Source organism: Aristolochia californica, unplaced genomic scaffold, assembly GCF_029961685.1.
Source record: "Aristolochia californica isolate CCGP_79_NKW_82.1479 unplaced genomic scaffold, dmAriCali1.0.hap1 SCAF_12, whole genome shotgun sequence".
NCBI classification, from domain to species: Eukaryota; Viridiplantae; Streptophyta; class Magnoliopsida; order Piperales; family Aristolochiaceae; genus Aristolochia; species Aristolochia californica.
Window position 1 is genome coordinate 17203262 of NW_027181793.1, and position 144179 is coordinate 17347440.

The following is a 144179-nucleotide window of genomic DNA, read 5'->3' on the forward strand; positions in this document are numbered from 1 at the left end:
CTTCTTGGCCATGGAAAAGGGATCAAAGATCTCAACCTTGTGCAGCCTCATGTGGCCACCCAAAGCCTATCAACTACTCCAACCAAATAGGGAGTCCTTCCTAGTTCCATACTGTGCAATAATAAGTATCAATTCAAAGAACAACATACAACCCTACTGCATTGACGGTCTTCAGGAAGCGAACCCAGTCAAGTTGGCCTTCGAAGTTATACTCATAGCGATAAGGTTCATGCACATTTCATAAAACATAAGCCCCATTTCCATGGATCAGGTACCAGATGATCTCCTCTGGTTCCGGATCGGCAGACATGAGGATAACTAAACTTTCGAAGGAAGCTTGCACCTTCGGCCTCGTCAGACAGAGAACCCAATCTCGTTTACACTAGTCTAGTCTAGATCAATGCTTAATTCATTACTCAGTCTGACATCCCCAAAAAAGGGATTAGGGAACGCATACAAACAAAGGCCCAACCCGAGGGCACAAGTTTGAAGGAAATTACAATAAAACCCTGCTAACAACAAAAACTGGGAATTGCATAAATTAAACCGTACATCTACTGATTACTCTGGATGCTATGGAGTCCATAACATCACTCCCCTCCTGGAGAAAGAGCTTATCCTCAAGCTTGTAAGTTGGGATAGACAACACGGAAGGCTGGAACGGTTCACATGAGGCTTCAGCAGTGAGTGTCAGCCTCTGTCCACTGGACGGAAATCTCCCATGCACCAGGTATACGACGAGCCTGCAACACAAAAGGAGGTGATGGAAGCATACGACAACAACAATTCCCCCAAGAACAGTTGCAGGGTCAGGAAGCCCATCCCCTTCAAGACGGTATAGATTTTTCTCCCTAAACCTTCTTTTGGTTCCAACTTCCATTTCTGAATCTCTAGAGTTTGAATGGTGCTTCACCATATCTAATAGGGCATAAATCAACCGCTTCAAAAATCCTGACTCATCAAGCGCATCTATTGTCCTCTGTCTGTGTTCTTTTGCTGCACAGACTAGCAATGTAGCCCCACCAACTCTCACCTCTGAACTTGAGGAACGCATAAACGTACCAACAAGAGATGCAATACAGCCAGGGTGCCCAACCAAGAGGTCACCTAGTAGGACTGGTTGTTCACCACATAACCGAGAAAGAATTTCTATAGCCTTGTCTTGAACTGGATGGGTCCACCAGTGAGGCAACGAACTAGAGGTTCCATGCTTGATGAAACTTCAAAAATGGCAATCCAAGGAGGGTATGTGAAATTCATACTTGGCTTTGTTTTGACCAAAAGGGAAAGCACTTCCAAAGCATCAGATGAATTTGTTCCTTCCATGTCCATGGCATTTAAACAGTCAACAAGTGCCAGGACTTCTAGAGAACCTTCGCCTAAAACTCTTGGCAAAGCAGAGACCACATCCTCAACAAGAGCTTCTCCAACTATTTGTGGGTCTGAAAAAAGATTAGCCAAGGCAGCAACAGCACTCTCAACTGCATTCATGGAAGAAGCCTTTGCCAGCTTGATTAAGGGTTTGACATCACCTTCAGCAATATAAGGCATCTTACTAGCTGTCTTAACCTTGGTAGAGCGGGATAAAGCTCCCAAGGCCTGAGCAGATTGGGTTGCAATAACATGAGTTTTGCTGGTCAAAAGTTTCATGCATGGATGAACAATCTCATCAGTTGCAAGGCTGTCACAGATATCTTACCGTGTGCTGAATAGATCAGCCAAGACAAAAGCTGCATGATCTGGAGTTTCTTCAATTGAGGAGTTAAGAACTTGAACCAGAGATCTCAGCCCTTTATTTCCCAACCCTTCTGTTTGTACTAAGTCCTTTTGAGAAGCCATTGTAAGCACCTGCCCCATAACAGAAATAGAATAAGCTTTCTATCTAGGCATATCTCCCAGGAGCAAAGCTCAAAGTTGGTTTACAGTGGCAGAGTCTGCAGATTGGATAAGCTTCATAAGAGCCTTTGCTAAAGCCTTTTGTCCCTTAGAGCCCCCACTTTTAAGAAGCCAAAGGAGAGCAGGGATTGCACCTGCACTCTCCACACATGCACGAATATCTTCACTGTGGCAGGATAAGTTCCACAATACATGTGCAGCATCCTCTAGTGCTTGTTGAAATCCCAACTCTAACAATTGTACCAAATGAGGGATCCCACCGGCAGCTGTAATTGCCCATGTGGAGTCATCAACATGGTCCAACAAGATCACCAACAATGAGACAACATATTCTTGATGTTGTTTACCTGATTGTCCCAGTAATGAAATTACTGGAATATTTTTCGCTGGATTCCAATGGTGCATTGCCTCCACAACAGCAATTTGGAAAGTTGGAAGTGGCTCTCCTGCCCACCCCAAGAATACTACAGCAACGCAAATTTGAAATTGAGTCAGGCTGTATAACCCAGCCATAGAAAATTCATCCCTCCACAAGACCATTCTCAGCACCCCCAAAATTTTTTTATCTCCATTTTGTTTTACGTTGGCTCCCTTCTCAAAGGCAGAACTCCCACCCACTTGAAAATTTTCCAACTCCTCGACCAAGCCTGGAACAGTCTTATCAATCCCTTTCTTTACAGAAACAGGAATAGCACCGAGATTTGCAAGTTGTTCACTGAGCAGAGTCACGTGATTTGTTTCTTGTGTAATGTGAAGAGGAGCCTCCAAAATAAAATTGAATTTTCCATAAGCAGGCACATACTGCTGTTTTTCCATCTCCTCATAGACCCCCAGTGCTTCCCCGACGTTCCTGTTGTGGCAGAATGCGACTATCATGGCGTGCCAAACATTCTCATTTTGACTGGGAATTTCAGCAAATGTTTGGAAGACACCAGGATTATCCCCAAATTTGAAATCTATATGTATCAAAGAAGGGCCCCCGAAGACATAAATTTCTTAACCCAACTAGAAAACCGAGTAGTAGTCTTTTGGGAGATCTCGCAACATCTCACCAGATATCAAGACCACTGGTCTTGACAAACAGAAACTGGAAGGTACTGATAGATGTTTGATTTTGACATGAGAACTAGTTGACTAACCCTTATAATTGTGTTATAGGTGGTTATTTATCGGTTTTCACTTGAAACGTGCATTTATTGAATTTGGCATTAATCACTGCTTATATTGCTTTTAGGGTTTATTTCTTCCTGAAATGATTTTTATGGATTTAATTATGGAATTTCAGGAGAATTTTGTGTGGAGAAGAAGATATTTACAGAAATGCCATTAGTGGGGGTGGTGATTTTTTAGGGCAAAAATCGTATTGAAAGCAAGGGGGTCGTGGACCAATAACAGGGGAGAAACAAAGGAGCCACCGGTGAAAGGAGAGGAGAGCTCGAGAGAGTCTCCCTCCAGCCACCGACCGTTCGGAGGGAAGACCCGAGAGGGCTCCCTTCGAACACCGTTCGTCACCATCGTCCACCACCATCCGGCAACTGAGAACAGACTGAGGAGAGCTCGAGAGAGTCTCCGTCGCGACGAGTTTGACGCTGCTCGTCAGGCCTAGAGGTGACCTGAGAGGGCTCCTCCGGCGCTGATTCCGCATTCCGACCATCCTCCGGCATCGATTACCCATTTCTGACCATTTTCGGAGCTATTCCGACTCCGACCGAGACTCGAGAGAGCCGGTCAGAGGACTTCGGCTCCATTCCGTCATCCACCGCACCACCTCCATCCGTGGGTTTCTATCCTTCTTCGTCGGCGTCGTCTCTACCTCCGACCACTCGCTCTTGCAACCCGAAGCCATCAATTTCTGTAAATTGCAACACCCGTGAGAACCAGCCTTTGCTGCTCGAGCGGGAGGAAGGAGAAGGGGAGTAATCCGTCATTTTGTAATTTAATTTTCCTATAGTTTGAACTTAGGTTTTGAATGTTTATTAAATTTGATTTGATAATTAATGTTTATCGAATATTTATTTTCTGGATATTTGATTAAATTAGCTAGTTAGGGAAGCATTGTAATTTAGGTTGGATTTTGGTATTTTAATCCGATTTTTGTCTTTCACTCTATGCGCCCGAGAGGGGCTAGACGCAAGGATTGAGAAATTGGATCCGTGGTTACGTGGCGCTCGAGAGAGGCACAAATCACGGTAAAATCCAGAGTTGATAATTTTAGCATCATCACAATAGGAAATTGATTCTCTGCATTCTATTGTAATCCGATCTCTGTCATTAACTCTAGGCGCCCGAGAGGGGCTAGACACAAGGATTGAGAATCCGGATTCGTGGTTACGTGGCACTCAAGAGAGGCACGAATCACGATAAAATCCAGAGTTGACGTTTCCTATTGTGCAAGTAGTTAATTAGATTATTGTTTGATAATTTAGGATATAATTGTGTTTAGTTCAGATTAATTCATCATATTTGGTTAGGCTAGTTGACTGAAGAATACACAAAATTCAGTCCTCCCTGTGGATATGACCCTCGTTTCCCGCTAGATTACATGAACGATTCGTACACTCGATGTAATAAAAATTTCACATCAAGTTGGAAGTGGCTCTCCTGCCCACCACAAGATTACTACAACAACAGAAATTTGAAATTGAGTCAGGCTGTATAACCCAGCCACAGAAAATTCATTCCTCCACAAGACCATTCCCAGCACCCCCAAAATTTTTTTATCTCCGTTTTGGTTTATGTTGGCTCCCTTCTCAGAGGCAGAACTCCCACCCACTTGAAAATTTTCCAACACTTTGACCAAGCCTGGAACAGTCTTATCAATCCCTTTCTTTATAGAAACAGGAATAGCACCGAGATTTGCAAATTGTTCACTGAGCAGAGTCATGTGATTTGTTTCTTGTGTAATGTGAAGAGGAGCCTCCAAAATAAAATTGACTTTTCCATAAGCAGGCACCAGGATTATCCCCAAATTTGAAATCTATATGTATCAAAGAAGGGCCCTCGAAGACATAAATTTCTAAACCCAACTAGAAAACCGAGTAGTAGTCTCTTGGGAGATCTCGCAACATCTCACCAGATATCAAGACCACTGGTCTTGACAAACAGAAACTGGAAGGTACCTTTCAGAAAACATTCGATATGAAGAGATCCTGGGATTAATCCCGCAATCCAGGGTCACCAGCGAACTCACAATTGGAAGCACAAAATTCATTCAAGTCAGTGTCAACGATTCCAACCCCGAACTTCATTCGCGGATTATTCTGGAAACCAGAATCGAAGGGCCAGGAAATTTCATCTTCGGCAACAGTATCATTATCAGTGGCCTATTGAAGCAATTTCAATTCGAAATCTTCTAGACGAGACCTCTTTTCTTCCGCCAGAGCCACGATTTCTACTTCGAAATCGAAATCTCTGGATTTCTTTGCTTGTCGGTTCGCATAAGCCATCAATGGTGCTTGGCTGGATTGGTCATACCCCGTGCCAACCTCAAGCCTGAGCAGTTGCCAACGGCGAACAGAATGAAGGAGTGGCCAAAATTTAGAGCCTGGTTGCTGACCAGCGAATAGGTGGTTTGGTTCTGCTAGCGCAGAGTGGGTCTGCGGATTTGAGGTTGCCCCATCGTCTGATTTTTGGAAGTTGGGAAACCTTTTCCAATACAACGAGCTCTCGGATTTTTGGCGTCTTCTGTTTGGGAGGATGTATGGCGACCAGTGAGAGAGGGTTTGACGGCAAACCCCCTTCCGTTTTTGCTGACAAAGGTTGTGTTGGGCGCAGAGGAGGCAGTGTAGATGGAGGGGGTGGGGGCTGGTGGTCGGAATGCCGATTGGAACTGCTCGGAAGTGCAGTATCCCGTGCCATATACTCTTCCATACGAAGAGCGAATTGATGAAATGCATTTCGAAGTTCCCTTAATTCTATTCGAACAGAGGTGACATAATTATGAGATTCCATTCGGATTTCTTCCATAAGATTTCACATGTCATTAGGAGAGGATGAACTGCCGACTATGGTCCGCTTTGATACCACATTGATAAGCCCCATTTTCATGGATCAGCCACCAGATGATCTCTTCCTGGTTCCGAATCGGAAGACGTGATGATAACTAAGCTTTCGAAGGAAGCTTGCACCTTAGGCCTCATCAGAGAAAGAACCCGATCTCGTTTACACTAGTCTAGTCTAGATCAATGCTTAATTCATTACTCAGCCCGACCTCCCTATAAAGGGGATTAGGGAATGCATACAAGCAAAGGCCCAACCCGAGGGCACAAGTTTAAAGGAAATTACAATAAAACCCTCCTAACAAAATAAACTGGGAATTGCATAAATTAAAACCTATGTCTACTGATTACTCTGGATGTTATGGAGTCCGTAACACATAAGTCTCAATGGTATTAAGACACCCTCTTTAGATTTCTACATCAAGTTAGACCACATCTCTAGTGTGCTTCTTGGGTAATTAATAACACCAGAGATAAGAAGGCGACTCTCATCATTTACAAAAATGGCAATACTCTCATAGGAAACATTGAAGAACATGTATGAAAAAGTCTTATATGATTCTCACAGTAAGAAATCTCACAAAACCAAAATTAATATGGTGGAAACTAAGAGTTGTCTCACAGAAGAGGTTCAATTTAAAAGTGTTTTAGTTATGTTAGTCTTCTAATTATGTTAAGTTATTTAATTATGTTAGGAGTTATCTTTTGGAATTTTGTTTTGGGTGTAACTAGGATAAGGGTAGTTTAATTGTAATCTGATTTTTCTTGTGTTGGAAGACACCTCAAGTTGCATTAAGGTAAAATGCATGCCGAAGTCAAGGAGGTGGCACAAAGGGTAAATAAGTGCTCTTCTCATAATGATGGTACAAGGATTTAATTATGTAAGATGATGTATGTCTACTTATGTCTTTTCCTTTTGAAAGTTTGTAGCTCTAAGGGCATTGTAGTCAATGTAACACTCTCTCATAAACTATAAATAGAAGCTCAAGGTAAGGAGTAGAGCATTCAAGTCTTCCCCACTTCTCTCAAATTCGTCCCTAGCCTTTTTCCCTTCTCCCAAGCTCTCACAATCTCCATCTCTCTCTAGTCTTCTTTCTTTTCCCTTTTTTCTTCTTTCTTCCTCTCCTTTCTTCTCCTCCTCGTTTTCTTCTTCTCCTCTCTCACCACTTTGGTCGAGGACCTTATCATGAGATCCTAAATCCAACTACTTGTTTCCTCTATTATAAATAGAGACTCATTATACTTAGTTATAATCAAGTAAATAAATTATTATTTTTCTCCAAAAATTCAACATATTATCAAAGCAGGGTCTGTAAATTGACATGAGACAACGAATTTCTCTCCGAATCAGGCTCAGTAACTTGCCCAATTTAGGGTTTTTTGCCTAGTTTAGTAACATAACCTTATATTAGAACCTCATTCTATTTCGGTGTCTGACCTCAGTGGACATGATGTAATCTCAGGTATTTGTTCACTAGTGTGACTTATGATTGATCTAGTATTTAGACATGGTTAGGCAATGGGAACAACACGTGTCTGGTGACCATGTAGGTAAGGAACTCGTCCCCGATCACATCCCTCCAAGGCCTCATCCATATCAGGGTCTAGATCCTGCTCTCCCGCTCTGCCATTCATGCTTCATTGAAATCTTGAAGAAACTTGCTTCAAACATAAAAACCTTCCCTAACTTGTATCCACCATATTTAAACGTGGATAATTCTATTATTGGAAACAATAACTCAGATGTGCTCAATATGAATCCTTGCTGAAGCAACATTGTTGACGACGGTGGTGAGAAGCCTCAATTTTCCCAAAATCCGTCAAGTACCAATTCTGCAAAATATGCTCCAAAAAGGGACCAACATTCCCTACTCCTACCTGCTGCAAAATTCATAGCATCGTCAAGGAGGAGGATTTTGCAGTTGCCAAAATTATTTGATGCCAGAAATCCCAACCAGGAGTGCAAAGAAGAACTAATCCTGCTATGAGAGTTGCTTGGGTTTTTGTGTGTTAGATGAAAGACTTCAAATGAACTTCTAAACATAAATGAAATTCATAAAAACTGAAACGAAAACATACCTCCCATCATGGCGATCAATTTCCATCGTTTGGAGCGTCTCATCTGTTTTAGAGGCTCGTCGATGGCAACGTCCAAGCATCCTTTGCTAGACTAGACCCAAACTTAAACTCCTCCTTTCCATCAAAGTGAGGAAAGGTTGTAATTGCTACTAGTTACAACTAATAACCACCATCTATGGGAAACCATCAAGTGAAAGGGTCAATTATGAAAATTGGCTAGCATTAGAACCTTAGCCGATATTCATTACTCTTTTATAATGCAAGTTGCTGAAGGTAGGATATCAAGGCCTTAATAAACAAGGACTTCTATTTTACTACTGCTGAGATGGTGGCTAGAATCCTTCTTCGTGAAGCACTCGGCTTCAACAAATTGCTGATGCTTTTCTACTTCAATAACCTTATCGAGTTGTTGTTTTTTTTCTGCTTCAATAACCTTATCAAATTGTTGTTGGTAATAAATGAGGCCCTTCTATTTGATGTGTAAGCTGAGTATGCAGAAAGTAGATACTTGAACCATGTCAAGATCATGTTCGAACCTCCTTCATGTCATCGTCATGACAAGCCAAGCCCTGTAATTTCTTCAATTTCATTATACATTGCTGCTTGCTGGTATTGTCTTTGTCCATTTGTGTCCTGCTTCGGCCATTAATCAAACTCCTCCTTGACAAACATGGAAGCTTTACATAATCCATCCAAGCTGAACTCATCTGGGTAAGTTTTACTCTTGAACTTGGTGAGTTTTAATGCTTCTTGATCAGATTTCGTCGAGACAAAAGTGTTAGGATTAACGATGACAATAAAGTAAATGGTAAACATGAAAGAGACAAGATTTACGTGGTTCGTAAAATTACCTACGTCCATGGGAGCTGCAGAGGATTTTATTACTTTTTTGAGAATCACAATACAATAAGGAGGCTTCTAAGTTACAGCAGCAGCGTCATCTCATTGTGTCTCATAGCAACAACGAGTCCCACTGTCTCTCACAACAATGTTGTCTTGCATCGCCCTTCTCAAGCCTCTCAAGCTTCTATGTTCCAAAATGGCGTCGCCCTTCTTAGCCTCTTGAGCCTTCTCAATTCAGAAACAGTGTCGCCCTTCTCAGCCTCTCAAGCCTCCTCTATTCAGAAACAACTATCTCTCTCTAAGTCCAGAGATAGATGAAAAAAAATCAGCATAGAGGGAAACTTAATTTTTTTCCCTTTGAGTGCAATACACGCTAACGCATAAAAAGACTATGCAAAATCTCCTCCATGCCCTGCTTGAGTGGTGTGGGATAGGCTCCACAATACTCAACAATTCTCCCACTTGGAGACTAGTTCACCCCTGTATCGCCCTCTTCATCAAACATGATATCCTCCACCTCTACAAGTCAATGCCTCTGTCTTCATGCTAGAAGACCAACTGAAGTTGCAACTTCAGCTTCTCAAGTGTAACACCCTTTGTCAACATATCAGCATGGTTCTTATTTCCACAAATTTTCTCAAGTAAAAATTGTCCGTCATCTAATAATGAACGTATAAAGTGATACCTGATCTGAATGTACTTAGTCCTGGAATGAAACATTGGGTTCTAGGCAAGGAATAAGGCACTCTGACTATTGCTATAGAGAGTGCCCTTCTGATTCTTTTTGCCCAATTCCTCCAAGAAACTCTGTAGCCAGATCATCTCCTTTGCAGCTTCTGATACTGCAATGTACTCAACTTCTGTAGTAGACAAAGAAACTGTTTTCTGTAGATTAGAACCCCATGAAACTGCAGTACCACCCAAAGTGTAAAAAAACCCTGTGGTACTTTTTTTGCTATCAATATCTCTAGCTAAATCAGCATCAACATAGCCCCTCACCTCTAAGCTCTCTCCTGAGAAACACAGGCACGTTTCTAAGGAGCCTTTTAGGTACCTCAGAATCCACTTCACTGCTTCCCAATGTTGTTTTCCTGGGTTACTCATGTATCTACTCACAACTCCTACTGCATGAGCAATATCCGGTCTAGTGCAAACCATAACATACATAAGTGAACCAATGGCTGAGGCATAAGGAACCTTACTCATATAATCTTGTTCCTCCTCTGACTTGGGTGATTGACCCTTGCTCAGTCTGAAGTGACTGCCCAAGGGTGTGCCAACTGGTTTGGCCTTGTCCATATTGAACCTACAGATTACCCTTTTCACATACTCAGCCTGTGAGAGTCTCAACGTTCCTCTGACACTATCTCTGACAATTCTCATACCAAGGATTTGCTTCGCAACTCTCAAATCCTTCATTGCAAAGTGCTCTGACATCTGCTTCTTCAGATTATTGATTTCCTCAATACTTGCCCCTGCAATAAGCATGTTATCCTATTATGGTCCTGGATCTGCCACGGGTTATTGTTGAGAACCCACGTGGAATCGTAAGAAGACATAGAAAGGAAACGAAGATCAAACCAAAGGGAAGTTTGAAAACCCTAGAGCTCATTGATGAGTGCCCTAAGACTGTTTACCCTAAAATTAACCTAACATCAATATTTGTCTTTCTCATTACTCTTACCACTTAAATAGGGTTCACCCTTATAGGGTTTAAGATAAAATATTACAAAAATACTCCTATAAATGAAATATTCCAAAAATACCACTGTGGCCTAAAACTGAAATAAAAAAATGTAAATTAAATTTTAAAAAATTAAATATTAATTTTATTGCGTGCATAACATTACACCAACCTTGAAGAACGAGCTAGTCCTCAAGCACGAAAGTAGGGTCTGTATGCCGACGTCTTTGCCTGTGGGCAAGTAGCATCCACGGAGCTGTGTCCTCCCTCTAGACGCCCCAAATCTAGCGCATTCCACACGAGTAGCAATTTTTTTTTCACATCACTTGTTGTAGTAGACCCCAATACGAGTAAGAAAATGAACAACAAGTTGATGTCACCTGTGCCAAACTGGTAACTGCTACTTCAACATTAACAACCTTTGGGGGAGCTGCCCCAGCATTTGCCTCATTGGAAAAAAATAGCATATCCCCGATAACCTCATTCTTTGGACCCAGTCCATGTTCATCCAATTGCCCAGCATACTCCACGAAAGTAGCATGGCCGTAAACACTGAGCATGATAGCAATATCATCGAGGTCGCCTACTTTGTCAAGATCCACCAATTCAAGGTTGTACCTTTGGTGAATCTTCTCGTCCCTAGAAAGAACATATGCACACCCCCACGTATCCCTGAATCCAGCTGGACATTGGCCTTTACTACCCTCAGCCTCCTGACAAGCTGAAACGAAATGTCCATTTGAGGAGCATGCCAACAACCTCCATTGTTTAGCTTGCATCGTCCAAGCCCACTTGCTGCACAATGGCTATAACCATCCCCCTTGAGCTGCACTCCTTATAGCCAGGGTCACTCACAGACTCTACCATGGAAGGTGTCCATGCATGCTGTTCTATTCACCATTTTATCTCGCCAACAACCCCCATTGATGCTCAAGCATTTGTTCTGAATATCATTACGCAAACAAACAATGGATTCAATAGTTTCCTCAAACCCAACACAAATAGCCTTCAGTACAGCACCTTCCTCTAACGTCCCTTGACACTGGCTATTTTGAATAAGAAAAGTAGGCAGAATGGTAACATAACCCCTGGATCCCTTACCCAGCACCGGATTGTCAGCATCAGCATATGCGTCGCCCATGCACTTCTCAATTTTCTGATTATCAAATGCAAGAGAAGTGATAACTGTATCAGCCCATTCCTTGTTGTACTTTGTGTCCTTCATAGGGCACCTGATTTGAAAGTCTGTCACATTCAGTTCTGCATGGTCATCAACATAACGTTCCAAGCTGTCAAAAAGCTTGACTATGTAAAGTTGCACCATGCCAATCCCAGAGTGACCAACTTCTACCCCTGCCCATATAAGAGTTCCTGCAAGTGGTAGGACTGTTTTCTGTAGTGTCAAAACAACGTTGTACAATCCAGCAATGCATTGGATTGCGCTGGAACAATGGGTAAAACTTCCATACTTCCAATACATATGGTTATGCTGTTGGCCTAAAAATGGACCAATAAGTTTTCTGTTGTCTATTTTGGTCCGTTGAGTCCATTTTTGCATTGTAATAGCAACAGCACACCACAAGTAATAGAAGAACGTAAGGGCTACAAAACCAGCAGATGCCTCCTGTTTCCTCCCCTGTTGTTTTGCCATCTCCTTAAAGACACTCAGTACTTCCCCAACGTTCCTGGTTTGGCAGAATTTGACTATCATGACATGCCAAACATCCACATAGTTACCGGCCAATTTAGCAAATGATTGGAAGTTGATTATGGAGATGTACTCCTTAATCCCTTTCAGTGCAAACTTGGGGCTGGAGTGATATTTAGGCAACATTTCTTGAAAAGACGTTTGGCCTGCTAACATTAATCATGGACGAACACAAGCTCCTAGCAGACCCATAAGGGTAACTTTAGCGGTCCACCTTTTATCTTTTGATGTTGTCTTGGCACTTGGTTAGGTGCTGGAACTTTGTCCCACCATTACTGCAACTAACATTAGACCATCTGTAGGACATCCAGGAAACATTCCAGGACAACATTCCGAGCTCCCCAACACATTCCAGAAATTCCAATAGAATATCCAGTAAAGGCATACGGTGCAAACTCATATACACCTTGGTATAGAGAAAAACTAGGAAAGATCTCCATCACTAAACCCCAATCTCTTGAGAAGCTTGTATATTCCACAAAAAAATGAAATAGAGAGCCTCCCAATAGTCCTGATCCAAAGACCCACACAGAGCCAATAACTAAAGCAGATTTTACATTGGAGAAAACATTTGCAGCCAAAAACCCAAGTGCAATATGCAATTTGTGATGACTGAAGAAAGACACAAATTGGATGTTGTAGTCGTTCAAAGTGAAAATACGCAACCTGATTACGTTCTCATAAGCAGCAACATATCTGAAACACTCTGAAGAACTGCAGAGAAGTCTCCAGTTATACGAGCCTTAGTTCGTTCACCACTACAAGCCCATTCAGGGGATACTTTTGTCATATGGAACCTTTGAATTTCTACTGTTAAATTCCAGACTGTCTCATTAACAAAATATACTTGTGGATCCCAATCAACACAGCTTTTAGGAGCGTGCACCACATTATAATTCGTCCACAAAAAAATTATCTCCATTCTATCGCCATTTCGAAAAGAATATGATACATGTCCTTCATCCATGCATGCAGCAGAAATTGGAAGAGGCTCCCTGCTGCGATTCTCAGCAGGAAAAAAATAAAACAACATCCAACATACCTGGGATCCAGAAAATGAAACACCCCTTCTTCAATTTGACAACTCACCTCCGCACAGGAACTGTGCGCATCCACAGAAAAACAAAGGCACTAGAAAAACAAATTCAGACGTCCCCAAAAAAGTAGTTTTACGGATCCCGGCATCCTCCAAAATTTTTTATCTCGAATTGCATATACCCAAGCCAAAATTCCCTCATTTGGGCAATGTTTCTCTGCTTCCCAAAATAGAGAACCTTCGTCCTCAATTTTCGAGCAGCGTTGCTGCTGCTCAGCCCCTTGTAGCCACCTCAACGCCATGAAGGACTCGTTTTGACCTAAAATTCGAGGGTGTTTCCGAAGCTTACCCCAATTTTGTTGAAGATGGTTCCCCATTGGGCTGTCGAGAGCTGGATTGCGAGTGAGAGGTGGTGGTCGGAAGTCAAATCCCATCGGACTTGTTTTCGACGGCGCCGACGGAGCCTCCTCCGTTTCCAGTGGCGAAGGATAGCCTTTTGGGCTTTGCCTCTTGAGGATTTTCCAAGACAGAGGTCTCTCAAAAACACCTCCTTGTCGGATGAATTGCCGGCAATATTACCTTCTCCTGTGCTAGGAGACATTATGCTGGCCGTGAGGAGGGTTTTTTTGAGGTCGAACCCAAATCAGCCCTTACCGATGGGGTTTTGGCACCATACCCCTCCGATTTCCCCAAATCTTCATGTCGTTGTTCGGCTTTTGATTTTCTTGCGCGAAAATTTTGAATTTTTTTGAAGCATGGCCTTTCTGCCCATCCGGATTTGAGGTCGCACCCAAATCTTCCGCATGGACTTCAATTGGTAAATAGGACAAATTTTTTTATTTTCTCGGCCTGTGGCCTGTTTTACTGTCCAAGACAACTTCTATTGCTTTCCCTTCTGTGTGTATGTCTTGCTTGGAGATTTCAGGTCGTATGACTTTTTCTCCGGCAATGTGTGGCTCCCTTGCCCAACGTTACATGAAAGATTCATACAATGCTCGTATTTCTCCCATTTCTTTTCATCTTTTTCCATTGAATCATGTACCTCGTGCAGAATAATTATTCTTTTTTGGGATAGAGAATAACCCATTGTGTTCCCCCTCTGATACCAGTTGTTACGGTCCCAAATCTACCATGGGTTATTGTAGGGAACTCACGTGGAAATTTAAGAAGGCATGGAAAGGAAACGAAGATCAAGCCAAAGAGAAGCTTGAAAACCCTAGAGCTCGTTGAGGAGAGCCTTAAGCCTGTTTACCCTAAAATTAACCTAACATCAATGCTTGTCTTTCTCATTACTCTTACCCCTTAAATAGGGTTCACCCTTACAGGGTTTAAGATAAAATATTACAAAAATACCCTTATAAATAAAATATTCCAAAAATACCCCTATGGCCTAAAAATGAAATAAAATAATGTAAAATAAATAAAAAAATTAAATATTAATGTTATTGCGTGCATAACACATCCACATACAACAACAGAATAATGTAAGAATTGTCAAAATACCTGACATAGCAACTGTGATCTACCTGACATATGAAGTATCCTGCACAACACATAAAGCAGTCAAATTTCTTGTACCACTGTCTAGGAGCTTGCTTCAAGCCATACAAGCTTTTCTTCTGTCTGCAAACTAAACCTTCATTTTCCTATACTACAAACCCTTCAGGTTGGTGCATGTAGATTTCTTCTTCAAGGTCTCCATGAAGAAAAATTGTCTTCACATCTAATTGATCAAGAAATAAATCTTCACTAGCAACCATGGACAGTACCAACCTGATGGTTGTGATCATCTCCAGAGGAGAGAAAATCTCATAGTAATCAATACCCTGCTTCTGCTGAAAGCCCTTTACAACAAGTCTAGCCTTGTACCTCTTACTGCCATCATGCTCAGTTTTCACCTGGTACACCCACTTATTGTGCAATGCCTTCTTCCCTGGTGGAAGTTCTGTCAACTCCCATGTATGATTCCCTAATAGGGAATCCATCTCATCCTTCATGGTCAGCTCCCACTTACTAAAATTTTCATCTTGCAAGGTTTTTTTTCATAACTCTTGCTAATTCAAGGTAGGTGAAAAACGATGTGGAGGCCGAATAGTCCTAACTGACTTTTGAACTGCAATTGCGGGAGTGGACGGCTCTGGATCTAACTGCAGAATAATAGGAATAGATGCACTGGACCCACTCTCCCGTCACTCACATCTCTGCACTGCACTGTGTCCTCCGGTAGGTCATCCACTCACAAACTCGGACTCCTGAGGAGCTGCTTCAGCAACTGTACTGGACTTTTCCTTGTACACAATCTTCTCATTGAAAATCACATTCCAGCTTCTTATAATCTTCTGACCCTGATCATCCCAAAAATGATAGCCAAATCCCTCGTCTCCATAGCCAATGAAATAACATTTCTTTGACTTAGCCTCAAGTTTACTATGAGCATCAGAATCAACAAGAACATAAGAAAGACAACCAAAAGTTTTAAGGTGAGAAAATTTGACCTCTTTCTCACTCCAAGCCTCCTCAGGCAATGCACAATCCAACGGAACTTATGGCCTTCTGTTTATCAAGTAGACTGTAGTACTGATTGCATTTTCCCAGAGAAGTAGGTGGTAATCCAGCGTGCAGCCTCATGCTTCTAGCACGCTCATTGCTTGGTCTATTCATACGTTCAACAACTCCATTTTGTTGTGGTGTCCAGATATGGTTTTCTCCATTCTGATACCCAGATCTGCATAGTATTCCTTGAACCCGCCATCTATATACTCACCACCATTATCAAACCTCAAACATTTCAGTTTCAAGCTTGTCTCTGTCTCAACCATGGCCTTCCAAGTTTTGAACACATTAAATACTTCAGATTTATGCTTCAAAAAATGAATCCATACCTTCCTGTTGTGATCATCAATGAATGTGACATAGTAACGAGAACCTCCAAGGGATGCATTAGGAAGGTACCCACACATTTGTGTGCACAAGGTCCAATTTTTCTTTCTTCAGTGTTCTCACTTTTCAAGAAACCGACCTTTTATTTCCCCATAATGCAACTCTCACATATACCGAGATCAACTGATTTCAGTTCTGGTAGCTTGACTCTGGACAACAGTTCTTTCATGCCCACAAATCTGTTGTGTTTTTTGCAACAGTAGTAGCAATAGTTTTATTCAAACCAGTTGTCGAATAGAGTGTACCAATTTTCTTACCCCGAGCCCGTACCAATGCCCACTTGGTGACCTTCTAGGTACTATATGAGAACACCACTGAATGGCCACAATCATCAAGCTGCCCAACAGAAATGAGGTTCTTCTTCAACTCAAGAATGTGCCTAATCTTTTGCAAGGTCCATTTGTTCTTGTTGGGGAGTGCAATGTCAATGTCTCCCATCCCCACCACGTTTAAAACCTCTACGTCAGCCAAATACACCTTCCCAAAGTCACCTGTAACATAGTTTTACATTATCTCCCGATGGTAAGATGTATGGAAGGAAGCCCCTGAATCCAATACCCAGTCATCAACTGGACTATGAACTGTAAGCAATAGTGCATCATGTACTTCTTCAGTTACCACATTGGAACTATCATTCTCTGTCTTCTTAGGGTTTTTACAGTTCTTCTTTATTTGGCCAACTTTGCCATAATTCCAACAAGTTACCTGCCGACCAGGCCTTAACTTGCTCTTGTCCCTGTTCTTTGATTTTGACCTACCTCTATTTGAGTTCCTGTCATGTGATCTCCCTCGAGAATCAACATTCAATGTTGAACTCGAACTCGAGGTCTCGCCTGAATCCCTCCTGCGCACCTCCTCAGCCAAAATCAAACACGAATATCATCATTTTTCAACTTCGATTTACCGGCAGAATTAATGACAACCATTCTCATGGCTTCTCAACTATTTGGCAATGAGACCAATAGTATCAGTGCACGTATCTCATCATCAAATTCAATTTCAGCAGACGACAATTGATTTGTGATAGTATTAAAATTATTCAAATGTTGTGCAAAGAACATACCATCTGCCGTCTTCAAATTGAATAACTTTTTTATCAAATAAACCTTGATATTCGTTGAAGGCTTTTCATACATACTTGACAAAGCCTCTATGAGACCCACATTCGTCTTCACCTTGCTGACGTTGTGTGCAACAGATCTTGATAGGGTTAGCCGAATAATCCCCAAAACCTGTCAATCCAACAGATTTCAATCGACCTCCTTCATTTTTTTAGGTTTCTTCCCCAACAGTGGAAGATAGAGTTTCTTCCCATAGAGGTAGTCCTCTATCTGCATCCTCCAGTATCCAAAGTCCATTTCATCGAACTTCTCAATGCCCGATACCTTCACTTCATCTCCAACCATCGTTTTCCCTCAGACCCATACCTCAGCTCTGATACTTGTTGTTATGATTAACGATGACAATACAGTAAACGGTAACCACGAAAGAGACAAGATTTACGTGGTTCAGAAAATTGCCTACATCCACGAGAGCTGCAGAGTATTTTATTACTTCTTTGAGAATCACAATACAATAGGGAGGTTTCTCAGTTACAGCAGCAACGTTGTCCTACTGTCTCTCACAGCAACGACGAGTCCCACTATCTCTCACAGCAAGTCATCTTGCGTCGCCCTTCTCTGTTATGAAATGGCTTCACCCTTCTCAAGCCTCTTGAGCTTCTCTGTTCTGAAATGGAGTCGCCCTTCTCAGCCTCTCGAGCCTACTCTGTTCAGAAACGACGTTGCCCTTCTCAGCCTCTCGAGCCTTCTTTGTTTAGAAACGGCGTCACCCTTCTCAGCCTCTCGAGCCTTCTCTGTTCAGAAACAGCGACGCCCTTCTCAGCCTCTCAAGCCTCCTCTATTCAGAAATAGCATCACCCTTCTCAGCCTCTAGAGCCTCCTCGGTTCAGAAACTGTGTTGTCTCTGTTAGTCCCTAGATAGATGAAAAAAAATCAGCATAGTGGGAAACTTAATTTTTTTTCCCTTTGAGTGTAGCACACGCTAACGCATATAAAGAATATGCAAAATCTCCTCCATGTCCTACTTGGGTGGTGTGGGCCAGGCTCTACAGTACTCAACAAAAAGGAGCTAAGGAGAAATGAAAGGAGTTGCCGCAATTATGTATCGTGCACTTTCAATCTCTACCGAAAAATTGAGAGATGGTTAATGCATGAAGTTGTCTTCCACCTCTTGTTGCTGGTAAGATCTTGGGTGGACCTGGTAAAAAAGAAACCATGGTGTGCTGGTTCTTCTCAACTCCTCAATTATTTAGTAGCTAGATGGAGCCACTTGATCCAATCAGGCTTGATTCAGATCCACTTCTTGGTGATGTTTTGGCTCTAGTCTCTGCTGCACTATATGTTGTTTACATCAATTATTATTCGTAAAAAGTTACCTGATAAAGAAAAAGAAGATGCCAAGGCCAGCATGGCGTTGTTCCATGAGTTTTTTGGGTTGTTCAATCTGTTGATTTTCCTGCCAGTTGCTCTTGTTCTGAACTTTATGAAGGTGGAGTCATTTCATGTGCTGAGCTTGAAGCAATTCAGACTCATTGTTGGAAAGCTCAGCTAGACAATTTTCTAAGTGATTACTTATGGGCAAAGGCAGTCCTCCTTACTACATCTATATAAGCAACAGTCTGACTTACAATTCAGGTTGCCCCTGACGCTATTATAGATTTAGTAACTGGCCATGCCCCACATCTTAAGGATTACCTTGGAGCTATAACTGTAAGGTTGGATTTACCGGCATAAATATCACATCTACCACTTGCTCACCTTTTAGTGTTATCTATGTTATCTCTAGTATATTATGTCATTATTAATAAAATTATTTTTTTGGTTTGAGAGGAGATCTCACGAGATGGTTTGACTTGGGTTCTCATCTCTTGTGTTGGCTTGCTTGTATGCATCAGTTGCATATTGTTAGTCCCTTGCCATGGATCTAGTAACTCGGCGTGGGAGTGGTGAATCCAGAGTGTGAAATACGAGTTCAGCACTGGTAGGTGCTACTGCTCTCGGTAAGAATGTAGGAACTTGTTATGGATCTCGGAAAAGGAAGATTATTGGCCTCCTTTGTTGGTCTCGAATGAGAGGTTGAGAACCCTCTTGCTCTTCATGGAAAGAGAGAATTTTTAGCCTCTTGTTGTTCACAAAAATTCAGAAATTGGGACTCTTCTCTCTCAGTAATGTTGTAGATAACAATATAGATAAAAAAAAGGGATAGGAGAGAAATCAGATTCAAGAGGGAACCTGGACCTAGAGCTCGTCAAGGAGAACTCTTAACCCTGTTTAACCTAAAAATCAGACTTGTCTTCTCTTCATTCATTTGCCCTCTAAATAGGGTTTGACGCAATTAGAGTTTAGGGTTTAATAATTATAATTTTTCCCCTGCGACATCTTGCCTTAAATACTTAATGAAAAATATACTTAAAAGCAATATAAAATGTGAAAGTAAAAGCAATTAACTCAGTGAGTTAGTGGCGCCTCCTTTGGGTGACTCGGCTAGCTATTGAGTCCTCAACACATATCTTCTGTATTGTAGAACTCTAAAAACATTTTCTCACTCGCCAAAAATTTCCTTAAGGTCATACCCGGTCAAATTTGTTAATTTATTCCAATTCTACCATCACAATCTTCATTTTTTACCGTGGTGGTTATTTTTTCTTCTTTTCCATCCTACTATCCTTTTTTAACTCTTTATCCCCCTTTGGATCCACCTCTTGTGTGTTGCTTCGGTTAGTTCCTTTTTTTTATATATATGGGTGTTTAACTCTGTTTAGACTTTTATCGGTACCCTTAAGTAGGTTTTTCTCGTCATCCTTCCATTGATTGTCAGTACCCTTTTTAATGATTATTATCACTACTTTGTTTGAAATCCAATGAGGTTAGTTTTTACTTTTTTTTTATATATGTCACCTGTCTTATTTTTTAGAGTTTATGTCCGAGTGAGTACTTATTCTCGAGATACCTTGATGGAGGAGATAATTATTAATTATTCTTTATTTTTTGTTTCAAACTGGGATTACACCGATACCTCCCAACTTGAGGGAGAGAATATAATGATATATATAAAGGATTCTATAAGTTGAATCAAGCCTCATCACTTTCCTTACTCTATTGCTTGATAATTACATTTGAAAATTGATTGTTGTAGTGGTTGTGCCTCCTTCTGGAATTGAAGTATGGGTATCGCTATCACATAAGAAGAAGAAATAGAAACTACCACAAAGAATTTCACGTGTTGTGGTAATCAAATTTTATGTGACCAAAATATTTACGCAAGGATAAGTACAATATGAAGAATTTCTTTTTAAAGACCAATAACCTTTTTCATTTCAAGTTGAAGTTATAAACTCCGATTTGAGGGGGCATGTTGACGAACATGTATGAAAGAGCCTTACATGAGTCTCACTGCGAGAACTCTAATAAAGCCAGAATTAATATGGTGGAGTCAAAGAAGAGTCCCATAGGAAAGAAATCTCACATAAGAGGTTCAGTTTAAAGTTATTTTAGTTACATTAGTTTTCTAATTATGTTCAGTTATTTAATTGTGTTTGGACCTATCTTTTGGAGTTTGACTTTGGGTGTAATTGAGACAAAGGTAGTTAAATTGTAACACGATTATACTTGTTTCCTCTATTATAAATAGAGGTCTATTGTACTTAGTTATAATCAAGTCAGTGAGTTATTATTTCTGCTCCAAAAATTCAATAGAAAACATCAATAGCCATTCATGAAAGAACAAAAAGCATGCATAATATGCAAAGCATTGAAACCAAGAAAGGGTTGTTGTTGTCGTTGATTGTCTTTTGTTTTTCAACATATACTCGTACCTTGATAACTAAAGAAATTCATGCCAACAGTGAAGAAAGAAAACAAACTCAATGTGAGAAGAGAGAAGCATTGATGCTCTTATCTAGAAACTATCAATAGGCATACGTCATGACAGAGAAAAATGAGGCATCTATTTAGATTGAAAAAGGAGGTAGAAGAAGGTTGTTCAAGAGGTTTACATATGTAACTAGTAGAAAGGAATATTTGTAAAGATTTTGTTGGAATAAGAAAACAAAAGACTTAACAAAGAAATTTTTTAAGATCTCACCAAAATAAGGCTCCATTGTCACTATGGGTTGACTGAGTCAAATCATAGAACCTATTTTAATACTATGTTGAATTTCTGAAAAAAGATAAATAATACATTGACTTCTTTATTAATTGAGTACAATGAGCCGCTATTTATAATTGTTATAATGTGAGACCCACTATGGTGCTTGAGCTGGTGGGACCCACCATGAGGACGTGGGACACCAAGAAGAATCCTCACCCAAACAAGCACGAGTTGAGGAATTAACAAGCACAAATTGAATTGAGTTAGAAGACTTGAAGATCAAGTGGGGCCCATAAATATCTCATGAGCTAGCAACCTTATCAAGATGAGTTGGAAGATCATGAGGGACCAACAAGGATAAAGCCACGAGCTGGCCTCCTCCCTTATATTCACATGAATAAAGAAAGAGTTCTAGTTCAACTCAAATTAGTCTTCTAGGAGATTGGTTTGAATAGTCTTATCATAAAGAGTTAGAGTTGGAATGTAATTAGGATTTGTTGGAAGAAAGGGCCCAAGCCCACACGACCAAAGAAGGCCCACAAGATGGGCCCAAGTACATAAGAAGTAGGACCCACAATGATTACCATGAGCTGGTATCCTTATCACATCAGTTGGAAGATCAAGAAGGACTCACAAAAGTATCTTTATCTTAGGGTCACAACCAAGAAGAGTTTTAGTTTGAGTTATTCTTATATTATATCTACATTGAGTTATTTAATTAAGCTAGGACTTATCTTTAAGTGTTAGTGTTTGGGTGTAATTGGGTCAAAGGTAGTTTTATTGTAATAGGACTATACTACCTTCCTCTACTTTAAATAGAGGTTCATGTACTCTAATTATAACAAGTCAATGAAGTATTTTCCTTTTCCATAAATTCAACATGGTGTCAGAGCATGTTCTATGAGTTGACTTGGTCAACCCACAGAGATAATGAGATCCTTTTCTCTAAACCCTAAACCCTAAGTCTAGGTTCGTAGTTATTTTTTTTCAGTCCCTACACCTGTAGTTTTATTTGAGTTTTTGACCTTATAATTAGATTTAAATATTGAAAATTATATATTTACGGAAAGACATTTGAGTCTACTTTCTAAATAAAAATTATTTGTTCCAATCAAAGTTATCTACTGATAGATATTGATATTTGAATGAGCAAAGGTTAGATTGAAAAATGGTTCGAGGAGCAGCAGCAATCTTCAGATTCCGAGGTATTTTTTGCTATCAAGAACTAGACTTTATCAGAAGAAATATATATAAAAATAGATATCTGTAAGTATATTTTTTTACCTATTCAACCATTTTTTTATCTGAATTATCTACAAAGAGAAATCGATATTTGAAGCAGCAAAGGTTAGTTTGAAAAAGAGGTTCAAGCGGCAGCAGAAAGCTTCAACTTCTGAGGTATTTTATGCTATCAAGAAAGAGACTTTATATGGATAATTATATATCAAAAGAAATATATGTAAGTCTATTTTCTTTAATATTCAACCAATTCTCTGTATGATTTTTCTGTAAGGATAGTTTGATCTTGGAAGAGTCCAAGGTCACACTAGAAAAAAATGAGAAACAGTACTTAGTTCGGCCAAATGACAGAGACCAACATCTATCAGATTATTTGTCTTCTGATAATTATATTTTATGAATTAAATTTATAATTGGATGAAATTTATTTAAGTCTAGTTTTATATGGAGAAAATTTTAGGTCAATCTGATCTATATTTAAAGATATATTCGCATTTGAAGAATCAAAGGTCATGCTGATATTTTGTTGTATTGAAAATTCCGAATTTATGCCCATTGTTTCCGTCACTTTTTGAGTTGATATATCAAAAAATATCTCACTTCTCCCTGGTTTGAGGGCTTATTGATATATCTCTATTTTTTGGGCTTATTGCTATATCTATGATATTTGGTTCAAGCTGGGATCACTGCCAGTACCTCCCAGCATGAGGAGGAGAAGTACAAGAAGTACAAAAAAGAGGTATTTGATTACTTATGTTGTGGATACGTTTATGTGACCAAAATATTCAAGAAAGGGGGAACACAAAAGATGAAGCTTGTGTATCTAAGAAGAAATTTTTATATCAGATTATTTCATGGGTTCTTTTACAAAGTTTATTATTTGGTTCGTATTATATGTGTTGGAAGATGGTCGTGTTATATACAACTGTTGCAATTATGTCTTTTTGGGGACATTAGTATTGAAGAAGAGGTGGCCTTATATCATCATTTATTTTACCTTGTCAAAAAACTATCACGGTTTGGAAACCAAGATGGGCCTTGTCAAAAAAAAAAATAATAAAAAATATCACAGTTGGGAAACCGTGACGGAGGATACCGTATCAAAAAATATCACAGTTGGGAAACCATGACGGGCCCTGTCAAAAAATATCACAGTTGGGAGTCCATGATGGAGGAATTTATTATTATATTTATGTTACTTTCCCCAATTAATATCATATATTACTACTCTACCTCTTGAGATTCGTTGTCCTGTGGAGGGACATGGTGGTGGAGATGGACACTTCAGAGCAATGTCTTAGTAGCTAGGAATGATTTACTCTCACTGATATTATACCAGCTGGACGTCATGAACGAGAGCACCAGCGTGAGGGGGAGTGTTGGAAGATCTGCCACATTATACAAAAAAAATATTCTTTATATCATTTGCAGCAAGCTGGGAGTTCTTGATGTTCTCTCACCCCCAACTTGAGGGGGACTGTTGGAAGAAAGGGCCCAAGCCCACATGACCAAAGAACACCCACAAGATGGGCCCAAGCACATTCAAAGTAGGACCCACAATGATTACCATGAGCTGGCATCCTTATCACTTCAGTTGGAAGATCAAGAAGGTCTAACAAAAGTATCTTTATCTTAGGGGCACGACCAAGAAGAGTTTTAGTTTGAGTTATGTTTGTCTTTTATCTACATTGAGTTATTTAATTAAGCTAAGACTTATCTTTATGTGTTAGAGTTTGGGTGTAATTGGGACACAGGTAGTTTTATTGTAATAGGACTCTAATACCTTCCTCTACTATAATAGAGGTTCATGTACTCTAATTATAATAAGTCAATGAAGTATTTTCCTTTTCCATAAATTCAACAGGATTGTAAGGCTAATTGTATAAGGACTCTACCTCTTCCTCTACTATAAATAGAGGTGTTGTAATTCAGAAGTAATCAAGTTACACATCTCCTTCTTGAGTTAATCTCTCTCTCTCTCTTTGCCTGGCGCCACCTCTCTTTTATCTTTTATTTTTTCTTCTCTCTACCTGAGAGCTCTTCTTCCCTTTTCTTAATTTTTCCTTTTTCTTTCTCTTGCTCAAAATTAGGGAAAAGGGATCCTAAATTCAACATGGTATCAGTACATTAAATTTAGGATCCCTCATCAAAGGAATTCTCTAAAGAAGTGATGATCAACACCACTCAAAGAAGACTATTTTGTAAAGGAAGAACACAAGCAGTGAGATATGTGCTCAAAATTTTATTCTTCATGTTACTGGTTTCCGAATTTAAAAGGTGATTTAAAGATGAGTATGTGAATGCTTTCATCTTATTATATTATGGATATGCATGCCTCTCTATCTAGAAGAAGCTATCCAAATAGTTTTGTCGGTTTAGAAATTTTGTTAACCAAGACTAGTCCAATATCAGATTGCTGGAATTTTTTTTTAATGGGAACAAGAGTCCCCTGATATAGAAGATTGTTATTGAGTCTCTAATGAGTGGTATTAGAGAAAAAAAATCAGAATGATAATTTAGCAACAATGTTAAAATTCCCCATACATCGATTTGTTTGAAGAGTACTACTTGGTTTTGTTATTAGAATTTTTTTGAAGAAGGGCCTATCATGGCTTAAGAGAATATGAATATCAAAAGTGATATATTAAGAATTACCACCATACCCTTACATGGGGTATCAAATTTTATGAATTGGTCCACATCAGTTCAGAGGTTTCTTATAAGAAAAGACTTACTTGGTCACCTCACCAACTGAGTACCACCTATTGATGAAGATGATATTTTTTATAACAAATGTTTGAAAAATGATACTTTGGTGATTAGTTGGCTAATATATAGCATGGAAGAACATGTCTCCAACAATGTCATTCATCTTGACACTACTAAAAAAATTTGGGAGACATGTGCTAAACTGTACTCTTGCCCGGATACTCTACATAGACCATATGACATTCTCTAAAGAATGTTGTATACTAAACAAGGAGAAAATATCCATGAGTACTTGGCCCACTTTAGAGGCTTTCTTCAAGAGTGGAAGTTAGCTCAGCCTTCAACCATAGATATTTCTATCCAAGACAAATAGAAGGAAGCCTTAATTACTGCTATTTGTCTTGCAAATGTTAAACCCCATCTTGAGATTGCCAAGAGTCAACTTCTGAGTGCTTTTGTTGTCCCCAAGTTTGATGATGTATACGCAACACTACTTCGTATTTCAGACACCTCTTCCTCCACTACTGAAGTATCATCCGCTATGTATTCTGATCATAGAGGATCATCATCTGATCACGACCGAGGCCGAGGCAAAGCATATAGAGGAGGCAGAGGAAGAGTTGGAAGGACTGGTGTTGGCAGACCAGATGGGAAAGAATGTACTCATTGTAAAAAATTTGGCCACACTATAGAGCAATGCTATTACAAGGATTCCAAGGCATCACTTACTGTGGACAATATGACCATTATAAAGAAATATGCTATAAAGCAAATGGATAGTTAGAATTGACAAGGGCTAATCAAGCCTTTATAAGTGGTACAAAAGAAGAACAACCCACAAAATCAGCAGCACAAATTTTTTTTACTGATGAAGAGTATGAACTATTTCAGAAAATGAAGACAATGTTGGTTTCTTCTACTAGTTCCTCCGCCATTACTGCTGCCACTACGCTTCAGGTATGCTATCTGCCTCATCTTCATCTTGGATAATTGACTCAGGAGCCTCTGTGCATCTCACAGGTAACAAAAATTTATTACATTCTCTATCTCCTAGTCTTTCACACAAGTTTGTTACCATAGCTGATGGTTCTCAAAGAAAGTCCAAGGGAAAGGTTCCACTTCTGTCACATCATCACTTTCGCTCCCTGATATTCTTTTCGTTCGTACTTTCCCTTTGAATCTATTATCTGTTAGTCAGCTGACAAAATATTTTAATTGTTCTGTTACCTTCTCGCCCACTTCATGTGTCTTTCAGGATCTTATAACGAAGCAAGTGATTGGTGGAGGCCATGAACAAGGGTGGTTTTACTACTTGGGCGTGCCAAAAATGAATATGGTTTCCACTACTGAAAATGAGATACGTTTATGGCACAATCAGTTGGGACATCCATCTGCACAATCTCTTCATTATATGTTTCCTTCTCTTAAAGTAAGGTCAGAATTTCATTGTGAGGTTTGTCAATTGAGTAAACATCAAAGGAGTACATACTATCCTCATCCAGAAGTCAAAAGTGTTACTCCATTTTCTTTAATTCGTACTGATGTTTGGCGGCCCTTGAGTGTCTCTAACATTTCTCAAGCAAAATACTTTATTATATTTATTGATGATTTCACTCGCACAACTTGGTTGTTTATATTTAAGGAGCATTCTGAGATACCATTTATTTTTAGTCATTTCATGCTATGTTACTCACACAATTTGGTCAAAAAATAAAAATTCTTCGGTCTGATAATGCAAAAGAATATGTTTCCAAAGTCCTTGACTCCTTTTGTCAAGAAAATAGCATTATCCATCAAACATCATGCGCCTACACTCCTCAACAAAATGGTGTAGCCAAATGGAAGAATCATCATATTCTTGAGGTAGCTCGAGGTTTATTATATGCCATGAAAGTTTCATACTTTTATTGGCCTCATGTTGTCCTTATGGCTTGCTTTCTTAAAAATCGTCTACCATCTACCGTTCTTGGTAATAAATCTCCTTACTCTAGATTATTACCAAATGATGATTCGTTTTCACTACCTTTGAAAGTCTTCGGATGTCAATGTTTTGTTCATAATTCATTACCTAGACACGACAAACTTGATCCTAAATCTATCAAGTGTATCTTTTGGGATACTCTCGGACACAAAAGGGTTATGTTTGTTATAGTCCTACTCTTCAACGTTTAATTGTGTCCAGGGATGTAACATTTTTTGAAGACTACTCTTGGTTTGTCCTCAATACCAGGTTCTCCTCGACTGGTTGTGCCTCATGATACAGAGATTATTCAACCTCTAGAGCAAGTGGCCGACACCACACCTGCCGCCACAACTAAGTCATTGGCAAGCACTTGAAAGGATACTACGATATCTGAAAGGAGCTCCAAGAAGAGTGCTTCTCTATAAAAACCATGATGACTTCAACATCGAAGGATTCTCAAATGCAGACTGGGCCAAATCCCCGGATGACCGAAAATCTACTTTGGGATTTTGTACTATGGTTGGAGGGAATTTGGTTACATGGAAAAGCAAGAAGCAAAATGTAGTAGCATAGTCTAGTGCAGAAGCAGAATACATAGCCATGGCACACACTGTTAGTGAACTCATATGGATAAGATCTCTTCTTACTGAATTGGGATTCTACAAAGAAGCTCTGATAGATCTATACCGTGATAATCAAGCAGCAATATACATTACATCAAATCCAGTCTTCCATGAAAGAACAAAGCATATTGAAGTGGACTGCCATTTTATACGAGAAAAATTCCAAGCATGTTTCTTATCTCTGAAGCATATATCATCACAAAGTCAAGTTGCAGATATTCTCACTAAGACAGTCACTCACAAAATTATGTCTACCATATGCAGCAAGCTGGGCATTTATGATGTCTTCTCACCCCCAGCTTGAGAGGGAGTGTTACAATGTGGGATCCACCATGAGGACGTGGGACACCAAGAAGAGTCCTCACCCAAACAAACACTAGTTGAGGAATTAAGACGCACAAGCTGAATTGAGTTAGAAGACTTGTAGATCAAGTGGGACCCACAAATATCTCGCGAGCTGAAAACCTTATCAAGATAAGCTGGAAGATCATGAGGGACCCACAAGGATAAGGCCATAAGCTGGCCTCCTCCCTTATATTCACGTGAATGAAAAAAGAGTTCTAGTTCAACTCATATTAGTCTTCTAGGAGATTGGTTTGAATAGTCTTATCTTAGAGAGGTAGAGTTGGAATGTAATTAGAATTGAAAGGCTAATTGTATAATGACTCTACCTCTTCCTCTACTATAAATAGACGTGTTGTAATTCGGAATTAATCAAGTTACATATCTCCTTCTTGAGTTAATCTCTCTCTCTCTCTCTCTTTGCTTGGCGCCACCTCTCTTTTCTCTTTTATTTTTTCTTCTCTCTACCTGAGAGCTCTTCTTCCCTTTTCTTCTTTTTTCTTTCTACTTTCTCTTGCTCGGAATTATGGAAAAAGGATCCTAAATTCAACAATAATAGATGAAACAAGTAGAATCGAATTACAATTAAACTACCCATGCCCCTGTTACTCCTAAAGTCTAACTCTTAAAGATAAACCCTAGAGTAATTATACAATTGAACATAAATATAAGACTAAAATAACTAAAACACCTTTTAACTGAGATATTTTAGAGAGACTTCCTTTTGTGACTCTCTTGTAAGCCTCTGCCATGTGAATTGTTGTTATGTCGGACTTCTTGCTATGAGAGACATGTAAGACTCTTCCATACCTGTTTTCAATCAAACAAATAAGAAAATAGGAGGAAGAGGTGCCACAAAAAATTAGCATGTGGAGGTGGCACACATCTCAGTGAGCAAGGGGTGTGGGTTATGGGGAGAAATTTGGAAATTTACTAACTATTTGCATACAAAGAGCACTCAAGGGTAAATTTAGAATTCCAAAAGGCTGGTCAAAGAATGTTTAGAATTCCAAGAGGCTGGCCAAAGAAAGTCTTCCTTGACTCTTCTTTAGAAGATACCCAAACGTAGGTTATCAAATTGACAATTTCCTTAAACTTCTTCTCCATTTGTGTAATTATTCACTTGATGTATGTAATTAGAGAATCCTAATAGAAACTTGAGTCTCCCAAATCATGCAAAGAAAAAAAATATATAAAGATGGGTGTTGGTTGAAGGAAGAAAGCAGTCAAGTCTTTCTCAATTCTTTCTTGCCTTGCTCTTTCTCCTCTCCTCCATACTCGCCCCTAGCTTCTATCTCTCCCTTCTCTGTCGCTTTATCTACCTCTACTTGTCCCCTTGAGCACCCTACTCTCTTCCTCCAAATTCTTCATGCATCCCCAAATAATTCAAGAATAAAAGTTGCTCGTTCTATGATCTGACCAAAGGGCCCTCCATTCCAGTCAATGAAATCTTCAAACACTCTTGTTCTCATCAAAACCACATTAACTGGAGAAGGTACCCCTCAATGGTCTTTCAAGAAGCTTACCCTAGAAAAAATGGATAAATGGAGGAGCAAAGGTCTACCGTTGAGGCGGTTCCATGACCATTGGATTCCAATTCAACCCAATACCTCTCCTACTCACACTTGGCCTTACCACTACTCTCATGTCCAAATATAAATTTAAAAATTGGTCAGGGAAATGCTACAAGAGGATATATATCATCAACCCAAGTAACTAACCTTACTCCTCCCTTGTATTATTGGTGAAGAAGCAAAAAGACGGATCTTGAAGGTTTTGTATGGACTATCAAACATTCAATGACATTACTGTACAAGATAAGTACACAATTCCAATTATTAAAAAATTACTTGATGAATTGAGTGGTACCTAAATTTTTTTCAAACTAGATTTTGCTCAGGTAATTATCAAATTTGTGTAGCTGAAAGTGACATAGAGAAAACTACCTTTCCTACCCACGATTATCGGTTCAAGAACAAACAAATGAAACCCGATCCGTATTGAAGTTCCTGTAGTTTCCCATCATGCTCGAAGTCAGTAGGGTCTATTTCCATATCAGGTTTCATCCAGGTTCGGGAAGATACTAACACCAATTTAATCACTGAGCTTGGACTCAACGTTTGTTTTTCTTATCTAGTAATAATTTGTTATATATTTATTAGGGTGTTTGCCCAAGACTAACTCATGGTTAGAAGTACGCCATACCATATAACTAATGCAAAACTGTCAGACAAGTCAACAAGTTCTTCGAAGTTTATGAGGGTCTCCTGCATGTAGGTGTAGACTTAGAAGGACTCCCAACAACTAAACTCTAGGAGGGATGAAATCAACCAACTTAATTTTCAGTGGAACTCACTCTTTTTTCCCAAGAAGGAAGCTATATAGCATGGCCTCCCTTACCATTTTGCATAGCAGTGAAAGTGTAGTGGAGAAGAATGTTGCTTCTTGCTGCCCAGTAAGAGAACATTTTTATGCGGTAATGTTCAAATAAAAATATTGGGTATTGATATTTTAACCTACTTTTAGAATATTTTATTAATAAAAATTCTCTCTACACTTTATATCGCACTTTCCATTGTACACACTAATATAAAAAAGTACTTTACACTACATTTTCCATCGCAAACACAAATGGGGGGGTTAGTCAACTTGAATCATGAGATGAACTTCACCCGCATTACTTAGTTCATCTCCTGACATTGTTAGTGGTGCACCAGTGCCCGGTTCATGTGGATGAACTAGATGAATTCAGAGATGATGCCCAAGGTTTTCTGGAATCAAGATTCCTTAGTTTTTTTTATTCATCCAGATGAATCGTCGGGACTCGTCGTCTCTCTCTCCCGAATTTTTTTTCCTTTCTCTCACGCTTTCTTCTCTCTCGGTCTCCTTTGTCCTCTCGCATTTTGTTCTCCCTCTCGGCCTCCTTCTCCCTTCTCCCTTCTCCCTTTCTCCCTCTTGGCCTCCCTCTCCCTTTTCCCTCTCGCTGTGAACATCCTCTCTCTCTCTCTCTCTCTCTCTCTCTCTCTCTCTCTCTCTCTCTCTCTCTCTCTCTCTCTCTCTCTCTCTCTCTCTCTCTCTCTCTCTCTCTCTCTCTCTCTCTCTCTCTCTCTCTCTCTCTCTCTCTCTCTCGCACTCGCTCTCCCTCTCGGCCTCCCGCTCTCTTGTCCCTCTTAGCCTCCCTCTCTTCTCCCTCTCGACCTCCCACTCTGTTACGGTCCCGAATCATGGATCGAGTAACACGGCGTGGGATTTGTGAATCCAGCACTCAGAATTTACTCACTTCACGTCAAGGGTCTGTGTATGAGTATTTCTCCTTAACCAATGCTTGGCCAGGAGGAAAGATCCTCTTTTGAGGGTCCTACCGAGTTGTTGTGCTAGGTAGAAGACCCCACAACAATGCTGACCTTGCTAGAGCAAGGTGCTCTCTTTTTTTGGTCACGGCAAAGAGGGTTTGGCCCTCTTTGTTGCTGCTCTAGCTAAGAATGCAATCCTTCTTTCTTAAATAACTTGAAACACGAGTTTGGGATAGATTAATACCTCTTCTTTGATGCTATGATCAGCTCCCACGTTGCACCAGGAATTGCTCAAGATTTGAGGATAAAAATCCTCACTTTGCTGCTTGGTAAGGGAGGAATTCGGCCTCTCTTGTTGCTGCTGCCAAGAAGGAGGATAGATCTCCTCTTTGGGCTCGGAAAAGGGGCAGGAAGCTCCTTTTCTTAATAGGGATGATGGTGGATGAATTTGGGTGAAGATGGATGGCAATGGAGGGTGAATGATAGGTTGAATTTTTGGAGTAAACCCTAAACTCGGGATCTAGAGGTGATCCCAACCTATTTAGACTAGGTTATTCTAAAATCTCAAAGCTTACCTATTTCATTCATACCTATCCCTTAAATAGGGAGTTTTAGGGTTAGGGTTACAATAATTCCCCATAATGCCCTTACATAAAAAGTAATTAGAAATAACTCATACTTAAAACAATATAAGAAATAAATCCTACTTAAAACAATATTAGAAATAAATCCTACTCAAAGAAATATAAGAATTAAATCCTATTGAGTGAGTTGTTGTTGTCTTCTTCGTTGTGTGACTCGGTGTGCTATTGAGTCCACAACATCTGCCTCCCCATGGAGAAAGAGCTTGTCCTCAAGCTCAAAAGCTGGGTAGACTTGTTTGAAGATGTCCACACGTTCCCATGTTGCAGCGTCGGGGTCAGTGTCCGTCCACTGAACGAGAATCTCCCAATGATCATTGGTCAAGCGTGCACGTAACACCGCAGCTGGGTTAAGAATAACCTCGCCATGATCAACTGGTGGTAGGAATGGAGTGGATGTAGGCTGTGCTCCAGAATGCGGCTTCAAAAGAGAGACATGAAACACATCGTGAATTTTGGCGGTGTCCGGTAATTTGAGTTGATAGGCGACTGGTCCCACGCGTCGAAGAATGGGAAACGGCCCAAAAAATCGGGGTGAGAGCTTATGACGTGGAGGTCCCGCTAGAGACTGCTGACGGTAGGGCTGGAGCCGTAGCCACACATACTTTCCAACCTCAAAAGAGACCTCACGGTGGCCTCTGTCGTATACATCCTTCATCTGAGCTTGGGCACGTCGTAGCCGTTCTGTGATATTCTGTAGCAGTAGATCCCTGTTTATGAGTGCCTGATCAATCGTGTCCACGCGGGTGGACCCTGGGTTGTACGAGAGGAGGCGAGGTGGATCCCGACCATATATAACCCGAAAAGGAGTGGATTGCAATGCAGAGTGGAACGAAGTGTTGTAACAATATTCGGCCCACGGAAGCCATTGAACCCATTGTCGCGGATGATCCCCCACGAAGCACCGTAGATACATCTCGATGGTGCGGTTCACCACCTCAGTCTGCCCGTCTGTCTGTGGATGATAGGCGGAGGAGAACTTCAATTTCGTCCCACTCAAGCGAAACTGTTCCCGCCAAAAGGTGCTCGTGAAAACTGCATCTCTGTCACTCACAATGGATTCTGGAATGCCATGTAAGCGGACTATCTGCTCCAGGAAAGTCTGAGCAACCCGTGTTGCTGTATACGGATGAGCCATCGGTATAAAATGCCCGTACTTGGAGAATCGATCAACCACTACGAAAAGTACGGATTTGCCGGCTGAAAGGGTAGGCCTTCCACACAATCCATTGAAATGTCGGCCTAAACCTGCGCTGGAAGGGCAGAGGCTGGAGAAGACCGGCTGGACTCAAGTGCTCGGCTTTGTTACGCTGGCATACCTGACAGTCGCCAACATAAGTCGCAATAGAGGCTTTCATGGCTTGCCAGTAAAAATCAGCTCGAATTCTGTGCAAGGTCTTCTGGATCCCCTCGTGTGTACTGTCGTGGTAGGCTGAGAGAATAGCTGGAATCAACTCGGACTCAGGTGGAAGGAAAATTCGATGCTTATAATAAATAAGTGAATCCTGGATGGACCACTTCACATTCATTGTCCCTTCTGAGATCTGCTGATGTAGTTCCTGTAGTGCAGGGTGAGTAGCATGTGCTTCTCGCACCAAGTCCATAATGAGAAATCTCGGCTGGCTGATAGAATAGACCGACTGCTGATCTTCAAAACACCGTGACAAGGCATCTGTATCCTTATTTAATCTCCCCGCACGATACTCCACCGAGAAGTCAAACCCCAACAACTTACTGATCCAGTGCTGTTGTGGCGACGTCGTCAAACGCTGTTCTAGTAAGAATTTAAGGCTGTAGTGATCTGTGCGTATGAGAAAAGCCCGGCCCCAAAGATAAGGCCTCCAATGTTGGACCGCTTTGGCCAACCCAATCAATTCGCGCTCATAGGCTGCCAATTTGTGATGGCGGACTGCCAACTGTCTGCTAAAATAAGCAATAGGATGGCCCAACTGCTGTAAAACGGCCCCCATGCCCACGCCCGAAGCGTCGCACTCTACCACGAACAATTCGTCGAAGTTGGGAAGTTGTAATACTGGCGCGGATGCGAGGGCAGCTTTGAGTGCCACAAATGACGTGGTGGCCCCCTCATTCCAAATAAAGGAATTTTTCTTGAGTAAACTCGTCAATGGTGCTGCCACTGGCCCATAGTTCTGAATAAATTTACGGTAGTAGCCCGCAAGACCCAGAAAACCCCGTAATGCAGAACACGACTGTGGTTGCGGCCACTCGTGAATAGCTCGGATCTTCTCGGGATCCACCGTAACCCCCTCATGTGAGATAATGTGTCCCAGATATCCCACATGTGAAGCCGCAAAAGAACACTTGGAGTGTTTCAAATAGAGCTGATGTGCTCTTAACAAGTCGAAAACAATCCTCAAGTGTGCCAAGTGCTCCTCAACCGACTTGCTATATATCAAAATATCATCGAAAAATACAAGAACAAATTTTCGAAGATAGGGGCTAAATACCTCGTTCATCAAAGCTTGAAAAGTGGAGGGTGCATTGGATAACCCGAACGGCATGACGACGAACTCAAAGTGGCCATGGTGTGTGCGGAACGCCGTCTTCTCGATATCAGAGGGGTGCATCCGGACCTGATGGTATCCCGAACGGAGGTCGAGTTTAGTGAATAACCACGACCCATGTAACTCATCCAGAAGCTCATCCACTACCGGAATCGGGAACTTGTCTTTTACTGTCTGCATGTTCAACTCCCGATAATCCACGCAGAACCTCCATGTCCCATCATGTTTCTTCACAAGTAAGACGGGTGAAGAGAACGGGGAGTGGCTGGGACGAATAAGACCTTGTTTCAACATCTCATGGCACTGACGCTCTATCTCGTCCTTCTGAAGGTGTGGGTAACTGTATGGTCGCACGACCACTACCTCAGAACCTGGTTTCAGACAGATCATGTGGTCACAGTGCCTCATGGGAGGCAATCCCGAAGGCTCCTGGAAGAGGTCATAGAACTCCTCAACCAGACCATCACTAGTACTGTCAGGCTGATCCTGTGTCTGCAAAGTGTGTATGCGGTGGGCCCTGTCCACCTGACAGCCCTGTAAGAGCACCCGACTTCCGGCCAAATCAAAGCTCATGGTTAAAGCCGAAAAGTCCCACAGAATGGGCCCCAATGTTTGTAACCATTTAATGCCTAAAACCATATCAAATCCCGCTAGGGGAATAACAAAAAATTCCGCATTAAATGAAGTAAATCCAATGGAAAAAGTTACCGCCTTACTAATCCCATAGCTAGGGACCTTCTCGCCATTGGCCACTGAGACGGTGGCTGTCGGATGAGTGTGTATCAGGAGCTGGAGATGCTGTGCGGCTGTCAAACTCAGAAAATTGTGTGTACTCCCCGAGTCGACTAGTCTCACCAGTTCTCGGTCAATGACATGAGCTCGGACTTGCATTGTAGTAGGCGATTTCTGCCCAGTAATAGCATGCAAGGATATCTCTGGTGGTTCCTCCTCGATAATATCCTCTGGTTCCTCTGGATCCTCGGAATCCTCCATCTCGAGCCAAAATAATCGTTTACATTGGTGTCCGACCCGATACTGCTCATCGCAGTTATAACAGAGATTTTTGGACCGCCTTTCTGCCATCTCCGCACTCGTCAATTTTTTTATAAAGCTCGGTAAGGAATTACCAGGGCGGGGATCGGCTACCCGAGTCGTAGTCGAAGTGTGTCTGGATGGTGCTGCTGTAGATGTTCCCTGAGATGAATTATAGCGGCGCCCTTGCCACGTGGAGGAAGTGTTCCTCTCACTCGACCAACCCGGCTTACGTTGCTGCAACTGTTGTCGTTGTTCCATTGCTCGGGCCATATTCATGGCATGAGCTAGATCCGTGGGCATAAGGAGTTCTACCTCTAGCCGTAAATACTCATTGAGACCTGCTGTGAATAAGGAGACCTGCTGTGAATAAGGAGACCTGCTGGTCAACCAATACCCTCTCTCCAGCACGAGCCAACTTTTCCTGGAAGAGTTTTTGATAGTGTTCCACTGAACCCGTTTGTCTCAATAAGACTAACTCTCCCAAGGGGTTGCTGTTGGCGGGAGGCCCAAATCTAACTGTGCATAGATTTTTAAATTCTCCCCAAGTCATTCCCGGTCTCTCTTTCTCTACTTGAGTCACCCATAACATGGCTTCATCTGTCATATGGAAAGAGGCTAGTTGCACCTTATCCCATTCAGTAGTCCCTTGGTTCAAAAAAAAAATTTCACATCTATGCAACCAAATTACGGGATCCACAGAACCATTGAAAGAGGGAAACTCTAACTTGGTGTACCTTGGGATTGTGCCTCCATGCTGAGGTGCTTGGACAGCAGTACGCCCAGGCCACTGCTCCCCTCTTCTGTGATATGGTTGAGCAACCTCTCTCACCTCTGGACTCTGATGTCTCACTGTCCTCAACTCCTGTAGCATGCTAATGATTCGACTCATCTCTTCTTCCAAACCACAAACCTTTCCCAACACTGGTTGTGCTGTTTCAAGGCTATCTTCTATCTTTTGTATCCTGATTTGGATTTCTTCATTGCTGATATTATCCCCCATGTTACCCTGCTCTGATACCATGGATCGAGTAACACGGCGTGTGATTTGTGAATCCAGCACTCAGAATTTACTCACTTCACGTCAAGGGTCTGTGTATGAGTATTTCTCCTTAACCAATGCTTGGCCAGGAGGAAAGATCCTCTTTTGAGGGTCCTACCGAGTTGTTGTGCTAGGTAGAAGACCCCACAACAATGCTGACCTTGCTAGAGCAAGGTGCTCTCTTTTTTTGGTCACGGCAAAGAGGGTTTGGCCCTCTTTGTTGCTGCTCTAGCTAAGAATGCAATCCTTCTTTCTTAAATAACTTGAAACACGAGTTTGGGATAGATTAATACCTCTTCTTTGATGCTATGATCAGCTCCCACGTTGCACCAGGAATTGCTCAAGATTTGAGGATAAAAATCCTCACTTTGCTGCTTGGTAAGGGAGGAATTCGGCCTCTCTTGTTGCTGCTGCCAAGAAGGAGGATAGATCTCCTCTTTGGGCTCGGAAAAGGGGCAGGAAGCTCCTTTTCTTAATAGGGATGATGGTGGATGAATTTGGGTGAAGATGGATGGCAATGGAAGGTGAATGATAGGTTGGATTTTTGGAGTAAACCCTAAACTCGGGATCAAGAGGTGATCCCAACCTATTTAGACTAGGTTATTCTAAAATCTCAAAGCTTACCTATTTCATTCATACCTATCCCTTAAATAGGGAGTTTTAGGGTTAGGGTTACAATAATTCCCCATAATGCCCTTACATAAAAAGTAATTAGAAATAACTCATACTTAAAACAATATAAGAAATAAATCCTACTTAAAACAATATTAGAAATAAATCCTACTCAAAGAAATATAAGAATTAAATCCTATTGAGTGAGTTGTTGTTGTCTTCTTCGTTGTGTGACTCGGTGTGCAATTGAGTCCACAACACACTCCCTTCTCCATGTCCCTGTTCTCTTTTCCCCTAAAAGACCTCCCGATTTCGTTCAATTTTTCACATTTCGACGTCGATTTCTTCGATTCTACTTTGATTTACTTTGATTTCCCCATTCGGCTTCGATTTCCCCATTGGGCTTCAATTTTTCCCAAATTTCATAAGGTAAGCCTAAACCTTAATTGTTTTTTCAATTAATATAGTGTTGTATTTTATTTAATTTTAATTTATGTGTGCGTAATTTGTATTGATTGTTTAATTACTGCATAATTTTGAGATTTAGGGTTAGGGTTTATGGTATTTACGGTTCAATTTCATCTTTATAGGGTGTAATTTTGGTTTAGGGTATTTAGGGTATGGTTCAGGGTAGTTAAGGGTTTAGGATTTATGTTTTTATTTTTATTTTTTTAGGGTTCTCGGTTAGGGTTTGGAGTTTGGGGTGATAGGGTTTGGCGATTTTAGGGTTTTTAAGGTTTAGGGTTTAGGGTTTAGGTTCTGGTTCCATGGTTCAAGGTTACTAGGAGTTAGGTTTAGGGTTTTTGTGGCTTTAGGGTTCAGAGGCTTAGAGTTTGGGGTGATAGGGTTTAGGGTTTAGGGTTTAGTCTTGTTCAAATAAGGTTGAGTCGCCTACATGGGCATCCATTAGCCAATGAAACCCAACCCCCATCACTAACGAGGTACTGTTGATAGTGATTGTGAAGTCGTATGGGGCTCTACCAAGGGTTTTTGCTGAATTTGGACTTGATGAGTGTGTTTTTGCATTGTTTAGGGCATCTGCAATGGAGTTAGTTTGATTAATTTTGAAATGTTATAGAATGTTGTTGAATAATTTTGAAGTGCTATGGAATGATCTTGCCTTGTGGTGAGGAGATTCGAGTGTTATAAATATCCACCACAAGGTATTTTTTTTAGTGGTTTGTGTTTCTATGTGTCCTTAGTTACTATGACAGGTAAAAGTTGACTGATAAAGTTTTTTCCATGAGGACCATCTTGGATTTAGATTATGAACGGTTGGAAGAAGACAAAAAACTGCTCAATCATATGACATTTGGACCTTCGAAGACAGCAAAATGCTCGATTTTTTGGTCGAGCAGGTCAATATAGGGAACAAGTTACCCAATAGAGTTTGGAAGCATGAGGTATAGATGGACTGTGTCAATAAGTTCAATGAAGATGCAGTCAATAAAAAAATTGTTGAGTAACTCAAGAATTGAACAAGATCATGGAAGAAAATTTACCAAACAATGACAAGTTGTCTCAAGACTAGTGGGTTCGGTGGCAACCACACAACGAGTTAATGCATGCCATTTTTTATGGCAAGACTACATAAAGGTCAGTAAATCATGGTGTACTGCAAAACATTTTGTATGTTTTCCGCATTACTAAAACTCTTATTCCAAGACGGCTAAAATATGTTTTATTCTTGTAGGAGCATAGAGATACTGAGAAGTATAGGCGTGAAGGCTGCTCGCTTTACGACAAATTAGCTTTGGTAGAGGGAAACTCAATAGCCATGGGCACTACAAGTATAACTCTTGTAGATTTGGGCAATGAACTCCTCTGTGAGCCAAAACATGCACCGATGGACGAGCTCGAGGATGTTGATGTAGTTAGGGATACTCCATCGCCATTCTTTAGTGGGAATGAGTCGACAGTTGAACAGTCTCGAAGAAGTACCATGTAACCTTCAAGTCGTCGTAGAAAGAGAACCGAAATGTCCACTGATGACACTCGTAGATTCATTGATGCAATGAAGGAAACCACTTAGGTATTGAAGGATGTCATCAAGCCTACAGAGGATTGGATCGAACCCCTCATGGAAATCCCGAACCATCTGATAGAGTTGAAGTTTTGCGCTCCTGTATGGTTGGATACACCAAGTAAGAAGTCCATGTTTACAAAGTTGACAATGGAAGAGCGGCTCAAGTGGCTTGAATTTTGTGCAACAAAAATGTAGTAATGAGTCTTAAGTACACTATCTTCTTTGGGATGATTGTATTGAATCTTAATGATGATCTTTGAATTATGACATTGCAAGACTTATCATTGATTGATTATGAATGTCATTATGGTTAGGATTTGTATTTTATATGATTGTTGTGTTATTATTGTGTGGATGAATATGGTGGATGAGTATGAATGTGGACAATTGAATGGATATGGTTGTGTAGGGTTGTGATTGAAGGTATGATGTGTGAGTGAAGGTAGGAATGTGGGAATGTGGACGAATATGGTTTTGTAGAGGTGTGATTGAAAATACGTTATGATTGAAGATAGATGTGTGTTTGTGTTTATGACTTTTAGGAAGAAACATGACTTTTAGGCGACTGAATTTGCAAATTTTCATGGATATTATGACAGACAAAGAAAAGATTGCAACTATGCTTGGATTCAAATGTATTTTTTTGCCATGAGAAGATACTATCTCTGCCATTGCAATAGACATAAATCGCGTTCTTGTGGGATTGACGGTCTGTTGTATTTGTAAAAGGCACTAGACAAATCACCTGTTAAGTTTCGAAAAGTTTAAAGGATGAATCAAATTGTATTTTGCAAATTGGCAGAGATACTTAATAGTAGAGGATTTTTATCACCCACAAAGACCATCTCAATGGAAGACAACATATTTCCTCTAACTGTTGGTCAACATCAATCCTATAGTGTCACAACAGAGATGTTTGATAAATCGAATTGGACCATAAGTAGGTATTTCAATAAGGTGTTGGATGTTATTCTTAAACTTCACTTTAATTACATCAAATGGCCTTCGGAACACACCCACTCGAAGATTTTAAACAATCCAATGTTTTATCCGCACTTAAAGGTAACATCACTTGCCCTCTCATAAATAATTTTAGATTAATATACAAAGTTAGTCAATATTAATTGAAATGGTATAATTGGGATTGTAGTGGGGCTATTGATGGAACTCATATCAAAGCGAACATCCTACTTGAAGAACAACAAAAGGTTCTGGAACAAAAAGGGCTATCTCTCACAAAATGTGATGGCAACATGTACATTTGACATGCAATTCACTTATGTACTTGCTGGATGGGAGGGATCAATAGTTGATTCCCGTGTAGTGAAGGACGCATTGACTAGCCGAGATAGACTCTTTGTACATAAAGGTAAATAATATATTTTATGCAGTATTTTTTATCTATTTTATCGTCAATTATTTTATGTGGATTATAATTTCTATTGTAGGTAAATATTATCTAGTCGATGCTGGTTATGCAAATCTTCTAAGATTTTTGGCTCCATATCGAGGAACTCATTATCATCTACAAGAATTTGGAGATAATATTCCAAAGAATGATAAAAAAATTATTCAACCGAAGGCACTCTTCTTTGAGGAATACTATTGAGCATACTTTTGGTGCTTTAAAAACACGATTTCAAATATTAAAAGGCGTTCCTTCGTTTTCTTGTAAAATCCAGACAAAAATTGTAATTGCTTGTTGCATATTACATATATACATAGAGAGGATTACAATGATACATTTGAATCAGAATATGATGATTCAAGTGACAAGTTTGGTGGAGGAGGTGATGAGGTCCAATTAGTAGGTGCAACGGATGATGCAGACATCAATGATAGCAATGGTTTTATGGATGAAAGTAACCAATCAACAAGCATTCGGAGGCAACGTGCATTAGAATCCACAAGAGCCTCAAAATATCAAGATGCCATAGCGACTCGTATGTGGAATGATAAATTATAGTTGTATCTTATTGCTTTTAAACATTTATTGTTCATATGTACTAAACTTGTAACTTGATGATTTTAATATCAAAGGCACGAATTCGTTGTTGAATAATCTATCTTAGGTTATGAATAAAGTAGTATATTTATTTAGTTATTATATTTATTAATTTTTATTACTATTTTAAACTAGATATTTAAGTCTGGTAATTAAAATATACTCAAAGTATGCATTTGATCAATTAATTATTTTTAATTTTGTGAAAATATATTATCAATTAATACTATGTAAAAAAATCCATCTTGTGTTATTAATAAAATAATATTTTTATTTATTTATTATATTTTTAATTACTATATTATATTAGTGATTTAACTTTTGTAATTAAAATATTGTTATGTCAAGTATTTGATCAATTATTTTGGTCTAATTAATCCATTTTTATAATTAAAAAAACCAATGATTTTAAATTTAATGGAAAAATATTATTAATCAATAATACGTAAAAATATATAGGGTGTTAAAGTTAGCATTTGATCAATTATTTTTGTTTAATAATTCATTTTTTATGTTAAAGTATATCTTATGTTATTAATAAATTAATTTATTATATTTTTTTATGTTATTTTAACTTTATTTTATTTTATTTATAATTATTTATGTGAACGTAATTAATGTATTAATGTATAATTAAACTGCAATCATTAAATAATATAATATATAATTAAATTAATTAATATATTAATATATTTTAATTATATATTTAATTATTTATTAGTGTAGTACTCATGTTTGTTTTACCTAATTTGGTGTTTAGGTATTATGTTTTATTTAAATATATTATTACAAGTTACTAAATTTTTTATTTTTTATATTTTTCTCATTTTGGGCACTACCACTAAAAATTATTTTCAAAGATGAACTCGTCCCCACGAAGATCATATTTGAAGTTGAAGGAAGTTCTGTGTCAAGTTTGTTGACTAACCCCGAGCCCTATTTGATTGTTTTAGCAGACGTCGATCGGTTTGCAGAGTCTGTTTCGGTCAGTGCCACCTCTAACCCCGGCATTTTTGCGGCCTGTAAACCTACCTGTTCGCTCGCCTATTGGGTTATTCAGATGCCCTCTAAACGATCCCCTACCGAAGGAGTAAGGACCGACAAAAATGAACTCGGCAGAAACGACTCTTTCGATACAGAAGCCTAAACTGTCATCGCATTCTGAATCTCCCAGGCCGTCGAAGCTCGTTAAATCCGAATGTCCTTCTACGGATTCTTTAAGTGATCAGGAATTCATGAACCCAAACCCTGGGGTCCAGCGATACTTGGTCGCTGTAGAGTACATAGGAACTAAATTTTCCGGAATGCAGAAGCAGTTGGGTGATAGAACCGTCGTCGGTGTTCTCGAGGTTCACGATCAAATCCCTCTTTGTCTGGTGTTGTCTCGAATTTGTTTATTCATATGTGAATAGTTGCTGTCAACCCATCACTAAAGTATTGTTTTTTGTATATAGAAAAAAAAAAACATTTAGACATGATTTTTCCTTTTGACTTAGAGCGTCGTTCAAACGTCTTATGAACATTTTTACCCGCGTCATACTCCTTTTCAAGGCAAAAGTTTGAGCACAGTAATGCTTCATTTGTTGCAGGATGCTTTTCACAAATTCGTAGGACAACCTGTTTCAGTTGTTTGCTCTAGTCGCACTGTAAGTTTCTCATATCGACCGATTTATGTAGTACATTCAATGTATTAGTTTCTTTCAAGTTCATACGTTAGTGGACCTATCAAAAGGATGAAGAAGCTTAACAGGTTTATCACCCTTATCAGATCTTTCTGATTTATCTTGTCAGGATACTGTTGCTAATGTAGTCTTTTTGTTTCAATCTCAGTGCAAAAGGCAAATTTTGGTTGTAATACTTTATGTTAGAGTGTCACCTTATTTCATTGTTTCTAAATTGATTAGAAAAAAAACATGTTGTATTTTGTTCTATGATCATGGTGATCCTAAGTATTGAGATGACTTAATTTTTTATAGTTTATGGTTTTATTTGCTTGTGTCAATGGACATTCTAAATCTTGAAGTTTTATTTATTTATTTATTTGACAATGATAGTTATTCTATTAAGGAAGAGGGCCAAATTACATTGGGAGGACACAAGGCATGCAGACAAAAGAAAAGGAAAATAAAAATAAAAATTAAGCATGCTGAAGTTCAGGGTTACTTTGATCTTTTCATGTACATGTGCCCTCTCTAGGTTATATGGGTTTCCTGAAGTGAAAGAATGTATTTGGGTCTGTTTTATTTTGTTAGTTTGCTGGTTTAATTTGTATTTCTGCATAAGCAAGCCTAGAGGGGCAGTTTAGCCATATCCTGTAATATTCACTTAATTGGTTTTATGTAAAGAGTTAGGGGTCAAATTCTGACCCCTAATGAGGTGCTGCCCTGATTGCAATTTTTTTTTTTTTCTCTTCTCCTATTTTCTCTTCTCTTCTTTCGAAACTTCTCCTTGCAGGATTTATCATGGTATCAGAGCAATAGATCCAAAAGGAAGTTCAAGTTTCAGCATTTTTCTCCTTGTACATACAGTCTTATACAGGGAAGGATTCCTTGCTTTTCCATTCAATTGACCTTCAAAGTTCAGTTTTGTCTTCTTCTCTGTGCCTGAACCAGTTGGTTAATGGCTTGATATGCTGCATAGGCAGTTGATTAGGTGCTGTGCCCAATTTTTGAGTTCGTAAATGCCCCATTAGTGGTTACCTATGTCTGCGCAGATATTGAGAATCAGTTCCATTGTTGATTTTTTGCTGATTAAGTGTTAATGAGTGCAGTGGGATCAGATGTATGCTTGTGGGACTGATTGAAGTACTTGGTTATTGTTGTTGTGTGCTGGTGCATTGATTTTTCTACCTAGAGTTGCATAATTGCCGTCGCATATTATACCTGGAGATTATTTGTTACCTGCACAGTATCCTATTTCTGATTTATTGCTGTTTGGTCATTGGTGCTTGTGAAAAAGTGATCAATGGCTGATCAAGCTGAAGTTGTTACACTTGTTAGGGATTCAGATAATCTGAAAGTAAAGATTCTACATCTATTCAAATTACATCTGTTGGTCAAGTTACTACGTGGATTTTATTGCGTAAGGAATTATGTGATCTTCGAGGATCGAACTTTCGAGAAAATTGACGAATAATTGCTGGAATGTCCTATCTTGCTCGGCCCCCTAGTATGGCGATGTGGTCCCCTCCCCCTATTGGCCATTTTAAATTAAACTTTGATGGTAGCGCGTATGGATGTCCGGGTCGTGCAGGTTTCGGTGGTGTTGTTCATGACGAAAATGGAGTTCTTCTCTTTTCCTATGCCGGGCCAATTGGAAATTCAGACTCTACAATTGATGAATTAGCCGAATTATTTAATGGACTTCGGATTTTCAAAAGTCGTGTTTCTGGGCCCTTTGTATTGAAGGTGATTCAAAAGTTGTTATCAATTGGTGCGCAAATAATGAACGTCCTCTGTGGCGGCATTGGGACATGTTTTACGATTTATGTAATTTAATTTCTGCTTTAAATTGTAAATGGAATTATATTCCTAGATCTTCGAATCATTTAGTTGATGCTCAGGCTAAATTAGGCGTCTCTCTCCAACACCTTGTTGTGGAAGGAGGCCCTGTTTAGCAAGGTATTGTAATCTTTATCTTTTTTTATTACAGCTTACACGTCTTATTAAAAAAAAAAAAAGTTCAAACTATGTGTACTGGACTAATTCTGTCCAAATGTATCTTGGGACCAAAAGGAAGCTAAAGTATCTTTAGAATGATCCACTAAAACCTATGAAGGATGGCTAGGAGTCTAACAATTATCGATTGATGACTTGCTAGTGAGTACCATGGAGCCTAAAATGGCTTCCAGATTATGACTTATAAGACTGCTAAAGGCAGGTGGAAAACTCTTGAGTCTCCATTCTCTCATAAAAGTAACCTTTATGAGATTAACTTGAAGACACATGAACCACGACTAGAACTAACTAGGAAACTAGCTCCATGATGTTTTTCCAGCACAAGCAAAGGAAATATCAGTTAGCAAAGATGGAAAGCACTAACCGAGTTAGGCTAGTGATAGATGCCCCAAATGCAAGTGCAACAAGAGTGAAGATTATTTAAATGTGATAGTTTGTGGAGTAGAGACACCATCTAACAAATAAAGCCCATCCTTCTTATGTTCGGAACCTATCGTCCTTTTCGTCTACAAATCCTGAAACACAAAAGTAGGAGAAAAGACCCCTTTATGGTCCCACCCGATACTGGGAGCGTCGCTCCTTTAGGGAATAGCTTACTGATCTTCTGACCCACTGGCCCATACCTTGGCTTCTTATCGGAGATTTCAATGCCATTCATTTCTGTAATGAGAAGTACCCCTGCCTCCAGAATTTCCCAGTTAGTAACTTCGAGTTGGAAGAAATTAACCTTTTTGGCAAGACGTTTATGTGGTTAAGCGGGCAGAGGCCTCCCATTCTTTCCATGATTGATCGCTTCCTTGCCACTTGTGATTGGCTCCAACTCAACGGGAACACTTGCTGTTCGGTTTTGGGTCGTGTTGGCTTTGCCCATTGGCCCATTTAGATCTACACCAAACTTGACAAATGGGGCCTTGCCTTGTTCAGGTTTGATAACTCTTGGCTGGTAGACAAGCTCTTTGCTGATAGCGTCACATCTTGGTGGGGAGCCTTTGGAGACCCCAACTATGACGGCTGGTCCCTCCTGCGCAAGCTGAAGCGCCTCAAGGAAAAACTCAAGTCTTAGTCCTCGGAGCGTCACCTCAATGCCACCTCTCACAAGTCCTCTCTCCAGTCTCAGATTGCTGCCCTTGATGTGATCAAGGAGCAAAGGGGCCTTACTTATTCGGAATTCTCCAGCCGCATCTCCTTACAATTGCAATTTCCAGACTCTTCTTCTCACTAAACGGATTCAGTGGAAGCAAAAGTCCGCTTCAAGTGGTTGGCTGAGGGCGATGCCAACACAAAGTTCTTTCATGCAATCGCCTCGACCCGCCGCATGACTAACTGGGTTACTTCCTTGTCTATTGATAATGAAGTAACCTCGGATAGGACCTCTATTACTGATGCTCTTGTTAGTTTTTTTTGCAGATCTTTATAGAGAGGAGCGCCACCTTCGCTCCTGCCTGACTAGGCTCTATTTCTCTTCGATTTCTCCCACCTTGGCGGCTTTCATTGAGTTCCCTTCTCAGACTTGGAGATCGAAGATGCGGTCTTAGGTCTTCCTCGAGATAAGGCCCCAGGGCCTGACGCGTACAATGGGGAATTTTACAGAATCTGTTGGCCTACCTTGAGATCGGACATTATTTCCATGGTTCACAGTTTTTACAATTGTGGAATCACTTTCAAGAGTGTCGGTGCCTCTCTTATTGCCCTGGTACCTAAGAAAGCTAGCGTTGAACATCCTCACGACTTCAGGCCAATCAGCCTTGTCTCAAGTCCGTACAAAATCATTGCTCGTATCTTGGCTCGTTGTCTCAAGGTTATTCTTCCCACCATCATCCACATGGGTCGGAGTGTATTCATTAGAGTTTGGGACATCAACTATGGCTGCTCACGAGATTATTGACCACTTTGTTAAACTGGGCCTACCGAGGTTTGTCCTCAAGCTCGATCTTGAGAAGGCCTTTGACCGGGTGAGCTGGTCCTTTCTAGACGACATTATGCAATGCATGGGCTTCAGAGACAGATGGAGATTTTGGATTCGTAGTTACATCTTCTCGGCTTGTTACTCTCTGCTCCTGAATGGCACGGTCTGCGGTTTCTTCCAGGGCTCTCCTAGCATTCGTCAAGGAGACCCCCTCTCGCCACTCCTCTTCAATATTATTGTTGAGTACCTGTCATCTATGTTCTACTTTGCTCATAGTATCGGTTGGCTCGAGGCCGTTTCTGACCAAGGAAATGGGTTAGGCCTTGCTCCTCAAATGGTTCTGAAAACTCAACTCCCCCTCGAGAGCCTCTTGGAAGCCTATGGTGGCCTCTAAACTTTGGCGGCTTGGTGATAGATGGATAACCGATGGCAGCAGACGCCACCTCTCTCCTATCTGGAAGGCCATGTTTCAGCTGTTGGCCACATTCCGTGATGCTATTAGGTTCTTCCTTGGGGATGGCTCTAGCCTTCGCTTTTGGATGGATTGGTGGTCGGGCGACCTCTTGCCTTTTCCCACCCAGTTCTCTTTTAGATCACCTCTTGTTGTGACCTCTTGGTCTCTGATGCATGAAGGAATGGCTCTTGGGATCTCCGTTTGAGACGAGGCCGTACTGATGTGGAGGCCATATTTGCTTGTGATATGATTGATGGACTTGGCAGTGTTAAGATTCGTGCTCTGGTGATTGATCGGTTGATTTGGCTCCTTGATGACAGTGGGCGCTTCTCTGTCTCCTTGGCCTATTGTCATCTTATGGGTTGGACATAGCCTCCCTCCCCTCACCAGGATGCTTTTGCTTGGAGACTCTTGGCTCCTCCGAAGGTAAAAATTTTCCTCTGGAGTGCCTGCCGCAACAAGATTTTCACTGTTGACAATCTTATTAGACGTGGAAACACTGCTCCTGACCCTCTATGTTCCTCTGTGGGGTGGAAGCCGAGATCATCAGTCACTTTCTCCTCTACTGTGCTTTTGCTTGGAAGGTCTGAACCTCTATGATTGATAGCATGGGCCTTAGTTTTTGCATCCCCTTGACCTGAGCACCATGTGCCTTTTCTCATTTGACACTCATCTCCCTAGCCTCGGAAAGCTTCTGTTAGCTGCTTGCGTCGCTTACATTACTTGGTGCCTTTGGACTAAAAGGAATTCCAAACGGTTTAATCATGCCTCGCGCTCTGCCATTGAGGTGATCTGCACTGCTACAGGCCTTACCTCTACCTGGATTCGCACTTGGAAAGAATTTTGTTGTCTATCATGTACCTCTTCCTGCACCAATTGGAAGATTATTACTCAGATGTCCATTCCTTTAGCACCCCGCCAAGTAGATATTCAAAAGCCTCCCCCCACCAGATATTACAAGCTTAACTTTGATGGCAATGCTTTTGGGAACCCGGGTTTGGCTGGCTTTTTTTTTTTTTGTTTGGGGGGGGGGGGGAGATATTTTTTATCTTGAAGGAACAATTATTATGTCATACTCTGGTCCTTTCGGCGTTGCGGACTCGACTACTGCTGAGCTCTTTGGCCTCCTCCACGGGATTCACATCTACCAGGATCGCTTCAGAGGTCCACTGATCGTGGAGGGTGACTCCAAAGTTGTCATTGGTTGGGACTCCACCACCTCCTTCCCCTCGTGGCGTCACTGGGAGCTTTTTCTTGATATTATGGACATTGTTTCTACTACCTCTTGTACTTGGTCCCGTGTTCTTAGATTAGCCAATTTGGGCTTTTGATTTGTGTGCTAAATTGGGTCTCTCCCTGCAATCTCTTGTTGTTAGGGGAGACCTCCCTTGATATATTCTTTTGCTTTTCTTCGTAATAAAATCATTAACATTAAAAAAAAAAATTAATTTTTTTTGTTATGTGACTGACGGATAACAAATTAAGGAAAATTAGGAATGAAAAGAACAAAGCTCAATGTATCTCTCAGGTGTGATTTGTATAGTACCCTCCCACTTACTTGGGAAGGTAGACCCATCGTAACATGACAATAGGACTGAGAGGGGTTAATAGACCGAAATAGAGAGGCTATACCTGACATGTGGGTAGATTTTCTTGAATCGATGATCCGAGAGGGAGAATGGGACACTTTTAGTGTTAGCATACCTGTGCTTGCCATCATGGCACTTGCTGATGTAGAGGTATCCGGCTCAACGGTAGTAGTGGTGGTCAAATGATTAAGTTTCTGTAGTAACTGCTGAAGCTCCTCCTGAGGACCAGAATAGGAAGTTGAGTTAGGACTAGTAACATTAGAGTTAGCCCATGTTGGCTTTTCAAAATTTTCTCAACATTTATCAGAAAAATATCTTGTGCTCTCATAGTGGATATATTTCCTATCCTCTTTGTCATTACAACCACGACCTCGAGTGGAGGAATCTTGACCATGACCACTACTATTGCTCCCACGACCTCAGGTCTCAGGCTTATTGTAGGATGAGTTGAGGTTGAGAGCAGTTGCATTAAAAACTCGTGTATCTTTTTCACCTTTGCCTGCCCCTATACCTTCTACCCTTATAACTTGGTTAAAAGGTTGTTCAAGTGTAGTTACATCATCATTTGCTAGTAGTTGAGCCCATATATTATTGTATTCAAATTCCAGACCATCAAGAAGTTGAGCCACCTGAATCTGGTTTTCTCTTTTTGAATGTTATCAACATTCAATAGTGAGCGTCTCCATGGCAAGCTGCTTATCGAAGGAGACTCAAAGACTGTCATCAGTTGGTGTTCACAACATAACTCCCCCCCTTGGCGCCATTGGCCAACCACTGATTGTATTGCTGGCATTGTGTCATCCATTCATTGTAATTGGAGCCTCGTTCCTAGAAAATTGGCAAAATTCGGAACCTCCCAGTAATCTCTCATTGTTTGGGAAGGTTTCCCCCCTTGTAATCTGCTCGTTTGAGCTCTCTCTTAATAAAATTCAGCATCATTTAAAAAAACAAGGACGGAAGGTCTTTTTTAAAAAAAAAAAAAAAAGGATGGAAGGTGCTGATTTCCTACAAAACACCCCTCATCTCTGTAAAGTAGTTAGTGATTGACCGATCGTCCCTTTGCATATTGAATTACTAGACATACAGTTCATATATGTGAGACAAATTACTCTCCTGGGACAAAATGGAAGCTAACATAGTCCACATCTCCTTGGCTGTCCCACAGCTCAAGATCTGATTACTGATTTGGGACTCCATGCTATTTACTAAGTCATGATTTGATTATCTTCAGCCTCCCAGTCCTTAGGGACTAGGGGATCATCCCTGATGTATTTCGCTTTCCTTTTGGCCTTCAAGAACATAAGAACCGAGCGGGACCAATTCAGATAGTTTGGTCCATGTAACTTGATTGAGGTAATCTAGATGGAACTAGAATCCTTACTGTCTGAGCTCTCCAAGGGTTTAAGGGCAGCAACATGTTTGCTAGAATCTGCCATTTAATCCTTCAAGTACGCCTCAAACAAACTCAAGAAGATGCTCCAAATTCAAGGTATCAACAACCTAAATCCACCCAAAACAGGTCACGTGGACACTACCAAAATAGGGCATACCCACCTCACGTCAAGCAATACTACCACATACAATCTTCAATTCAGACATTACGTAGCATAACAAAACACTTAACCCTCAATCAGCATGATGACGTAGGCATAGATGTGGTGACTCAGGAACAATAATGGCTGCGTAGGTGAGATGGAAGCATAAGACTTCAATGAAGACCCTCTAGGGGCAGTAGGGCATAGTAACTGCTCAATTAGCAGCAGTGACCATCAACCAGATGGTTATGGTAGAAGAAGACAAAAAATAATGAAGTTTTACCCTACCGGGAGAGAAATTGACTTTAGCCCTTTCTTGAGGGTTGAGAAATCTGTAGAAAGAACCCAAAATGTGAAAAAGAACCTCCCAAAACGAAGTCTACTGCTCTGATACCATGTAATATTTGTAAGATTTGTTAAATTGGGTCCAAGGTCTATCCCAAAACGATTAGCTTCTTAGGAAACCTCTTCTGCCAACTAATAAACTCAAGATCTTTGATCTCACTAATCAATGTGGGACTATTCCTTAACACTCCTCCTCACGTGTAGGCACGTGGATAATTTGGGTAGAATGCCCACATACGAATACTTGCTCTGATATCATGTGAAGTTGGGTCCAAGGTCTATCCCAAAATGACTAGTTTCTTAGGAAACCTCTTCTACCAACTAATAAACTCAAGATCTTTGATCACTAATCCATGTGGAACTATTCCTTGACAAGATTAAATAGGAAATAAGAAGATGAGAGGAAAATATAGAGTGAAGAAGAAGATGGGAAGCAGCCAAAGAAGAGCTGGGTTAGAATCAGCCTCAAAATTCGAACTGGACCCCTTTATCATTTCACTTAAGTGGATTTGCAGTAAAAGGATAATAATGCCCTTAAGTACAAAAACCCTTATATCACTCAGTATACATCAGAATTCAATAAGACTTGAAACTTAAATACATGAGACTAGGTTAACTTGCTGGAAACATATGATATTCATAGGAGAGGATGAAATGACAAAAATACCCCTGTACCGGTATTCTAACACATTTCATTGATAGTCTCTATAGTATCACATAGTTTAAATCTCCTTGGATTTTTTTGTTGAAAGCTGATTAGAGGAATTGATTAGTTCGACCATATTTCATGTATTTCTTGCACTTCTATTGCAAACTTTTACTTGTGGACTTGAAGTATTATACAACCATTAACTTTTCAATATCAGAATCTAATAGACCTTTGATGATGGGCTGAACATTGTTTGTACAACTTACCTTGCAAGTAGCTTTTGTACTACATCTTTTTTTTGAAATAGTGTACTACATCTTTTTAACTATCAAGCATTTCAAGCTTACACTATTTTCTTTTCTTGCATCCCATTGCTGCAATGAGTTATATTTTCTAGTGTCTATATTTATTTATCCAGGACGCTGGAGTTCATGCTCTGTGTAATGTTTGCCATGTAGATATGGAGCGCATAAGCAAAAGAAAGCCTGGTGAAGTGGTATGTGTCTATATGTGCATGCCTCTCGTTCTCTCTCTCTATCGCACACACAAACACAGGCACTCACACACACACACACACACACACACACACACACACACACACACACACACTTACACAAAAAGCTCATGTATTTCTTGTGTTGTTTGTCAAATAATGAACTTTCCAAATTCTGAGTTGAGGCCTAAATGTATTAAAATACCTATTGTTTTCATTAATGTTGACCCTGGCACAGCTGACAACTGCAACAAGGTCTCGGTCTTCTTATTTTTATAATATGCATCTGAAGTTGAACTAGTTATCCTCTTTATCTTAACTTTACTGTGATTCTTTTTAAATTGCAGTTACCACCTCACGAAGCTGGAGTTGTTAGGAGGGCTGTAAATCATTTCTTGCAGGTATATGTTTCATTGGGGGATTGGCTATGAGTTTCACTAAATTGGGATTTATGAATATTGAGCTTTAGCTATTGAGGATCTTCTGCTAATGTAAATAGTGGGGACTTTTGTTTTGCTTTTGATGGTATAATCTTGGCTATATTAACTGCTTATTCTGTTCCTATTGGCTGATTACAAGACAAGGAGGAGGCTTTATAGTTCTGATTGCTTGAGAACCCAGGAATTCTCAAAGCCTTATTTTGGATAAACGTTACCCAATTAGGCTTAGTTAAGGGTTGAGAATCGATAAAGAAAAATGTGGGAAAACAAAATGAAAAAATAGTACAGAGTAGAAGGAGAAAATGGAAATGGCAAGAAGAGAGTTGTAGTGGAAACAGTTGTCAGTCATATGTTTCCTTGATCCTCAAAACTCTTCAAAGTAAACAGTTGAAAAAATGGAATTTGTTAGTAGGAATGGCCCCACATATATTAGTGTTGAGAAAGGTCCTATGGTTTTTAGTTGGAAACAACATCCTAACTTTGTCTAGTCTTTGGGATGAACCTTAGATCCAAATTTAGCATGGTACCAGCAGTAGAATATCTGCCTTGTTGAATCCAGTTTGTGTCTCATTTAAGTTTGTACCCCATTTGTATTGTCCATGTCTCTGGCAAGTTGTCTGTTTGTGTAAGCTTAGATATGAGGTAGAGTGTTTGTAGGAATTGTCTCACATAGATAAGTGTTACGAAAGATCTTATGGATGTTATTGGGAAACAACCTCCGAACTTTGGCTAGTTATCTTAGGATGGGCTTTAGGCTCAAATTTAACAAAAACAATATTTGTGCCATCCTAACTAATAATATTAGATGAATTTTGCCCAAACACATGAATATACACAACACTCCCTTGCAAGCTAGAACATAAATAACTATCATACTCAACTTCAGACAATACATTGAAGTTGCTGCCTCCGAAAAAGGGACAATAAACTCATTGTGCAGATTGATTTTTTGAGGGGACGAATGTTATGGTGCTGTCCTCAAAATAAACCTTTTTTTGGGTGGAGAGGTAAATCTACCTCATTTTGTATGTGTGAGTTGGTCTTGGACCCAAACTTAACAGAAACAATATTGTGCCATCTGTAACTAATTATATTATATAAATTTTTTCTAAACACAAACAATAAACCCTTGCAAACTTGAGCATAAATACTATTATGCTCAACTTAAGACAATGGGTTGAAGTTACTGCCTCTGAAAAAGTGCCTATAAACTCATTGTGCTGGTGATTCTTGAGGGGATGAATGTTATGGTGCTGTTCTCAAAAATGACTTTTTTGGGTGAAGTGGCAATCTACCTCATTGTGTGTGAGGGGCTGCTTGATTGTTGCAATACTGAAGCATAAATCACTAAACAATGCATTAAACTCTATCTATAAGTTCTAAGCCACAAAATTTCCATTATAATTTGAGACATAGACCTCTACTAATGCTCTTGCAATAGAGCTAGCTACAACACATTGTTTGTAATCTTCCGAGTAACTAAATTTCAATTAACAAAAAGGAACACTTGTGGATCTTCTTTCATAGTGGAACGCTTGTCAAATCTTTTCTATGGAATAGAGAGAATTAAAGATTGAGGAAGAAAAGTAACCCATGACCACGAGAATAGCTATCACTCTCTCATTGAATTAAGTAGATTAGGGCAATAATCATTCCTTAGCTCCCTTAAGTACAACTTACATGAGGTAGATCTTCTCTCATTGTTTGGGACGGCTCCCCTTCCTTGTAATTTTACTCTTTTAAGCCTTTTAATATAACTCAGCACTAAGCTGCAAAATTTTGATATATCTGTTGCTCGGAGTCTTTGGTATAACTCGGACCTTGAATGGGCAATGATAGATGCGGTTGGCCACTCCGGTGGCATTCTTGTCATTTGGAACCCTAACTCGGTTGAAGCCATTTCCACAAAATTTGCCCTCTTCTCTCTTTGTATCCGGTTTCGTGATTGGACCCTGGGAACTCACTGGGCCCTTGCGGGCATATATGGTCCAACACGTCATAGCGACCGAGCCGAACTTTGGGATGAATTACTCTAGCAAGTCCAATCTTGGGATGTGCCCTGGCTGCTCGCCAGGTATTTCAATGCCACCCTCCGATGCTCCATCTCTTTCCCAGCACTTCGGGTCAAGTCCTCAACAAAGTTGGCTCTGACCACTGGCCAATCCAAATCAACACTCACCCCCTAAATTGGGGACACCCTCCTTTCCGCTTTGAAAACTCCTGGTTCCTTCATGATTCTTTTGCTCCCCAATTGAAAGACTGGTGGCAAGATCTTTACCACCACCCAAATCCAGGATGGTCCTTTCCTCTCAAGCTCAAAGCCCTAAAGAGTAAGATTCGTACACGGGCTCGAAGCCTCCGTGCTGCTGTTGCATTTGCGAAAGATTCTGTTTGGTGCCGCATTTCTAAGCTTGATCTCTTCGAAGAGCAAAGGTCACTTTCGTCCCCTGCACTTATTCCCCGAAATCATTTAAATTGTGATCGTACAAATCTCCTAAAGATTGAAACCACTCACTGGAAACAATGGGCTAGATTCCGCTGGTTGATTGATGGGGATGGAAATACCAAATTCTTCCATGCCATTTTCTCAGCTCATAGGAGAGCTAATCGTATCTCCTCTCTTTGCAATGAAGACGAGGAGATCACGGATAGCATCTCCATTGCTAATGTTCTTGTGAAGTTGTTTTTAGATCTATATACAGAGGAGTCATTCAACTGTCCCGTTCTTCATTAGCTCGAGTTTAAACGTATCTCTGCCTCAGAAGTTGAAGTATTGGAGTGCCTCTCATGAGGAAATTGATGCTGTTGCTCTTGGTCTACCAACGGACCAAGCCCCTGGCCCGGACAGGTTCAATGGTGAATTTTATCACAAATCTTGGGGGACAATCAAAAATGATGTCCATGCTTTTGTCAATAACTTCCATCAAGTTGGCGTCACCCACAAATCCATTGAGGCTTTTTTCATTGCCCTAATCCCAAAAAAAGCCAACTCAGCCCTCCCCCAAGATTTCAGACCTATTAGTCTTACCACCAGCGCATACAAAATCTTAGGCCGAATTCTTTCCAATCACCTAAGTGCCATCCTCCCCCATGTTGTTAACCCATGTCAAAGTGCCTTTATCCGAGGCGGCAATATCTTGGACTCAGCAATGGCAGCCCACAAATTACTTCACTCTTTCAAAAAATCAAGTCAACCAAGAGTTGTTCTCAAACTTGATTTCAAAAAAGCCTTTGACCGGGGATTAAATGATGAGGAAACTTCTGCTTGGATAGATCGCTCATGGAGTCTCACATTTCGCCAGGGATTAAATGGTGAGGAAACTTCGACTTTTTGCTCTCTCCTCTCTAGACTCAACAACATTACTATTTGTGAGCATGCTGTTGATAAACTGACATGGAAGTCCAACATTAATGGCCGATTCACAGTTGCATCCGCCTACTCTCACATTAGAAAGCAAGATTACAGCATGCATGAGCACAAGGCAAACCTGGCATGGAAGCTCTCAACGCCTAGTAAAATCAAATTCTTCGTGTGGACGACCATCAAGGAACAAATCCTCACCTCTGACAACCTCCATAAAAGAGGTTACACTGCCCCCGATCGTACTTGTCCCCTTTGAGGTGTGTGCGACGAAACAGTCCAGCATGTTCTCTTACATTGTGATTTTTCTTGGCAAGTTTGGGTGAAGATATTTCAAAAGATTGGTCTCCAAATGGGGCTACATCAGGACCTTTTCGGCACCTATGAGATGGTTATGGGGATCTGCCTTCGTAGGTTGGACAAGATAATTCTCTTGGCATGCCTTGCACATGTCGCATGGTGCATATGGTTCGAGCGAAATAACCGGAGATTCAACTCCATGGCTAGCACCCCGAATAATATAGCTTCTCAGGCAGTGGACCTTATCTCGAGTTGGTTACATACTAGGAAGGAGTTTACTTCTCTATCGGGCGTTTCCCTTCGGGAAAATTGGGGTTTGATCGTGCATATGGCGGGCCTCTATAGGAATCCGGTTATGGCCACCTGGGATCCTCCCCCTTACGACTGCATCAAACTCAATTTTGATGGCAGTGCTTTAGGCTGTCCTGGGCCGACTGGAGTTGGTGGTGTTTTTCAGAGACATCAGTGGAGACCCTATTCTATCCTATGCTGGGCCGGTGGGTATTGCTGATTCAAATACTTCTGAAGTGAGTGCTCTTCTATTCGGCCTCCAAATATTTAAAGAGCGGCTTTATGGCAAGCTGCTTATCGAAGGGGATTCAAAGACTCTCATCAGCCGGTGTTCGAAAGATAACTCCCCCCCCCCTGGCGCCACTGGCCAATCACTGATTGTAATACTGACATTGTGTCATCCATTCATTGTAATTGGAACCTTGTTCCTAGATCAACCAATTTTTTGGCTGAAAAATTGGCAAAATTCGGAACCTCCCAACAATCTCTCATTGTTTGGGAAGGCTTCCCCTCTTGTAATCTGCTCGTTTGAGCTCTCTTAATAAAATTCAGCATCATTTAAAAAAAAAAAAGCATTTGATCGGGTTAACTGGAAGCTAATTGACCACCTTTTTGGTGAAATAGGTTTTGGCACCCGGTGGAGATTCTGGATGAGAAACTGCATTTCCACTGCATCTTATCCTGTTCTTGTCAACGGTAGGCCCTGCTTGTATTTCAATGGAACTAGGGGAATCAGGTAGGGAGACCCGCTGTCACCTTTCATCTTCACCCTTATTGGCAAACATTTGTCGGCCATGGTTCGACTAGCTAACAGATCAGGATGGCTCAGCCCCATATCCCCAGATCCTGCTCAAGACATCGCCCTCCTATAATATGCAGATGACACCATCTTCTTCTATGAAGGCTCTTTGAAACAAATTCATCACATTAAAGCCTTGCTCAATCGATTTGAAATCTCATCCAGTTAGAAAGTCAGTTGGTCAAACTCATCTATTGCTGGTTTTAACATTGAACCCCACCTATTGAACTCCATGGCCAGCTATCTTGGATGTAAAACTGAGATGACTCCATGCACTTATTTAGGCCTTCCCTTGACCCCCCAGATCCTGCTCAGGACATCGCCCTCCTATAATATGCAGATGACACCATCTTCTTCTATGAAGGCTCTTTGAAACAAATTCATCACATTAAAGCCTTGCTCAATCTATTTGAAATCTCATCCGGTTAGAAAGTCAGTTGGTCAAACTCATCTATTGCTGGTTTTAACATTGAACCCCACCTATTGAACTCCATGGCCAGCTATCTTGGATGTAAAACTGAGATGACTCCATGCACTTATGTAGGCCTTCCCTTGACCCCTGGATTATCCACCAAGTGCTTCTGGCACCCTGTTATTGAGCGCCTAGAGGGTCGCTTGGCATAATGGAGAGGAAAATTCCTCTCTAAAGCTGGTAAGTTGGTTCTCATAAAATTTTGCCTTCATGAAATCCCTGGTTACTTTCTGTCTATGTTCCGGTGCCCTGCCTCTATTAGAGACAAAATTTAGCTCATCAAAAGAAGATTTCTTTGGAGAAGACCAATTGGTGAGAAAAAGTATCACTTGGTAAAATGGGAAGAGGTCTGCAAGCCAAAATTCCTTGGCGGACTGTGTTTCCGAGACATTGCCACTACAAATTCTGCTCTTCTCCTTAAATGGATCTAGAAAATCAATCTTTTCCTTGATCTAATTTGGAGAGCTCTTGGTGTTGCCAAAGCCAACAAACATTTGGGTTGGTGGACTGAGGGGGGAAGATACTACCGTCTGCCCCCAGCTTGGAAAAAAATAGTCTTGCTATTCCCAAATTTCAAGAAAGCTGTTAAGTGCTACGTTGGCAATGGGACCTCTACAAAATTTTGGTCTGATTGGTGGACTGGTCAATCCAGCCTAAACATTAGCTATGAGTCTATCTCAATCCTAGCTAGAAATATTGATGCCTCTATCTCAGATCTCTGGTCTGAAACAGGGGGTTAGAATTTGAACCTCAGAAGAGACCTTTCGGATTCTGAAGCCATTCTGGCACCTAATCTCCTCTCGAGCATCTCCACAGCCAAACCTATATTTAATCCTGATACATTGATCTGGACTCCTTGTACAAAAGGTACTTTCTCATCTGCTTCAGCCTACAATTTCCTCTGGAACCCCACTTCAAATCAGCCAATCACCCTGTGGCCTCCGCCTGGATCCTCCTTGCCTTGCCTCGCACAAAAGTTTTTGTATGGAGCGCCTGCAAAAATAAAATCCTCGCATAAGATTCTTTAATCCGGTGGGAAGCCACCGTCCCCGATCCTTGTTGCCCTTTTTGCTAAAATGCCCTAGAAACGGCCAATCACAACCGATGGCCGTTTGGTCTAGTGGGTACCAATACTGCGTTGCATAAAATCTATATTTAAGGATATATTTGCATTGGAAGAATCAAAGGTCATACTGGTATCCTGTTGCATTGAAAAATCCGAATTTAAGCCGATTGTTTTGCGTCACGATTTGAGTTGCTGTTATTGATCAACTATATCAGGAAAATATCTCACTTACCCCTTTTCAATTACTACATCTATGTTATTTGGTTCAAGCTGGGAACATTGCCATTACCTCATAGCTTGAGGGGGAGAATTAGAAGAAGTACAAGAAAGATGTATTGTATTCTATATGTTGTGGTAAGTTTTATGTGACTAAAATATTCAAGAAAGGGGGAGCACAAAAGACAAAAACTTTTGCATCTAAGAAGAAATTTTTTGCTGCAAAGAAAATTGAAGATCAAGAATCCTGACTCGCAGTAATAATTGTGGTAATTATTGGTGATACTTGACTTGGCTCGACTCGATGCTATTTCTTCGGCTGAATTATTATTTTGAGGTATTTGAAACATATTCCTTGGTCAACATATTATTTGGTGTAGATACTTGCATCATATTATTTCATGGGTCCTTTTACAAGGATTTTATTATTTTGGTTTGTGTTATATGGGCTCAGGCCCATTTAAGCTACATCTATTGTCTCTTTGGATGAGACATTATTATTGAAGAAGTGGTGGCCTCAGCATCCTATTTTCCTGGTTATTTGACAACCTTACTCTTGCCATCCTTTATTTGACTCTCACATACATCTTTGGGCCAACCTTTTGTGTGTTGCTTCGGTTGGGAGTTTAAGTCCATCACGTATATGGGTGTTTAAGTCAATTGAGATTTTTTTTTTTTATATATACCTGTGGGTCTTTTATTGGCGTCTTGTGAATGACATGCATTACCCACTTATCACGTATTTTATCGCCATCTTGTGAATGATAAGCATTTATCACCCATTTCTACCTGTGAGAGTCGGTGCCCGGGTTGGGACACCGTGATGGAGGAGCTTATTACTACATATATGTTATCCTCCTTAATTGGCATTTATTAATCCTACCACTTGAGAGTCGTTGTCCTGTGGAGGGACACGGTGATGGAGGAGTTTTTACTATACTTCTGAGCATTACGTATAGACCCACTACCTGCGAAAGATAGGAGGGCCACTACCTGCGAAAGATAGGAGTGCCACTACCTGGGAATGATAGGAGTGTGCCCTACATCCAACATGGGTTATGACTGGAGTATGAAGCGATGTCATACAGCTTGGAGTGATTTACTCTCACTTATCTTATGCTAGCTGGTCTTCATGGAAGAGAGCACCAGTGTGAGGGAGAGTGTTGGAAGATATGAAGGACTGCCATTTTATACGAGAAGATCCTATACATCATACCCAGCAAGCTGGGAGTTCCTGATGTTCTCTCACCCTCAGCTTGAGAGGGAGTGTTGGAAGATAGGCCCAAACCCACACGACCAAGGAAGACCCACATATCCAAGAGTGTTGGAAGATGTGCCCAAGCCCATAAGATATAGGACCCACCATGATCACGTGAGGTGACATAAGAAGTTTTACACAATAAGAAGTCTGACAGAGCCAAAATTATTATGGAAGCAGGTCTCACAAAAGAGTTTCAATTTAAAGTGTTTTAGTCATGTTAGTCTTCTATCTATATTGGTTTATTTTATTATGCTAGGACTTATCTTCAAGTGTTAGAGTTTGGGTATAATTGGGACAAAGGTAGTTTAATTGTAGTTGGACTCTACTACTTTCCTCTATTAAAAATAGATGTTTATGTGCTCTGATTATAATCAGTCAATGAAGTATTTCTCTTTTCCATAAATTCAACATCTGCTTAATGGGTTCCGTGTTTTCCATGATCATTGTGCCGGGCCCATTCTCATCGAGTGAGATTCTAAGGTGGTGATCGGTTGGTGTGAGCATTCCTCAACGCCTTTGTGGCGTCATTGGGACATTTTTTGAAATTATGGAATTTGTCAGCTTGTTTGATTGTTTTTGGTCTCACATCTCGAGATCAGCAAATTCTGTGGCCAGTGTTTTGGCCAAGTAGGGAGCTTCTTTGCAATCTCTTGTTGTTAGGGGATGATTTTATTTCAAGAAAGAAAAAGAAACATCGAGGGAGGCATCCCCCTACAAAAAAAGGTTTAAAGGGAGTGACCCAATTCAGCACAAGAATCTGCATCCGAATTGGTTGATCTGAGTACATGGAACCAGGTACAAGGAATAGAGGGTACGAGATCCATAATGTCAAGATAAATCTGCTAGTGACGCCAAGTTGGGAAGGTGGAGGAGGAACACCAACCGATGACGACCCGAGAATCTCCTTCCACGATGAGTAGATTGCTCTTGGAAGATACGAAGTCCATGGAGAAATCCATATAGTTCTGCCATAGTCGAATCAACAATGCCAAGAGGGCCCAAGTAAGAAATACAAAAACCACATACTAAGTGGCCACAAAAAATCATATGCAACCCAACAAAAAGAATCTTGTATGCCAGCCCTTTAGGCATCTCCGATTCTATGTCAGCTGAGCTACATGGTCTCCTCAACGGGCTCCGTGTTTTTAGAGACAAGTGCAGTGGTCCCCTTCACATTGAAGGGGACTCGAAGGTGGTCATTGGTTGGTGTGAGTGTGCATCACCCGTGGCGCCATTGGGACATCTTTTGAGAGATTTTAGAATTTGCTACCTTATTTTCTTGTCTTTGTTGTCACATTCCGAGATCCGCAAATTCGGTAGCAGATATGCTTGCCAAGCAAGGAACAACCCTGCAATCGCTTGTTGTTAGAGATCTGCTCCCTCCTCCTTTGTTTTTCTCTTTTGTTAATATAAATACATCTTTATAAAAAAAAAACCAGAAAACCTAATAACCAAAATAGAAAGGAAATCAGCCAGGATCAAAGGGATAAACATCACTCTCAACAAGCTCAGAGAGCACGCTAGTCATTTGGAAGGAACTTGGTACAAATCTTTAGATTTGTGAAGCAATGAGTGGGAACGAGTGTTGGGAGGTTTGACGATGCAGGTTAGTGGTGTTGAAGGAGGGCAAATGAAGGTTTGAACTAGTGGCAGAATGGAATCAAGGTGAAGGGTGGATGATTGTTGGTAGGAGATGAAGAAGACAAAAGGAAAATCCAGTTGCAAGATCAATGTTTTTCTCATATGAAGATACGATTTTGAAGGTTGATGACCTGTGAGTTGGTGATTCCAAACAGGTCAAGATTACTGTCCAAAATGGTGAAAAATGATCTTTTATTAGGATTCCTTCGAGAATGAGAGGGCTCTTTGTCTCTCAGTTGCAGATGATTCTCCAATTTCAAGAGGAAAGGGTTTGAAGCAAGGAGCTTTTGGTAGAGTCCTTGTTCATCAATTCGATCTTTAATTACAGACATTGGGAATGCAAGATTGTCGATATGAGAGATAAGAATGTTTTGGCTAGGGTATATTTCCCAAACAAACTGTTGAGGGGTTCGAATGGCCCATGTTCTTGGAGGCTCGAATTGTTTTTTTTTTTTTTTTCTGGATGAAGATTGCCCTGTTCAGCTTACTAGGGCAGATGATTTGGTGACTCCACAGGTGGAATGTTCTCGTCCAGCAGCTTCAGGTGTTTGGAGCAATCACAATCTGAGTTTTTTGCAGCCAGAGTCATCCCATGTGATTTCCTATCTTCATCTTGCACCTAAGCTTCTGGTGGATGGATGTGCTATGTTTGCTAAGAGCATAGTTGTGCCCTTAGCTGGAGTATCAGTTAATAGAATGAGTGAGCTACTTGGATCTCCAATCACTGAGGATTATCTTACAAGTCAAAAATTTCCTTCCTAAGGGATAATTAATGGCTTATTTGTTTGGCAACAGAAGAAGACTATCAGCATCTTCTTTCATGGTGGTCATCTGATTCTCAGATACCATGCTCTTCGATTAAGGAATAGCAGGCCTCCACTCTGAATGGTCCTTTCAGAAGATGGTTGAAGATTGCTGGGCTTCTGATAGAATTATGGTTGGATGACTTTTTTACTGCACTGATAAACAAAATGGAAAGCTGAGGCTGTAGATGAAGGTGTTGTATCAAGGAAGCAAATGGATTTTGCTCGTGTCCTAATTCAGCCTTTCACCAACTCTTTAGAAGTTGTTTGAACAAATAATTCTTGGGAGCGGAGTTCTTTGCTGTTTGCATCCAGCTAGAAGGGTCTCCCGTCATGGAGAGAGGGTACAAGAACAAGAGAAGAAGAAGACATGGAGTTGACTAGGTGGTGATTTATTTGGTCTCCCAACTCACTTTGCTGGATGGTGAACAAACTCACTCTTTGTTGGCTCACCTGATTATTGAGGGAAACCGATTTCAAAATTCAAGTTGAAGCCTCTCTTCCTCGGAAATAACCCAGAGATATGCCCTCCAAGAGCAAATGCAGTCCTTCATAGTGAGCTCATGCTCTGGAAGCAGCGTGCAAGATTTAAGTGGCTCACTGATGTGGATGCCAATACTAATTCTTCCATGCAATTGCTTCTGCACGGAGAAGAGCCAACCGCATCACCACGCTCAACGTCAATGATGAGATTACCTCGGATCGATCACTTATTTTAGACTCACTGGTGATTTTTTTGCAGATTTATATTTTGATTGCGAGCCAATCCGCCATTTCTTCGAAAGGGTTCATTTCCAGGCTATTCCTTCGAATGCAGCTAGTCTCATCGAGCTCCCTTTCTCCGGTAGAGAAATTGAAAAAGTAGCACTAGGTCTTCCTCTGGATCGCGCTCTGGGCCCGGATGGTTTCAATGGGGAATTCTATCGTTGATGCTGGCCCTTCATAAAAAATGACATTGCCTGCATGGTTCACTCGTTCTATCATCATGGCATCAGATTTAGGAGCATTGGAGCTTCGTTTATTGCCCTCATCTCTACAAAAGAAGGGGCCGAACTTCCATTTGACTTCCGGTCGATCAGTCTCACCACCAATGCCTACAAGGTGTTTGCGCGCCTCCTTGCCAATCGCCTCAAGGCGGTTCTCCCTATTGCCATTCATCATGGCCAGAGTGCTTTTATCAAGGGAAGAAATATATTAGATTCGGCCATGGCATGTCACGAGCTCATCCACCATTTTAAGGCTTTATAGTTCCCCAGATTCATCCTCAAGCTTGATTTCGAGAAAGCCTTTGACAGAGTTAGTTGGAAGCTTCTAGGCACTCTCTTGGGGAAGATGGGATTTAGGGAAAAATGGTGCTTCAGGATTCAAAGTTGTATCTCCTCTGCGAGCTACTCTGTTCTTCTCAATGGAACGGTTTGCGGGTATTTTAAGGGAACCAGGGAAATCAGACAGGGAGACCTCCTTTCCCTTTGCTCTTCAATGTGGTAGCGGGATATCTTTGATCTATTCGGCCAAGAATTTGGGATGGCTCCTCCCCACGATGGGCTGTGCAACCTTTGATGTGCCAATCTTTCAGTATGCAGACGATACCATTTGTTTTGGGGTTGGTACTATGGATCAGATCTGAAAACTGCGTGCTATATTGGGACTATTTGAATTGGCTTCTGGTCAAAACATTAATTGGAAGAAAACCACTATCCTAGGCTATCACATCGACTCATCTGTGCTTCAGGGTATTGCTGGAGGATGGCGTTACTCGTCTCTTATCCCCGATATGGAAATCAATTCAAAAGCTCCTCCCAATATTTAGAGATGGAACTTCCTTTCACACAGGCAATGGATGGACCTTCCACTTTTGGTCGGATGAATGGTGAGGCCCCTGCCCCCTCTCCGAGGATTTTCCGGGGCTCTCTAGGGTGGCAAGGGGCCTCTCCTGCTCAGTGGCAAATTCTTGGAGAAACTGCTCATGGAGTCTAACGTTTCGCTGGGGATTAAATGATGAGGAAACTTCGGCTTTTTGCTTTCTCCTCTTCAGACTCAGCAGCATTATTATCCATGAGCATATAGTTGATAAACTGACATGGAAACCCAATATTAATGGCCGATTCACAGTTGCATCCGCCTACTCCCTTTTTAGAAAGCAAGATTACAGCATTCAGGAGCACAAGGGAAACTTGGCATGGAAACTCTCAGCGCCTAGTAAAATCAAATTTTTCGTGCGGATGGTCATAAGGGAACAGATCTTCACCTCTGACAACCTCCATAGCAGAGGCTACACAACCCCCGATCGTACTTGTCCCCTCTGTGGTACAAGATATGAGACAGTCTAACATGTTTTATTACATTGTGATTTCTCTTGGCAAGTCTGGATGAAGATCTTCCAGAAGATTGGACTCCAAATGGGGCTACATCAGGACCTCTTTGGAACCTATGAGATGGTTATGGGGATCCACCTTCCTAAGTTGGGCAAGCTAATTCTCTTGGCATGCCTTGCGCATGTCCCTTGGTGCCTATGGCTCGAGCGCAATAACCGTAGATTCAACTACAAGGCTAGCACCCTGGAAAACATGGCTTCTCATATAGTGTGCCTTATCTCGAATTGGTTACATACTAGGAAGGAATTTGCCTCTCTATCGGGTGTTTCCCTTCGAGAAAATTGGGGTTTTATCACGCATATGGTGGGCCCATGCAAAACTCCGATTATGGCCACTTGGGATCCTCCCCCTTGCGACTGCATCAAACTCAATTTTGATGGCAGTGCTTTAGGTTGTCCTGGGCCGGCTGGAGCTAGTGGTGTTTTCAAAGACAACAGTGGAGACCTTATATCTTATGCAGGGCCGGTGGGCATTGCTGATTCAAATACTGCTGAAGTGAGTGCTCTTCTGTTCGGCCTTCAAATCTTCAAAGAGCGTCTGCATGGCAAGCTATTTATTGAAGGAGATTCTCAGACTATCATCAGCTGGTGCTCAAAAGACAGCTCCCCCCCTTGGCACCACTGACCTATCACTGATTATATTGCTGACATTGTGTCATCTATTTATTGTAATTGGAACCTCGTTCCTCGATCAACCAATTCTTTGGCTGATAAATTGGCAAAATTTGGAACCTCCCAGCAATCTCTCATTGTTTGGGTAGGCTTCCCCCCTTGTAATCTGCTCGTTTGAGCTTTCTCTTAATAAAAATCAGCATCTTTTTAAAAAAAAAAAAAGAAATTCAAGTTGTAGCATTCATGAGGGTAACCAAACTCAAAATGTTTTGCATTCATGAAGGGGACCAGCAGCTGAAAGCTGGATGAATTTTATTGCTCACTATTGATTTTGACACCCTGGCCAAACAGAGGCTGCCTACCTTAAATGATTCCTCTTTTCCTATTTGCCTAACTACCCCGCGTCATTGCTTAGCACATGCCTCCACTTTTGGCAAAGTTATACTTATACCCACTACCTTGCTTGGCCACATTAATTCCTTCCTGACGCACACCCTCCCACACCCACACACATCCAGTAACCATGCTTTGCCAACTGCAGGCACCCAACCTTAACTTACCTCCACCTAATCACTCGACAAACAATTCAACATTCATACCTACTCTGGACCATGCAATTATTGAGCCTGACATTGGCGAAAATGAAACTCCCATAACTAAACTGACCAACAAAGTACACCTTCCATCAATCCATTTCATGCATACATACCTGGAAAAACTCATCCAACATTAACCAAGGAGATGAGCACATTGCTGCCCTTGCACCATCATCCTTAACCATCCTGGGCCAAATCTTGGAGACGATATCATTGTGTAGTAATGGCGCATCAACTTATAATCCTGACCAAGGAGATGAACACATTACTGTCCTTGCAACACCACCCTTAACCATCCTGGGCCAAATCTTGGAGACGATATCATTGTGTAGTAATGGCGCATCAACTTATAATCCTGACCAAGGAGACGAACACATTACTGTCCTTGCAACATCACCCTTAACCATCCTGGGCCAAATCTTGAATATGATATCATCACATAGTAGTGGCTCATCAACTTAAAATCCTATTCAGGATGTTTTAAGTGGTCCATCCCACTTCTGGTAATTATCATCCACAAGTCTATTCAGTGAAGCTATGAAAGAAACCGAAGTTGACAACTTTGCTTCTCAAGAACATGAAGAAGTATATTCATGTGTGAAAAGCCAAGGTAGACACCCACCAAGCAAGAGTAAAGGTGGTAATGGCAAATGTAAACTGCTATGTGATTCAATTCAGAGTCAAAAGGATAAGCTTCATGAGAAGAGATGGGGAGAAATTATGGACTTTGCTGAAATGCTACAAAAAGAAAAAACCAAAACAGCCAAAGGAACTTGGAGTTGCTCTAAGAAAGAGGGGTAAGAAATTATTATTGTCTCCAGGAATATTTGTGTAGGGATTTCTAAAAAAGAGAAGTCATGGAGAGGAGGAAACTTTAGGTGATTATTTTATGAGAAACATGAACACAAAATATGTTTGAATCTTTAGTCAGAGATCTCTGTCATATCCCTCAACCAGGTTGGCTTCCTCTTGAAGTACTTAGCTCTACTGGGGGGTTTCCTTGTTATGTGCGATATGACAGTTTTGGAGATGCAAGGCATGCGGCTAGGCAACTTCTCACTTTGCCTCAAATTCAAGGATAGAGAAGCTAGTGTTGTTTGGGGTTTGGGGTTTGGGAGGAGTTTATTGGGCCACTAGGTATACACAAAGACATGATTTCTAGGAGTTCTCTCAAGCTATTTCTTATTGGGATCACCCTTGGCTTTTGGTAGGAGATTTCAACACCATTTTCTATTGTAATGAGAAGTCTTTCCCTACTGGTTCGATCTTCTATTCGAGGTTTTTGTGATTTTATTGGTGCATGCGCTAGAAGAGGTTCCCACGTTTGGAAAAACTTTCACATGGAGAATGGCTAACATAACCATGCTCTTTTCAGACTTGACAGATTCTTGGCAAATAATAGTTGGCTACACATTTCAAAAAAAAAATTGTTGGCTACAGGTGTTTTAGGAAGCATCGAGCCTTGTTCTTGGAAAATTGTTTTTGACCACGAGCTTGTTCTTCTAAATACCAAAACAAATGTTTGGGGAAGGAAGCCATTCAGGTGGGATTACTAGATGGAGTAAAAAAGCTGTGGATGATGGAAGATTGCTGGGGTAATATTCAGGTGGTGGGCTAGAAAGGGGGAATTATTGCTATGAAGTTAAAAATGAACTTTTCCTCCTCCAAGTTGAAGCTCTCGATCTTCTTGAGGAAGGTGGAACCTTATCAGCCTCTGAATTTTTTGATTTTATTGTTGCTTCAGCTTCTTTATAAAATTTATAAATCATGATAAAATCTTGTGAAAGAATGAGCTTACTATCAGTGGCTTAAGGAATGGGATGGTAACACCCACTTCTTTTAGTCCATCACATTTGCTCATCGCAGAACTTACAAAATCAACTCTCTCCAAACTGGAGGTGAGTGTCTAATAGGTGCCTATAAATGATGAATTCTTAAGTTTCTCTACAAACATTTAGAAAGAGGACTGCCACCAAAAACCACTACTCTTAAAGCTCCGAGACCTGATGGATTTAAAGAGTGGCAATGGCGTACAACAACTTTCCAAACCAATTTTCCTTTCAGTTTATCTTTCAACTTCAGGTTCTTACTACAGCCTCATAATGAGTTTTCCTTGGTTCCTCTATAAATTGGGTAAGGACCCCAATATGTTAGGACGAGTGACAATGGCCTACACCAACTTTCGAAACCAATCTTTTGTGTTCAGTTTTATCTTTCAACTTCAGGTTGCGATTATCATACATCTCAAGGCTAGAATCCATAAGAGTGTCCACTGGTTTATCTCCAAACATTCTTGTCTATATAAAAAAATCAATAATATTTGTTATATGGGACAACTAATGTTATAAAAACTGACCCGATCACCAACCTGATCACCAATCCAATCACCAACCCTATCACCAACCTGATCACCAACCTAATCACCAATCTGATCACCAACCAGATCACCAACCCCCATCACCAACTTGATCACCAATCCAATCACCAACCTGATCACCAACCCGGTGAGGTGACTGAGCTTGGTCCAACTCAGTTCAACCGCGTTTTGACTGCTGCTTGAATTAGGATGACATCATAAATATGTTTTTCTTTTTTAAATTAAAAATCCTAATAAATAGTTAAGCAGAGAAAAATCTAAAACCCTACTTCAAAGTTGGATTTCAAGATTTATGATACAATTTCATTGTTTTAATCGCTTTAAGTTATGTTTTATGTTACAACAGAAGCTGCATTTGCCACTGCTTTAGTTGCCCGTGGCTTCGATCCTATGTGTGGCTCCGTTGAGTTTGAGGTGTAACTCGGACAAGAAGAACAAGGGTTGCGGGAAACAATATAACATAGCTTTGATGAAGAGAGAGGATGGGAGAGATTATGGTAGAGGATTGGTAAAGATCAAATGGAGGAGCTTTAAATAGAGGTTAGAGGGATTTCTGGTACAAATCAAATGTTGGAGTTTAAATAAGAGGACTAAAGGGATTTTTGGTAGAAACGATCACATTGGAGTAGTATATGAAGGAGGCGATCACTTGGAGAAGTTATGGTAAGAGAGAGAGGATCAAAGGGATTTTTGTTAGAAAAGAACGAATTTGATAGAGTGACACTTAAAATAGAGGTGAAATTGGGGTTAGAAACGGAAGGTGCAATGGAATTGCTTCGGTGAAAATGCATGAAAGAAAGGAACTCAATAAGAGAGAAGCAGAGAGAGAGTAGACAAAGAGAGGTGACGGCAACAAGACATGTCTTGAACAAATGAAAAGATGTGGAAAGATCATCCAAAGTCTTAACCTATGTAGTGTCTGTCATTTCTAAATGCCATGAAGAGAATGAGAATGAAGGAGATGAAACCCTAGCTCCATGTTTCTTATCATTTCCAGATGTTGACAAGGAGAATGAGAATGAGAATGAAAGAGCAAAAAGAAAAGAAGCCTCGACATCTTGGTCCCGATCCATCATTCTTGTATTTAATTTTTCATTTACCCAATAGGTCACCCAATTTACTAGTTTAATCGTGTAAGCTGATCGGGTTAGTTGGGTTTCAAATGACCTGTAGAGGGATCGAGTTTGTTGGGGACAACGCTATATCTTCTTTATTGTGAGCCACTTCAATTCCCACAAAATACTTCAACCTACCTAAATCTTTAATTTAATAATGTTGCTTTAGGTAGTATTTTGTTTCTTCAATCCAAGACTTACCACTCTTAAAGAGGACCATGTCATCCACACGTACAAAGAAGATTACCACCTCTGCTTGCTTCTTTTGTACAGACATGGAAAGATTTCATTCTCCTAGTAATGCCATCATAGTTTTGCTAAACTTTTTAAGCCATGCTTGTGGACTTTGTTTTAGATCATAGATGGCTTTCTTCAATTTGCAGACTTAATTTTCCTCTCCCCGAACAACAAACCTAGGAGGTTGCTCCTTATACACTTCCTCGTGCAGATCACCATATAAAAATGCATTAATGTCTAATTGATGCAAAGCCCAACTTTGATTCATAACAATGGACATCAGAATAATAATTGAACTTAATCTGGCAATTGAGGAAAAGTACCAAAGTAATCTACTCCCATATGTCTTGGTGTAACCTTTAGCTACTAGTTTGCCCTTTAACTTGTCTATAGTTTCATTTGCATAATATACCCAATTACTATCACCTTGTGGTTCTATATGTCTTAGGATTAATAGAAGAAAGTAGATGCAAAATTGGTTAATCTATAAGACAAATGTCCAAATGAAACAATTTCAAAGGGTGTTGCTTACATAACCGAACTCCTTTTTTGAGTGCAATGGGAAGATCTAAATCAGATTGAGAAACTTGACGTGGATCTTCAAAAGAATTGGGGGAGAGATGGAGCATGTCAGGAATGGAGGACCTACCTTCGTCATTTTGTGTCATAGGAGGATCAGCATGCTGTACAGCTGTATCCCTTATTTGATACACTTGTAAAGGTTTTGTAGGTTTCTTCTTTGCTTCCCAAGGCAAAGGCTCGATAAAATTTGGGACCTATTGTTTGCTTCAGGAGACTGTCTAAACGCATGATCAATGAAGCAGTGGGGGAGATTGAAGCTGGTAATTTTGAGCTTAAACAACCGGAGGAAGCACATCCAATCGCTCCGAGTTAAGAGTAAAGGAAAAAGATTCCTCTTGTTTGGTAGAGGTGGGTGAAACAAGTGGAAATGCACTTTAGCTGCATCCATTCAAAGCCAAAAAGATAAATTCAACGAGGACACATTGGGCAAAATGATGGATGTAGCTGAATGATTGTAGGCCAAGATGACTCAACCTGAGAAAAATTGAGTTATAGCAAAGATGAAGGCTAATAAATGATTATCATTTCGTGAAATGCTCAAGGAGTGGGTAGGCCTAGGGGTGGCTTCGAATCGAGCCGGCTCGGTTCGATTCGGTATACCTAGATCTTGAACCGAGTTCGAGATCCAGCTACGGCTTGTTAACGAGCTCGTGAGTCGTGGGATCGGGAGCGGGGGAGAGGGGGAGGGGGTGGGGGGAGGGAATGCCGAGCCCCTCTCGTCCGACTTACCGACGAGGCCCAAGACAAGGCGGCCGAGTGGCTGGGACTCCATACAGGTAGTGGGGTCATCGGCAAGGGTCCGGTTAGAGCGGAAGTAGTTGGGACAGATGCTGAAGTCGAGGAAGACACAGTCAGTTATGGTAATGTCCGGTGCTGAAGGGGTCGCGTCTGCCGGTGGCGGCAGGTTCCTCCGAGAGGGAGAGGGGGGTCAGGATGCTGATAGAGGTAGAGAGGAAGAGGAGAGAGCGACGATTAACGTGTGAAGGTTTAGGGTATTGGGATAAGGCCGAAATTCTGGGGCGGCAGGGGCTGAGAGAAAGTAGGAGTGGAGAGAGGGCAGATGAGGCAAGGGCTGTGAGAAAGCGGGAGTGGAGAGAGGGAAGATAAGCCCATGGAGGCAGTATTGCCTGTGACATGGCTGATTTTGACAGAGAAGATGAGAGAGACCGAGAGAGGAACGTTGGTAGCCACGAAATTTTTTAAAAACGCTTCTCGAGGTTTGATGTTTGTCAGTTAATCAAAATAATTACAATTCATAAGGACTTGGAATAAATAAATAAATAAATAATCATGGTTTTAGGTGGTTTGATTCATAAGGATTTGGAATAAATAAATAAATAAATAATCATGATTTTAGGTAGCTTCGAACTGAGCCGGCTCGCGAACGGTTCGGTTCTGGCTCAGTATACCTGGATCTCGAACAGTTCAAGATCCAGCTACGGCTCGTTTGAGTTAACAAGCTGAGCTCGACCAAATCAAGGTTTGGTTCGAAAGCTTGCGAGCCGGCTCGTTAACGGGCTTGTGAGTTGCGGGATCGGGAGCGGAGCGGGAGCAAGAGGGGGGGGGGGGGAGTGGGTTCTAAATCCATTATCAAGATTCAATCCCGAACCTCCCCTATCATTCTCTTTTTAAAAATATATGCATAATTTTATAGATAATTTATTTGACATATATTTTATGTAGAGTATTAAATGTAGGTTAACGTCAAACTCGGCTAGAGCTCGAGCTCAAAGTCGGTTAAAATTATTAGGCTCGAGCTCGAGGCTAGGTCGGCTCGAGCTCGAGTTCGAAATCTTTAAATCAAGCTCGGCTCGAACATAGGAAGGTTCAGACTCAGCTGGATTCGATGCCACCCTTATGCCCAATTTTAAGTAGAGGTCATATCCAATTTTATGTAGAGGTCATGCCCAATTTTATGTAAAATGTATGTATAATTTTATATACAATTTATTTGACATGTATTTTTTGAAAAATTTTAAATGTATGTTGGAGCTCAAACTCGAGACATGTAACTCGAGCTCGGCTCGAACTCAGTTAAAATTATTGGGCCCGAGCTCGATAACAATTTTAGGCTCGACTCGAGCTCGAGCTCAAAATATTTAAATCAAGCTCGGCTCGAACATAGGCAGGTTCGGGCTCGGCTCGATGCCATCCCTAGGTAAGCCTAAGAGACAAGCATCAATAAGGTAGGGGTGGCAATGGGTTGGGTTTGAGTTGGTCAACTTAAACTTGTTGTTAAACGAGTTGACTCAAACCCAATTGGTTCATTAAACGGGTTTAAAATATAGACTCGTACTGACCTTTTCAGGTTCGGGTTGGGTTTAAGTTAACCCTCTTTAATATTAATAAATTAAAAAATGCATTAAAATATGATAAATAAATGTAATTGTTTAAAATTTGAAGGTTTTTATAAAAAAATTTAACTGGTAAATAAGTTGTTTATAAGTAGTAAAAACTAAAGCATAAAGCGTCTAGTTTAGTTGAAGCATATTGAACTAGACCATTTTGCTCCAATTTTTTGTTCCTTTTGATCAATGAAACAAGGACCCATCGAGTCCTTGTGTTCAAACTCTAACCCAACCCGTTTATCATTTGGGTCATTAGAGATCTTTGCCCTATTCCTTAGCCCGGATGGTTGGCTGTAGATACTTGTGGCATGGCTGGGTGGTCTCTTAATTATATGGGACAAGGTGGTCTTGGAGATGCAAGATACGAAGACCACGATTTCTCCATTTGCATTTAATTTGTGAAAAGTTAGAGAATGACAGGAATAGTTTTGGAAAAGAAAATTTCATGAGGGGAAAGAAGAGCTCGCTCTCCCTCACACGTATAGCCTTTTATTTGTAGAGAGTCCTACCTTATTATCACACTACTTATCTAATTACAAGTGGAAACTAACATAGACTTAAATCTATAAAGGGTAACCAAACACAGAGAATTATACCTAAAAGTAAAATTACCTATGGCCCACTTACAGCCAAGCATGGCTTGCTAAAGAAAATAACATGTAACAAGACAAAATTATTCCTCCATGTAACAAGGGTGAAGAAGCCAAGGAGGAGCATACCCAACTTTATACCTGGTATTGGAGCAGGTAAGGGAGTTTTTGATGTAGAAAGGCTCAATCGTGGAATAAGAGAGTTATCCAAAACAATTGAAAACACATAAAAGAAGAAAAAAGAAGACTGAAATGCTGCTGTTTCTATTTTTTTTTTTTTTTTTGAAATAGGATGTATAAACTATTAAAAAAGAGAATGTACAAACAAACCTAGCTAGGCGGGCCTTCCTCCACAACAAGGTGTTGGAGCGAAATACCGAACTTAGCCTGGATATCTGCCAAATGATTGGCTGAAGGAGGAATGTGCTTCCAATTATTGTTTAAAGAAGAAATTAAATTACAAATATCAAAATACATATCCCAATGTCGCCAGGGAGGTCAGATTGACTTTGCACACCAATCAATAACAATTTTTGAGTCCCCTTCGATGCAAAAGGGGCCTGTGAGCTGGCTTGTGAAGATTTGAATCCCATTAGGCAATCTAGAGAGTTCTGCTGTGGTGGAGGCGGAAACTCCAAGTGGCCTAGCAAAGGAGAAGAGGAGACTGCCGTTTGCATCGTGGATAACTCCACCATATCCCGCAGGACCCGAACAATCAATAGTGCTCCCATCAAAGTTTAGTTTGTAGTGGCCCGTTTGTGGAAGGGCCCAAATAGCCAAAAATCGGGGGGCAAGAAGGCTGAGTCAACCCAACAACCAGCTGCCAGTTTCCTCTGAGATTAGAGTCGCTGAAACTTCTGAACTCCTTTCGGGTCAAATAACCAAGTTGTTACGTGGCCCGTAATGTTTTCAATCAAAATTTCAGTTGGCGTAGATTTAGAGTTGAATTTTCTGCTGTTTCTTTCCTTCCATTGGTACTTTCTATTGAGGGAAAATCAGCATGTTTCTAATTTTATTAGTTTCTTAGTTTGTTAACAAATCGGAATTAGGAAAGTTTTATTTATGAAATTGTTTGGTTAGTAGTTTCCTTTATTTTTTTAATGAAAACGTTCGTAATTTCCTTTATTAGTAGTGAATTTAGGAAAGTCATTAAGTGTTCATCTTTGGTAGTTTTTTTTATTTTAGTTAATCGCTGGAGTTCTTTCCTAGCAAGTGGTTTTCAATTTAGTTGTAATTAGAAAGTCTAGTCCTAGGAAATTCTACCAAAGTGTTGTAGTCTATTTTGACAAGGACATGGTAGTTTTCTTTTTGGTTGCTGGAGCACCATTGTTCTCTTTCTTTGTGCTCAAAATAGTTTCTTAGTAGTTTTTTCTCTTTGTGCTAGCCACTGCTAGTTACAGAACAACACCTGAAAATTAAAATTCTTCCCTTTGAACTTGAAAATCATGAATTTCCTAGAGTTGAGAAGATAAAGGTTGGGTCACCCATATTCCAGCCTTCCCTACTGTGTGGGCCTACACCCTATATTGTCACATGTAGAAGTTATAAAAAGAAGGCCCACATGTGAGGAAGAGTAAGGTAATCCACTTAGAGCTCAACAAGAAAGATCTTATGCTTATTGCTTGGGAAGAAGCCTTTAACTTAAGCCATTTTGGGAGGGATGTAGACTCAATCTTAAGGGAGTTTATCCTTTCTGTAATTAATGTGTAATAAAAATAGCCTTCAGGAAAAAAACATATATTTAACTAGTACTTTTTTTTTTTTTGAAATGAGATGTGTAAGCTGAATTAAAAGAAAAGAGAGATTACAATACCTTGCTAAACAGTGCCTCCTTCCACAACAAGGTGTTGGAGAGAGACCCCTAATTTAGCTTGGGCATCCGCTAAATGATTAGCAGATCTAGGAATATAATTAACTAGTACTTAAAAGTTGCAATTCTTAACAAATAGAAAAGAAAATTTGAGATTGCTCTAATTTTTTATTTTTTATTGGCAGAAAAATGAAGGTGATATTGTGGTGACTGATGTGCGGTTTGTTCCTTCTGATTTTCATGCGAGATACAAAGCTCAAGAACGCACGTAGGTAGCATATATCTTGTAGTGTGAGGCCACACAGTATGCCTATTATATTTGTATATATCTATTTTTATTTTTATTTATATTAGACATCATTTATGATCTCATGTCTGATAATTGCTAAAAGGTTCAATGCATGAAGTATATGTTATCATGCACGGCAAGTTACATGACTGACCCTATCTTTTGATGTGAAACGAAAACTGAAACCTATTAGTTTTCAAAATTTCCTCTTATTGGACATGTTTGTATGAAGTTAAACAATTGATTTGATTTCTTAATTAAAATACATGAATTTCTTGCAGATATTTCTACCGTATTCTTTCTGGGCCACAGCTTGTGTCAGTGTTTGAAAAAGATCGAGCATGGCATGTACCTGACGACCTGAATGTGATTGCTATGCAGGTTTGTCTTATCATGTTTTGATTTTTATGTCGATGTATTTGCTGCTACACTGAGTTCTTTCTTCTGCTGTCTGTATGTTCTCCAGAGAGCTTGTGACATCCTTGCTGGACATCACGATTTCAGTTCATTTAGGGCTGCTGGCTGTCAGGTTATTTCTTCTCTCATGATTATTCTAGTTTCATTTATGGTTACTAACCAGACATATGGTAACTAGTTAAGGAAGTTCTCATGTGCCAATGAACTTGCGCTGACTGTGGGGTGCAAGTAAAAAAAGGTCAAAGACGACAAAGTGAGTGCGTTACATCATATTTGGTCGTCATTCAAAAGAAAAAACGTTGTGTGAGGTTCATGAATTTATAATAAAAGATAAGAGTTACGTGAGTAACACAATTGAATTACGACAAGTTACATTAAAAGATGAAGACCAATGTTTTATTATTTTAAAAGGTATCGTAATAGATATTTTTATGTCTGAGCGGAAACTCACACTTTCATTGATTAAGTTGTTCTTCAAGGAATCATGAGGGGTTGCAACCATGATGTTGAAAAGTTATTCGTAATGAAATTTATAAGTGCAACTAGTGGTATTGATTTGGAATATTGTAGGATAGATCCATAAATGCAACTAGTGGTATTGGTTTAGAATATTCATAAGTACATTCATAAGTTATCATTTTGTATGACCCATTATGGTGCTGAAGTAGAAAGACATCTTTGATCAGTTCATAAATTTAGTTTGAATTTCAATCTTCAAAGGGGCCTTTGCCATTTTTGAGTCCTCTGATGTTGATTCGCTCCTTGCCACCCTTGACCATCATTATTAGTGGTGTCGGTGATGACCAGTTGATTGCGTCCATGCCCCCTTTGGAAAATATTAATCCCAGTGCCTCCCGTTAGTCCCCCTCCACAGACACTCAGTTGTAGAGCTCACGTCTTGCACAAACATCTCTGCAACTTCTTTGGACTACTTTGCAATGCCTTCCTCGACAGCCTTTCTAGCTTTGCCATTGGATGCCACCAAATTCGCTCTCCATCTTGTCTCCCTCAATCCCTTCTTGAAGCCCTTTTATAAGTTTTCAATTGGCCAACATTTGAAGCTTGCAAAATCCTGTGGCATATTTCCACAAAGTCACCATTTGGAAAGAGAGAAATAACTGTTAATGGCCGCATAAACTCTCTTGGCGCAGGTAAGCTGTTTAACTTCCATTATCTGTAATAGCCTTTTCTTGCTCATCTATGAATGTACTACATGAATGGTCCCTTCCTGTTCCTTCCCATCTTAAGCTCTATTGTAATGGTGGCTTATTAACACCGCAAAGTAATGAAATATGGTTGATAGACAAAGCTGGAATATGAGATACGTGGCCACTACCTCTCAACTCAAGGAAATTCCTGGTTTGTAAGTTCCAAGGGAAAACTTGAGTCTTCAAGTGCCATTTTATAACTTTTTTTTTTAAATGATGCTGAATTTTATTATGAGAGCTCAAACGAGCAGATTACAAGAGGGGAAACCTTCCCAAACAATGAGAGATTGCTAGGAGGTTCCGAATTTAGCCAATTTATCAGCCAAAGAATTGGCATATCTAGAAACGAGGTTCCAATTACAATGAATGGATGACACAATGTCAGCAATACAATCAGTGATTGGCCAGTGGTACCAAGGGGGGGAGCTATCTTTTGAACACCAGCTGATGACAGTCTTTAAGTCGCCTTCAATAATTAGCTTGCCATGAAGCCGCTCTTTAAAGATTTGGAGGCCGAATAGAAGAGCACTCACTTCAGTAGTATTTGAATCAACAATACTCACCGGCCCTGCATAGGATAGAATAGGGTCTCCATTGTTGTCTCTAAAAACACCACCGGCTCTAGCCAGCCCAGGACAGCCTAAAGCACTGCCATCAAAATTGAGTTTGGTGCAGTTGTAAGGGGGAGGATCCCAGGTGGCCATTACCGGATTCCTACAGGGGCCCGCCATGTGCGCAATCAAGCCCCAATTTTCTCGAAGAGAGACGCCCGATAGAGAAGCAAACTCCTTCCTAGAATGTAGCCAACTCGAGATAAGGCTCACTGCCTGAGAAACTATATTATCCGGGTTGCTAGCCTTGGAGTTGAATCTCCGGTTGTTTCGCTCGAGCCATATGCACTATGGGACATGCGCAAGGCTTGCAAAGAGAATTATCCTGCCCAACTTAGGAAGGCATATCCCCATAACCATCTCAAAGGTTCCGAAAAGGTCCTGATGTAGCCCCATTTGAAGACCAATCTTTTGAAATATCTTCATCCCGACTGGCTAAGAAAAGTCGCAATGTAAGAGAACATGCTAGATTGTCTCGTCGCACACACAAAGGGGACAAGTGCGATCGGGGGCAGTGTAACCTCTTTTATGGAGGTTGTTAGAAGTGAGGATCTGTTCCCTGATGGCCGTCCACACGAAGAATTTGATTTTACTAGGCGCTGAGAGCTTCCATGCCAAGTTTACCTTGTGTTCATACATGCTGTAATCTTGTTTTCTAATGTGAGAGTAGGCGGATGCAACTGTGAATCGGTCATTAATGCTGGGTTTCCATGTCAGTTTATCAACTGCATGCCCACGAATAGTAGTGCTGTTGAGTCTAGAGAGGAGAGAGCAAAAATGTGTAGTTTCCTCATCATTTAATCCCTGACGAAACGTGATATTCGATGAACGATCTCTCCAAGAATCAGCAACTACGCAAGAGAGGTCCCTCGCCACCCTAGAGAGCCCTGGAAATCCTCGGAGAGGGGGCGGGTGCCGTACCATTCATCCGACCAAAAGAGGTCCGACCAAAAGAGGAGGGTCCTTCCATTACCTGTGTGAAAGGAAGTTGCATATCTGAATATTGGGAGGAGCTTTTGAATTGATTTCCATATCGGGGATAGGAGGCGAGTAGAACCATACTCCCTCCACCAGGCATCCGAAGGTTGAAGATAAAACCTGACCATATCGCCCCATAGGCTATTAAGCTTGATGTTGAAGTTCCAGATCCATTTGAGCAAAAGGGCATTGTTCATCTCCTTCGTAGGCCGAATGCCTAAACCACCCTGATTGCTGGGCATGCAAATATCCTTCCAACTCACCAAATGATATCTGAAGGTGTCCTTTGATCCTCTCCAGAGGAAACGTCGATGGATGGTGTCAATCCTGTTGCCAACAGAGGCCGACAGTGCATGAATGATAATAAATAGTTTGGTAGTCTTGCCAAATAAAACTTGAGGAGAGTGAGTCGCCCAACAGTAGATAAAAGCTTGCCCCTCCAAGTAGCTAGCCTCTTCTCAAATTTCTCAATGAGGGGGGACCATAGCGTCGCCGAAGGCCGAGAGTCAAAGAGTGGTAGTCCAAGATATGTAGCTGGCAAATTTTCCACTGAGCACCCCAAATAGTCGGCCATACCCTGAAGCACCGGTGAGTCGATATGATAGCCTAGGAGGGTGGTTTTCTTTCGATTAATATTTTGACCAGAAGCCAGTTCAAATAGTCCCAATACAACACGCAGTTTTCGGATCTGATCCATAGTACCAACCCCAAAGCAAATTGTATCGTCTGCAAACTGAAGGATCGGCACATCAAAGGCTGCACAGTCCGTCGTGGGGAGGAGCCAACCCAGATTTTTGGCCGAATAAATAAAAAATGATAGGTATTCCGCTACCACATTGAAGAGCTAAGGGGAAATGGGGTCTCCCTGTCTGATTCCCCTGGATCCCTTAAAATAACCGCAGGCCGTTCCATTGATAAGAACGGTGTAGCTTGCAAAGGAGATGCAACTTTGAATCCAGAAGCGCTATTTTCCCCCGAATTCCATATTTTCCAGGAGAGTGTCCAAAATCTTCCAGCTAACTCTGTCAAAGGCTTTCTCAAAATCAAGCTTTAGGATGAATCTGGGAAGCTTTAAAGCCTTAAAATGGTGGATGAGCTCGTGACATGCCATGACCGAGTCTAATATATTTCTTCCCTTGATAAAAACACTCTGGCCATGATGAATGGCAATAGGGAGAACCGCCCTGAGTCGATTGGCAAGGAGGCGTGCAAGCACCTTGTAGACATTGGTGGTGAGGCTGATCGGCCGCAAGTCAGAAGGAATTTCTGCCCCTTCTTTTTTAGGGATGAGGGCAATAAATGAAGCTCCGATGCTCCTATATCTGATGCCATGCTGGTAGAACGAGTGGGCCATGCAGACAACATCATCTCTGATGAAGGGTCAGCATCGGCGATAGAATTCCCCATTGAAACCATTCGGGCCAGGAGCACGATCCAAAGGAAGACCCAATGTTGCTTTTTCAATTTCCTTACTAGAGAAAGGGAGCTCGATGAGTCTAGCTGCGGCTGAAGGAATAACCTGGAGATGAACTCTTTCAAAGAAAGGGCGAACTAGCTGGTCATCAGAGTATAATTCTACAAAAAAGTTCACTAGTGAGTTTGAAATAAGGGATCGATCCGAGGTAGTCTCACCATTGACGCTGAGCGTGGTGATGCGGTTGGCTCTTCTCCGAGCAGAGGCGACTGCATGGAAGAATTTAGTGTTGGCATCCCCCTCAACGAGCCATTTAAATCTTGCACGCTGCTTCTAGTGCACGAGTTCACTATGAGCAATGGATTGCATTTGCCTTTGGAGGGCGTATCTCTGAGTAACTTCTGAAGAAGAGAGGTTTCTAGATTCCTCTTTAGAGTCAAGAGTGGAAATCTGTGAAAGGACGGCGGCTCTCTCGGCTGAGGAAGATGCCTTTCTCGCAGAGGCCCATGATCGCAGCAACGACTTCAGCATCTTGAGCTTGGCTGGGAAATTCCACTGATCGGGCCTGCCACCACCATCCTCTCCCAGATGGATTGGATAGAGGAGTCAAAAGAGGGGTCCACCATCCAAGCATTGTTGAATCTGAAAGAGGGGGGGGGGGGGGGGGGGGGCAACTTCCGAAGTGGGTTTCTACCATAATCGGCCAATGGTCGGAAACAACCCTATTGAGGACTTTGCCTATGGCATTGCTGTATAACTGAAGCCAATCGTTGTTGGCTAAGAAGCGGTCAAGCTTGGAGAGGAGGGGGGGTTGTCTACCATTTGACCAAGTGAAGGTTTTCCTAGATAGGGTAACCTCATCAAGATCTCAACTGCCAATAAAGTCTGCAAATAGCCTCATGGAGGTAGTGATTCTCCGGGAGGGCGGGGATTTCTCTTGGCAGAAGCGGGTCACATTGAAGTTTCCTGCAAGCATCAGAGGAATGGGCCACCTCTGACAAGTCTTCACAAGGTCATTCCAGAAGAGATGTCATTCATGGTGTCTAGTAGGACCATACACACCCAAAGGTACCAAATGTTCCCTAATCCTTTGTCTCTCAGCTTGATTCAATGGGAGTAAGTGCCACAACAACGATTGAACACCTCAATGGTATTAGTGTCCCACACCATCAGAATGCCGCCAACTGACCCAACTGCATCCACAAAAATCCATCCAGGCTCCTTAAGAAGCCACAACTCGTGGATATATCCAGGGGCAGAGAAGTCACCTTGGTTTCTTGAAAAATAGCAACATTTGCCTTGGTAGAGGCAAGGAGGTCCCGAACTGAGGCACGACGACGCATGGATCCAATTCCACGAACATTCCAAGAGAGAATGATCATTGATCACTATTCTTCTTCTTGGACTTCTCAGACAGGTGGTTATCTCCCTGGAGGGGCTTCGTGTAGACGGTGGCCATCAACTTGGCTAGTTCCACTATCTAGGCCCAGGTTTTTGGGTCGAATTTTTGCTATTCAATCTGAAGAGCAACCACTTAATTCTGAGCTCTTTCACCTGGCTCTGGAAAGATGAAGTCCCTTGTCTCTGGGTTGCAGGGGTATCGAGTAGTAACACTTGGGCCACCATGGAGAAGCTGTCTCGGTTGACCTCTATTCCGGCGCTGGTAGGTGGCAAGGGGAGGAGGAGCAAGAATTCTGGTGTGGGGATTTCTCAGAGGTGAGGGAGGGGGAGAGTTCATTATCTGATTGGTGGCTTGAGGGGTGTGAGGATTGTGGGATAGACTTATCGGAAGGCCTATGGGGCTTTTGATGCGGGGTGGGGAAAGGTGGGAATGAGAACTGTAGGTATCTGGGGGTTGGGATAGATTCTATCTGGGATAAAATCTATGGTGGGTTGAGATGGGCAGGTGGGTGGGTGGTATGGCAGGCTGGAGGGAGGGACTATCAAGGAGGCAACTGGAATAGTATCAATGCCAGCTGTAAGACTGGCTGGTTTAGGACGCATCTGCTAGGGAGAAGAGACCGGGGTTGCTCTTCTCAATGTGCGAACATGTTGTGGATTATCTTTGGATTTAGCTGCAGGACTCGAGGTCACATTTTTGAAGTTTTCCATATCTGCCAACTCAATGCGGATCCAGAATCAGGCATTATCCACCATAATGCATCAGAAGTAGTGTCCTTCGCAAGGACAAATAGGATTGATGAGAATCCGGGTCTCATCAAGGCGATGTCAGTGTTCAGTAAGAGGGTCCAGAGCAATTATGGCGCCAAACTTCGAGATGATACTCATGAAAACCTCATTGTGCCATAGTTTCGTAGGGAGGCCGGTGACTGTAGCCCATTGCCCGAATTGACTAGAAGGAGTCGAGGGGAGCCATTCTGATATCCCAATGATGCCCAAGGGGGTGTGAGGTGTGAGAGCAAGGGTCGCAGAAGACTCTTGCTGGGTTTCAAAATGAACAAGCCAGGATTGTGGGTTGAGGTAGGAAATTTTGGGTGTGTAGGGGAGGTGAAGCTCATCAGTCAGCCATTGAAGGATGCTGGATTTGACGATATTGGGGGAGGTGTGGACTAGGATAGAGCGGGCCAGAGATTGTCGCCCTTTATGGAGCAAGTTGGGTGGGATTTGGATGGTTTTGGATTTTTCTAAGTGAAGGTGTGTTGGGACATGGTGGTCTGAAAAGAGGTTCTGAATGGCTGGGTTAGGGGGTTTCGAAGGAAGGGGAGGGCTGATTGGTGGGAGAGGTGGGCTCGGGGGGTGTTTTGTCTCTAGTGGGGCTCGAAAATAAGGGGGGGTTGTCGCTGGAGTTGGGGGCTCCCCCTGTCGAAGTTGACACTGGAGAGAGGCTCTGGATGGCTTCTGCGAACTCCTTCCAGCCAAATCCGGAGTTGGTGGCCTTGGGAATATAGATCTTGGCGAACACTGTTGAGCCACACCAATGAACAACATACACTCTTCGTCCCCGAAAGGAGCTCACCGACAGGAAGCAAATCGAATCCTGTGTCCAAAGCTCATGGGTTTGATTGGCTTCGTTTGTCACTCGTTGGAACTGAAGGACGAAGCTTGAAATGGCTTCCATCGGAACACAGATGAAGGACATCTTCGATCCGACGGCAGAGGAGATGTGAATCACCTGTCTGAAGCTCCGGGCGACTATCTCCATTGTTACACTATTCTTTCCGTAACTAAAACGGAAAGGATGGTTCCTCTTCTTTCGCCGGGAGATTGTCTTCCAATTGGCGTCGAAACCTTCTGTAGGAGGTTCCGGTAGCTCATTGGAGAGGAGCTCCGAGGTTTCCGAGCGTCTGGAGTGACATTTTTCTAGGTTGGATCTTCTGTATCTTCTCGGTGAGACGACGTCTTTTCGTCGATCGTCGTCGGAGAAGGTGGCTGTATCCTTGCCAGAAGTCTGTCGTCGTGGGTTCTGGTCACCGGCCGTGGGGATGGTGATCGGAGAAGGGTTCTAGCTCATTTTTGAAAATCAGGGCACGTTAGCGCACTCGAAGCTAACGGCGCACGTTACGCTTTTCTCCGGCGCATGATACGCGTCGATCCGGCGCACGTTAAGCGTAATGTTTCTCTCCTCTCGATTTTCACGCAAATCGCCTCCAAAATCGCCTCTCACGTCGCTCTCTGTGCCATTTTATAACTTAGAAATTATTCTTGACAAAAAAATAGATGCTCCAACAGCCAAAGAGAAAGTTTGTGTTTATCTTGAAAACTGATTAGAAGTTACTGCATTTCTCCTTATTTATAGACTGTAAACCCACCATGACTTTGCCAAAATAGGCTACATGAATTTTCCTAGGACTAGACTTCCCTATTACACCTGAATTGTGACACACTAAATAGAAACTACTTGTTAGAAAAAAAATTCTAGCAACTAACTTTGATAAAAGCTGCCAGCTAGAGACTTTTTTTATTTTGAAATGTTGATAATTTTATTTCAAAGAAAGAGAAGATACATCAAGAGAGACCTCCGCTAACAACAAGAACTGCAAGCAAGAGACTTACTAACTTTATGACTTTCCTAGATTCACTAGTAATATTGGAAGCTAACCAACCAAAGACTTTCCCAAAGAAAACTCTCCTAATTGGGACTTATTAACAAATTAGGAAACTAGTAGAAGTAGAAACTTGCTAATTGTCCTTTGATAGCAAGAATTAAACCATAGTACTCCCAAAAAGTGACTTTCCAAAAAACGTAAGTTGTTGTCTTTTTAGTATTCTTCTCTCTTTTCTACTTCCTCCTTTCATAAGCATTCAATGGTGGATGACTTAGTTTTTCCTAATATTTTTCTGCAATCCCAAAATTTTCCTTATATCTTTCTTCAAGTGATTCACCCCCTCTTTGAAAGAGCTTGACCTCGAGTTCTCAGAGTCAGCTTCGTGTTCGCTGTAATAAGGTGATAGATGTTTGATGTTCAATGTATCACTGATGTGCAACTTTGGAGGCAGTTGTACCTTGTAGTCATTGTTATTGATCTTTTGTTAGAACTTCAGATGGACCTATCTTCTTGGGCTTGAGCCTATTCTTGAAATTTGCAAAAAGAGATGGAGGAGATTATGGTGTACAAACCCTTTTCCCCTATTTATAACTTAAACAATATGAAAAATTACTATGTCCTTACTCCTCCGTAAACCCTTAGACATTGCATTTTATAGGAAACAATTTTCATAGAAAATAAAGTAAATTAAATAAACCTAATTATACCTTTCGGCACTCCCCCTCAAGTTGGATCATTTAACTTTAGTTTGTTATATAATGCATCTCATAGCATAAAAAAAGAAAATAAAAATTTGGTCTTCAACTCAAATTGATCTTTAAAAAAATTTGTGGTTGATGTGGCTTTGAAAAAATTAAAAAATTGTGGCTTTTGTGGTCTTCGGCTTTTGAGCATGCAATTAGCACTCATAGATTTATACCCTTCTCCCTCAAGCTGGGGAGTAAATCCTTGGCTTGATCATAGTAGAAACTTTAGATTTTAATTTTTTTTCCTACTCCAGAGCCCCTTAAATGACAAACCATTTCCAGATGACCAAAGGATAAATACTAAAGAAAACAAGGACTTTCCTGACCCTAATTCGATGGTAAAACCTAATTAAAGGGTAAAAGAAATATGGGTGTAACCCAAATAATTTTTTTTGAAAATGATGCAAAGGGTTTAAAACACAAAGTAGTGATAATAATCACTAAGCAAGAAAAGCCAATCCACTAAAGAACGACAATAGAAAACCCATTAAAAAACAATAACAAGACCCACCTAAGGGGCAACAAAAGCCCATATATAGCAAAAGAAGAAGACCAACCCAAGGAACTCTAACAAAGGGACCACACTAAGTAACTTAAAAGTCTGAATAAAAAATATAGAGCTTTTTTTTTTATTAAGTGATAATTTGATTAAGCAAGAAAACGAACAACAAACTTGGGAAGCACACCCCTTAAAACAAGTGATTTGAGGGAGGCTCCCTACTTAGCAAAAGCATTGGCTACAAAATTGGCAGATCTAGGAACATGGGACCAATTACAGGTAATGTGGGGGAGAATGTCTATAATAGAATAGAAAGCATCCCAATGCCGCCATGGCAGGGTGGAGGAGGAGGAGAACCATCCAATAATCACCGCAGAGTCTCCCTCAATGTGGAGCGGATTGGAGAGATGATCTAGGAAGATGGTGAGGCCGCAGAGGAGGGCTTGAATCTCGGTAGAAGTGGAGTTAGAGATGACCGTAGGGGCTGAGGATGACATGATCCTCCCTTCGACCTCTAGCATGCCTTCAAAAAGCTCCTGGCACCCAGTAGTTGAACGTTTGGAGAGTCGTCTGGCTTCCTGGAGGGTTAAATTTCTTTCAAAAGCAGGTAAACTTGTACTTATAAAATCTTGTCTACGTGGAATCCCCATTTATTATCTGTTGCAATTCTGGTGGCTGGGAATCATTGGTCTAGAAAGCAGCCATGGCTCCATATCAAGCCTAGCCAGAAGAAATGATGTTTCTATCTTTGACCTTTGGTCTGAAACTGGTGGTTGGAATTTGAACTTTCGAAAAGCTCTTACAGACTCTGAAGCCATATTGGCATCAAATCTCCTTACCAACCTCTCCAAGGTAAAAATTCCGGCATCCTTGCTGGACACCCTTATCTGGACCCCATGCCCCAAAGGATCTTTTACCACCACCTCGGCCTATGACTTCCTTCGCAGTCCCAACTCCCCTCAACCTCGCCACCCTGCAGCCATTGCCTAGATCTTACTTGTCCCACCTCGTGTGAAATTTTTTATTTGGTGTGCCTGTAGAAATAAAATTCTCACCTTTGATTCCCTCATTAGGCGCGACACTTCTGTCCAGGACCCTTCCTGCCCATTTTGCCTAAATACTTCCGAAACAACCATGTCCTTCTCCATTGCCACTTCGCCCATGCTGTTTGGGCTAGCCTCCTTAACAAAATCAGACTTCAGTATTGTTTCTCCCAATATTTGCCATCCACAATCCTATCAATCACAAGTGCTAGACTCCCAGAACTCGGAAAATTGCTCATATCCAACTGTATGGGCCATATCTTTTGGGCCTAGCCGGAAATTCAAATTTAAATCTTAAATCTTTCACAGTTGAAGTACTGGTAGATAAAATTATTGGTCAAGTAACGACCTGGCTCATGACTTGGAAGGAATTCAGTTACCTCAACGGCACTAATCTCAGAGGGAACTGGTGATTGATTGCTGATATGGCGCAACCTACTCGTTCTCCAACAATGGCGATCTGGGATCCTCCACCTGCGGGCCACTATAAGTTGAACTTCGATAGTAGCGCCTTTGGTTATCCAGGCCCTGCTAGTTTCGGAGGAGTAATCCATGACGAAAACAGTTGTCTCCTTCACTTCTTCGCCGGCCCTTTGGGAATCTCCGACTCCACAACTGTAGAACTCTCCGGATTACTCAACCGGCTTCAGGTCTTCTAGGGCCATCTCGTGGGTCCCCTCCTTATCGAAGGCGACTCCAAGATTGTCATTGAGTGGTGTGCAAAGGCAAATAGGATCCTTGGCAGCATTGGGACATTTACTTTGAAATATGTAATATAACATCTCATTTGAATTTTACTTGGACCCACATCCCTAGGTCTGCCGTTCACTTAGCAAATTCTCAAGCTAAGCAGGGTGTTTCCCTCCTACACCTTGTTGTGGAGGAAGACGCGCTTAGTTAGGTTTGTATATTTCTCTCCCTCTTTTATAAAAATTTTACATCCTTTCATAAAAATAAAAAAATGCTCGCCATGCCAGGATTGCCAAGGGAACTGCCATCAAAATTCAGCTTGATGAGGCCCGGTTGAGGAGGTTGCCACACCTGCATAGTGGGAGGTCTAGCCGGAGAGCCCATCTGAGCAAGGGCACACCAATTGTCTCTAAGAGGACGGCCCATGAGAGAAGAAAACTCCTCCTTGGAATGAAGCCATAAGGAGATGAAGCCAATGATAGATAAAACTATCCTTTCCTGAGAGAGAAAGTTGGCATTGAATTGCCTATTGTTACGCTCCTTCCAGATGCCCCAACGAACGAAAGCAACACAAGCAGAAATGAGCATCTTGCCCAACTTGGGAAGGGAGATCCCAAGAAGCATGTGGTGGACCGAAAGAAGATCCCTAGGTAAGCATAATTGAAAGCCAATCTGACTGAGAGTGCTCATCCAAACTGACCAAGAAACGGGGCATGAAAAGAGAAGGTGATTGATAGTCTCATCCTCAAGGCCGCAAAGGGGATAGGAGGCGCAAACCTTATGATTACCACAATGCCTAAGATTGTCAATAGTAAGGATCTTGTTGAGTCTGACACTCCACAGGAAGAACTTGACCTTCGGGGGAGTGCATAAGCGCCAAATAGGAGCCACCTCATTATCAGACGACAACGGACACCATCCCATGATGAGGGAGTAAGCAAAGGAGACTGAAAAGGCACCACTACCCTCTAGCCACCAAATCATCGAATCAACCATGGTATCCCTAGGTCTAGAGGGAGAGAAAATCTCCAAAAGGCTAGAGGCCAGCAGGGCATCCGAGTCATCCGGCCCACACCGGAGGTAAAGATCCAGGAGCCAAATCTCTAGGCTTCAACAACAAAAAGGCAACATTGGATAGAAGCTTGCCAAACACTGCTGAAGGAGGTACTCAAGGGCCTAGAGCTGACCCACCAATCCTCCCAAAACCGAACCGTGTGGCCATTGCCAACATGGAAACGAATACCTGATCTTAATAGATGGAGGAGAAGGAAGATAGCTCTCCAGATTGGAGAGAGCGCATCTCTCCTATCTCCCGAGGTCCATTAATGATTCAGCCAGTTCAGCTTAGAAGACTCCATCGGTTTCCAAAGATTGCTAACAGCAGTGTTGAATTTCCAAATCCACTTGAGGAGAAGGGCCATGTTCATGTCCTTGGTGAGTTGGATACCTAGGCCTCTCCTAGATTTGGAGATGCACACATCCTTCCAGCCCACAAGATGATACTTAAAATCCGAGGAAGTACCACGCGATAGGAACCTTTTCATCAATTTGTCAATTTGCATACAAACTAAGGCCAGGCAGTGCAGGAAGGAGAGGAAATAATTGGGGATACTGGCCAAATAGGACATAAGAGGGACAAGTCTTCCAGCTTTCGAGAGGAACCGACCTCTTCAAGTGGCCAATCAAGACTCCAGCCACTCAATAACCGGGATACAAAGCTCCTTGTTGATGCACGAGGTAAAAAAGGGAAGGCCGAGGTATGTGGTCGGGAGCGAGGATAATGAGGATCCCAACATATCAGCCATGGACCAATAGAGTGGTCTTCTACCAGGACTTCTGACCCGAAACAATCTTAAATACCCCAGCAATGCCTTGATTTTCAGAGCATATTGAAGGGTTCCAACACCAAAATAAGTGTGTCATCTACGTATTGAAGAAGAGGAACATCAAACATTGTAATGCTGCTAATCGGATCCAACCATCCAACACCCTTTGCCTTGTAGATCATAGAAGATAGAAGCTCAGCAACAATATTAAATAAGAGAGGAGAGAGCGGGTCTCCTTGTCTTTTTTTTGAGAAGTAAGTGTGAATGTATTACTGAAGAAAAAAGATTACAACCCTTAAAGCTAAAGAGATATTTCCTCCACAACAAGGTGTTGGAGGGAAACACCTTTTTTAGCTTGAGCATCGGCTAAGTGATTAGTTGATCTTGGAACATGTTTCCAAGTGCAATGTAAAACAGAAATTAACTTACAGATTTCCTCAAATAACTCCCAATGACGCCAAAGAAGTTTGGATGGCTTCGTGCACCAGTTGATAATGACTTGAGAATCTCCTTCAACTAAGAGAGCACCTTCCTTTTTTTGCTTGAAAAGTTTCAGACCGTTGTACAGCCCATGTAATTCCGAGCTAGTAGAGTCAGATACACCAATTGGACCCACATATGTGAAGATAAGATTGGCTTGTTCATCGTGAATAACTCCGCCAAAACCAGCCGGTTCTCCTTGTCTTATTCCATGGGTTCCTTGAAGAAACCGCAAACAGTCCCATTAAGGAAGAGGGAGGAGGCTGAAGATATGAAACTCCTAATCTATAATCACCAGTGATCACCAAACCCCATCCGACCCACTAAATTGTCCAGCAAATCCCAATTCACCCAATCAAAGGCCTTCTCAAGATCCAGCTTCAAGGCAAAACGAGGGGCACTGAAACGGGAGAAGTGGTCAAATAGTTCATGTGGCGCCATGGCAGAGTACATAATATTCCATCCCCTAAGAAAAACCCCTTGTCCATTATGAATCACTAAGGGCAGGATGGTCTTTAGATGGCGAGCCAGAAGTCTAGTAATGATCTTGTATGAGCTGGAGATGAGGCTAATAGGCGGGAAGTCACCCGGCTACTCCACACTAGCCTTCTTAGTGATCAAGACAATAAAGGAAGCTCCCATACTCCGAAATGTGATGCCTTTGCTGTGGAACCCCCTAACCATGGCAATAACATCTTGCTTTATAATAGGCCAAGCTCTTTGAAAAAAGTCACCATTAAATCCATCAGGGCCAAGCGCACGATCACAAGCCATGTTGAGAATTTTAGTCTCAATGTCCTTGTTAGAAAAAGGAAGCTCCAGAAAGGAGGCAACAGTTGTAGAAATTTTGGCAAAATGGAGGTGCTGAAGTCTCGGTCTACACGGGCACTCCGTGTAGTGATCTGCATAGAACTTGATCAAAGCATCAATAATGGTGGATCTATCCAAAGTTACCTCATTGTCAATGCATAACGAGGTAACCCGGATAGTCCTCTGCCTCGCCGAAGCGATGGCATGAATGAATTTTGTGTTGGTGTCCCCTTCTGTCAACCATCGGAACCGGGCACGCTGCTTCCAACACTCTTTCTCCAAGTGAAGAATAGATTGGAGGTGAATCTGAAGATCAATCCCGAGAAGAAAATTTAGTAGTCGAAAGATACCTTTGCTCTTCGGTCAGGTCCAAGAGCTCGATCTGAGACGGAGAGTGGAGCTCAGATTTGAAGCCCATTCAATTTTGTCTTGAGCAGTTTCAATTTCTGGGGGAGGAACCAATCAGGCCTACCATCAATAACAAGACTCGACCACCAATCAGCTAGAAGGCTATCAAAATCAGCATCCATCAACCATGAGTTCTCAAAATGAAATGGGGGAGGACCCCATCTCCCAAAGGAGGTGGTAAGAAGGATCAGCCAATGATCAGAGCCCAAACGAGTGAGCAACCTGCCCAACGCATTGTCATAATGGTGAATCCAATCTGAACTTGCAAGGAAACGGTCAAGCTTGGAAAGGATGGGCTACCTTTGCCCATTTGACCAAGTGAAGGTCTTTCCTGACATTGGGACCAAGTGAAGGTCTTTCCTGACATTGCGACCAAGTGAAGTTCTAAAACAGAAATATAAGGAATTGGTCTTACCAAATAAAAGAAAAAGTCCACACAATTTTGAGATGGTATGGCAGATAATAGAAGTAAATATTCAATAAATACGAAACCCATAGAAAAGGATCAATATTGACGTATGTGCTAGTAACATGGTTGGGTGAAGGTGCCCATCAATATGAGACTGTAACGAGAGAATCACCAAAAGAATAATACCAAAAATTAACTAGAATATTAACCAGTCAATGAACCACAAATTGACCATACTTTGGGCCAAAACCACCAAAAATGGCTATTAAAAAAATCAGAAAATTGTACCAAAAATAATGAAATCACCAAGTTTGAGTTCATATCATACAAACCTGGAACAACCAGCAGCTATATGGAGAAAGGCAGAATAGTGATAGCAAATAGTGTAATTCGCTCACCAAGATGTCGGCCCCTTAGGAATAGTCTATGATATATCTAGTAGGATACCTTTCTTTTAAAAGATATATCCAAATTTCATCACCAACATAAAAAGTAATATCTTTTTTTTGTGTTTTTCAGCTTGCTCCTTGTATTTAGTTTAGTTTGTTTCAATGTTAACCCAAACTTGTTCATGAAGTTCAATTAGATCAATTGGTCTTTCGGCATTTGGGGTAGCAAGATCAAGTGGACCTAAAAAAGGCGTTTCCCTCCAACACCTTGTTGTGGAGGAAATGTCTCTTTAGCTTTTTAGGGTTGTAATTTTTTTTCCTTCAGTAATACATTCACACTTACTTCTCAAAAAAGATCAAGTGGACCTCGGAGTTGCGGCAAAATACTATTTGAAATGGAGAGAATCCAGTTGTAATTCTTAGAAATGTCGAATTCAAACTCTAGTTATGGAATTGCAAGATACCACTTTCCTCACCTTAACTCTGACCTCAACATATTGCCCAAGCTTCAATTAACTACCACTGTTTTCCCATCTGTTTGTGGGTGATAGGGTTTGCTAAATTTGAGTGTAGTGCTAAGCTTCTTGTACAAAACATTCCAAAATGTTGACATAAACTTGGGCAAAGAACTGAGACTATAGATTTTTGTAAACCATGGCAAAGAACAGCTTCTACAAGTCTGCTACTTTGCATGCATTATGCATTGACTTGCAAGGAAGTGAGCCATGTTGAAGAATTGATCAACAACAACATATATGCTGTCCAAGCCTCTTGCAGTATTAGAAAGGCCAAGGATAAAAGCCATAGGAATATCAACCCAAGGGTAAGAAGGGATAGGTAAAGGAGCATATAATTCAGTATTAGATAAAACCCCTTCGGTTGTTTAGCATGTGCTGCACCTTTTTACATAATGAGTAATGTCTCTATCCAAGTTGGGCCAAAAAAATCTTTCTTGAACACAAGCAATAGTCTTACCTTTGCCAAAATGTCCACCACTATGTGTTTCCTTGATGATAAGTTGTCGAAGAGACGTATTAGAAATGCATAAAGAACTACCTTTGACTAAATCACCATCCATCATCAAGGACTCATGGCTATGTCTCGTCTCTACATTAACTAATATGTTCCCAAAACAATCATCTTCTTACAGCCCGTTTTTAAGTATTTCCTCTATTATAAATAGAGGCTCATGTACTCAAATTATAACTAGTTAGTAAAGTTTTTTTCTTTTCCAGAAATTCAACAAAACCTATTTAGACAGAACATTTTAGTACACACACATACCTCTTTCCTTAGAGCATTGGGTAAATCAAGACCAAAGGGAACAAAATCTCCAATGAAGGTTGATGTTGGTGGAGGAACCATATTGCTAGGAGCGTCATCATCAGGAATCACATTCTTCTTTCTCTTCATCAAGAACAATTAGAAGAGGAACTTGTGGTGGAGCGTATTCTCCAATCAAAGAGTGCTTGATTGAGCTGAGACTATTAACAGACTGAAAATAGGGAGTATTCTCAAAAGAAAGTCACATCAGCAGAATGTACAATTTCCTTGAAGAAGGATCATAACACCTACTCCCTTTTGATGACAAGCATAGTCTAAGAAATACACATTTCATTCAGAGATTAGGAAGACAATTTATGCATTGGTTCATCAAGAACATGAGTGGAACTTACATATCCAAATACTCGAGGTGAAAGAGGAAAAAACTCAACTATGGGCTGAAGTAATTTAAGAGGAACCTGACGGCCTAGAACAAAAGAACTCATGTGGTTGATTAAGAAACAAGCTGATAATAAGGCACCTCCCCTGGCTCTCTAAACAAGATGATGAAGATAAGACCCCACATCTACGTACAGAGTCTGGTATACGATTTGCACTCCTCAAAATATGAGACCACTCAGCATAATAGAATCAAATATTTGAGAGATCTTGTCGTGATGAACAAGAAACACCAAGAGGGCTTTCTGCCAAGTGAAACCAACCGATCACGACTGATGAATCACCCTTCAATACCAAAGAGCAAGAATAACTTTGTTGTAAAATTGTCAGTGCATGCAAAAGAGCACCATGTTCTGATTTCATAGAACTGCAGATATGCACAAGAAAATAATATCTCGTACCTCTACCATTTTGAATCATTGGGACTTCATCCAACCATGTTTTTAACACTGAGAAAATCAAAACATGGGAGGGTTTTAAGTTGTGCTCTCACTCATTCTCTCTCTCTCAAAATCCAATATCAGATTTCCTTTCTTGACAGATTTTGTGACCAAATATTTCTTTTAATTTTTAATTAACAGATTTGTCCAACACGTGCATGCTTCAATATGTGACCGAGCAAAGGTTCTGCATGGATGTTATGTTATTTGGTGTTACCTGTATGCAATTGTACAGGTGCATCTTTAGTTATTATCTTAAATAGTTAAAACATTTAATATTATAAATTCTTTACTTATTTGCAGGCAAATTCACCTATTAGAACCTTAGATGAACTTCATGTATGTGAAGTAGTTCCATCAACATACTTTCCATCGAAGACAGAAAGGCAGCAGACAGATACATTAAGACAAGAACCACATATGCCCTTTAAATTTGCAGTTACCAGACCTTGTTCAGAAAGTTCAGACGACACTCTTGGTAAGTATGGTGAAACTACTGTTGGAGAGTGTCAAGAATTTGGCCAGAGGAGGGTAAATCGTTGCTATGTTGTTACAGCAAGGGCTCGTTCATTTTTATACCACCAGGTCTCTCTCTCTCTCTCACACACACACACCAACCACATCCTAGTAATTGAAATATGGGATTATAGTTTATTAAAGGGACCTTCAAAATTCAGATTATTGAGTTGTAACTGTATTATTTCTTTTCAAGATTGAGGATTATGTACAGAAATCAATTGGGTTTTTTGTATTTTTTATTTATTTGAGAGGAAAAATCGGTTGGTTTTTTGAAATTTCCTCTGTGCTCTCCCTTTTTTGGAGTTGAACATCAATCATATCACTATCATTTAATTCCTGAAACCTAAGTTTTGGAACATATGCTGAAGTGTAGGAAGTTATGATTTGTTAGTGTTGGACTTTGAATAGACAACTAATGTTACTGGGGACCAAAGGAAGCACAGGTCCACGAGGGTCCCCAGTTCATTACTGATAGTTATTCTTGCATTTTAGTTTACCTTTACATGTTTTCAATTAAAGTGTTTGATATTCTGTTGTCATTAAAGACTATGAATAATTGTCTTTTCAGTAACTCAATCTAAGTGCTGTAAAACTATTTCAGATCAGACTTCTTGTTGGTGTTTTAAAATGTGTTGGCACAGGGGAGCTGACAATAAATGATGGTTTGTGTTCTTTTCCCCTGTATCTTCTACATTTCTTCAGGCTTGCATTTAATGTTTTTTTATCATCTGAATGCAGTTGAGAGAATTCTAAATGCGAAAACTGTCACTGCTGCAAAGCCTATGGCTCCTGCCTGTGGGCTCTATCTTGGCCAAGTGAAATATGATCTCCCTTGAACTTTTGAGTGAGAATGGGATGGCTCAGCTCATTTACCAAAGCAAGAGAAGTGTAATTTTGTGATCTCCATAACATGGACTGCTTCACTTCTGTCTTTCACTGGGGAAGGTCTTGGGGGTCTGAACATGCATGCATCAGCAAGATTCCTTAAATAGTACCAGCTCAGTTGACAAAACTTTCAGGGAAGGCGATTTCAACTTACCAAAGAGTAGGTACTTTTTATTTAATCAACTAGAGGATCAGAGATTTTCTGGGCCTCATCTTCTAATGTCTGAGTAATCCCATCAAAGGCAGAGGCGTTGAAATATTTAACTTTGATTATTAGCTGCTCGGCTGACCTGTTAGATTGAAAGTTTTCTTTATCTTTGCAGGAGCAGCTCCACGTTAGATTGCTCATTTGTGTTTGAACTGATGTTATAATGAATGACTTGGTCATAGGGAAGGTGATCAGTTCCAGATGAACGTGGGTCTTTTAGGTTTCACTGCCAATTGACTTGGAATGCCATCATATGGTGTTATTTTCTAATTATATGATTTGCAAAAAGTGGACTCTTCTCTCCTGATCATCCTCCGTGCCCAAACCCTTTCTGTTCTACAGGAGAATTTCTCCCCACCTGCTTAACTTGCCTGGTTTGTTGGACTTTGGACTGATTTCTGGTTTAAAAATCTTTCGACGCAATGGTTTGGTTCTAGTTTTATAATATTGGCAGCTTTGCTGGAGGATTTGACTGAGAAATTAAAAAGAAAAAAAAACTATGAGTGTTTGGAGTCCCATGAAAACAAAAAAAAAAAGAGAATTTGATCATTATAATTTCTAAAAATAGTTACTGAAAAGAAAATTTTGATCATTATCTTATTTTCACTAATTATTTTTTAAAATAATAATGGTTAAATTCTATTTTTTTTCTTTTCTTTTTTACGGGTTCCAAATAGACCCTAAAACTACTTAATTGGTGCTGACTTTGAGTTTATTCCTGTTTTCTCAAAGGAAAAGTGAAGTATAATGTTGGGATTGATGCTTTGGTTGAAACTCAGCAACTCGTCTTGGATCATTCTACCTTAAGTTGTATTAGAAGATGGTGGGCAGATGAAACGGCAACTTCTTTCTCCTTTCTCCATTTTCTTTTCCTGATTATGATTTCTCTTCTCAACCTCCTTCCATTTTAAAAAAGTTAGTGGGAGAAATCCTCTCATTTGCTGCCCCGCATCCATCATTCTTCTACCCAAGGTTTCAGGATTCTCCTTCACTTCATGCCGAATTAGTTTAAAGATCATTCTACTCCCACAAGGCTTTGGTACTGAACTGTACATTGGTGTTTACCTATATTTCTCGTTCTCTCTATTTGTCCTTTTTGGCTTCAACGAGGCTGCGTGAACAGGTTCCTGCCACTATGATTTTTTATATGAATATTTCAAATTTCAGCTCAAACTCGTGCTTACAATTGGACTTGAGCTCAAACTCAAAATTTTTAATTGGGTTTAAGTTCGAGTTCGAGTTCCAACTTACATTTAAAATTTTGTATGAAATCCATGTTTGTATATAAAATTTGCATAAATTTTTTCATAAATACTGCATAGAATTGTGCATAAACATTGCTAATAATTGAGCACAAAATTTTAAATAAAATAACATTTTCAAAAGTCTGATCACCTTAACAAAGAACTATAAATCAAGTATAAATTTGGGTTACTTAGACAAAAATTATGAACCAAATATTAAGCTCAAAATGTTGTAATTTTGTTGATCAAAATCATAAAATTGAACTATTATTAAGAATGAAAACTCATTTCTAAAAAAACTAAAATGAAAGAAAAACTTCAGCTTTTTCCCTTTGTAGTAGAAAATAATATACCGACTCCTTGTTCCCTCAAATGCATGAACAAAATCTCCACCAATGTCGAATACAAAAAAAAAAAAATTGAACTTATTATTACCTAAAATACTAAACTAAAATAATTGACGTTTTGCTTGAACAACCTTGATTTTCTCAATCTCAAAAAAAGTAAGAAAAAAGAAAAAAGAGTAACTCTTAATCCACATCGAGTGCTCTTTTTTTCCCTCTAAAGGATAACATTATAGAAGATACATAAAAAATTAAAATAACGTTGATAATTATCAATGCAAAGGTCATCTTTAGGGAGGCCTTTGAATGCCTTGAATCTGACTTCATCAAACAAGTACTTAGAAAATTGGGATTGTGCCCAAAATGTGTTATTCTAATAACAAGTACTTGATAATAATAAGTGGAAGTCAAACATCTAAGATCCGCCCAAGTGGTGGAGTCCAGCAAGTTAGCCCAATCTCACTCTTACTCAACTTAACCCAAGTGGTGGAGGTCTTAGGTGAAGCATCTCTCCACATTGGTGCTCCCCCTAGTATGTATGGTGTTTGAGAGTGTACTAGAGCATTCACAGTATTTAGCTTATTCTTGAGTACTTTCATATTTTTATAGTTTCACATGGTCACACTTACCTTCTTTTTATCTTTTTATAAAAGATCTAAGATAGATGAGTGTTAGATTCTAGGGTTTAACCTTGTTAAGGTTCTTGGATGATTTCCCTTGCTAAGTGTGTGATCTTTGGAAGGAACAACTGGGAAAAAGAAGGAGAAGTGAATAGAAACAAAGAGAAAGTAGAGAGTGAGAAAAAAGAGGAGTCTCGGCCAAAAGTGTCGAGCTCCTTTTGAGTTTATTTGTCTTATATGTGATGCTAAAATTTATATATTACAATAATGCCCTTTGACTAAATACAACAATAAGGATAAATGAAAATAATGAGAAATAATGAGAACAAAGTAAATACATGACTTAAACATAATACTCTCTAGAACTCCCCTTAAGCTAGTGCATATACATCAAAGACCCTAACTTGGAAAATGTATTAAGAAGACAACCGACAATAACTGCCTTCATAAAAGTATATGCAATTTGGTTATTGGAGGGAACATACTAAACACCGATAATACTATTTTGTAACTTCTCTCAAACAAAAGTGGCAATCAATCTCTATTTACATTGAACATTCATGAAAGATTGAGTTCATTGCAATGTGTATGTCTGACTATCGCAATGTATTTCACAAAACTAGACACAAAAATCTAAGTTAAAAAATAAAGATTTCAATCAAAGTATTTCACTGATTGCATGAGAAATAACACGATATTTAACTTTTACACATTACTAGCCTACTACTCTTTGCTTCTTACTTCTCCAAGTAAATGGGTTACTTGGAGAACCTTCCTATTATCATAGCCTACAACATTAAAATGGGACTTGTAAATCTTGTCTTGGAGACTTCTTCAAGTATCAAAATATCCTTTCTAAAGCTTGCTTGTGAGAGAGTTGAGGCATGTTCTTATACTAAATAACAACATTAACAGGAAAAACAATCTTAGGTCTAGTCACTACCAACTAATCTTTGAAAGATCCTAACATCAATATAATTATTAGAAAGAATACAGTTTTTACATTCCAATGCATAGGAGACTGCCGATTTATACCTAACATGTCTCTCTCCAAATAATCTAGCAAATACTTTTTTTGGGACAATAATTATATTGTGTCGAAATTGTAATACTTGAATTCCAAGAAAACATTTCAATAATCCAAGATCTTTAGTTTGAACTGTATGCCCAAACTTTATTTCAGTCATTGAATTCCATCTTTTTCATTGTCTGTCTAGAATTACAACATGAATATATATTGTCGTGGGAATCCTACCCTCATTAATATGTTTAACAAATATAGAACTAAAGAACCATAGTGTGGAACTTTTTAAACCAAGCGTGTGGAGATTGTTAGGGTCATATATGGACTAGTTAAGTTTGCAAACCTGCTCTCCTGTTAGGAATTAAACGCCCTAATTCCAAACTAACGAGAACAATAATAATAAAAGCGGAAGAAGGAAAAAAAACAAGCATGAAAAAGCACAACAAGATTTATACAAGTTCGCCTCAAGGTGAAACTACGTCCTGTCTTTCACCGCTGTAGTAATCCACTATGATGATGAAATACTTTACAAGAGAAATCACACACTTACAGGTGTTTCTCTCTAACCTCTTAGGCTGAAACTCGAGATGCTCCTCGGTATAAGAAGATTAAAACCTTAATAGCGGCGCCCCTCAATTATAAAGAGAAAATTAGGGCAACCACATTACAAGAGTGAAATTTTCAAACTACCCTTAATGAAATAACAATTAATATATCCGCAACCAACTCAGTGTAGGGCGTTAATTAGACTCCACAACTTAACATCTCCCTCAAGCAAAAAATTAGGTACTTGTGACAAGAGAAATAAATTAGGTACTACCCTTGCTTTAAGCCAAACAACACTACCATTAAGGTTTTGCTTTATTGTGGAAACCCATATATCACCCAGGAATTTCTTGTCAAGTGGAAAAGTAGTCAACTTATATGTACTAATCGTAGCCACCATTTCCTCTTCCATTGCAACTCTCCACCTAAGATGTTGTAAATACCTCCTGATAAATCTCGGGAATTGGCATAGAAGACATAGTTGCAAGCAAGGTGCTACATCTAGAGGACAACCGATATGTGGAGATAAAATTGGAAATATGATGGCATGTAGAAGAGAACCGTTGAGTATATGAACATGTAGGCTCCCTGAGAGCCATAGAACGGTCATCATTAGGAGGTCTAAACATAATAAGAGATGAAGGTGAAACACTTACCTTAGGATGATTCACAAGGAACATAGGTGATAGCGCAAAAAAAGGAGCAAAATTTCTTCATCAAGAATCAATGTCAGATACACCTGATGGCTAATCAAGTGGCACAAGAGGAATAGACATCCATGTAGAGGGTGAAAAATCGGTGAAGATGTCCCTAAATAGAAGGGTTGGTCTTATAAAAAAAAGGTTACATAAGTAGAATTAAAAATCCTTTGAAGTATGGGATGGCAACATAAATAAACTTTTTGACCCTTGAATATCTCAAAAATATACACTTGAAAGCTCTAGCATCAAACTTACTCTTGCTAGCAGAAAAGCTATGAACAAAGCACACACAAAAATAAAAATAAAAAATAGAAGAGGTAAAGAAAAAGCTCCACTATAAGAAAATAATGGTCACAAGATCCCTATCGTAATAGTTTTGATGATGACAAACACCTAAGTTACCAATAATGTTAGTGCCCTTGGTAATCCAGACAAAGCTAGCTTCGGTGGAGTATTTTAGGATTCCAATAGTACCCCTCTCATTACCTACTCTAGCCCAATGAGGATTTCTTATTCTACATCTGTAGAGCTTTATGCACTTCTGCAAGGTTTCATTAGCTACCATGATCACCTCAATGGCCCGCTATTCATCGAAGGAGACTCAAAAATGGTGTTTGGCTAGTGATCTTCCTCTTTTGATCCCCCTTGGCGCTACTAGGATTTTTTTATGTGGTTATTGATATTTTTTATAGAGCATGTATGTAAGGATCTTATATGATTCTAACATAAAGAAGTCTCACATAACAATAATTAATATAGAAAAATCTTACATGAGTCTCCTCGGAGGAAGTCTCAAAGAAGTGTTTCAGTTAGAGGAGTTTCAGTATTTTAGTCTTCTATTTATGTTCACTAGTTCAATTATTTTAGAACTTATCTCAAGAGTTAGACTTTTAATGTAACTAGGATATGTTTAGCTTAATTGTAATATGATTCTACTTATTTCCTTAGTTATAAATAGATGTTCATTGAACTTAATTATGAATCAAATCAGTGAATTATTTTTCTTCTCTTGAAATTTAACATGGTATCAAAGCAGGTTCTATGACAACTTGAGTGGCAGTAAAAATATTTTTTTGTTAGTTACTTGGGATGCCAAACTTAGGTTTTTGGTACTAAAACTCTTCGGCAATTGATCTAGTAGGATACTTTTATGCTAATTTTTTCGGATGCAAAATTTATAGAAATAGTACAAGTGGTAGTTGCCAATTACTTGGAAATATCTTTGTCTCTTGGTTTTCCAAGAAACAACATTTGGTTATACTATCAACCACCGAAGCTGCATATAATGTATATGGAAGTTGTTGTGCTCAAGTTCTTTGGATGAAACAACAGCTAGATGACTACGGCTTAGAACATGAGAACCCAGTTCACCACTCTCATTCAAACCATATAGAGATTAGACATCACCTTATCAAAGAGTTGGTTCAGACAAAGGTTATAAAAATTTTGTTTGTCCCCATTGAAGATCAATTAGCGAACATCATTACAAAACAATTAAGATTTGATCATTCTCTAAGCTTCGACGAGAACTGAGCATGAACAACCACCTTGATTCACTTAGGCCAAAAAATATGAGTTTAATGAACTCATCCCCCCTTAGTAGTGCCAAAAAAGTGAAGTGAAAATCAAAAGATTATATTTTTGTCACTCTGCATAGGTTACAGATTGATCAATGCCTATTGGCTGATCGATTAAATGAGAACTAGGCATGAACAACCACCTTGATTCACTTAGGCCAAAAAAATATGAGCTTAATGAACACATCCTTCCTTAGTAGTGCCAAAAAAATGAAGTGAAAATCAAATGATTATATTTTTTTCACTCTGCATAGGTCACTTATCGATCAATGCCTATTGGTTGATTGATCATTCGTGATGCAAAATGAGAAGTTGAAGAGATACAAATGATTTTTAACGCAATATCTTCACTCCAAATCATTCCAGAGCCTTATTTCTCCTTTCATTCCAATTTTTTAGCGATTCTCACTCAAATCCGAGGCTAAAACCCTCATTTTTGCCTTTCCTTCTCTCAAACTTCTTTTTCCCCCATGGTGCCCACAAAGGTCATAGCTAAGAAGAAGACTTCTTCCAAGGAACCAAAAATCTTTGAAGACGTGCCCAACTAGAGAGAACACTTCCAAACAAGGGAACAACGGGGTAGGTACTTCTTAAATTTTGTGAATAAGAGCATAGTGAAGGTCGACATGGCCTTTTGGATGAGGGAGATTGATGGATTTGAGAGGATGTCTTCCTCCTACAAGGGGATGCTTGAATTGGATGAGCCTGTCTATCCCCTACTTGTCAAGGTCTTCTACTCAAACCTTGAGATAGAAGAGCTCGAACCAAAAAATTTGAAGATATCTTCCTATGTGAAGAAGACCATGATTTCAATCCATTCTATGGATTTGAATGACCTTCTTGGGACTACATTCATGGGGATGACATTATACGTGAAGGAAGACTAGCCTATCAATCTTCACTCTGATTGCCCTCAAAACATTCAAGATTCCATCATGTTAGTCTTTGGGTAGCAGGCAGAAAGCTCCTACAAGGTCAAGGTCAAGGACCTCATGATGCCCCAATGGGTTATTATGGAAGTTGTCACCCACATCCTCAATCGAAGGATGGGGACCTACTTGAGGTTGATGACTGCCAACATATTCTGGATGTGGGCGATCACTCAAGAGTCGTAGCTCAACTTTGTATACTTCATGGTTAGTCGGATGGCCAACATAGTGGTTAGCTCTTGAGCAGCTAGACTTCCTTTCGTTCAAGACATCACTGCCATCCACCGACGAAGCGGAGTTGATTTATTAAATGAGGAATCAATGGACATTGCCAAGAAGATGTCCATTGAGGAAACGAAGGTTGGTAAGTTTGGCTTCACCAAATGGTGAGCTCAATGAGTTCAGAAGGACTCTGTCCAAAGAGACGTCCCTCAACGAGTCGAATTCAAAGACAAGATGAGTTTGGAGCCACAAGTAGACCAATTCGAAATTTCAAAAAGGAGGCAAACTTAAGAAGCTACATCATCCTCCACTGATAGATTATCTACTCTTGAGAAATAAATGGATGACATCTGGGAGACCCAAACAGTGATTCTTGTGACGCAAGAACAATTGAAGGTAGAGCAGATAGAGCTATAGTAGAGCGAGTAGAGGCTAGAGAGTCTTATCGAGACAATCCTCAATCCCTTACCTCCTCCCGCCTAGCTACCTGTGTCTAGTCTCTAGGACCATCATTTTTATTCCCTTCGTACTTATAGATACATGCATACTTGTTTTTTTCTATTAAGTGCATTTTTTGTAATGAATTGAAAATATATATGAAATGGCCTTGAGCCAAACTTTTTGCTTTCTCGTGCATTATTTGAATATCTTTATGAGTATGACAAAAAGGGGGAGAATAAGAAGGAAAATTGGACCTAAAATCCTTAGGTACTCTATAAATTTCAAAATAAAAATTATAATGACAAAAAAGAACTATGCAAAGATTAAGGGGGAGCATATGTCAAAATTGCATAGTTAACTTAGCTCCAAACCTTAGGGACTGTGTATGATTTTAAAACTTTCCATGTTAGGTTTTGTCATCATAAAAAAGGGGGAGATTTTTTATCAGAGGTTGTGTCTCTTATTGTTTTTTATGATAACAAAACTTAATAGAACCGACATTTTGTAAACCAAGTATTTCAAGTACTTTAACTTCAAGAGACATGCATCTCAAGGTCTAGCTTCGAAAGGAACAAGCTTACTCAAGACGTCAAGCACCATTGGAAGACAACTTTTGAAGAAGCACCCTTGAAGAAGAAGACCGTGTGGAGACTAGAGTTTAGAAGTCATTGATGTATATAAAAACTCAATCACTATATAAGAGAGCATTCCAAACTCCTCTTAAGGTACAATTCTAAAAATGGAGCTTTAGGGCATATATTACCTGTACACATGTTTCAAAACATCATAAACATCTTTTAAAACATGTTGGAGCACTTAGATTTAGTCATTCTCATGCTTTAAAATTCAACTTAGTTGAACTCGCACTGGAATGATCAATCAACCTTTGCCATTGATTGATCATTCCAGAAGTGGGCAAGTCAAGCTTATAAAGCATGATCGATCAACCATAGTTTATTGATCAATCATCCCATTTGGATTGATCGATCAATATTTTCCAGGCAAGTAAAAATTGCATGGAATGATTGATCATCTCACCCGATTGATCAATGAGACAAAATCTAACGAGTAAGGGATATAAAGCTTGATCAATCATGGGAAGTTCATTGATTGGACATACTTGTATTGCACTGCCAAAGGGAATTTTGATTGATCAATCATCCTCTAGTAATGATAGATCAACTTAACTTTTCAAGACCAATGGTAACTTGTTGATTGATTAGTCCATCAATCAATAAATCACGTCCTAACAAAAAAAGAGTTGTTATGATTGATTGATCGACCAAGCACTTTACAATTATCGATCAATCAATGAACTAATTTTTGCAAACAGACACAAAATGGCTAGTTTGACTTGGGAAATCTATAAATACCGCCACTAAACCTCACATAGAGGAGTTAATGAGCATTTATTGGCACACCTATAAGCCCTTATTCTCAAAATCTTGAAATTCCTCTTCAAAGTGCTTTTGAGTGAAAGAGAGTTATACTTTTGCATATCCCTCACTTTTTCCTCCACCAATCCTGGCATTTCATATTAGTCAAACTCCTACTTATTCAAAATTGTGCTACTAAAGAAGTGGATGCTTGGATCTCTCAAGGAGAAGGTACTCTCCAAGTATTGGGTGTAAGTCTTTGTCCTTTCTTTGATTTTTATTTTGTGAACGGTTCATCTAAAACCTATCAAATCTTAGATAGAAAGGGCCTGCTAGAGCAAAAATCAAGCAAATCTCTTGGATAGATTGTAATTATAAAAAATGTGTATTGAGCTACACATGGCTAAAAGAGAGCCAAAAGCACTTTGTGTAACTCCAACTATTAGAGCTTTATATAGTGGAATTTCCCAAGCAAGTGTTCGTCGGTGGTGAATACCAATCGGGGAACATCGATAACAAAAAATCTTTGTCTCCTATGTTATGTGAATGTTTAGTTTACTTTGAAATTGCCATATTGCATGAGTTTTTATTACACACCTTATGTTTTTACTTGAAAATCTCAATTCACCTCCCTCTTCAGAAGTCATCTCAGCGAACAACTTGAAGAAAAAATAATGCTTGGTTGTAGGCTCCTTAACACTCCTGTGGACCCAAATGTCAAATTATGTGAAAAATCTAGAATGAAATTGATGTTTGCAAGTTTCAATGACTGATTTATAAGCTGGTTTATTTGACTACTAGTAGACCATATATATTTCTTTTGTTGTAAATATTATAACCAGTTTATGCATAAGTCTCAACATTCTCATTGTCAAGTTGTTGAAAGGATATTGAGGTATTTGAAGAATAGTCTAGGGCAAAGATTATTGTTTAACAACCATGTGTATTTTAAAGTTAAAAGATTTACATATGCGGATTACATAGATTATCTATACAATAATCTACCTCTAGTTTTTGTATGATGGTTGGTGGTAACCTGGTGAATTGGAGAAATAAGAAACATGGTGTTGTAGCTTGGTCTAGTGTAGAGGATGAATGCAAGGGTATGGGACAAGGAATTAGTAAAATGTTATGGCTTCAATTCATACTTACGGAGCTTGGCCTTCCCGTGGAGACCCCTTATGAGAATGCAAAATGTCATATTTTTCTCCCTTAATGCTTAGGCTTTTATTATTATTTGGTGCCTAAATATACTCATTATTCTTATATTTTGATTTAGGATGCAAATGGAGGCGTTAAGTGCAAAACGAAGTTAATCGGGCGATTCTAGATAGTTTCAATACTGCTTTGTAATCTGGGTATAACTCTCTCAACTGAGCTCTGATTGAGATGATTCCAGATGATATGGAACGCCAAGAAAAATTTATACAACTTTTATGTTTTTAATTTTGACAGATATTGGCTGCTTTCAGGGGGGGGGGGGGGGGGGGGGAGGTATTGGCTCTGTTTTTGTTCTCCAATTTTTCCTCCTCTTTTCTCTAGTTTTTCCTTCAATTTTCTTCATGGCCCTGCGTGGCTAAACTTTCAGACTTGGTCAAAGGAAGTTGAAGCCATCGGAATCAATAAAACTATGAGATCTGATTTGTTTTCATCGTTCAATTAATGTTTTGAGTATCAAATGATCTTCTGTAATTTTTTTCATGATTGTCTCGTTTAATCACTAGGAGGCCTACTAGTTTATTACTCGTTGGAAACTGAAGCCATTGGAATCAATAAAACTATGAGATCTGATTTGTTTTTGTCATTCAATTTTATGTTTTGAGTATCAAATGTTCTTCTGTAATTTTTTTCATGATTGTCTCGTTTAATCACTAGGAGGCCTACTAGTTTATTACTCTTTGTAATCTACTGTTGGGTTAGATGTCAAATCCGTAATTGTTTGATCCCTCTAACTTGTGAAGCAATTGAGATTTGATGATTTGCTGCGTTAGGAATTATTAGATCTTAAGAAGAACGTTGGACTAAATTAAATGCAGCCGTTTGTGCTTATGCTATTTAGTTTCATCGATCTCTCTAATTCTTAAGGTTGCTGCTAGATTAAGCCTTTAACGCTTGTCTTGGGTTGTTTAGTAGTTAGGGTTGATTGGATCGCTTGTTTTCTAATTAACTACGACTAAAGAGAGATAGGAAGATAGTTCTAACGGTGAATTCTCAAGTGCAAATTGATATATGCTTGCATCGATGATCAGTTATGAAATTCCGATGGTGGATGTTGACTTAGACCAAAGTTTGTTCTTTTGATAGATTTTGATCCTTTAATTTGAATTGTTTCTTAGTTGTTTTTCTTAAAAGTGTATTCGTCATACTCAACCGCACACCCCCCCCCCCCCCCCCCCCCCCCCCCCCTTCTCGTACTTGAGGTGACTAAGACTACTAATCGTTGGACAATTGTAGATATTAAAGGAATTAGCTTGTCTACATGCATGCATTGTATCTTATTGGAAGAGGAGCAAAGCCTTCCCATCAACCGCAAAGAAGATTGAACCCGCCCATGATAGATGTAGTGAAGAAGGAGATCCTCAAATTTCTTGAAGTTAGAATGATTTATCTATTTTGGATAGGACATGGGTCAACCCAGTTCAAGTGGTTCCTAAAAAGACTGGAATAATATTTTGAAAAATCAAAATGATGAGTTAGTTCCTAACCGTGTTCAAAATGGGTAGCAGGTTTGTATAGATTATAGAAAATTAACTACTGTAACCCGCAAGGACCATTTCCCTTTGCCTTTAATTGATAAATGGTTGAAATGTTAGTTGGTCATTCTTACTATTGTTTTCTTGATGGTTATTCAAGTTATTTTCAGGTTGCAATTGCTCTAGAGGATCAAGAAAAACCGACTTTTACATGCCCATTCGGGACTTTTGCATATCGTCACATGCCCTTTGGCCTTTGCAATGCTCCAGCCACTTTCCAAAGGTGTATGGTTAACATATTTTCATATTATATTGAGCATATCATAGAAGTCTTTATGGATGATTTCACAGTTTATGGAGACTCCTTTGATACTTGTTTCATAACTTTACACTTGTTCTTCAAAGATGCATAGAAACTAACCTTGTATTAAATTCTGAAAAATATCATTTTATGGTTGAACAAGTTATAGTTTTGGGTCATGTTGTTTCATCTAGGGGAATTGAGGTAGGCAAAGCTAAAATTGATATTATTCAATCTTTACCTTATCCCACTAGTGTGCGGGAAGTTCGTTCTTTTCTTGGACATGCAGGTTTCTACTGTAGATTCATCAAGGACTTCTCCAAAATAGCATTACCCCTGTGCAAGTTGTTACAAAACGATGTGGCTTTTGAGTTCGATGAGACGTGCAAAAAGGCGTTTGACAACCTAATGGAACTGTTGACTTTTGCCCCAGTTATCCAACCCTCTGATTGGAACGTTCCTTTTGAGATAATGTGCGACACAAGTGATTATGCAGTAGGCACCGTTTTGGGTCAAAGAATTGGAAAAACATCTCATGCCATTTATTATGCTTCCAGGTCTGAGAATGATGTCCAGAGAAATTATTCTACCATTGAAAAAGAACTTTTAGCTGTTGTTTTTGTTTTAGAAAAGTTTTGATCTTATTTGCTTGGTACTAAAGTCATTGTTTACTCTGATCATGCAACTCTCCGTTATTTGATGATGAAGAAATAGGAAAAACCAAGACTAATAAAATGGATACTTTTCTTGAGTGAATTTGATTTGGAGATCAAAGATAAAAGAGGGACAAAAAATCGTGTCACATATCATTTGAGTCATTTAGTTCATGTGTAGAATGAACATCATTTGCAGGAAACGTTCCCTGATGAGCAATTGCTCTCCATGAGTGTGACATTACCTTGGTATGCGAATATTTTAAATTATTTGGTTCCTAATATGTTACCTCCTAGTTTGTCTAGGGCTCAAAGAGATAAGGTCAAAAGTGATGCCAAATACTATGTGTGGGATGACCCATACTTATGGAAGCATTGTGCAGATCAAGTGATAAGAAGGTGTGTTCCTAAAAATGAAATTATTTCTATTCTCACATATTGTTGATTCTTATACTTGTGGAGGTCACTTTGGAGCTAAGAGGACGATGAGAAAAGTGCTAGAATGTGGGTTCAATTGGCCTTCTTTATTCCAAGATTCATATTCTTTTTGTAAGTCATGTGAACATTGTCAAAAGACAGGTAATATATCGCTAAGGAATGAGATGCCACAAACCCCCATAATAATTTGTGAATTTTTTTATGTTTGGGGAATCAATTTCATGGGATCGTTCCCTGTTTTTGGATATGTACACATTTTGCTTGTTGTTGATGATTTTTAGAAATGGGTGAAAGCTAAGGTTACCAGGACTGATGATTCTAAAGTTGTTACGGATTTTATCAAGTCTAACATATTCTCTAGGTTTGGAATTCCAAGAGCTCTAATAAGTGATCGAGGTACTCACTTTTGCTGAGAAATTACCATGTGACCCACAAGGTGTCAACTTTAATATTTTATAATTTATTTAATTTACAAGTATATATTATTTTAATTTGAGTAAATAATTTTTTTATATTATTTAAAATAAAACATATTATTTTTATAACTGTTTAATTAAATTATTTATAAAGTTCCTAATTATTTACCATTGCTAATTTCATTCATAACCATATAAAAATTATGTTATAGAATTTAAAAATAAATATTATTATATTTAAATAAATAAAATTTTAAGTTGGAGTGGGCAATAATTGATTGAGTACCTTTTTTTCTTAGTTATTTCATACCAAATCTATTTTAATAATAAGTTTCTTTGAGATTTTTTTAACGGTTACACTAATTCAAAAATAACACACTAACACAAAAGTTACATCCTTTGCGGAAAGTAAATCACCTAAATATTTACATTCACAATGCGCTACTATTTCCTTTGCTTTTTCTTTTGTAACTTTACTAAAATACCCTTGGTTAGTTATAAGAGTGGAGAGGGGCACTAATTCTTCGATCTTCATTCTTGAATTTCCCGCTTCGAGAGGACGCGAGTTCCGAGTAAGCTTCCTCTTCCTTCTTCTCACATTCATTTCTTTCTCTAGTTTTTTCTCATAATGGATCTCTGTAAACGCTCCTCCCTGTAAAGAGAGAGGGGGAGGGCCAAGCCCCTCTCCGCTCTGTCGAAATTCTTTCAGAATCTCTGTTCCCGCTCTTCCCTGTAAAGACAGAGGGGTAGGGTCAACCCCCTCTCTTCTGTCGAAATTCTTTCGGAAAGAATTTCGACAGAAGAGAAGCGAGGGGTGCGATCCTCCCCTTTCTCCATACAGAGAGGGACGGCGCTGCCCCTTGTAAATCTTTCTGAACACTGACCGATGATTTAATTGTTTTACCCCTACCTTTGTAAATTTATTTTGATCGGCTCTCTTGTTAGTGATGACTGTATGGTTTTGTACACTGGACAAAGTAAAACTAACTTAATAAGAGTCTAAAAGACTGAAATAAAGGGGTTTTATGAAAAACAGCAGCAAAAAAATTGACAAACTCAAGTGTAGAGCAGAACCCGGCATGATCTGTTTCATAGTGCTGGCAGAGCGGCATTAACTCATTAAAATACATAAAAAGTCATTTGATAAACACCGAGGATAAGTCCCCTGCAATCTTATTACATGCTAGAAAAAAAAACATAAAAGAGAAGATGGCTTCTCAAAGGATGAAATTTTAAGAAACGATAGGTCTCTCTCAAAAAAAGAAAAAAAAAGAAATAGATAGATTAAACCTGAATTTCAACCAGTACAGCAGTAACTTAATAGACCAAATATGAAATTTGGTAGCAGAAATAGAATATAAAAAAAAAAATCGTGATGTAGAGTAGTCCCTTAGCTCTGATATTTTACAAGTGACTCATAAAAAAGGAAAATAATGATGGATACCAGAAAGAAGTGAGCAGAAATCAGAAAAGAATGAGAAGAGAAGAAGTGGAGAAGGAGAGGAAGGAGTTAACAGCAAAACAGAGGGTTAGTTTTTCTTAACTGAGTGGTCCCTCTTGTTAACATAACATGGGTTACAGATGAAAGACATAAATTCCCTTCTTTCTTATAAAGCATAAATAAAAGACAAGAAAGCCCGTTTCTGGGCTTATTGTGTTTGACAAGGATAATGGTTCAATGTAAGAATTTTAAGCCTGCATTGCCGTAGCTGTAAGGAATTTGTTTTCCCCTGATGTATGGTTTGACCAATTTTAACCAGCGTCTGCAAACTAAGAAAGCCCATTCTGTTTTGTTAGTTCAGTTATCAGTTTCATTCTTATAATGCATTTGAATTTAAGAAGGACTTAACTTAATTTTTCTTTTTATTTCCTATGTTCCATTGATAGTGCCTTTGCATATGAACACTAAAAATGGAAGTCAAAAGATTTAACGTTTTTTTAAATCAAAATTGCAGAATGGAGCAATGGATTCATCAAATGGAATTGTGGATTCACGAAGTGACGCAATGGGTACACCAACAACCAGGATCAGCAACATGAACTGCTAGATTACTCTATGGATTTTTCGAAGATGAGGGAGATGAGGAATTAAAACAATCATGTTCGAAAAATCCATTGAGTAATCTGGCATTTCATGCTTCTGATCCCAATCTCCAAATTGTGAAACTGACATCCAAGTATACCTCTGCTTGCGGTCTTCCATGGATTCAATTCTGGAGCTTCGTTATCAATATTTTCAGGACCAGAGAAGGGGAGAAAGATATTGTTTTATACTCCAGAAAGAAGTGGCTGTAAGTTCTGATTTTTATTGCTGCTGAATCCAGAGAATACTCAAGGCGAAGATAACTACTGTCTTGAAGATGCTGAAGGTGACGGAGTTGGCAGGATGAATTGGAGCTCGCTGGTGCTATTGAAGGTGCACACTTCTCTCATATGTCATATCACACAGATTCCAGTGTCTTTGGCAGCGGGGGTTTTGAAATTGGCCTTCTGCTTTCTTTGTGAGCGTTATTTCTTGGTGGTCGTTCTCATTAGATACTTATCTGTTTTGGTCTGTGTTGTCTCTCGACTTTAATTTTTTGTTCAATTTACATCGGTTTCATTGGTATTTTCTTCTGTTTTAACTTTTATTCTTGTAATAATTTTCTGAACTCTGCACGATGATTTAATTGTTTTACCCCTACCTTTGTAAATTTATTTTGATCGGCTCTCTTGTTAGTGATGACTGTATGGTTTTGTACACCGGACAAAATAAAACTAACTTAATAAGAGTCTAAAAGACTGAAATAATGGGGTTTTGTGAAGAACAGCAGCAAAAAATTGACAAACTGAAGTGTAGAGCAGAACCCGGCAGGATCTGTTTCATAGTGCTGGCAGAGTGACATTAACTCATTAAAATACATAAAAAGTGTTTTGATAAACACCGAGGATAAGTCCCCTGCAATCTCATTACATACTAGAAACAAAAGAAAAACATAAAAGAGAAGATGGCTTCTCAAAGGATGAAATTTTAAGAAATGATAGGTCTCTCTCTCAAAAAAAAAGAAAGAAATAGATAGATTAAACCTGAATTTCAACCGGTACAGCAGTAACTTGATAGACCAAATATGAAGTTTGGTAGCAGAAATAGAATATAAAAAAAAATCATGATGTAGAATAGTCCCTTAGCTCTGATATTTTACAAGTGAATCATAAAAAAGGAAAATAATGGTGGATACCAGAAAGAAGTGAGCAGAAATCAGAAAAGAATGAGAAGAGAAGAAGTGGAGAAGTAAGAAGGAGAGGGAGTTAACGGCAAAACAGAGGGTTAATTTTTCTTAACTGATTGGTCCCTCTTGTTAACATAACATGGGTTATAGATGAAAGACATAAATTCCCTTCTTTCTTATAAAGCATAAATAAAAGACAAGAAATCCCCTTTCTGGGCTTATGGTGTTTGACAAGGATAATGGTTCAATGAAAGAATATTAAGCCTGCATTGCCGTAGCTGTAAGGAATTTATTTTCCCCTGATGTATGGTTTTGTTAAGTTCCCTCGCCATGGATCGCGTCACCCGACGATCTCCTCTTGATTCCAGATTGGGCTTCTTCGTAGAGGAGGGTTTAGGATTCTTCGAACAACCAATTGCTATGAGATAATGAACTTTCGAAGGAAGCTCAACCTTGGACCTCGTCAGAGAGAGAATCCGACCTCGTCTAAACTAATTTTGATTAATGCTTGCTTTCATTCATAACCCGACGTCCCTATCAAGGATTAGGGAACGCACACCAACAAAGGCCAATGAAAGGGCCACTAGTTTGAAGGAAATTACATCAATACCTGCTAATTGCAAAAAACTAGAAATTACATAATCTACCCCCTACGTCTACTAATTACTCTAGATGCTATGGAATCCATAACTAGGGGTGGCATCGAGCCGAGCCTGATTTAAATATTTCGAACTCGAGCTCGAGCCCAATAATTTTAACCTAGTTCGAGCTGAGCTCGAGCTTCAACATTCATTTAAAATTTTTCAAAAATTTATCCCCCCCCCCCATCCTCCTGTTTTCAAATTGCTTGAGTTTTTTCAAATTGCTTGAGTTTTTTCAAATTGCTATATAAAAGCATAAGCACTGAAGCTAGTTGTGTAGATTGGCGACAATGATTTAATTTTTTTTGTAACAAGTATTGAATGAGTATATACACCAAATACCACGAGCTTGATAGAATTGCAATCGATTTAATCTTTTGAAATTCTTTCCCAACAAGGATTTGATTCAGAAAATCAAAAAGGATCCTCGTGGTGTTGTTCTCCAACATTGCTATTTTCAAGCTTCACCAAGGACTTGACTAATCCAAATTTTCGGAGGATTAAATGTAATTGTCTGTTGCTGTATGGAATACTTTACCAATAGGGACTTTTTTTTCAAAAAGTTGAGCAAGCATCCTTTACCAACAAAGATTCAGTTTCAAACCATACTAGGAAGCACCACTATTGCTGCTTTCAGTGCACCAACTTCCATCGACAAGAATGAAAACTCACAAACCAACAAGGATTCAACAAATTCATCAATAAACCTCATTGGACGCTCCAACAAATTCATCAATAAACCTCATTGAATAGTAGCAAAATCTCCTTAGTGTAATAGAACTCTATTCGTTAGCACGTATGGGTATTCAAACAAGTTGCCGACTTCGAGAGACTTGCAAAGTGTAGTAAACGCCAAGCTCATCAAATTGCTTGGAGGACTTGTTGCCTGTAAGAAGTTATCGAGCATGAAAAAACTTGACGTAGGCGTGCTTCGGCTGGTGAAAGAATTATTTGAGTACCAACACCAGCCCATCCGAGATATCCCTGTAAATCTTGAAGTTTTCACGCATGTTCAATTACAAAGATATTTGAACCAGCCTACTGGTCCTAGCAGGCCTCGTTGGCCTCTTCTCTAGGACACGATCCAGGAGATGCTGCCAATAGGAGATCTTGTCTAGCAAGACAACGGCTTGACATCCTGCCCACTATCTAACAACTTTGGCCGTAGGACAATCTGCGGTGGCTTGTGCTACATCAGACGTTGTGAGTTCCTTGATTTTGTTTGACATCAGTGAAGTGTCCCATTAGGGAACATTTTAGCTGTTGACCAAATGGATTTGTAGTCAGGCTTGATGTCCTTGTCATCGTCAATGTTGTCGTCCTCGATGCCACCAAATTACGGTAGTAGTTAACTTTCCACGAGTAGGTGAACCAGCTTGATGGATTCGACAAGGAAAAGTATGAAGGATTGTATACAGTGAATTTAGCTCGATGGAAGAGGCTATTTAGGTTTGGCTTTCCTGTCTGAACTGAGCTACTAATAGATCTTCCTCACAAAAATAAAGTGAGGAAATGTGGTACTCAATGCAGATCCATTGAAAAATAGAGACCATGCATATTACGCATGAATATGAAACCAAGAAGGTGTTATTGCTATCACTGATTCTCTCGATTGAAATTGATGGAGAAGAAGGAAAACAAAATCAACGAGAGAAGAGAGAAACTTTGATGCTCTTCTTGCAACATAACAATTATCAGTAGGCATACAACATGAAAAATAAAAAAAGAGGAGGTATCTATTGAGATTGAAAAAGGAGGCAAAAGGAAGCTATTCGGCATAGTATTGTTGGGATAAGAAAACTAAAACTTAAGATCTCATCGGAATAAGACTCCATTTGCTCTGTAGGTTGGCTGAGTCAACTTATAGAACCTACTCTAATACCATGTTGTATTTCTAAAATAGATAAATAATTTACCGACTTATTAATAATTGAGTACAACAAACATTTATTTATAATAGAGGTAACAAGTAGAATCAGATTACAATTAAATTATCAATGTCCATGTTATATCTAAAGTCAAACACTTAAAGATAAACCCTAGAATAATTGAACAAATAAATATAAATAGAATACTAACATAACTGAAACACCTTTAAAATAATCATCTTCTTTGAGACCTCTTTCCCATGAGATTCTTCTTAGACTCCATCATATGAATTTTGGCTTTGTGAGACTTCTTCCTGTGAGAGTCATGTACGGCTCTTCTATTGTTGTTCTTCAACAGAATTTAAAAATCGTGCACTTAAAAGTATGGTTGGCATATCCAAAAAGCATGGAAACACTTGGATGATGATGCTGTCAATGTGGCAAGACGCAAATAGTGCATGTTGGTATTTAGTTGCTGGATGGATGGTGTAGGAAGGTGCTGATTTTCTGAACAAGTTGACTGAAACAGCTTGTGGGTCCTCGTTCTGGAGTTATAATAAAGTAAGACAACAGTGGATGCCATCTTGGAAGTCAATGGGCTAGTTGGTTGATTAGCCCCTGTGAATGTGATGTGATGATAGGAGGAACTGACTTTTGTTTTTTATGGTTGGAGCACTGCTTGAAATCTTGATGCAGTGATTGGTCAAACAGTGTTACGTTTTTTAAGTAATCGTACCTCCAAGTCCCAAAAGTGTTCTGTTATTGCTGTGTGTAGGGCTAGCCCAAAGTGGGTTAACGGATCTGAGAGGATGCCCGTGCTGGTCCAGCGTCCCTCTTGTTAGCAATGGTAAGATCCTTAAGCACACTGCTTCAGCTGTCCTTTGGAACATCTGAAGTTGAAAGGTATCAACAATGTCCAGTGTGTCAATCAATCTGCTGATTAAGTCATTTGTTGCACTTTTTGGGCCTATTTAAGTGCCTTCGGTAAATTCTGATTTTGAGAATTAAGGGTGCTTTTGTGATATAGTTTTGGGCATTTACTGAAGCACTAATTGCTGAACATGCATATAATTAGGGCTCTCCATTGCCTCTTTTAGAGAGTTTGAAGTTAAAATTTCAAGCTAATAAGTGACTTGATGTTAAGTGGGTTATTCATTTTCTTTGTGCTCCTTTTCCTGTTTCAGTGCGTGCTCTGAGGTACAAAAAGTCCAATACTGTACTTCTTGTTGGTCCAAGTGGTAGAGGGAAAACTTCTCTTTTCTATCAGGTACAAGGTATGCCATTATTTTACTGTTTCACACTTTTATGTGATAAAATCGGCATTCTCTCTGTGGACAGAAATGGCATTCTCAGTCTGGGGAGCATGTCAACTTTTGTATCGACAGCTGTAACTAAATCAGAATGCAAGCCACTAAGCTCATAAGTTTAGATTGTTGAGATGCTGAAATTTGAAATGTTTATGACAACAATTTATCTGAGAAAACAATTAGCCTGAGAGTATAATTATGTCAATACATGGGATCAAATCAAATCATAGCCTGGATGGCATTGCATGGTAGTGCACTGTGACATCTTAGTTTCTTCTCCTCTGACCTCAAATTTTTTTTATTTTGCAAACTGATTAAAATATCTATACTCTTTTCTGGTGTGACATATCGACAAGGCCATAAAGAAAATTCTGGTACCTCATTGAGTGTAATTGCTACCTTTGATCTGGAATTCAAGGGATAACCATTTTGTCCATTGGCGAAGTAAAAGATGTAAACACACGTGAAAATAAAACAATAGCGCTACTTTCAAAACAAAAAAAAGAAAAAGCGAACTTAAAAGCTGCTGCTGTGACCATGACTTCGATGACATGATGCATGGACTAACATTGAGGCTTCAGTTGTGCGAGCTTGGTTTCAGGGAGGTCTGACTGAGAGGGTGACAGAGATTTGGTGAAGTGGCGCTCTGAGGATCTATGAAGAAGAAAACATTAACAGCGATTGGGCGATTGCGAGAGGCGATTGGGTGCAATCAATGACTTCTAGTTTGAATACAGAAGCACCACTTTCACCATGGTCACTCTGGAATGGGCCTTTGGTGCAATCATTCGCATCACTGTTCAGGACTTCTAGTTTGAATAAGGAAGCACCACTTTCACCATGGTCACTCTAGAATGGGCCTTTGGTGCAATCATTCGCATTGCTGTCAAGAACGGAGACAAGTTCTCCTTTGTGTCTATCCCAAAGCTTCAATTTTGGCCTCACCTCTCTGTTCGAGCATGTGACCTCCAATTCGGAGCCAAGAAGGCGGTCGAAGGAAATTTGGACGGGATGCTTTATCTTCCATCATCTACTACAAATTATTGTGGCTCAAGCGAATGTAAAATTGTCCAATGTCAAGGAGATACTATTATGGCGTGCCTCTACAAACCCGAACATACTACCTCTCATCTCAACTGGGGCCATTTCCTTAACCGCCTACAAAGCTCTCCCCAACCACCATTGTGACATTCAGCACATTCCACCTCGTCATCACCCCTCCCCTAATGCCACTACCTCCTGCTACCTCACAGCCAATAAACTATTTATTTATTTATTATTTTATTTATTATTTTATTTTTTTGAGAAAGTGATAAATTCTATAAACCAAAAACAAAAACAAGATAATCCCCCTTACAAGAGGAGCATAGCGGGAGGCCTCTTTCTTATCACAAACATGGGACCAAATACAGGTAATATGAAGGAGAATGTCCAAAATAAAGAAGCATCCTAGTGGTGCTATGTCAGAGGAGAGGGAGAAGAGAACCATCTGATGATCACCTCAGAGTATCCCTCAATGTGGAGCGGCCCAATGAAATGCTCACGAAAGATGATGGGACCTCTAAGGAGGGCCCAAATTTCAACTGCAATGGAGTCCGCAATGCCGATAGGACCAGAATAGGATGAATGTTGGGTACTATCCGAGTCATAGAAGGCGCCACCACAACTAGCCAAAACAGGGTTGTTGAGGGAGCTGCCATAAAAATTCATCTTGACGTAGCCCGGATGAGGTCGCCATTCTTGCATTTCCGGAGGCTTCAATGGTACTCCCAATTGGGCAATGGTCCTCTAATTTTCCCCATGCGAGAGCTCAAAGAGAGCAGAGAATTCCTCCCTGGAGTGAAGTCAAGTTGAGATGTGGCCTGTAATAGGCGAGATGACCCGGTCACGAGGGAGATGCTTGACATTAAAGTGCTTGTTGTTGCGCTCAATCCAGATGCCCCAAGGGATGAAAGCAACGCAGGCAAAAATGATCAACCTCCCCAATTTAAGGAGGGGAATCCCAAGGAGCAAATGCCCAATTACCAGAATGTCCTCTGGCAGGGAAAGTTGGACACCGAACTGGTTGAGGATGCTCATCCAAACAGACTATGAATAAGGGCAAGCAGCAAACAGGTGTTGAGAGGTCTCCTCTTCCATGCCACACAGGGGGCAAGAGGTGCATACTATGAGATTGTCGCGGTGATGAAGGTTGATAGTGACAACAGAGGTCTCCGACGGTGAACCAAGGCTAGCAGATCAGCCAAGACAAGAGTTCACGCTCTGGTCTTCCCGAGGATGCAACACGTTGGACGAAGGCTGACAGCACAACCTTATAGAGAGCTCACAGCTCTTACGGTGGTGGACGAAACCACCACGATCTCCAGGTACTAACGGGACAGTCCAGATGGAGAGCGTCACGCTCTCTGGTTTCTCAACGAAAGAGACGAAAATGAGGGAGGCGAAGAGATTTTTGGGAATCACTCTCGTGTCCCCTTCCTTTCCTTTCATCTTCTATTTAAACTTAGGTCTTAGGGTAATATTACAAAACGGCCCATGGGCCTAATACAATGTCACACATCCCATTAAGCCTTATCTAATTACCCTATGTACATAATACAAATTATACAATAATTATGAACCAACAACAATTTGCCAACTAGAAAATTAAGCCGTTGTTGAGACAATGTTTTGGTCAAGACGTCAACCACTTGAAGATCCGAAGAAATGTATGGAAGAGATATTACCCGGCGCTCCAAAGTGTCGCGGATAGAGTGAAAGTCAACCTCAATGTGCTTGGTGCGTTGATGGAAAATAGGATTAGCCGCAATCTGAATAGCACTCGTATTATCCAAATGAAGTGGTGTAGGTGAGGTCTGAGGAAACTGGAGCTCAACAAGAAGACGACGGAGCCAAATAACTTCAGAACACGCAGTAGATGTGGTTCGATACTCGGCCTCGGTAGATGACTTGGACACCTGGTCTTGTTTCTTACATTTCCAAGAAATCAGTCCATCCCCTTACAACATACACCAGCCTCTAGTAGAGCGACAAGTATCGGGGCACCCTGCCCAATCAGCATCACTGTATGCAACCAATCATAGCGTGAAACCGGTAGGAAAGAATAATCCACGAGTAGGAGAATCGTGTGATAGCGGATAATGCGCCGAACTGCCGCAAGATGAAGGTGCCGAGGAGATGACATAAACTGACTGACCAGATGAACAACATAGGAGATGTCTAGACGAGTAGTGGTCAAGTATATGAGACTCCCTACCAGTTGTCGATAGATAGTAGGATCATCAAGGACAATCCCTTCATCTTTCTTATATTTGACATTGACCTTCATAGGGGTAGCCACCGAAGATGTGTCCTCCTACATAGCGAGAGTAATAAGATCTTAAATATACTTATGCAGCTTTAATAAAATACCGTTGGGTTTGTGATGCATCTCCAGCCCTAAGAAGTAAGTGAGTTGTCCAAGATCCTTCATACGAAAGGTGGCATGCAATACCTATTGAAGCTTGGTAATCAATCCAGAGTCAGTGCCAGTAATGATGATGTCATCCACATAAACCAAGAGAATGACTATGTCCATGGCAGACTTATGATAGAAGAGATGAATCATATTGACTCTGTGTAAACTTGTGGAGAATAAGTGTACCGCCAAACTTCTCAAACCAAGCCCGAGGGGCTTGCTTAAGCCCATACAGAGGACAATGTAACTTGCAGACATGATCAAGAGAGGAGGTAGTCATACCCGAGGGGAGCTTCATGTAGACATCTTCCTGTAGGTCACCATGGAGAAAGACATTATTCACATCCATCTGATGCAGCGATCAGGACTGAGAGGCTGCAATGGCTAATATAGTGCGGATTCTGGTCATCTTGGCAATTGGTGCAAATGTTTCCTCATAATCAATCCCATATTCTTGCCTGTTCCCCAAGGCCACAAAGCGGGCTTTGTACCGATCCAACAATCCATATGAACACAGTTTGACAGAGAATACACACTTACTCCCAAGATGTCGAATAGCAGGGGGCAAGTTACAATGTCCAAAGTGTGATTCACCTCTAACGCTTATAGTTGTGTTTGCTTTGCCTTTTGCCAATACTCATGTGCCATAGCCTGTTTGTAGCAAGAGATAATGGAAATAGAAGATAAAGTAGCCGCAAGTGATAGAGTGGAGGGGAAACCATACCTATCAGGAAGGTAAGAAGGACGAGTGGATCTGCGAAGAGTGATGGGAGCAGGAGCAGAGGGATGATTAGGAGCAAGCGCCAGGTCAAGATTAGGAGGGTGCAGCGATGAAGTGGGGCAAGGTTCATCAAAGCTCGGCAGAGATGTAGATGGCAATGTAACTTGAGATGGAAAGAAATATTGATTCTCAAAGAAGACCACATTCCAAGAAACACAGACTCGAAGCATCTGGGGATCATAACAAACATAACCTTTTTGAGAAATGGCGTACCCAAGAAATGCACACATAATTGATTGGGTTGTAAGTTTATGTCGTTCATGATCAGGTAGATGCACAAAACAAACACAACCAAACGTCCGAAGATCAGTGTATGACGTAGAATAACCAAATAACTTAACAAATGGAGAGACATGATGCAAGGTAGGTGAGGGCAAACGATTGATTAAATGAACTGAGGTAGAGAGTGTTTTACACCAAAACAGGGGAGGAACGGATGATTCAAGGAGAAGGGTGCAGACCATATCAAGAAGGTGACGATTTTTCTGCTTAGCAAACCCATTTTGTTGCGGTGTCGAGGGACAAGAACGCTGAGAAATAATGCCTTTGCTTTGAAGAAAGTCCTAGAATTCAGTAGACATATACTCACCTCTGGAGTCAGAGCGCAGTACTTTAATGTGAGCAGAGAATTGTGTTTCAACAAGTGCAAGAAACCTCTTAAGGACGACAAAAACTTCAGACTTAGCCCGTAAGAAGTAGACCCAAGTAAACCAACTAAATTCATCAATAAAGGTGATGAAGTACTTATATCGTGCATGCGAAACAACAGGAGAAATTCCCCAAACATCACTATGAATAAGGTCAAAGCAGTGGGAGGCATGCGATGCATGTTGAGGAAACGGTAAAACTTTACTTTTGCCAAGTTTGCATGATGAACAGTCAAAACAAGTATCAAGTGAAGTGCAGTCTTGACTGCCTAATAAACCGGATTTAAACATGGTACGAAGGATATCCGAGTATCCTTCGTTTGGGTGGCCTAGACGTCTATGCTATATCTTAGTGCCAGAGCCAACAACATTACATGCAAAAGAAAGTACAGGAGAACATGGAATAATGGTGGATAGAAAGACTTTAAGTGGAAATAGCCTACCCACTTTAGGCCCCTTCACAATCACCTTCCCCGACGCTTAATCCTACACAACATAGCCAGAGCGAGAAAGCTAAACATTACAATCTTCATCAACCAGTTGACCAATAGACAGAAGGTTTGTCGATAAGTCAGGAGACACAAAGACATCAGCTAAGGAAGAAGAGAGATCACCAACAACACTGATACTCAGAGAGCTGCCATCAGTAATGTTGATGTGCAGGTCTCCATCATACTTTCTAACATTAGAAAGAGACACTACATTGTTGGTCAAGTGGTTAGAAGCACTGGAATCAAAATACCATGGCTGAGTAGAGATTTTCTGCTTACCTGAGAGATCAAAAGTAGAAAAAAACATATATGATCATCTGTTGTGCTATTTCAAGGGTGAGTGTGTTTGAACTTGCAGGTGCTAGAGGAACTAGAATTGTAGTAACTGGGACGGCAGTCGGCAATGCTGCGGAACTAAAAGTACCAGTGGAGGTATGATAAATTGTATTCTTCTTTTTTTCAAGGCGAGTAGGGCAAACTGCGATGAGATGACCCGACTTCTTGCAGTAGTTATAGGACTTCTTGGGGCATTCCTGAGGAAAGTGACCATATGCCTTGCAGTGGAAGCACTGAACAGAAATCATGTCCCGACCCTTATTTTTCCCTTGTGGTGCATAGGCCACAGGAGTCGAGTTATCAGCCTGGACTCGATGTTCCATGCCAACCCGAGTAGCAATGCTCTACTCCTCCCTAAGAAGTTCACTCAAACAGGCATCCAAAGACGGCACTGGATGACGATTCATCAGATGTGTAAGATTAATCTCAAATTCTGGATAGAGCTTCATCAAGAATTGATCCCTTTTATTGGTTTCATGTACGATTTGCACTGCAGAGAGAGCAGCAACTAGGACGTTCTCATAAACAATATCATTATAGTCAGCCCACAGATTTTGGAACCCCAAGAAATATTCTGCAATGGAACGGCTTCCTTGTATGAAATTTGCCATTTCATATTCGACTTGAAACCGCCGGGCCATGCTGTTTTGATGATAAACCTTGTGGAGATAATTCCACATATCCGCTGCAGTTTTGTAAGGCATCAGATTAAGGACTAGATGAAGCTCAATGGATCCAAGTATCCGGGTCATGACTCTAGCATCCATGGTGGTCCATTTTGACAACGGTTCAGCCTCGTGAGGTGCTGAATTACACCCATCAATATCACCCCATAAATCTTTTCCCATGACAAATAATCGGAACTGAAACGCCCAATCACTGTAGTTCTTACCCATGAACCGTATAGGAGAGAAAACTAACTTGTCTGTTGACATGATAAAAGCGAAAGTGTGCTGAGATTTTTAGAAATACCACCCCGCTGAAAATTCCAGATTTACCCCTTCGACTGCCAAAAATTCTTGATCTACCCCCACAATTTCAAAAATTCCAAATCTGCCCCTCACTTTCGGAAATCCTAGATCTGCTCCCACAGTTTTTGAAAATTGTAGAAACCACCTTATGCAAATAATCTCATTCCATATATCTTACGTAAATAGTGTCAGCCGAGCTCAAAAAAAAAAAAAAACTACTTGTCCGTTCACCTTAGGTCTTAGGGTAATGTTACAAAACGGCCCATGGGCCCAATACAATGTCACCCATCACTTTAAGCCATATCTAATTACCCTATGTACATAATACAAATTATACAACAATTATGAACTTAAATTATATCCATATTACATTCGAAGATATCGTAACAGATAGTAGTGAGGATTCTGTTGAACCCAACACTCCAAATTAAGAACTTTATCTTTGGGAGAGCGGAGAGACGCCAAATAAAATCTACCTCATGCTTGGGGGTATCTGAGGTCTAACCCTTAATGAGGGTATAGGCGGATGAGACCTAGAAAATACCACTCGCCTACGACCACCGAATCATCGAGTCCTCCAAAGAGTCACGAGGTCTAGAGTCAGAAATCACCTCAAGGAGCCAAGAGGCAAGCAAGGTATCCACATCATCCAATCTCTGATGAAGTTAGAGATCCCAATTATCCAAAATCCAGGCATTCGCAATCAACATACCGCATTGTGTGGAGGCCCGCCAAATACTGCCAAATGAGCCCTTCAGATGCCCAAAGTTAACCCACCAGTCTTCCCAAATGTGGACCAAGCGACCATTTCCAACGTGAAAACGGATGCTCGAGTGGAACAACGGAATGACAGGAAAGATAGCTCTCCAAATTGGAGGTAAAGTAGCAGCACTTCTACTCCCCACTTCCTCCCAATCCCCCCCCCCCCCCCCCCCCCCCCCAGATCTCATGCTGATTGAGCTTGAATGACACCATTGGTCTCCATAGATTGTTGCCAACAATGTTGAATTTCCAGATCCACTTAAGGAGGAAGGTTATATTCATGTCCTTGGAGAGCTTAATACCCAATCCTCCCCTAGATTTTGGAATGCATACATCCATCCATTTCATTGGATGGTACTTAAACTTAGAAGAGGTGCCTTGCCAAAAGAATCTTCTCATTGTGCCATCAATCTGATTACAAATCGCAGCAGGGTAATGTATGAATGAAAGGTAATAGGTTTGAATCCTAGCAAAAAGAGATTTGAGGAGAGTAAGCCTCCCAACTTTGGATAAGAAATGACCTCTCCAAGTAGCCAGACGACGTTCCAATCTCTCAATAATCGGGCTCCATAAGTCTTTGTTGATGTGATATGTAAAGAGAGGAATACCGAGATAGGTGGTGGGGCGGGTAGATATAGAGCAGCCCAAAAAGTCTGCCATGGATCGGAGTTCTTTTGTGTTGACATTAAACCCCACCTGAGATGTTTTCTGCCAATTGACTATCTACCCTGATACAATCTCAAAAAGACCCAATAGGGCCTTGATCTTCACAATATAGTCCGAAGATGCGACCCCTAACAGTTAGGTATCGTCCGCATATTGGGGAGGGGGAACGTCAAAAGCCTCATGACTGCTAATCGGCTCAAGCCAACCAATCTCTTTAGCTCGATAAGTAATGGCCAAGAGGAGCTCAGGCATAATGTTAAATAGAAGAGGGGAGAGCGGATCCCCTTGCCAAATACCCCTAGAGCCCTTGAAAAAACCACATACAGTTCCATTGAGAAAGAGGGAGAAGTGGCTGATGAAAAACATGAGAGCATTAGTAATGGTGGATCTGTCTGAGGTTACCTCATTGTCCACACACAATGAGGTAATTCGGCTAGTCCTCCTCTTCGGCCATTTGAAACGGGCACGTTGCTTCCACCCCACTTTCTCCAAGTGGAGAAGAACAAAAAGTGAGCCTAAAGAGTAGCGTGAGAAGAGAATTCAATATTGGATAAGTACATTTGTTCTTCAACTTGGTCAAGGACATCAATATGGGAAGTGAGAGAAATTTTCTCAACACCAAGGGAGGACTTGAGGTTGGAGGCCCAAGACCTGAACTTACCTTTGAGTAGTTTAAGTTTTTTGGGAAGGTCCCAATCCACACGATGACCATCGGTAAAGCTAGACCACCAATCAGCTAGGAGGTGATCAAAATCCGCCTCAAGTAACCAAAAGTTCTCAAAGTGGAAACGGGCAGGGCTCCCCATCTACTAGAAGATGTGGAAAGGAGCATCGGTCAGTGATCAGATCCCACCCGATTGAGAATCCTGCCTCAAGCATCATCATAGATCTGGAGCCAATTGCCACTCACACGAAATCCGTCTAGCTTGGAGAGAATGCGTTGTTTCTGCCCATTCGACCAAGTAAATCTCTTCCCAAACAGAGGGATCTCTACCATCTCAAAACCCCCGATAAAGTCCGCAAAACTCCTCATGGAAGAGGATATACGAGTGGCAAGAGGGAATTTTTCGTTGCGAAATCTGATTGCATTGAAATCACCCGCAATGAGCCAAGGCAACGACCATAGCTAAAGAAGATTGTGTTGCTCCTCCCATAAAGATCTACGCTGATAGTATCTAGTGGATCGATAAACCCCCAGCAAGCTCCCAAGTGCATCCAAGGCAGCAGTCACAGAATTTTAGCCCAAACAAAAATTGACCAAGGCAAAGATTCTTGAGGTCGACCAAGTAAGAGTTCCAAAGAACCATTATACCACTGGAATGGCCCACCGCATCAATAGCATGCCACTCCAAGGTAGGGTAAGATCACAGTTCCCGCAGAATGGAGTTAGACATGCACTGACACGTCGTCTCTTGAAGGATCACAATTGTGGCCTTGTAGGATGCAAAAACTCGGCTGATAACGACGCACTTCCTAGGCGAGCCAACTCCTCGAGTTTTTAAGGATAGAACAATCATTTATAGGGTGGTTTGCAGACTCTTGGGTCATAATTACCAGGCAAATAGCCTTTGCAAACTACTCCCATGAGTCTGGCAAGGTTCATAATCTGTTGCCAGGTATCATTATCATACCGGAGCTGCTACGATTGCAATGTAGTAGCGACCTACTCCAAACTGTCCTCCAGAGGGGGGGAGTGTGATCCAAGGATTAATCTGTTAAGTTGTGGGGCCTAATCAACGCTTTACGTTACGTTTATTATTATTGCTCTCGTTAATTTTGATTTAGGGCGACTAATTCCTAACATGATCAACCAACTAGGCAGAACCTCAAAAGATTCCCTTTTTGGGGGAGTAGGAGCAAGACCTTTATAACGCCTCTGGTATGTGGCGAGAGGGGTGGCCGAGCTCCTTGGCTGCCTAGAGGTAGTAGCCGTAGCCATAGGCTATGTGGCGGTATCAATGGCTGATCATAAGTCTGCGAAAGATGATGAGTATGGAGGGTTTGAAGGAGGCAATGGAGCTGGTGTCGCACTTCCTAGGCGAGCCAACTCCTCGAGTTTTCCTCTTAGCAACGTACCTAGGAGGTTACTCCATGTACCTCTCTTCCATCAAATCCCCATATAAGAAATCATTTTTTGTTCAATTGGAATAATAGTCGGCCTTAAAAATCAACTTCAAGTTTTTGGTTATCTACCCCAATTCTCTCTCTAATAAAATAATAATTTGTGATAAATTAATAAAATAATTAATAAATATAAAACAAAAAACTAAATTTGATGGTAAAATTGAATTGTATGAATATACTAATAAGTGGAACCCACTTCCCTTTCCTTCTTTCCTTTTGTTTTTTTTCCTCCGTCCTTCTTCTTTTTTCTTCTTCCTTCCTCTTCTCTTTGTAATTTATCAATGATTTTATTTTAATTTTTTTAATATTTTATTTTATTTTCTATTTTTAATAAAAATTATAATTATCAGAAATATTAGAAATTGATAAAAATGACCTTATTATTTTAGTTATGTTTAATTTTTATTAATTACTTAATAACATAAATATATTTAAAATTAGTAACTTTTACATTTTATAATTTATTTATTTTATGTGTACATATTATTTTATTTTGAGCAAATAAATATTTTACTTATATAATTTTATGATTATTATTTAGAATAAATCATATCATTTTTATAATTATTTATAAATTTCACAATTAAACTTTAAATAATCCGTATAAAAATTATATTATAGAATTTTAAAATACAAATAATTTATAATTAAATTAAAAAACGTACATTAGCTTGAAACTTAATATTATTGACTACCAAATCTATTTTAATAATAAGTTTCTTTGACATTTTCTAAAGGTTACATTAATTCAAAAACGTACATTTTCTAAATATTTACATTCACAAAGCGCTACTATTTCCTTTGCTTTCTCTTTTGTAAGTTTACTAAAATACCCTTGGTTAGTTATAAGAGTGGAAACAGGCACATTCCTCGATCTTCATTCTTGAATTTCCCGCTTCGAGCGTTGAGAGCAGGACGCGAGTTCCGAGTAAGTTTCCTCTTCCTGCTTCTCACATTCATTTCTTTCTCTAATTTTTTCTCATAATGGATCTCTGTTCCCACTCCTCCCTGTAAAGAAAGAGCGGGAGGGTCAAGCCCCTCTCCGCTCTGTCGAAATTCTTTCAGAATCTCTGTTCCCGCTCTTCCCTGTAAAAAGAGAGGGGGAGGGTCAACCCCCTCTCCACTCTGTCGAAATTCTTTCCGAAAGAATTTCGACAGAAGAGAAGCGAGGGGTGCGATCCTCCCCTTTCTCCATACAGGGAGGGACGGCGCTGCCCCTTCTAGATCCACTGAAATGGGGAGTTTCTGATCTGCCCCCAGACTACTCCGTTAACTGTGGAGCTCGAGCTCTAGACTGAAATCGACAAAACTTAATAAGAGTCTAAAAGACTGAAATAAGGGGGTTTTGTGAAGAACAGCAGCAAAAATTTGACAAACTGAAGTGTAGAGCAGAACCCGGCAGGATCTGTTTCATAGTGCTGGCAGAGTGGCATTAACTCATTAAATTACATAAAAAGTGATTTGATAAACACCGAGGATAAGTCCCCTGCAATCTCTTTACATACTAGAAACAAAAGAAAAACATAAAAGAGAAGATGGCTTCTCAAAGGATGAAATTTTAAGAAATGATGGGTCTCTCTCTCAAAAAAAAAAAAAAGAAATAGATAGATTAAACGTGAATTTCAACCAGTAAATCAGTAACGTGATAGACCAAATATGAAGTTTGGTAGCAGAAATAGAATATTAAAAAAAAAATCATGATGTAGAATAGTCCCTTAGCTCTGATATTTTACAAGTGAATCATAAAAAGGGAGAATAATGATGGATACCAGAAAGAAGTAAGCAGAAATCAGAAAAGAATGAGAAGAGAAGAAGTGGAGAAGTAAGAAGGAGACGAAGGAGTTAACCGCAAAACAGAGGGTTAGTTTTTCTTAACTGAGTGGTCCCTCTTGTTAACATAACATGGGTTACAGATGAAAGACATAAATTCCCTTCTTTCTTATAAAGCATAAACAAAAGACAAGGAAGCCCCTTTCTGGGCTTATTGTGTTTGACAAGGATAATGGTTCAATGTAAGAATTTTAAGCCTGCATTGCTGTAGGTGTAAGGAATTTATTTTCCCCTGATGTATGGTTTGACCGATTTTACCCAGTGTCTGCAAACTAAGAAAGCCCATTCTCTTTTGTTAGTTCAGTTATTAGTTTCATTCTTATAATGCATTTGAATTTAAGAAGGATTTAACTTAATTTTTCTTTTTATTTCCTATGTTTCATTGATAGTGCCTTTGCCTATGAACACTAAAAATGGAAGTCAAAAGATTTAACATTTTTTAAATCAAAATTTCAGAATGGAGCAATGGGTTCATCAAATGGAATTGTGGATTCACGAAGTGACGCAAAGGATACACCAACAACCAGGATCAGCAGCATGAACTGCTAGATTACTCTATGGATTTTTCGAAGATGAGGGAGATGAGGAATTAAAACAATCATGTTTGAAAAATCCATTGAATAATCTGGCATTTCATGCTTCTGATCCCAGTCTCCAAATTGTGAAGCTGGCATCCAAGTATACCTCTGCTTGCGGTCTTCCATGGATTCAATTCTGGAGCTTCGTTATCAATATTTTGAGGACCAGAAAAGGGGAGAAAGATATGGTTTTATACTCCAGGGAAGTAGCTGTAAGTTCTGATTTTTATTGCTGCTGAATCCCCTACCTTTGTAAATTTATTTTGATTGGCTCTCTTGTTAGTGATGACTGTATGGTTTTGTACACCGGACAAAGTAAAACTAACTTAATAAGAGTCTAAAAGACTGAAATATGGGGGTTTTATGAAGAACAGCAGCAAAAAATTGACAAACTGAAGTGTAGAGCAGAACCCAGCAGGATCTGTTTCATAGTGCTGGCAGAGTGGCATTAACTCATTAAAATACATAAAAAGTCATTTGATAAACACTGAGGATAAGTCCCCTGCAATCTTATTACATACTAGAAAAAAAAACATAAAAGAGAAGATGGCTTCTCAAAGGATGAAATTTCAAGAAATGATGGGTCTCTCTCAAAAAAAAAAAAAAGAAAGAAATAGATAGATTAAACCTGAATTTCAACCAGTACAGCAGTAACTTGATAGACCAAATATGAAGTTTGGTAGCAGAAATAGAATATAAAAAAAAAAATCGTGATGTAGAATAGTCCCTTAGCTCTGATATTTTACAAGTGAATCATAAAAAGGGAAAATAATGATGGATACCAGAAAGAAGTGAGCAGAAATCAGAAAAAATGAGAAGAGAAGATGTGGAGAAGTAAGAAGGAGAGGAAGGAGTTAACGGTAAAACAGAGGGTTAGTTTTTCTTAACTGATTGGTCCCTCTTGTTAACATAACATGGGTTACAGATGAAAGACATAAATTCCCTTCTTTCTTATAAAGCACAAATAACAGACAAGAAAGCCCCTTTCTGGGCTTATTGACAAGGATAATGGTTCAATGTAAGAATTTTAAGCCTGCATTGCCGTAGCTGTAAGGAATTTATTTTCCCCTGATGTATGGTTTGACCAATTTTAACCAGTGTCTGCAAACTAAGAAAGCCCATTCTCTTTTGTTAGTTCAGTTATCAGTTTCATTCTTATGATGCATTTGAATTTAAGAAGGATTTAACTTAATTTTTCTTTTTATTTCCTATGTTTCATTGATAGTGCCTTTGCATATGAACACTAAAAATGGAAGTCAAAGGATTTAACATTTTTTTAAATCAAAATTGCAGAATGGAGCAATGGATTCATCAAATGGAATTGTGGATTCACGAGGTGACGCAATGTATACACCAACAACCAGGATCAACAGCATGAACTGCTGGATTACTCTATGGATTTTTCGAAGATGAGGGAGATGAGGAATTAAAACAATCATGTTTGAAAAATCCATTGAGTAATCTGGCATTTCATGCTTTTGATCCCAATCTCCAAATTGTGAAACTGACATCCAAGTATACCTCTGCTTGCAGTCTTGCATGGATTCAATTCTGGAGCTTCGTTATCGATATTTTCAGGACCAGAGAAAGGGAGAAAGATATGGTTTTATCTTGCAGAGAAGTGGCTGTAAGTTTTGATTTTTATACATGCCACACATGACAATTTCTTAACAACTTCTTTGGATAACACATGGTGCTTTTATGATTTGCCTTCAGCATTATGCCTTGCTCAGATTAATGAGGATGAGGTTTCTAAAAATAAAGGCTTCTTCTCTGGTACGTTTTGTTAATAAAATTATTTTTTAGTTCCAAGGGAGATTGCACGAGGCGATTTGGCCCAAGATCCCTTCTCTAGTGTTGGCTTGCTTGACTGCATCAATTGCGTATCTGCCGCATCAGCAACTCCAAAAAATTATGGTCACCGATCCTTAAGGTTATACATGGTCTAACTGGTTTGGTAAGTAATTTCAATTCTACTGTTATAGTCTCCTTATTGTAAATGTGGTGGTTATTTTCTATTACTTTCATTACCCCATAACCCTTTTATTTGGTACCTTTCTCCTACTGTCCTTTTTTCTTTACTCTCATTTACCCTTTTAGGCCAACCTAAGGTGCATTGCTTAGGTTGATCATTTTTATAAGATATGAGTGTTTTTAAGTCCATTGAATTTTTTTTTATTGGTATTGGTACCTTTTGGATGACATTATGCAACATATGGGGTTCAGAGGCAAATGGACATTTTGGATATGCAGTTGTGTCTCTTTGACCTCATACTCCTTGCTCTTGAATGACACGGTTTGCGGCTTCTTCTAGCACACTTGAGGCATCCGTCAGGGAGACCCCCTCTCCCTGCTCCTCTTCAACATTATTGTTGTGTACTTATCTTCTATGTTTTATTCTACTTGCAGCATTAGTCGGCTAGAGGTCGTTCTGATCCGAATTGCTTTGACATCCTCTTGCTCCAGTTTGCGAACGATACTATATGCTTTGGCATTGTCACGCTAGATCATGTCCTTAACATCAAGGCCCTTCTCGATCTTTTTGCACTTCTGGTCAGAAAGTAAACTGGGGGAAGACAACCATGATGGGATATCATATTGATCCCCTCTTGCTTTAGATCATGGCAGAGACTTCGAGATGTTCGGTTGTGATTGCTCCTGCATACTATCTGGGCCTCTCTCTTACTAACAGCAGACCCTGGATGGGACTATGGGCCTCAGTGATCGAGTGGCTTGTGCTTTTTGGGAGCCTCTTCCCATAAGATATTTAAAGCTGAACTTTGATGGCAATACCTTTGGGAATCTAGGTTTGGTTGGTTTTGGCAAGGTATTTTTTATCTGTGAGGCATTGCCATACTCTGTTACTCTGGCCTTCTCGGAATTGTTGACTCGACCATTGTTGGACTCTCTAGTCTCCTTCACGGATTGCGTATTTTTCAGGACCGCTTCAGTGGTCCCCTTATCATGGAGGAAAACTCCATGGTCGTCATTGGATGGTGCTCCAACTCATCCTTCCCCCCATGGTGTCTCTGACAGATTTTTCTTGATATTTTGGACATTGGTTCCACCATTTTTTGTGCTTGGTCTCATGTATTTATATCAGCCAATTCGGTTGGTGATTTGAGTGCTAAAGTAGCCCCCCCTCCCAATCTCTTGTTGTTAGGGGAGGGTCTCCCTTGATGGATGTATCCTCCTATTTTTTTTTATTTTTTTTTGAAAAAGATGTATTAAAAAACGAGAGAAATTACAAAATTTGGGGTAGCATGTCCCTTATAACCAGCAATTGTAGGGTAGTACCCTACCTGGCAAGCACATCAGTCATCGAATTTGCGGATCTCGGAATGTGAGTCCAAATACAAGAAACAATTGAGGTAATTTCTAAAATTTCCTTAAAGGTATCCCATTGTCTCCATGGGGGAGATGATACATTCTCACACTAGCATATAACCACTTTTGAGTCACCTTCGATATGCAGAGGCCCACTGCATTTATCTCTGAAGACGCGGAGACCGGAGAGAAGACCATGTAACTCTGCAGATGTAGAGTTAGATATACCAAGAGGGCCAGCATAACTGAAAAGCTAATTACCAGAATGATCTGAAATTACTCCTCCGAAACCAGAAATCCCAGGGTTACCAAGAGATGAGTCATCAAAGTTTAACTTGAGATAACCAGGATCGGGAGGAGTCCATTCTTGCATGACCGGAAAGCTTTTTGCCATTGTGCATCGTAGCCAAATTTCTCTAGTTTTCACAAATAGAGGAGCCCAAATAGGGAGAGAAGGCTGTCTTGGTCAAAAGCCAAGTTATATATTTCCTACCACTCGGTCCACAACCCGATCTGAAAATTCACATTTTGCATCAAAATGTCTCCTATTGCGCTCATTCCAAAGCTCCCACGGTATGAAACTGGCACAGGTTGAGAGCATCAATTTTCCAAGGCTAGGCCGAGGGGTACCGGTGAGAGATTTCTTGAACGAGACTAGATCAACCGCCATGCAGAATTATAGCCCAAACTTTCCAAGAATGTTGGTCCACACCTTCCAAGAGAACATGCATTGAAGTAGAATGTGGCTTGTATTTTCAATGTCAGAGTTGCAGAATGGGCACAAGGGAGAATCATGCCTTGACAAGCACTCCACATGAAGAATTTTCTCTTTGGAGGGACACATAAATGCCATACAAAGTTGATCTCATTCTCCCTCCAAGACGAGTTACCGCCATTTAAGAAGCCATATGCGGATGAGACCGTGAAAGAACCCTTTTTATCCGGCCACCAAATGAGCTTGTCGGCCTCCAAAGGATGGATTTTAAACGAAGCAACAAGGTCCATCAAACGACTAGCCTCCAAAGCCTCACTATCCGAGAGACCCCTTCTAGGATGGAGGCTCATACACCACCACCCACCCCCCCACCCCTCAACATTTAAAAAAAAAAAAAGAATAAAGAGATTTCTTGAGAGCTAGTCTTGGAAATGAAGAACTTGTTGCAAGTCTTCAAACTCAACGGCACCAGCCTCAGCATCACAATTTGCATTCACCAACTTCAAGGAAGAAAATCTTGAGTTACTTCAAATTGCTGTATAAAAGCATAAGCACTGAAGCGAGCTGTGTAGATTCGCGACAATGATTTGGTTTCTTTTTGTAACAAGTGTTAAGTGAGTATTGAGTATATACACCAAATACCACGAGCTTGATAGGATCTCAATTGATTTAATCTTTTGAAATTCTTTCCCAACAAGGATTCGATTCAGAAACTCATAAAGGATCCTCGTGGTGTTGTTCTCCAACATTACTATTCTCAGGTTTCACCAAGGACTTCACTAAATCCAACTTTTTGGACGATTAAATGTTGTTAAATTGGGTCGAAGGCCCTATCCCAAAAATGACTAGCTAACGTAGGAAACCTCTTTACCAACTAATAAACTCAAAATCTTTGTTCTCACTAATCTATGTGGGATTATTCCTTAACACTCCCCCTCACGTGTAGACCATCTTTTGTGGCTCTACGAGTGGATAATTTAGGAGTAGGCAGTTTAGGTGTAGGCCCTCTTTTGTGGCTCTACAAGTGGATAGTTTTTAGGTGTACGCCATCTTTTGTGGCTCTACAAGTAGATAGTTTTTAGGTGTAGACCCACATATGAATACCTACTCTGATACCATTTTAAATTGGGTCGAAGGCCCTATCCCAAAATGACTAGCCAACTTAGGAAACCTCTCTACCAACTAATAAACTCAAGATCTTTGTACTCACTAATCTATGTGGGACTATTCCTTAACAAATGTAATTGTCTGTTGTTGTATGGAATACTTTACTAACAGGGACTTATTTTTTCAAGAAGTTGAGCAAGAATCCTTTACCAACAAGGATTCAGTTTCAAACCATACTAGGAAGCACCACTATTGTTGCTCTCAGTGCACCAACTTCCATCAACAAGAACGAAAACTCACAAACCAACAAGGATTCAAATTGCCAAAAAAAAAAAACCATCTGCTGTATTGGACGCTCCAACAAATTCATCAATAAACCTCATTGAATGGTACCAAAATCTCCTTAGTGTAATAGAACTCTACTCGTTAGCACGTATGGGTATTCAAACGAGTGGCTGACTCCGAGAGACTTGCAAAAAGTGTAGTAAATGCCAAGGTCATCAAATTGCTTGGAGGACTTGTTGCATGTAAGAAGTTATCAAGTATGAAAAGCCTTGACGCAGGCGTGCTTCGGCAGGTGAAAGAATTATTTGAGTACCAACGCCAACCCATCTGAGATCTCCCTGTAAATCTCGAAGTTCTCTCTCATGTTCAATTACAAAGATATCTGAACCAGTCTGTTGGTCCTAGCGGGCCTCATCTGCCTCTTCACGCTGCCAATAGAAGATCTTGTTGAGCAAGACAATGGGCTTGACATCCTGCCCACTATCAAACAACCTTCACCGCAGGACAATTTGCGGTGGCTTTTGCTGCATTAGACGTTGTGAGTTTCTTTATTTTGTTCGACATCAGTGAAGTGTCCCATTAGGGAACATTTGAGTTGTTGACCGAATGGATTTGTAGTCAGGCTTGATTGTCCTTGTCATCGTCAATGTTGTCGTCCTCAATGCCACCAGTTACAGTAGTAGTTAACTTGCCATGAGCAGTTGAACCGGCTTGAGTGATTCTACAAGGAAAAATATGAAGGATTGTATACGGTGAATTTAACCTGATGGAAAGAGGCTATTTGGGTTTGGCTTTCCTGTCTTAACTGAGCTGCTAATAGATCTTCCTCGCAAGAATAAAGTGGGGAAATGTGGTAGTCAATGGAGATCCATTGAAGAATAGAAAGCATGCATATTACGCATGAAAATAAAACCAAGAAGGGGTTATCGCTATCACTGATTCTCTCCATCGAAATTGATGGAGAAGAAGGAACACAAAATCAACGAGAGAAGAGAGAAACTTTGATGCTCTTCTTGCAACATAACAATTATCAATAGGCATACAACATAAAAAATAAAAAAGAGGAGGTATCCATTGAGATTGAAAAAGGAAGCAAAAGGAGGCTATTCGGGATGGTATTGTTGGAATAAGAAAACTAAAACTTAACAAAGAAAACTAAAAGTTAAGATCTCATCGAAATATGACTCCATTTGCTCTGTAGGTTGACTGAGTCAACTTATAGAATCTACTTTGATACATATTGGATTCTAGAATCGATAAAGAATTTACTGACTTATTAATAATTGAATACAACAAGCATCTATTTATAATAGAGGTAACAAGTAGAATCAGATTATAATTAAATTACCCATGTCCCAGTTACATCTAAAGTCAAACACTTAAAGATAAGTCCTAGAATAACTGAACAACTGAATATAAATAGAATACTAACATAACTGAAACACCTTTAAACTAAACTTCTTCCATGGGACCTCCTTCCCATGAGACTCTTCTTAGACTCTACCATATGAATTTTGGCTTTGTGACTTGTTGTGAGAGTCTTGTAAGGCTCTTCTATTCTTGTTCTTCAACAGAATTTAAAAATCGTGCACTTAAAAGTATGGTGTGCATATCCAAAAAGCATTGAAACACTAGGATGAGGATGCTCTCAATGTGGCAAGATGCAACTAGTGCATGTTGTTCTTTAGTTGCTGGATGGATGGTGTAGGAAGGTGCTGATTTTCTGAACAAGTTGATTGAAACAGCTGGTGGGTCCTCGTTCTGTAGTTTTAAGAAAGTAAGACAACAGTGGATGCCATCTTGGAAGTCATGGATCCCATCTTGGAAGTCTATGGGCAAGTTAGTTGACTAGCCCCTGTGAATGTGATGTGATGATAAGAGGAACTGACTTTTGTTTTTTATGGTTGGGGCACTGCTTGAAATCTTGATGCAGTGATTGGTCAAACAGTGTTACGTTTTTTAAGTAACCGTACCTCCAAGTCCCAAAAGTGTGCTGTAATTGCTGCGTGTAGGGCTAGCCCAAAGTCGGTTAACGGATCTGAGAGGATGCCCGTGCTGGTCCAGCATCCCTCTTGTTAGCAATGGTAAGATCCTTAATCACACTTCTGCTTCAGCTGTCCTTTGGAACATCTGAAGTTGAAAGGTATCAGCAATGTCCAGTGTGTCAATCAATCTGCTGATTAAGTTATTTGTTGCGCTTTTTGGGCCTATTTAAGTGCCTTCGGTAAATTCTGATTTTGAGAATTAAGGGTGCTTTTGTGATATAGTTTTGGGCATTTACTGAAGCACTAATTGCTGAACATGCATATAATTAGGGCTCTCCGTGCATATAATTAGGGCTCTCCATTGCCTCTTTTAGAGAGTTTGAAGTTAAAACTTGAAGCTAATAAGTGACTTGATGTTAAGTGGGTTATTCATTTTCTTTGTGCTCCTTTTCCTGTTGCAGTGCGTGCTCTGAGGTACAAAAAGTCCAATACTGTACTTCTTGTTGGTCCAAGTGGTAGAGGGAAAACTTCTCTTTTCTATCAGGTACAAGGTATGCCATTATTTTACTGTTTCACACTTTTGTGTGATAAAATCGGCATTCTCTCTGTGGACAGAAATGGCATTCTCAGTCTGGGGAGCATGTCAACTTTAGTATCGACAGCTGTGACTAAATCAGAATGCAAGCCACTAAGCTCATAAGTTTAGATTGTTGAGATGCTGAACTTTGAAATGTTTATGACAACAATTTATCTGAGAAAACAATTAGCCTGAGAGTATAATTATGTCAATACATGGGATCAAATCAAATCATAGCCTGGATGGCATTGCATGGTAGTGCACTGTGACATCTTAGTTTCTTCTCCTCTGACCTCAAATTTTTTTTTTATTTTGCAAACTGATTAAAATATCTAAACTCTTTTCTGGTGTGACATGTCGACAAGGCCATAAAGAAAATTCTGGTACCTCATTGAGTGAAATTGCTACCTTTGATCTGGAATTCAAGGGATAACCATTTTGTCCATTGGCAAAGTAAAAGATGTAAACACATGAAAATAAAACAATAGCGCTACTTTCAAAAAAAAGAAAAGAACTTAAAAAGCTGCTGCTGGGACCATGAGTTCGTTGACATGATGCATAGACTAACATTGAGGTTTCAGTTGTGAGAGTTTGGTTTCAGTTTTAAAATGGAAGCCAGTCTGGTGATGTTGAACAAGAAATTATATTATGATTTCCAAAGCACCAAAGAAGAAGAATCTCAACGAGAGTGAATCTCAACAAATGGAATCAGACGGGCAAAAATTCCAAGAGTCAATGGCCAAGTTGGAACTATCCTTTTCCGTCACCTAAGACAAAAGAGCACTCAATTGAGCCAGATGATAAAGTCTAATATATATTTAATTGAATAAATAACTTTCATGTTAATTTAATTTATTTATAAGGAGATATTCTCGTTGGAGTCAACAAGGGTTAAACAACAAAATCAAGAAAATCAAGGAGTCAAAAAGGATTCAAGGAAATGATTTGTATATCAAATTGGGTATCAAATTAAACCACTTCGAGTTTAGTTTCTTCGTAAATAAGTTATTTATGGTTCTGAGCTGCATTTTGGGAGATATCTATATTTGAAGTAGCAAAGGTCAGTTTTGCCAAAAATATCTCATTTTCCTATTTTTTGTCCTACTACTTCTCCATGCATTGATGTGAGTTGAGTTTTTTTTTTTTTTTCCTAGAATCCTAGTTTTGAAAGCAAAATTCCCTTCTAATAAGAGAATTTTAGTCAAACTTAATCACTCCATGATGGCATTTTTTTGTTGGCCCAAGTGGCTTCTCAAGAGAAGGGTGAATTGAGATTCTAAATTAAAATTTAAGCAGTTAGCGCGCAAAAATAAAACATCACGAATAGCAAAAAAACACACATTACAATGAGACAATATTTTTATTGTTGATGTTCCCCTAATGGCAGTAATCACCCTATAACCCTTACTCAAGAAAACTCAACAAATGTAATCCCCAATTACACAAATTGATCTCTCACAAAGAGATTCAATACAAACTAGATTCCGTTTTAGTTGGCGCTCCCTTTCTAGATTTCAAGTTTTTGATTCACAATTCTTCTAGCTTTAAAGTACTAGAGAACCTCTAACAAATAAAGTTAAAATACTAAAGAGAAAAACTTCATTAACTTATTATAATCAGAGTACATGAACCTCTATTTATAATAGAGGAAGGTAGTAGAGTTCAATTACAATTAGACTACCCTTGTCCTAGCATAATTAAATAACCCAATATAAGTAGAAGACTAACATGACTAAAACACCTTTAAACTGAAACTCTTCTATGAGACTTGCTTCCATAATAATTTTGGCTCTGTAATCAGGGTGGGTCCATATCTTCTGGGCTTGGGCCCATCTTCCAATACTCCCCCTCAAGCTGGGGGTGAAAGAACATCATGAACTCCCAGCTTGTTGCAAATGATTTATAGGATCTTGTTATTTAAAATGGCAGTCTTCCATATCTTCCAACACTCCCCCTCATGCTGGTGATCTCTTCCAGAAGGCCCAGCTAGCATAAAATAAGTGAGAGTAAAATCACTCTTGAGCCGTATGACATTGTCTATACGCAATGCTCAGAAGTATAATAAAAACTCCTCCATCACCGTGTCCCTCCATAGGACAACGACTCTCAAGTGGTAGGAGCAATAAATGTCAATTAAGGGGGGTAACATATATGTAGTAATAAGCTTCTTCATCACGATGTCCCAACCCGGGCACCGACTCTCAAACATGATAAGTGGGTAATGCCTGTCATTCACAAAATGGCGATAAAATACGTGATAAATGAAAAATGTTTGTCATTCACAAGACGACGATAAAATATGTGATAAGTTTAGATGGTTGAGATGCTGAACTTTGAAATGTTTATGACAACAATTTATTTGAGAAAACATCTAGCCTGAGATTATAATTTTGTCAATACATGGCTCAAGTCAAATCATAGCCTGGATGGCATTGCATGGTAGTGCACTGTGACATCTTAGTTTCTTCTCCTCTGACCTCAATTTTTTTTATTTTGCAAACTGATTAAAATATCTATACTCGTTTCCACAGGACTGAAATAGGACAAAAGATAGGTACCGTCCGAGTCATGGAAGGCCCCACCATAACCAGCCAAACCAAGGTTTTCGAGGGAGCTGCCATCAAAATTCATCTTGGCATAGCCTGGATCAGGGGGTTGCCATTCCTGCATTTTTGGAGGCTTCTATGGTACTCACAACTGGGCAATGGTGCTCTGATTTTCCTTGAGCGAGAGCCCAAAGAGAGTAGAGAATTCCTCCCTGGAGTGAAGTCAAGTAGAGATGTGGCCTGTAATAGAGGAGATGACCTGGTCACGAGGGATATGTTTGGCGTTAAAGCTCCTGTTGTTGCACTCAATCCAAATGCCCCAAGGATGAAAGCAACGCAGGTAGTGCCTTCGGCCACCAAATCATCGAATCCTCCAAAGAGTCACGGGGTCTAGAGTCGAAAATCACCTCACAGAGCCGAGAGGCAAGCAGGGCATCCAATCTTCCAATCCTTGATGCAATCAGAGATCCCAATTATCTAGACTCTAGGCATCAGCAATACCGCACTACATGTGACCATGACTTCGATGACATGATGCATGGACTAACATTGAGACTTCAGTTGTGAGTGTTTGGTTTCAGGGAGGTCCGACTGAGAGGGTGACATAGATTTGGAGAAGAGGCGCTCTGAGGATCTAAGAAGAAGAAAACATTAATAGCGATTGGGCGATTGCGAGAGGTGATTTGGTGCAATCAATGACTTCTAGTTTGAATACAGAAGCACCACTTTCACCATGGTCACTCTGGAATGGGCCTTTGGTGCAATCATTCGCATCACTGTTCATGACTTCTAGGTTGAATACGGAAGCACCACTTTCACCATGGTCACTCTAGAATGGGCCTTTGGTGCAATAAATCGCATCACTGTTCATGATTTCTAGTTTGAATACAGAAGCACCACTTTTGCCATGGTCACTCTGGAATGGGCCTTTGGTGCAATCATTCGCATCGCTGTCAAGAACAGAGACAAGTTCTCCTTTGTGTCTATCCCTAAAGCTTCAATTTCGGCCTTCACCTCTCTGTTCGAGCATGTGACCTCCAATTCGGAACCAAGAAGGCGATCAAAGGACATCTGGATGGGATACTTTATCTTCCATCGTCTACTACAAATTATAGTGGCTCAAGAGAACGTAAAATTGTGCAATGTCAAGGAGATACTATTATGGCGTGCCTCTACATACACCGAACATACTACCTCTCATCTCAACTGGGGCCATTTCCTTAACTGCCTACAAAGCTCTCCCCACCCACCATTGTGACATTCAGCACATTCCACCTCGTCATTGCCCCTCCCCTAATGCCACTACCACCTACCACCTCACAACCAACAAATAATTTATTTATTTATTTATTTATTTTTTTAGAAAGTGATGAATTCTGTAAACCAAAAACAAAAACAAGATTAGGCAGGCCTCTCCCTTACAAGAGGAGCATGGCGGGAGGCCTCCTTATCACGAACATGGGACCAAATACAGATAATATGAGGGAGAATTTCCAAAATGAAGAAGCATCCTAGTGGCACTATGTTAGAGGAGAGGGAGAAGAGAACCATTTGATGATCACCTCAGAGTATCCCTCAATGTGGAGCGGCCCAGTGAAATGCTCACGAAAGATGATGGGGCCTCTAAGGAGGGCCCGAATCTCAGCAGCAGTGGAGTCCGCAATGCCAATAGGACCAGAATAAGACGAATGCTGGGTACTGTCTGAGTCATTGAAAGCCCACCACAACCAGCCAAACCAGGGTTGTTGAGGGAGCTGCCATAAAAATTCATCTTGACGTAGCTCGGATGAGGGGGGTCATCATTCCTGCATTTTCAGAGGCTTCAATGGTACTCCCAATTGGGCAATGGTCCTCCAATTTTCTCCATGTGAGAACCTAGAGAGAGCAGAGAATTCCTCCCTGGAGTGAAGTCAAGTAGAGATGTGGCCTGTAATAAAGGAGATGACCCAGTCATGAGGGAGATGCTTGGAATTAAAGTGCTTGTTGTTGCACTCAATCCAGATGCCCCAAGGGATGAAAGCAATGCAGGTAAAAATGATCAGCCTCCCCAATTTAAGGAGGGGAATCCCAAGGAGCAAATGCCCAATTACCAGAATGTCCTTTGGCAGGGAAAGTTGAGGATGCTCATCCAAACAGACTATGAATAAGGGCAAGCAGCAAACAGGTGTTGAGAGGTCTCCTCTTCCAAGCCACATAGGGGGCAAGAGGTCCATACTGTGAGATTGTCGTGGCGATGAAGGTTGATAGTGACAACAGAGGTCTCCGACGGTGAACCAAGGCTGACAGATTAGCCAAGACAAGAGTTCACGCTCAGGTCTTCTCGGGGACGAAACGCGTCGGATGGAGGCTGATAGCACAACCTAACAGAGAGCTCACAACTCTTACGGTAGTGGACAGAACCACCACGATCTCCAGGAACTGACGGGACAGTCTAGACGGAGAGCGTCGCGCTCGCTGGTTTCTCGGCGAAAGAGGCGAAGATGAGGGAGGCAAAGAGATTTTCTGGAATATCTCTCGTGTCCCCTTCGTTTCCTTTCATCATCTATTTAAACTTAGGTCTTAGGGTAATATTACAAAACGGCCCATGGCCCCAATACAATGCCACACATCCCATTAAGCCTTATCTAATTACCCTATGAACATAATACAAATTATACAACAATTATGAACATAAATTCTATCTAATATACATTCCAAGATATCGTAACATCCCCCCTCAAATTGATGCTGGTGAGTCAACCAACAACAATTTGCCAACTAGAAAATTAAGCCGTTGTTGAGACAATGCTTTGGTGAAGACATCAGCCACTTGAAGATCCGAAAAAATTACGGAAGAGATATTACCCGGCGCTCCAAAGTGTCGCGGATAGAGTGATAGCCAACCTCAATGTGCTTGGTGCGTTGATGGAAAACAGGATTGGCCGCAATTTGAATAGCACTTGTATTATCCGGATGAAGTAGTGTAAGTGAGGTCTGAGGAAACTGGAGCTCAACAAGAAGACGACAGAGCCAAATAACTTCAAAACACACTGTAGACATGGTTCGATACACAGCCTCGGTAGATGACTTGGACACCTGGTCTTGTTACTTATATTTCCAAGAAATCAGTGCATCCCCTAAAAACATACACTAGCCTGTAGTAGAGCGACATGTATCGGGGCACCCTACCCAATCAACATCATTGTATGCAACCAATCGTAGCGCGGAGCCGATAGGAAAGAATAATCCACGAGTAGGAGAACCGTGCAGATAACGGATGATACGCCGAATTGCCGCAAGATGAAGGTGCTGAGGAAATGACATAAACTGATTGACCTGATGAACAACATAGGAGATGTCCAGGCGAGTAGTGATCAAGTATATGAGACTCCCTACCAGTCGTCGATGGATAGTAGGATCATCAAGGAGAGTCCCTTCATCTTTCCTATATTTGACATTGACCTCCATAGGGGTAGCCACCGAAGATGTGTCCTCCTACCCAACGAGAGTAATAAGATCTTGAATATACTTATGCAGGTTTAAGAAAATACCGTTGGGTTTGTGATGTACCTCCAGCCCTAAGAAGTACGTGAGCTATCCAAGATCCTTCATATGAAAGGTGGCATGCAATACCTGTTGAAGCTTGGTAATCAGTCCAGAGTTAGTGCCAGTAATGATGATGTCATCCACATAAACCAAGAGAATGACCATGCCTGCGACAGACTTATGATAGAAGAGAGATAAATCATACTGACATTGTGTAAACTTGTGGAGAATAAGTGTGCCGCCAAACTTCTCAAACCAAGTCCGGGGGCATGGTCAGTATGCTTGCAGACATGATCAGGAGTGGAGGTAGTCATACTCGAGGGGAGCTTCATGTAGACATCTTTCTGTAGGTCACCATGGAGAAAGACATTTTTCACATCCATCTGATGCAGCGGCTAGGACTGAGAGGTTGCATTGGCTAATATAGTGCGGACTGTGGTCATCTTGGTAATTGGCTCAAATGTTTCCTCATAATCAATCCCATATTTCTGCTTGTTCCCCAGGGCCACAAGGCGGGCTTTGTACCGATCCATATGAACACAACTTGACAGAGAATACCCACTTACTCCCAAGAGGCCGAATAGCAGGGGGCAAGTCATAATGTCTGAAGTGTCATTCTCCTCTAGCGTTTGTAGTTCTGTTTGTATTGCCTTTTGCCAACACTCATGTGTCATAGTCTATTTGTAGCAAGAGGGAATGGAAAGTAGTCGCAAGTGATACAGGGGAGGGGAAACCATACCTATCAAGAGGGCAAGAAGGACGAGTGGATCTGGGAAGAGTGATGGGAGCAGGAGCTGAGGGATGATTAGGAGCAAGCGCCAGGTCAGGATCAGGAGGGGGCAGCGATGAAGTGGGGCAAGGCTCATCAAAGCTCGGCAAACTAGGCGGAGATGCAGATGGCAGTGTAACTTGAGATGGAAAGAAATATTGATTCTCAAAGAAGACCACATTCCAAGAAACATGGACTCAACGTACCTGAGGATCATAGCAAACATAACCTTTTTGAGAAATGGCGTACGCAAGAAATGCACACATAACTAATTGGGCTGTAAGTTTATGTCGTTCATGATCAGGTAGATGCACAAAAAAAACACAACCGATTTGCTCCAAAACAAGGGAGGAACGGATGATTCAAGGAGAAGGGTGCTGACCATATGAAGGAGGTGACGATTTTTCTACTCAGCAAACCCATTTTGTTGTGGTGTCGAGGGACAAGAACGCTGAGAGATAATGTCTTTGCTTTGAAGAAAGTCCTTGAATTCAGTAGACATGTACTTGCCTCTAGAGTCAGACCGCAGTACTTTAATGTGAACAGAGAATAGTGTTTCATTAAGCGCAAGAAACCTCTTTAGGACGACAAAAACTTCAGACTTAGCCCGTAAGAAGTAGACCCAGGTAAACCGACTAAATTCATCAATAAAGTTAACGAAGTACTTATATCATGCATGCGAGACAATAGGAGAAATTCCCCAGATATCACTATGAATAATGTCAAAGCAGTGGGAGGCATGATGAGGAAACAGTAAAACTTTACTTTTGCCAAGTTTGCATGATGAACAGTCAAAAGAAGTATCAAGTGAAGTGCAGTTTTGACT

At 40.3% G+C, this 144179-nt stretch overlaps 2 protein-coding genes, 1 long non-coding RNA gene and 1 pseudogene across 4 annotated transcripts; 2 read left to right on the forward strand and 2 right to left on the reverse strand.

Moving 5' to 3' along the window:
• Positions 1 to 541: 541 nt before the first annotated feature.
• LOC137946623 (protein CELLULOSE SYNTHASE INTERACTIVE 3-like) lies at positions 542 to 3560 on the reverse strand (annotated as a pseudogene).
• A 38750-nt stretch (positions 3561 to 42310) lies between these two features.
• On the forward strand, positions 42311 to 95891 carry LOC137945583 (uncharacterized). Of its 2 annotated transcripts, XR_011111017.1 has the most exons (11): positions 42311 to 42736; positions 42977 to 43033; positions 51961 to 52038; positions 52383 to 52436; positions 75512 to 75594; positions 75897 to 75996; positions 76082 to 76144; positions 94016 to 94297; positions 94833 to 94893; positions 94970 to 95276; positions 95440 to 95891. XR_011111017.1 is itself a non-coding variant. In XM_068791522.1 (10 exons), exons 1-10 carry the CDS (start codon positions 42494 to 42496, stop codon positions 95065 to 95067), a joined length of 1119 nt encoding a protein of 372 aa, XP_068647623.1. In that variant the 5' UTR covers positions 42311 to 42493; the 3' UTR covers positions 95068 to 95891. The 2 variants fall into 2 exon arrangements, 1 of the variants encoding a protein (XP_068647623.1); XM_068791522.1 differs by having other exon boundaries at positions 94970 to 95891.
• A 25381-nt stretch (positions 95892 to 121272) lies between these two features.
• Positions 121273 to 121909, reverse strand: LOC137946624 (uncharacterized). Its single transcript, XM_068792952.1, has 2 exons — positions 121675 to 121909; positions 121273 to 121529 (listed from the first exon to the last, which is right to left on the reverse strand). The coding sequence occupies exons 1-2, from the start codon at positions 121907 to 121909 to the stop codon at positions 121273 to 121275; spliced, it is 492 nt and encodes a 163-aa protein (XP_068649053.1).
• A 7931-nt stretch (positions 121910 to 129840) lies between these two features.
• LOC137945386 (uncharacterized) lies at positions 129841 to 130411 on the forward strand. Its single transcript, XR_011110991.1, has 3 exons — positions 129841 to 129853; positions 130051 to 130144; positions 130324 to 130411. It is a non-coding gene; the product is annotated as an uncharacterized lncRNA (long non-coding RNA).
• Positions 130412 to 144179: the final 13768 nt, after the last annotated feature.

Excerpts from the sequence above, each read along its gene's own strand:
- LOC137945583 (XM_068791522.1), top strand. The coding sequence starts at position 42,494 with ATGAACTCGGCAGAAACGACTCTTTCGATACAGAAGCCTAAACTGTCA. Across the intron at positions 42,737-42,976 it reads CCGTCGTCGGTGTTCTCGAG|GATGCTTTTCACAAATTCGT; the intron begins GTTCACGATCAA and ends CATTTGTTGCAG. Across the intron at positions 75,997-76,081 it reads TGAATGTGATTGCTATGCAG|AGAGCTTGTGACATCCTTGC; the intron begins GTTTGTCTTATC and ends TATGTTCTCCAG.
- LOC137946624 (XM_068792952.1), bottom strand. The coding sequence starts at position 121,909 with ATGGAACATCGAGTCCAGGCTGATAACTCGACTCCTGTGGCCTATGCA. Across the intron at positions 121,530-121,674 it reads AATTTATCATACCTCCACTG|GTAAGCAGAAAATCTCTACT; the intron begins GTACTTTTAGTT and ends TTGATCTCTCAG.